Below are 126,634 nucleotides of genomic sequence, written 5' to 3'. Positions count from 1 at the left end.
AAATTCAGCTATCTCTCATTTAGGTGGGGACCCCCTGGAATCCCCTCAAGGACCCCTGTGCGTCCCCAAACCCCAGTTTAAGAACCACTGGTCTACGATTCCTGATCCAGCCTCTCTTCATTAACTCACTGTGATTGAATTTCATTGATCAGGATCAGAATCAGAATCAATTTTGTCGCCAAGTGCACAAAATGTTCAGGAATTTGCCTTAGTGCATCGACATTTCCTCATGCTATAGAGGACCATGTGATCCTTCAGTTGAAGTTAAAATATGAAACATGCATGCATGCTCTTTTCCAGCAATGCTCTGCCTCACATTCTTACAGTTACATATGTTCACACCTGGGAGCAGCCCAGTACAACCACATTCTTCAGTAATCGCTTTACTATACAATGGCCTTATTTCGGTATATTAACCTGTGAATTAATCTACGGAAATGTATTGTAAGTACACAATATTACTGTGTAGGTACTTGATGAAAATCTCCCTAATACATAATGTACTTACAAGAGTGTAACAGCACTGTTTTAATGAAGACAATTGAATGCTGTGTTACACTGTTGTAAGTACATTATGTATTACAGAGATTTTCATCAATACCTACACAGTAATCTTGTGTATTTACAATTCTTTTCTATTGGTTAATACACAGATTAATACACTGGAATAAGGCCATTGGTCTCTGGATCACTGAACTCTGTTGGGGGTTAAGTGCTCTGCTTAAGGGCACCCTGTTAAGGGAGGCTGGAACATTACTCATTCACTTTCCCTACTGCAGATATTCCCAGCATGTCTGTGGGTTTGAACCGGTGACCTTCCCATCACAAGCCCACCTCTATAAGCTTAAAGTGGCAGCAGCCTCAGTGTCTCAACGTCAAGAGTGGCTCATGCTCTTGTCATTTAAGGCCCACCGTTTTGTTTCCTGATGCCTAAGAAATGGGAACTTCTTTCCCTGTAGTTTGGCAATGCATGCCAGAGATTGTGGTTTCATCCCACAATATGTCAGTGTTCTATGTGTCAGCCAACACTTTTTAATAAACATCAACATGAGTTCACTTCTAAAACGCTATACTGTATATTCTGGAAAAACAGGCATTACCTGAATTTCATAATTCAGTATCTAAAATAAAGAGGATCTATTGTGTAACAGTTTTATGCTTTCGTCAACTATGGACTTAAGTAACATGTTATCTTTTAAAAAGTACAATAAATTGGTTTACAGTTTGTACTGTCATTCATTTTATAACAGTAGGTGCCCATTTTTTCAAATGGTGGCCATCTCATTTTGGAATTAATCTCTTCCAATCAATATAAAAACGACGTCATGCAACATAATGCAGCATAACTCTATGAATGAAACATTTATAACATTATATTACATTCTTGATTCTGCAAAATAATAACCCCTTTTAATGAAATCACACACACACACACACACAGGGGTCTTTTGTCTTCCTGTCTCTCTCATCCCTCACCCCTAAGCTCCTCCATGGAGTGGAAGCAGGTGGAGGACCTACATTAGAGAGGTGTGTGTGAGAGTATGGGGTGTTGCCTCTGCTCATGATGTCAGCCGGGTGGGAATGTATGTGAGTGTGTGTGTGTATGTGTAGGTGTGTGTGTGTGTGTGTGTGTTTCGCTGGGCCTGATGAACAACATTCCACAGAATGGACCAATCCTTTTTGTGTTTTACATTCCACAGAAGGGCTGAGGTGTGTGTGTGTGTGTGTGTGTGTGTTGTCTGAGTAAGGGAGGGTGGGTTGTTTCATGTATCAGCTATTATCAGCTATATATCATTATTTTGTGATTACTGGACAGGGTTTGATCCCCGCTGGTCATGTGAGGATGCTGGCCTCAACAGCCTGAACATTCTTTAATATGAACTATTATACTAATGCTAATGCTAATGCTAATATAATAAAACAACAACAACAACAACAACAACAACAAAACAACAAACAAACAACAAAAAAAGTTAAAAACTATAATTATGGGATAAATAATTAATTTCAATGTAAAACATGCAGGTACAAATGGGTCTTGAGAAGTGATTTATTTTAAGGATGATTCTGTCTAAACTCCCAAAGCCTAAGGGCGAAAGCTTTTGTTTTTGCTTCTTTTGTCACCTTTTGTTTTTAGCCTCAACTTAGGAAGAGCAGAGAGAGTCCTGCCTGAGGATCGATGGCTGCACTCTGGCTCATATGGGGTTAAAAGGTCTTACATGTAGCTTGGAGCAAGGCCTTGAGCCTTAAAGGGTATCAATAAAATCTTGAATTCAATTCTAAAACTGACAGGTAAACAATGTAAGGATGCCAGGATTGTAATGCGCTCCCTTCTCTTAGTCCTGGTAAAAATCCTGCAGCATTTTGCACAACATTGCACAACAGAGACAACATCAATCTAATTTTGGTAATATTCCTTCGTTGGAGAAAACTGAATTAGCTTTTTGTTGCTCAAGGTTGAAACTTTGATTGAATGATGGCAAAATTTTTAGATGCAGCCTTAATGTAATTTGTTAAGGGAACAAGAGACTGCTGAATTTATTGTGAGACATTCAGGGCCAACAACAAAAAGTTTTGTCAGTTTACTTAAGTCACTGGGTTTTACTGACAGGTATAGTTGAGTATCGTCGGCGTAGCATAGGAAAGCAATGCCATGCTGGTGGATGAGGTGGCCAAGTGGTAACATGTATATTGAGAATAAAATTGGACCTAGAATTGAGCCTTGAGGTGCACCTCATAAAACTAAAGTGGCAGAGGAAATATGGTCACCAATGGAGACACAAAATTCTCTGTTTGACAGGTGAGACAGATGAGAACCATTCCAGGGCAGTTCCAGAGATACCAGCCCACTAAAGTCTAGTAATAAGAATGTTGTCAATGCTGCACTTAGATTTAGCAGCACTAACACAGAGCACTCACGTAGTAGTAGTAGTAGTAGTAGTAGTAGTAGTAGTAGTAGTAGTAGTAGTAGTAGTAGTATTTGAGTATTTAGAAAAGTGCTATACAAATCAAATGTATTATTATTATTAGTATTTATACTTTAGGAGCTTTATACTTTAGTTAAAAGTGTTTCACAGTCAGGAGAGTAAAAGGTAAATATATTAAAAGCAATGAATAAAACAATAAACAAAAAATTGATTACCAGTGAAAATAATATAAAATAATGGCAGAGAAAAATGAAAACAAATAAAATACAATAAAATAAATAAAAAATAATAATAAAATAAAGAATCACAGCACTGCCCCCACACTTAACCCAGTATAATGGGTGAAGGGGGTTGATACACAGCAAAATATTTAATACATCTTTCTCGACAGCTAAGGAAAATTTAAATAACAAAAAATGTACTTCTTTATTAAATATGCTCAAATCGTCCATTTGACAGGTAGACACCAGCCAGAGCCAGAGACAGAGAGAGAGAGAGACAGAGGTAGGAATGGAGGGAAGCAGTTGGTAGGGAGTTGATGTGGGGAAGAAGGTGGTAGAGGGAGGGAGAAAGGGAAGGAGGAAGGACAGCACAGATGTAAAAATAGTCTCTGACTCAGCAGGTATATAAATACTGAGCGACTGGTAGAGAAAAACAATGAGACAGCCGGGTCGTGTCTGGCGCTCTATGCGTTCGTCTGCTGGTATCTTGATCTATATGCCTCTATTCTGCCGCTCTATCTGTGTGTATGCCTGTCTTTCTTTCTTTTTATCTGTCTGTCTGTTTATCTATCCGCTTGTCTGCTTTGATTGTCTGTCTATGTTTGGCGAAGGTTACTAGGTCTTCCCCTTTTCCTTTGATGTGAGGGACAAAAAAGAAGATGGACTGCTGTTCTTTTCAGACTGATAAACGTTGCATAATGCCATTAATGTGTTTGTAACAATAAAGCCATTATTATTCCTGCCATGGTTTTATGTTTAATGTGAATTGCTTTTCTGAAAAACATCCACCATTTACCCAGATATTGTTTCACTAGGGTTCTTGATGTAAAATATGTATATACTGTATATATCTGGGGAGGAAAATGCAATTATTTATTTACATACAATACATACAATCAATTGCACTGCAAAAAGTATTGATCTTAAAGTAAGTTAATCCTAGTACTGAGTCTTATAAGTCTTGTTTCATGTAACCTTCTTCCTTATATTTATTTCCTTTGTATTGTTTCATCCACGTCTTTTACTATCTTACATGGCATTATATAATATTCTATGTAATGAGCTGTTATACTGTCCTTTCTAAATTTCTCTTGCTTCCCTTGTTTTATTTATTTTACATCATATTATATGTGATATGCGCTGTTTTATAGTTCTTTTAATTTAGCTTTTGTAAAGTGTGTTGGGACTTGTGATAATGCACGTTAAATAAATTGAATTGTTTCCAGTGCAGTTTCACTTGTTTTTTTATCCATTTTTTCTCAAAACAAGTGACAATATCGTCAATTTTTCAAGAAAATTCCCAAACCATGTTCCAAGCATTTGATTTGATCTTAAGTTACAAATACAGGTATCGTACTGGGTTGATAAATGTCACAGAAATACCTTGACTGCACCCTTCAGACAGCATTCCACACACACACACACGGCCTAGAGAATCACCTGGAGAGTCGTCAGTCTCTGTGACTATGCACAGCCATGCATATCTGCAACATGTATCTTCATGTGGTGTGTGTGTGTGTTTTATGACTGTAACTGCTGGGTACTGTGGTAGCTCATTACTTAAGGAAATGTGTCCTGTCTAATAACCTGATTAATGGCTTCCTGATGCAGAGTACAAGGTCAGTGAGTAGCTAAGACGTTACTTTGATGAATGATTGTCACGGGTTTAAGGTTGGCGGACTCTAAGGCAGAGACACAACACGAGGAGGCAGCAGGACAGTTCAAATAAAGATTTATTTGAGGGTAGGGTAAGAGGACGAGGCTGGCCTGGAGAGTGGAGGAGTCCGTGCTTGACAGCTGGTCTGGGGAGTGGAGGAGTCCAGGCTTGACAGCTGACTGACGAGGCAGCAGACTGGATGAAGGGCTGACAGGTTTCCAGAGCTGGAACAGACGGCAGGAGTCAGGACGGGATCTGGACAAAGAGGCAAGAGTGAGTAGGTAGAATGCAGGACGGGACTGCAAACAGACTAAACGGCTAGAAGGTGACTAACAGAGTGAACTGAGTTGACAATCTGACGATGAGTGGATGAAGAGCTGGGGTAGATATACTGTGGCTGATGAGATGATGAACAGCAGGTGAGCAGACTGGAAACGAGCTGATAGCAGACTGGTGTGTGGAACGAGCTGAGCCGGGAGCCAGGGGCAGGAGGTAGGGAGACCACGCCCACGCCAAGACACAAACAAAACATAGAGAGAGACAGACAGAGGGAAACACTGGGAACACAGGGAGTACGGCCACGGCCGTAACACTGATCAACATCACACACGCCAGGAAAGCTGTTCTGTATCTGACCCCTGACCTTTGACCTCTCTGTGTTGGGGGGCAGGCAAATGAGAATTTTCCCTCCATAGATCAATAAATGATTAGGTCATATTATATAGTGAAATGTTTCAGTGTACATCTGTTAACAGAGTTGAAGATGTCGGTTAAACAGTCAGAAATTAAATGTTAATCTCCAAAACACAACATGTCATGTGGCTGCATTGCATTCTGGTCTATTGAGGCTTCTGTGGGTGGAGAAATTGGTCTCTCTGCCTCTTCTATGATGGATTTCTGTATGATTATTGAACATTGGTGCAAAGTGTTTTTGGGTGGATTTCTCCTTTAAATATTGCAAGACATCCACCCATTCTGTACAGGCTCCCTAGTTCCCTACAGGGATCAATAAAGCAAGCTTACACTATATAGGTGTTGTATATGTGTATGTGTATGTGTATGTAAAGAGCCTAATGATTTAACACGCCTAATTAAAGACTCCTGCAGTAATAATCATAAAAGCATGCATGTCATTCTCCTTTTGTCGCCCGCCAACTATACATTCGCTGCTCATGTAAGGTGCGGCTGGAGAGATCAAAGGGGAGAAACGTAGGAGAGGTGGATTCAGCTGACTCACACACGCACACACACACACACACACACACACACACACACACATTACCTGGAAATCATGACACCTGTGGTCTCAATCTCAGGTGTGTCTTCCAGGCCACACCCTCTTTTAGAAATCACTGAATAGAATAGATGCCACCTTGCTGTCAATCACGCATCCTACATCCCCCCCACCACACACACACACACACACACACACACACACACCTCAACAACCCCCCCCCACCCCCCTCCTCCTTCCTCTCTTATTCTCTGATCCTCACATCAAGAGAGAATATCATCCATTCTTGTTTTCTCATTTTAAAGATTACATGTGTGTTGTTACTGGAGGACAGGGAAGATGGGAGAGAGCGAGGCGGTGACGTGCATCACAGGCCGTGAGTCAGACTCAAACCTGCGACGCTGACAGCACGCGGCGGCATGCAACCCGGCCTGCTGAGCCACCGGGACGCGTCACCGCTTCCGGTCATCCCTTTTAAGGACAGAGAAGATGATAAACCTGTTTTTTTGTTTCAGAGACAGCTGGGAACCTGTTTATTCACATGTTTTATATGCCTACAAGGGTCTATATACAGTACATTTGTGTAGACATGTGATTGTTTTCTGCATTATATATGTATAATATTTAACAATTACAGCGACAGTTACAAGTAGATTTCTTCACAGTACTGGACACACTGTTTGATTGACAGGTGATCTCTGGGAAGTGCGGTGCAGAAACACCACAGGAATGAGCGCTGAGCAACAAAGAGGTTGCCAAAAAGTAGAATAAAGTAGAGTAAAGAGTAGCAAAACGGAAATTTATTTATATGAAAGTGTCACTATTATTTTGTCACGATCATTACTTTAATGTAAAAACTGAGGAGAGATGGTGACCTGCTCCTTTATTGGATGACAGTATAAATTATAGCAGATGAGAATGAATTCATAGTAGTAGTAGTAGTAGTAGTTTATTAATCCCCTGAGCTCAACCCAGTACAGGACTAGAGGCAGTCACAAAGGTCCATCAGTCTTCAGTTAGTAGTAGTAGATATCATAGTAGATACTGAGTAAAAAAATCGAACTTAAAAATCTATCTTCAGCCACATATGCAGGCCTGTTTGTAGCGCTACATCACATGACCAACTCATTTTCGATCAAAATGTCAGAGGAACGGTTCATCCTTAGTGCAGAGCGGAATGACGCTCAGCAGCGCCGCCTACTGGCTGATGGTGAAAGTGCGTCCCGTCCTGAAGTAGTTCTCGATCTCCTCCAGCGAGCGGCCGCGAGTCTCCGGCACGCAGACGGCCGTGAACAGCAGGCAGAACACGCACACCACGGTGAAACCCAGGAAGGGCACGTACAGGCCGAACCTGTCCACCAGGTGCGTGAAGGTGTGTGTGAGCATGAAGGCCGTCAACCAGCTGACGGCCACGCACAGCCCCGAGGCCACGCCCCTGGCAACCAAGGGCAGGACCTCTGACATCAGCAGCCACGTGATTGGCCCCCAGCCCATGGCGTAACCTAGGAGACAACCAACATCAAGCATCAAGACAAAACTAACACAGGTATAGCAGGTAGTTTATTAATGTTGTGGTCCTGTGTTCATTTTACTCACAAGCCTTTTTACTCACAAGCCCCTTTTGTTTACAAGCCATGGTTTGCTTGTAATTGGGCAGATTTAACCTAAACCAACCAAATACAAAAGTACAATAAAGTAGACTTTCCCATTCTGGTTCAGACCAAAGAAAACAAACTGTAGGTGTGATCGCATCCTCAGGCAAAACATGGAGTTTTAGCAAAATGTGTCGATTTCAACACTCACCAAATATAAAGACCATGGTGCTGATGAGAGGGATGAGGCTTGCTGCAGTTTGGTGGCCGGCGTCCAAAGCGTGTCCAAGTGCATCGTGGGGGTTGTAGTCCAGCGTCAGCCCAGTGAGGTTGTGAGGGGAGGGGGGCAGAGGGCAGGGTGTGGCGTGGGAGTTGAGGGTCAGAGTCAGAGTGGACAGGAACATCAGCAGGCTTGAGGTGTACAGCAGAGCTCTGCGTCCCGCCTTGTCCATCAAACTGGCTGCCACGGCGACGGAGAAGAGGCGGACCGCCCCCACAAGTGCAGCATCATACCTGACACACACATGACATCATCACTCTGTTGAGCTTGTGGCGTGAACCTCTTCACAAAGCTGAATAGAATAGAATAGAAGAGAATAGAATAGAATAGACCACTCCTCCTACCTGGGCTCTATGGAGACTTTGCTCTTGGCGAAGATGGGCTCCAGGTAGACCAGAATGGGAGTGATGCCCGTCATCTGCTGCAGGAAACGCATCACTACCGAGATGATGATTGGCCGGTAGTAGACGGGCTTGGCCAGCTCCGACCACGTGACTTTACCCTGTGTGTTGATGCTGTGCTGCATCAGGAAGACACACACATAAATGAACACATACACACACACATAGGTCAGTGTATTTAACATATGATAGCGGCTGTTTGCCTCTCACCTGCATAGTGCTGAGCTCGACGTGTGTGTGGTAGCGTTTGCCCCTCAGCCAGCGGAGGGCCTTCTCGGCCTTCTGGTGTTGGCCCAGGGAGAGCAGCCTCCTGGGGGACTGGGGCATCAGCGCCAGCAGGGCCACCATCAGCAATGCCGGCACCTCCCCCGCCACCGCCAGCCACCGCCACGGCACCACCAGGCCTGTACGATACACACACGAGGAATGTACACACACACACATAAGGATACGTGCATGGAAACACACGTGCACACATGTGAAAACCCACACATGAATTCAAAGCACATGTGCTTTCTTGGGCACATGTTGGTTTTCACATGTGAATCTTTTTTTTTTTTTTTTTCATGTTATATTCTGACATCACATGTGACAGTTTTTTTTTTACTTCATATGTGAAAATTTCAATTCATAGGTGAAAAGTGTTTTTATAACATGTCAACATTTTTCCACATTTTCACCTGCCATTATGACAATTTGTTTCACATGTGAAAACTGAATTTCACATCCAAAGAGGCAATTCACAGGTGAAAATGTCATTTTCACTGGGGAAATGGGAAAGTTCACACGTTCACATATTAAAACAACAACATGTGTCCAAAAAACACACGTGCTGTGAATTCACATGTGGTTTTTCACATGACTGTTTTGTAAGGGTGGCTGAACTCAAGTCAAGTTCATTTATTTTTATAGTCTGTCATCAGAAGCAAGTAACTCCTTTGTAGCTGCACTGGAAATATAATGTCATGTCATCAACATTTTGCCTGTTATTCCCAGGAATAAGAAAAATAAACCACCAAACGACAAAATGAGCCCAGAAATGCAAGCTACATCACTGATAGCTATGTTTGAGTGTTTTTGGGTGGATTTTTCCTTTAACCAGACAGCCTCAGGTTTGATCCCTGCAGCAGCAAATGTGTCCAAAGTGTCCTTGGGCAAGACACTGAAGCAGCTTGCCATTGTAAATGTAACTTTCAGTAAAGGTGTTAAGGTGTTTATGTAACAGTAATGACTGGTTCCTACCCAGAGCGTAGAGTGCCAAGGCTCCAAACACAGCGGTGATCTGAGGGCAGGAGCCCAGAGCTCCTCGCACTGCTGGGTGGGAGATCTCTGAGATGTAAACCTGTGACACACACACACACACACACACACACACACACACACGCAGATACACATAAATGCACACGCACTTGTGAATTCAGGCAGGGTCACCTATACACATACACACATTATCATCATCATTGTCATAATCATCTTCTGCATTATCATTGCCCACATCGTGATATCGCCCAGGTGGAAGGCAGTAATATCCGTAAGCGTGGTAACCTACAGGTATGGATGCGGCGGTCATCCCCCCGGCAACGCCTGTTAGGAAACGCCCCACATGGAGCATCCACCTGTCCACGGCCCCGCCCAGCAGCATGTACCTGAGACACACACACACACACACACACACACACACAGTGATTACTGTAAATTTCAGTGTAGTAATCAAGATATCTAATGGTTTGTCTAATGGTTTGCTTGGTAAGTTTTAAGACTGTAAAGTCTGTCACACTCGCTTGAGAACTGAGCAGATGAGTCTGTTAGCAAACTGTCAAAACTCAACTGAAAGCTAAGTTAGCGACGAGGCTAACGTAGCTTTGCCGTTACCGAGGCAACACACACCCACCCGATAGTGGAGGGCACCGCTGACGTCATGATGCTCAGCTTCCGTCCAATCACGTCGTTGAGCAGCATGGCTCCCAGCCCGCCGGCTGCCGCTCCCAGGGCGTAGATCGAGCCGAACCAGGCGGCCTGCTCCGTGTCCATCCAGAGCCGAGGGTCGGTGGTGGAGGTCTGCAGCTGGGGCAGGACGGGGGAGGGGTAGACCAGGGAGTATCCGAAGCTGAAGTTCCCCAGGACGGCCGAGAAGACGGCCAGGAACAGCCTGGAGTTACTGATCTAGGGTGATGGGGGGGAGGGGGGGGGGGAATGGTTTTTGAGTCACTTTTGGTTCAGGCAATTTTGACCTTGTTTCTCTGCCTGTCATTTTGATTTGATTTTGATTCTGATTACAGTAAATCACGTTTGAACTGTATTCCTGCCTCTGTGTCTGCGTTTGAGTCCTCTCAGATCCCTGACAATTACTAATATTTTGAGATGGAGAATTTTCAGCACTAATCTAGCAGCATTGAGGGTGTCAGAGTGTGTTGAAAGTAGGTTTGGGGCCAAGTCGCATTCAATTCTGTCCATTCAAAATTTGTTTCCTTCACAACTAAAGTAATAATCCCCATTATTTTCAACCTATAGCCAGTTCATGAAAGCATTACATTTTTTGTTTTATATTTCTGGCACCAGGAAATACTATAGGAGGAGATACTGGGTAGTTAGCATGAGCAGTGATAGCCATCATGGCTGAACAGACAAAGAAAAGAGAAACTCAAACTGCATCAACAGAAAATCCAAGCTCCGCCCACACTGTTTGATTGACATGTGATCTGTGGGAAGGGCAGTGTAGACACCACAGTGATGAGCGCTTAGCAACAAAGATGTCACCAAAATCAAAAAACAAGAAACTTGAGGATTACCACTTTAAAACTGCATATTCTCTAATATGGAATATTGCTTCATTTATCCTTATTTCCTTTTCACTTGAGATCGCAAATTCTAGGCAGGTTGTTCTCCTGTTTTACTGACAGTTACAGACTTTTAACCACAGGCCCTATGTGCATTTTAGCCAGTGTGAACTGTCTTTTCTGCGCTCCACTATCGCCTTTAGATTCGGTTTTCCAATCTTGGCAGTCAATTCCAATTGGGTAATGATCATTAACTGTTCAGGCACCGAGCCAAATCAATTCAGCATGTAAAGTGAATCTGCAATCCATTAACTAGTGATGGAGAATTAATTCTTTCCTCTTCATATTAGCTCAAATGCTTATATAGGAAATTCACAGACTAAAAATGATAAGCTTTTGAGTTTTTAAAACACACATTTAAGCAGTGATTTAAAATGAAAGTGAAATGTTTCCAACCTGGGATTCAGCTGAGGTGGGTCGTCTGTCCAGCAGTGGAGTCTCCTCATCTTCACCTGCAGCAGGAGGCTGCACAGCAGTCTGATCACTCATACTAGCGTTTCTCAATGGTGTCAGTACTTAACTAATCTGTGTCAGCGTCGGTAATGTTCGTTCTCCTCAGGAAGGAAAAATGATTTCCTGAGTCAAAAATCGTTCTATCCACCAAGTCTGCCAAAGTTCATCCTGTATTAATGGAGCGAAAAAACAAGAGTAAGGTGATCCTGGTAGATATCAGCACTTCTATAGCTGACAGGCTTTACTGCCCTAACAGCATCTGTGTGTTCTTCCTCATAGGCTAGGAATCACTTGAAAAAGAAAAGCTCATTACGGCTAAATTGGTCAAAATAAAGCTTAAATATAAAGTTTAACCCAGTTAAAAACAGTTATATCTACCACACTGAAGCAATAAACTTGATCATCACAGACAGCATGGCCACGACTGTCCAGGTTGACACAATGAAACTGAAAGAAGCTAGTCATGCAAATGTCATGCAATCATAGTGAAACTAGAGGCTCTGTTTACATTTGATTTTCACAACTGCTGTGAAATTGAATGAAGATTAGGGCATTTTTTTAAAATGTGTATACGTTCTTGAATAAGCTGCATTCTGTAGGTTTAGGAGCCTTGTTCCTTTGTGAGAATGGCAGTCAAGTAATTTAGTGTGCTATTACTAGCCTGTTTGAATAAAGTATTATAGAAGAGGAGTTTTGATTAAAAGTGCCAAAGTGTCATGTGACCTGACAAAAAAATCCAATTCCACTTCTACAATTACAAGATTATTACAAGAACTTGTGTTGAAATGAGGGTTAGATTGATATATCAGTTTGCCGATATTGGCCTTTTATTAAATATCAGATATCCAATCACTCTCCATACTTTGCAGAATAGTATAGAGTAATAGAGATTTTACAGTCCAGTGCAAATGAAACCAAAGTGTCGCAATCTGTGTTTTCTGGTCAGGGGCAGAAAGCAGAAGAGAAGCAGGGCAGGGTGAGCGTCATTATTCCTGGATTGAGCCATTCATAAAGAAAGCAGAAGAGAAGAAGAGTCACACAACACATCAGGCTGCTTCTCTCAGCCCACGCATCATGAGATTTACAGAGGAGAGGACTATAGTTCATTGGTTTCCAAGCTTAGCTCCGCTTCCCCCGCTCCCCTACAAACACACACACACAAGTACACTAATATACTCCCACACACATGAACACACACACACACACACACACACACACACACAGTGCAGAAACTCAGAGCGTTTAACACCAAAGATAAAGATATAATCATTAAAAAAATAGGAATCTTGCACATTACCACTTTAAAGTCAGTAAAAGCAGACTTCAATGGGATTTGCTTTTGTTTTTATACTGCAGTTAACATCTTAAAAAGATTGGACATCAATTGGTGGATAATTTTGATATTTTTGTCTCTGATCACTTTGCATCACATTTTATGCGGCCGTGTGTGTATTTGGAGCTCCACTAGAAGGGGTTGTGCATGCATAGTAGTTGGGACAAACCTGTTAATCTATGATATCACAATGATTAACATCTCTATTGAAAATCACTATAAATATATATATATATAAATATATCCTGTATGGGCCTAATGTTCAAAGATGCTGTAGTAAATTATATTCTAACCTATTAAATGGTATGTTGTGTTATGTTATCAGGTAGGCATTGTAATTTTGATTTTTTTTTAAAATTCTTAATCACGAAAGGATATGAAACAAAATCTATTTATGTTTTAGCTGCCAAAGACCATATTATTGTATCATACAGTTGCAAACTTTGTAAGCGGCAGGAAACATGATTAATGGGGCTTCTCTCTCTCTCCCCATTCTCTCCCTCCTTGTGTGTTTGTGTAGGAGTGGGGGGGGGGGGGGGAGAGAGAGAGAGAGAGAGAGAGAGAGAGTGAGAGAGAGAGAGAGAGAGAGAGAGAGAGAGTGAGAGAGAGAGAGAGAGAGAGAGAGAGAGAGAGAGTACCTGTTAAATCCATCTGTATTGCCTCTTCGCTCCCTGATGGCAACCGATGTTGTGGAAAATGGAAAGTGTGTTCTTTTCTTGGCGTGTGGGTGTGCTTTTGTGTGTTGTGTGTGTGCAAGCATGCATGTGTTTATTGAGTGTGTGCATGTTTGTGTATATGTGTGGCTTTTTGTGTGTGTATGCATGTGTGTGTCTATCAAGCCCAGCCCAGCTTAGCTATGTCCTTTCTCTCTTGTATTTGTTCCCTCACCTCCAGACCTCCAGACGGGGACCCAGACCCCCAGCTCCCTGTATCCCAGCCCCGCTGCACCATGGTCAGCCTCAGGCCCAGCCAGTGGCCCCTGATCTTGGTTCACATGCTTCTGCTGCAGCTTCAGATGTTTCAAGTCCAGGGAGGAGCTCACCTGGAGCTGAGGACCCCCGCACACCAGAAACTACGACGGCTCGACGAACAGGTCAGTGTTGAGTCAGACTGTGTGTGTGTTAGTGTGTTTGTGTGTGTGTGTGTGTGTGTGTTGGTCGCCTTTCATTACTTTGGAGAATACCGTGTTTTAAGTTCTGCTGAAAATCAGTTGAAGTAGGCTACACTTTATACTCCAGCACAGTGTGTCAGGGTCTGTCTGTTACAACTGTTGATGTGATAGCTTCCTATTAACATTATAAACCATTAACATAATACTAATATGCAGCTAATAGTGTAATAATCCTGCTTAAGTAATACATTTCCCATTAATGTAATGTTTCTCCTGTTAACAGGCTAATAATTATTACATTATTGGGTTTTATTACATTAACAGGAAGGTTGAAAATTTTCATTTTGAAAATTTAAATAACCAAACTGATAATGTAATCATCAAAGTGTATACATATTCATCCTTTTTAAAATATTCATAGCATCTTAGACAGCTGTGTACTGAGTTTTGACTGTTATTTCATTTTCAGGTCAGTTATTACATTTTTGAACACTGGAAATTTCAACCTCCCTGTTAATGAAATAAAACCCAATAATGTAATAATTATCACATTAACAGGAAATTAATTTACATTTATTACATATTATTAATTACATTAATAGTAGGCAACTTTTATTACAATAAAGGGAAATGTATTATGTTAACAGACTCCTCAACAAAGGCACAGCACCCTGCTGGATCAGTAAATGAAAGATGAACAATGTTTTCGAATGCCCTTATAATAGAAATGCAATGTACATTCATAGTTAAAGACAGTAGAAGTAGTGTGATTTCAGGTGGTATAAACAGTTATACTCAAAATTATATTTGCATTGGACTGACCATATTTGAAGAGTTCATTTCCGATATGCTACATTACATTCATCATTCTAAGGAATTAAATTACCCACTAAGCTACAAAAACTACCAGAATTTGTTTTAGTTGTGTGCTATCAGTCATTTTGCAAGAGTGGGTCGCACTTTTTTCAAATGGTGGAAATCTCATTTTGGAACAAAACTCAACATTTGCAACGATGATGACTATTCAAGAAAAAAATTCCAAAAGAGTCATGTACATTTTTTCATCTGGAGGCTTGAAGTATTTTCCTAACCTTCAAATCGGTTACAAAACAGCTGCATAAAGGCTCGTGAAAACACATTTCTTCTCTCTCAGTTCCAGCAGTTCCAGGCGCTGACCCAGGCCCGTTTGGACATGCTGGCCCTGAACCAGAACCGAAACTCCTCCGGAGGGCTGGAGAGCCGGGTTCAGGTCCTGGCCGACCAGTACCACCGCATCTCACAGGACATGGAACGTCTCGAGCAGACCACGACACAGGAGATGGAGGCTCTCAGGTTAGGGCCAGGGAACGAATGGTCGATAATGATCAATAGTCCTTGCACCAATGTCATTGAGACAAATCCCTGTATGTTCATTGTATTTGGTGAATAAAAGGATTCCGGAAAGTAGAGAGCAGAGGAGAACAGAGTTAAGCGGAGGAGAGGAGGTGAGGTAAGAAGTAAGTCCAACAGGGCTTAGATCCTCTTAAAGAGACCATCACACAGGAGATAGAATAGAACAGAATAGAATGTGCACTTACTGAAATTATGGACTGAGAGGAAATTAGACTTCTCTATCTTTAACTTGACAAAATTGCTGTCATCATCCCCAACCTCCCAGGGAGTGGAGCAGAAAACTGGAGAAGAAGAGTAAGCGGATGGAGGGTCGTCTGGCCTTGTTGGAGAGGAACCTGAGGGACTACATCCGCCGTCACACCCAGAAACAGAAGCCTGACCTGGGTCAGGACTTCTCCAACCTCACCCTGGAGCTCCAGAGCCAGGAAGAGAGGCTGGTCTTCCTCGAAGCCCAGCGGGATGAGCTGCTGATCGGGCTGAAAGGGCTGCAGGACTCCCTGAAAAACCAGGAGCTCCGCGTGAACCGGATGGAGGGGAGGCTTGGTGAGGTCCTGCAGGGGAATGGAGGCGGGTATGGCAGGGGGTCAGGGAGGACAAGGGACCCCATCACCTCCAACGTTACACCCCAGGAATACTATGAACCACGCAGGAGGAACCAAACTCCTAGAGGAGGGAGACCTGGGAGGATTCTGGATAGACAGACCCAACCCAGGCCTCAAGATACCAGCTATTCCCAGTCTACTAGCCATTCGCAGGCCCCACCTGAGCACAGGTCCCCCCTTCACCCCTATCAACACCAGGCTCAACCCACACCAAACCAGCCTAAACGCTCCAAGGCCCAGTCCTTTAACAAGATGCTAAGACCCCAGCCAGAAACTCAGCCCCAACCGAATCTTGAGCCACAGACCCAGTTCCAGGATCCTAACCGTAAACCCCAGTCCGCTGACTTCCGGCCCCAGCCTGAGCCCTATCAGCCCCAACAACAGCAGCGTCCCCAGATCCAGACACAGCCCTACCCGTCCCAACAGGAGCACCCCTCCCAGCTCCAGTCCCAGCCTCACCAGTCTGTGCCGTATCTTCCGTCCCAGATTCAGCCTCAGGGCCAGCATCCCTCCCAATCCCATACCTATCCTCAGACAAACCCCCAGTCCCAAGGCCCGAGTTACCCCTCTCGGTCCAAACACTATTACCAGCCCCAGTCCCAGGCTCAACCCCAGCCCAAACCCACCGAAGACAGACGGATGAGGACCAGGCTGAGGACTCCGCCACCCCAGCCCACCCAGCCGCAGTTGTATCCCAACCTGAAGCCGCAGCTCCAGTCTGAGTCTTACCGGCCCCAAGCAAACAAGTGGAGGGGAGGGGAGGAGGAAGGAAGGGATGCGACGGCAGAGACTTCAGAGGTCCAGAACATTCTCCAGCTTCCTGTGAGGCAGAAGATCCCAGCATGGCCAGTTCCCAAGAAGGACGCAACCAGTAAGTTAAACTCATTACATCCATGCAAACCTCTTAAATCTGAAATGGAATCTGGTCGGATAAGCGAGAAACGTGTTCTTGGAAAAGTGTTTTTTTTCTCCCACAATTTTGATTATAATTACTGGTCATTATAACCTCAATAATGCTCTCCTCAGAAATGTTGCAACATGTAAAAGGTTATGTACAGATACAGATGACATTAAGAGGATTCCTTTTCAAACACAGACCTGTCTTTCTTTCGACAGATAATCTTGAGATCCAAAGTGCCTCAGGTTTCTAGTTCGTATTCAACAGAAAACGGAAATCAACTGTTATCTAACTGCCAACTCCAAATCCCTCACCCTCTCATTTAAGCTCTCTTTTTTGTCTGTACAGTATCTATTTCCTCACTCCCTCTCTCCCTCTGGTGCTTCTGTTGGCTGGTAGATGAGATAAACAGATATCTTTACAGCTCAACTTTCATAGCTGACGTAACACAGTCACAGATGAGAGAGAGCGGAGGGAGTAAGGACGGAGGAAGAACGACAGAACGGGGTAGAGACATGAGCATGAGACAGAGAGAGAGAGACACAGAGAGAGAGAGAGAGAGATGGAGAGAGAGAGAGAGAGAGAGAGAGAGAGAGAGAGAGAGAGAGAGAGAGAGAGAGAGAGAGAGAGTGTTGATGGGTACAATGAGGGTGGATCATCTGGGAGTTTAATGTTCAGTTCTGCTCCCATCTGAAGAATCCATTTACTGTTTCTCCATTCATGCTGAATAACATTAACAAACCATCTCAGATCTGGTATTCTCTAAAAACTATTTTCACAGTACTCACCATTATGTAGTGGAACTGCTATAAAAATAATCTATTGGCAAAGGGGGGGAAATACCTTGCAAATCAAACAAAGATAATTTTGTATTGTGATTATTTGTATCTTGTTTGTGAATGATCCTCTGTAGTTTAACCAGCTGGGTATTTCTTATAAACTGTCTTTATGATTCATTTGTACATTCAAATATTTGCGCAAATGTCTCGTCAAACTGTTTGTTGTTTACACTGCGAACCAACTGCTGCCTTTTGTACAGAAGGACTGTTTTGCTGTCAGCTGATATTCCTCCCTGGTACTCGGAAATAAAGACTTCACTGTCTCATTGACAGGGTCACTCTCCTGGCACAAGTCCCAGAGAGCCAGTCTGGACAGTCTCCCCCCGCCAGTCAGCCAGTAAACCAGCCAACAAACCAGTCAGTCAGGCACCCAGTTTCCCAGACAGTTCAGTCAACTCGTCAGGCCTTCGGAAATAGTGATGACACTGCTCTGTTTTCATGATTTAGTGCCCTGTTTTACTGCCATGTCCAAGGCCAAAGACGTCTAAAGGAACAAGACTCCTAGACATCAGCTGGGTTTTGTTATTGTGGCTGTATGCATAACCCGTTTGTGTGTGTATGTGTGTGTGTGTGGGTGTGTGTGTGGGTGTGGGTGTGGGGGGGCATTGTATTTCCTTTAACCATGAGTTGTCACCATAAATCAAAGTCTTTCAGAAGGCATGCAATTTCAATTGTGTCTTGTTTTTTTTTTTTATGACACACCTGCAATGTAGTGTCCTATTTTTGCTGTCAGTTTTTATTATCAATTTCCAGTATTTCAGAGAACTACATTGTGTCTGCCTTTGATGGGTTTTATCAGATTTAATTTATTCTCTCTCTCTCTCTCTCTCTCTCTCTCTCTCTCTCTTCAGTCTGTAATGTGGACTCCATGCTGTTCTTCCCCTCTGCTTCGGTGGAGAACTACGTCACCTTCTCCCTGAGCTTCCCCGACCTTCCCGAACTCTCGGTGTGCCTGTGGCTGCGCGTGGAGGCCGGACACCTCGGCACGCTGCTCTCCTACGCCACCGACGACAACGACAACCAGCTCGTCCTGTACGGACGCGACGCCTCGGTCTCCTCTTCCTCACCTCCCTCACTTTTAACACAATCCTCCTCCTCAGCCTCTTCCTCTGCATTCTCACCTTCTTCTTCCTCTTCCCCCTCCCTGGACTTTGTCGTCGGCGACCCCGTCTATCGGCGTCTCGCGGTGGCCTCGCTCCTTGACGGTCGCTGGCACCACCTGTGCGTCCTCTGGTCCTCCATCCAGGGTCGCTTCTGGCACTACGCCGACCGACGCCTCGCCTCCTCGGGCTCCAACTTCCAGAAGGGCTGGGAGGTTCCCGGGGGCGGCTCGGTGGTGCTGGGGCAGGAGCAGGACACGGTGGGCGGAGGGTTCGACCCGGCGGAGGGTTTCGCCGGGCGGGTGGCGGGGTTCAGGGTGTGGGACCGCGTGCTGAGCCCCTCGGAGGTGGAGGGGGTGGCGGAAGGGAGGGGGGTGCCCAGAGGGGTGGTGCTTGGCATGGAGGATATAAAGGAGGTGCACGGTGAGGTGCAGCAGGTGGCATGTGAGTGTTTGGAGCACTGTGTCTGAGAAAGCTATGGAGGAGTCGAATGAAGAGTTTCATTCCAAAACAGAAAAATAATAATAAGATACTTTATTGATTCCTGTAGGGATATTCTGTCTTACTCCACCATTAGCCTGGTAAGACCATCCTGATCACGTGACCTCACATTCTGTTTCGCTCCACGGATCAGTCTGGACTTGGGCGTGGGCGGGAGTACTTGCTTTGACAGACAAACTCCTTCGAAAACGTCTTTTCCGCCGAGAAACTCCGCTAGTGCATACTCTTGTTCTTGTTTAATTGTTGTTATTGAGTCTATTTCTGCAATAACTGCACTTATGGCTGTGTTTACTCTACTAACGTTAACGTTACCGCTCGTTGCTTCGGGAGACGCCATTACTGTTTTGCCAGCGGCGGCTTGTATTTCACGTCATCAACTACGACGCAGTCCCTGATTGGCCCGGTTACGTCATCAACTACGACGCAGTCCCTGATTGGCCCGGTTACATTGTAATTTCAGGAAATCAATGTGGGCGGCTAGAAGTCCAGACTGATCCGTGGAGCGAAACAGAATGTGAGGTCACATGATCAGGATGGTCTTACTAGGCTACTCCACCATGGATTTTTTACACTCTGAGAGTTAAAGGTCCCATATTGTGTAAAACAGGATTTCCCCTTGCCTCTTTGATTATAAAGGAGTTGGATGGTCTATCTAAACATGGTGAAAGTATTAAAACGCATGGTCGCCAACTAAATCCACACAATCCATATTAGAAAAGCAAGCCTCTAAACGAGCCGTTTGGACTTCCGTAACTTTGTGGCGTCACAAAGGTTCGCTCATTATCATTTTTGTAAGAAATAATAGACCAACAAAGTGTTTTTTTCAAAGCGGTTGAGCGGTTGTCATTGTTTATTACCGGAGAGTTTTCCCTACCTGTAGCTGCCGGGCTGCGGTGTCTCACGTTTCACTCTTGACACGGTTATCAGAACAGAGGGTCGTTAATATTAATGAGCCTTAAAGACACAGCGACAGAAACAGCCTGTTCTTGGTAAGGATCAGAGAGATGCTGGAATATGAACGTGTAAAAATGGATTGAGAGGTACATGACACCACACACACAGCTTTTAATGGACCTCAAGACACAAAATAAAACACTGGAGAGTGTAGAATATGGGACATTTTAGTTGACACTGCGTAGGATTGGCTACAGAGCAGTGTCTTGCTCAAGGACACTTCAGCAGGGTGGATGCTAGCCGACACTGGGACTGGAATCTGGATCCTCCAGTTGAAGGACAGTCTTTCTGACCACTAGACCACCCTGCAGCCCCCATTTAGCAAAACAAAAAAAAGTCCTACTTGATTCATCAGTCTGTCTGTCAAAAGCAGAGGATTCTATTCTGATGAACATTAACTATTTTGTAAGAAAAACATCTGAAGTGGGCTTGTAAAATTGATAGTAATGAATAATGTTCCTTAGTTTCATGCCAACAATCATTTTGCAAGAGTAGGCATCAATATTTTTTGAAGTGGTGGATATGTCATTTGGAATGAAACTCTTCAAATGGTAGACTGATTTTGTTTGTTGTAACTGTCACTCAGATGTAGAGTTCACTAATAAGCACTACTGTAGACCCAGAGGTGGAAAGGCTACTTTCAAAAATACTTTAACAAAATCTGTTAAGGCTCAGTTCTGAAACATAACACATACATCCTTTTGATCAGTAACATAATCTCGTCTTTCAGTTCCTTTCGAATTTCTTTGCCTCCAAAGTCTTTAAATCATTAAATACAAAACTGTATTTTGAATGTTACCATCATCTTTAACCATTTTATACATCACTGTTGTTGTGCAAAATAATATTTGTGTTTATATTTTCATAATCAAAATGTTTTTTTTTTATTAAAGCAAAAAGATTTTTGACCTCAGTTATCAGATTAGATTTTCATTCATTCTTCATTCATAACATTCTTTAATGGAATATCAAGAGTATATTTTATATATTGAGTATTATGAGTCGTTTTTATATTATATTGGTGCTGTGGGGATTAAAGGAAGAGGACCTCTTGTTTGTCACTGTTTGCTATGCATTTTCTTGGCTGTTTGAAGATCTCTTTTGCCCTGTCTTTTCTTTTATTAATTGCTAAACTCTGCCTAAACTGCCTGCAGATCGAGATGTCTCCCCAGTTCCTAATTGCTCAATAATTAGGAAGACAGTCAGATAAAAACTTTCCCACTGACTTTATCATGTGAGAGGCGTTTTTTCCCTTTATATTTGTTTTCGTTAGTAAGTGATAACCAAAGTTTTATGTGGTGTCAACGCAGAGCACAGATAGTATGTTTGCCTTTACATTCCTTCTGCCTTCGCCTTGGTTTGTAGCCACAAAACCTACAAAACCCAGCATTCCCCGCGTCTAATGGATATTTTTGGCCCCGCACGCGACCCTTACAAAGCGTCACGAGTTATGAATGGTCATGGGGACCTGAGTACTCGCTGTACTCAGACAGCAACAACTGCACTTTATTAAACATTGCAGTGTTTGTTAGAGTGGCAAGCTATCGGAGGCCACCATGGCCAACATCACGAAGAAAGTGTCGTGGTCTAGCCGAGCTGACGAGTCCGGGGCGACCGGGGAAGGGACGCCGCTGCTCAACGGCTCCGAGCTGCCCAAATACTCCAGACAGGTACCGTTAGCATGTTGGCTAGCTTAGCTTCCCAGCTGTCTGGCTGCTGCAGAGCTAGCGAGATGCTGTGTCTTGTTTTTAGTACAGAGAAACACTAAGATTAAGTTATGTTTTGAATTGCTGTGTTATGAATGCATTTGACTAGTTTTATTGCACTGCCTCGTATGCAGCGTTGTTTTGAGTTATGGCAAGGCATGCATCCGGCTGGTAGCAAATACAACAACAAGCTAGCTGTCAACTAGCCCCGTTGGGACTGGCAATACACTGCGCGGTGGCACCCACGTAGTCCTAACGGGGCTAGCTGTCAACATGCTGCAAGGAAAGGAGTAGTGGCAACCAAGTCAGCTGTTAGAAGTGAATGACTTGCTCACTACAGAAGCTGAACAGATACTGAAACTGTCACGAACTACGCACCTATCATCTGATTGATAAAGTCGTCCAGCGCTACTATACGTATAAAGCTGTGTCCAACTAAAATAGAAACTCTGGAAATTCCAACTTCCTTTTTCTCTAATGCAGCCGCCAGAGCTAGTCAGTTAGTCAACATATAACGGGTCACGATGTCTAATTGAATAGACCAAGCTAATCGATTGCTTCCTGCTCAGTTTGGAGAATGTCACAGCCTTCTGACTGTGTCACACATGCATTCATGCACATTCAGTGTCTTCAACATTCAAACCCTTTGCTGTTAGCTAGATACCAACATCTATTAAATGTTTCATGTTAACCTGCAGAGTGCTACACATAGCCATATATTTTTTCTGTTGCGGTCTGTAATGTCTTTGGTCTATACTGTAGCTGTCTGGAGGAGGCAGTATATTTCAGATAGGCAGACTCAGCACGGTGGATTTGGAAGAGGAGATGACGTCAGATGAGGTAAAGTCTGAGTTCGGATCAATCTCTCACTGTCTGTCCGTCTGTCAATCAAGTCATCACTCCATCAAGATCCTTAGCTTGACCCTCTTAGTCCTGGACCAGATTCCTGATATCCTCATGTCATCTAGTGTAGTTCATTGACTAGAATATTAACCTCACGTTACCTCAGCCAAGAAGCAGCGTGCGACAGTCGTCTCACTTCTTGCAAATACTCTGATCAAGTGGCCTTTAGGGGACATTTACAGTGAATTTAATGTGATTTGGCGTCAAGCTCATGTGCGTGCGTTTTGGTGTGTGTGGCTGTCACACTAAGAAATATAGTCAAGTTGAGTTCTTGTACTATTTGAGCCTTTAGGCCGGATTTGTAGGATGCAGCCTGAGATATGGTTGAGGGTTCAACTGAGGATGTTTTTACACAATGGACAAAGGAAAATTGATTCATTATAGTTCAGTTGCTTACTGCTGAATACAGTAGAAGCCTAACATGGAAAGCCTAACATGAAAATGTTACCTACTAATAAATCAGGTCAATAACAATGCAGTTGACTCATCCAGTGTGCGTGAAAGGCACGAGTTTGGAAACTGCCTGATAGTTTCCACCATGACACATTGCAAATGATGAATCTATGCAGTCCATCTCTCTGGTAAAGTGCTTAATGGTGACCAGTTTTTTTCAGAAACTGGTTTTGAACCTACCAGAATATTATGTATAATATGTACCCCAAATTATTCTGTAGAAAATGGAATCCAGAGCTACTCACCAGTAGCTCTGGATTCCATTTTCTCCAGAATAATTTGGGGCCAAGGCCTTTCCAAGATCCAGCAGTGTAAGGTAGAATAAAATGGCTTAGGTTACTAAGTATGAAACCTAAAAACAGTGCAAATTTGCCTAGATTATCTTACATAAGAGTGCACAAAACCAGCTGCATTCTGCTGAAAAAGTGGGTCCCTATATGAGAACTGAAAACCACTGCATTAGGTGAAAATGAATGGCAACAACCCATTTCTTCAGGGCCTTATGACTGACTAGCATTCAGCTTGAGGCTCTTTGGCCATTTCTTAGTTTGATAGTATATCACACCCATTGCCCTCCATGGCAAAAACCATTAGATTCTGTCCTGCTGTTGCTAGCTGGTGGGAATGTGAACAACCATGCTTTTGATTTGCCTGATGTTAGCTGGTAGGCTAAAGAGTATTTTCAGTGATGTGTAATGTATTTTGGTCTGTGCATGGGAATGTAAAGTCTGTCTTTTTTTATTTGGTCTGTTGCTGTGTGATACAGGCCCAGTTAACACTCTGCATGTGAATGTGAAATACTGTCCTTTTGAATTGCCTGTAGCTGTCTTGTATGCATGTAAAGATTCTCTCATTAGAGTGATGTACTTTGTGTTCTGTGTACACCAGTGTTTCCCTCACCATTGAATAGGCTACACTGAAGAACACCACCGTGCCATTGCCTACAAGAATTCCATTTGTGTTTGGTTTCAGTTGAGTTTTAGTATCACTTGATTTACAGTAAATACTGTTTCAGAGGCCTCTCTACAATGTTAAGACACAATTCTGGGGGAAACGCTGGTGCATTTTTTCACAGTAGCTGCATCTCCATCATTTAAAGTTGTTTCTTCTACCTCAATGCAGTATCTTTTCTGCTTTAACTGCACTGATCATTAAGCTGCAATATGTAAGTTTGATCTGCCTGTCGAACAAGGCTTGTTGTAATCGTTGATTTGGAAAAAAATGTCATATTTCCATTCTTCCTCCCCTCTGTGTTTTCCTTTCTTGACTGAGTCATTCTGACTTCAATTTGTAATGGTAATTTGTCAATGATTTATTGATACTCAATAGTCTTACATACTGCAGCTTGTAGTGTAGAATAGCTGAAAACAATGTGACTCGCTCATATTGTTCAGTAGCTTGTGGATTGTTACTGCACTCACTGCTGTCGCACCCACACTGTTCCATCCCCTCTATGTCACTCACTGACTTCTCAAGTCCTCGCAGTCCCTCATGTGATTCGACGGGTCAAAGGTCATATGTCAGTGTTGCCGTGGTGACTGTTCTGTTCTCTCTGACCCCTCCCTGCAGGACTCGCTGAGGGGGCGACCCAAAGAGATCCCTCACAATGAGAAGCTGCTGTCACTCAAATTTGAGGTAAAATAGTTGTTATTAAATATAACAAATCACTGCAAATAGATACATTAAACCTTAATTTTGCCATTGAAGTTGGCTTACACCTTGCACATGGCTTCTGGCAGTGCTAAACAAAGGAAACAACCAAAATGAGTAAAATGAATCATTAACACTGTTGCAGAATGAATGAAAACTGATAGCCAGACAACATGTTGAGGCAATACAGAGGGCAATAATCTCTTAAGTAGGCTGGGAATTAGCAACTGCTAATAAAATCTGCTTTGTATTAACCTAGTACTGGTTTGCTGTGAACTTACTGACACTGATCCGATGGCATACACACATAGTCAGTTTTGTCACATATTCAGAATCTGTGTTAATCATGAAGTTTTGAAGAATGGGAGTAAACATCATCATCTCTTAAGAGACTAATGTGCCTCAGTTCAGCGCCCATTTACTTTATCAATAAGTGCCTTTATCTTTATTAGCTCGGATTATTTATTTTGATTTGTGTGTGTGGTATTCCAGAGTCTGGACTATGATAACAGTGAGAACCAGCTGTTTCTGGAGGAGGAGAGGCGGATGAGTTACATGGTGAGTAGGGCGTTAGGGTTTGTGGAGAATCACCTGATCATATGCAATATACTATGATAATATTTTACAGTGTATTCAGGTTTTCCACTTCTCTGTCTCGCTCTCTGTGTATCCCACCGCTTTTTCGATACATCTCATTCTCTCTCTTGCTCTCCTATCTCATTCTCTCTCTCTATCCCTCCCCCATCTGTCCCCTACATGTTTTTGCTTCCTCCTTCCCTTCTTTCTCTTGCATTTCCACTTATCTTCTCCCTCCCCCCCCTCCTCTCTCCCTCCACACTCCTCTCCCTTCCCTCCCTCTCGCTCTCTCCTCTGTATCGATAGGGTTTCCGCTGTCTGGAGATCAGCCGCTGGGTGGTGTGCGGTCTGATCGGCTTCATGACCGGCCTCATCGCCTGCTTCATAGACATCGTGGTGGAGAAGCTGGCCGGGGTCAAATACCAAGTCGTCAAACAGAGTATCCTTAATGCTATAAAACACACATCTAAACAGACTTTTACCAGGTAGTTTTGCTAACCACTACCCTGCTCCCAAAATTCACCAGCCACTTTCAGTATTTTACTAGCCAAAGTGTTATTTATTTATTTATTTATTTTTTAGAGTAGTATAGCACCTTTGGTTACCTGCAAAAGTGGATGATAGGTGATGATAGTTACCAGTCACAGCCAAAATTAACCAACATTTAACAATTGGCTGATGTTCATTTTCCATCCTGTTGACTGTTTTCCATATGTTCTCCTAAATAGCTCATGATCATGATTGGTTGATAAACAGTGTCTTTCTCTGTGTCTTTGGCTAGTCTTCAGCCATGTTGGTATCATGCCCCCCTCCCGCCCCAGACTCTTCCTTGACCTCTGACCCCTCTCAGACATAGAGAAGTTTACAGAGGTGGGCGGTCTGTCCATCTCTCTCATCCTCTGGGCTGTCCTCAACTCCGCCTTTGTCATGGTGGGGGCCATCATAGTTGCCTTCTTTGAGGTAAGATGGAGGGAAAAAATATAAGTGTATTTATCAAAGGTGTGATCTAAATATTTATCAGGATTTCTAGTCACGCTTCTTATTCATTTCTAATGTATCATTCCTGGTTTCTTCCTCTTTTGTGGTCTTGGTGGCATCCCTCGAGTACTTGGGTACGCGTTTTGTAGAAGTATGCCATAGATGCTACTTCCGCAAATCTTATTGGCACATCAATTATCATGCAAACACATGCGAAAGCAGACACAAATGATAAGCAATAGCATGTTTGGATAGCTGCCTGTACCTCTGACAGCAATATGTAATACTGTAAAATTGTAAGGAAGACTGTGTAACTAATTTTGTGCCATTCTGGTCTGCCACGGTTTGGTATAATGGTGATCAGGGGCAGCTGTGTGTTTCTATTTAACATAAAGTTTCAGTTTGCTATCTGATTGGTCAAACAGGCATTCCAGCCGTGCCGAGAATAACCATAAAACATGGTTAGCCATGCTTTATCGGTTGCTATGCCATCTCTTGTAGTAAGCAGGGTGTGATCTTTCTTTCATACATAGACATAACTTTTCTCCCTCTCTCTCTCTCTCTCTCACTCTTTCTCGCTCTCTCTCGGTCTCTCCCATTCCTATCTTACACTCTCCACCCCCCCCACCCCCCCCCCCACCCCCCTTTCAGCCTATAGCAGCAGGAAGCGGTATACCTCAGATAAAATGCTACCTGAATGGGGTCAAGATTCCCAGGGTGGTGCGACTCAAGGTACACACACACACACACACACACACACACCACTGCAATTACTTGAAACCGCTGTCACTATACCGGACGGGACTTAATTCATGCCCTCACATTCTCTCTGTGTGTGTGTATGTGTCTTCAACAGACTCTGGTGGTGAAAGTGGGTGGCGTTATCTGTTCAGTGGCTGGAGGTCTTGCTGTCGGAAAGGTAAATAACAACATGAACCCTCAAAACTTTGCCTGCGCTTGTAGACTGGGTTTGTCAGATCTACATCACTCAGATTAAAGGTGAAGTACCACGGTTTTAAATAACGTGAAAATGTTTCCCCCAAAGTAGAATGAATCAGTCTTATTATATATCTGTGCCTGAGCAAGTGCAGATGCATATGTTTTGGATGCATAAACTTTAGCATCCCTAACTCTATCCTCTTGTTTACCCACAATCCTTCAGGAAGGTCCCATGATTCACTCTGGAGCTGTTGTAGCCGCTGGAGTCTCCCAGGGCAGGAGCACCTCTTTAAAGAAAGACTTCAAGGTCAGTGTGTAGAGTGAGTGTATGTGTGTGTCAGGCTACTTAATATTAAGGTACGGTATGAAGTATCAGGTTGGATAACAAGCAAACCTTCCCTTTATATTCATACAATCCAAACATGTCTATGTTAGAGTGTGTTTGAGTGTAAGAGAGATGCATTGATACCATGTGCGTGTGTGTGTTCGCAGATTTTTGAGTATTTTCGGAGAGACACGGAGAAAAGAGACTTTGTTTCTGCCGGAGCTGCTGCCGGAGTGTCTGCTGCTTTCGGAGCACCAGTCGGTAAAAAACACACACACCAACTTTCTGTGAATTAAGGATTGAGTATTTGAGCAGCATACTGCTCTGGTATAAATCGGCCTTTTCACTTTAGTTGGTATAAGGCCCAATGGGTGCAGCAGTATGGCTGCGTGCCCAAACTGCTTGATAAACAGTACAGTACAGATTGTGTACAGTCCCACAGTGCCTTTGCAGTGATGATCATGTTCCTGAATACAAGAAGAGCATTGTGAGAGTTGTGTGGAAGTTCAAGGTTTGAAAATTTCAAGTTAAAAAAACAGAACTTGTACTTCCTTTTAACTGTAGATATGAAAGCTATTTCCTTCAGAAATATTTCCTTGGTGGTGTGGAAATGCTTCTGAAACGACAATGTGATACTCAAACCCTCCACTGAAACCAGCGCTAATGAAATAGTTTTAGGTTGGAAGGCAGCTCCTCTAGGCAGAGTCCTATACACTGGCAAGGAAAACACTAGGCTGCAGTATTTAAATATGCTTATTAAAGGATTGCGCTAGAGCCAGTTGTTATTCATACTGTACAGGAATGAATAACAGCAAATTGCTTCTTCTGAAGATACAAAACAAGCCCTGATATCTCCAACTATGCTGACTGTGTGCAGACAAACCAGAAATAATGTAAAGGAGAGGGGCATCCTAGACAATGGCAAAAACTTGAAAAAAAAACATGAAGGACTGGACACTGCAATCTTCTCATCACACAACTCCTAAGTGTTGTGTGGTTCTTGACTGTGGTTTTGTTTCTTTTGTCTACAGGCGGCGTATTGTTCTCTCTGGAGGAGGGAGCTTCTTTCTGGAACCAGATGCTGACATGGAGGATAGTAAGTAACATTGTCCTTTGTAGGATTAGGGTGGAAGGATGAAGGAATGAAGGGTGGAGGTGTTGTAGAACAGGAGGAAGAATGACTTTCTCTAACCAGAATCTCACCTGGAGGATAGATGTCAGGGTTGGAGTGAGGGATTACTTAGAAGAGAGGAAAAGAGGGATAGATAGATGGATAAAAAACAGTAGGAGGTGAAACTGGAGGGTAGAAGGATGAGGATTTCAATTTGTTTTCCACATGCTTGCCCTTAATTTCGTTTTCCCTCTTGTTTCTCTTCCTCCTCTCTTCGTCTCTCATCGTCCCTCTCTTCCTCTTTCTCTTCCATCTCCAGTTCTTTGCCTCCATGATCTCCACCTTCACTCTGAATTTCTTCCTGAGCATCTACAACAACAAAACAGGAGACCTTTCCAGCCCCGGTCTCATCAACTTCGGACGCTTTGAGAGCGACGTGAGAAACGTTATTACTTAATACACTGTTAGCTGTTGTACATTTTGTTTCTAAAATTCTGAAGTTTCTGAAATTCATGTGATAAATGTCCCCCAAAGAACAGGCAAACAATATTAATCCTATTTTTTTTTAACCATATATATGTATCATGTTTCATCGTTGTCTGAAAATGTGGGCTGTAAGATGCTGCTTTATGCTATCTGTCTGTAAATGGAAAACTTGACATGTAATTTTGTCCTTTTTCAGAGTGTGGCCTATAACCTCTATGAGATTCCCCTGTTCATCGCTATGGGAGCAATAGGTAAAAAAACACCTTTCTGTTTCTGATTGCTGTTGAATGTATTTTTTGCCAGCTGCCCTTGCCATGTTTACGTCATGAGGACAACAATGCAATTAATTCTACAGTTACATTTTGTCTATTTCTATTGATGCTGCCTTTCCAATGCAGGTGGCTTGCTGGGAGCGCTGTTCAACATCCTTAACTACTGGCTGACCATCTTCAGGATCAGGTAAGGCCGGGAAGGGGAAGCGATAACTACACCAAAAAGAGAGGGGGGAATAATAAAAAGAGTAGGAAACCAGCAATCTCCATTAAAAATGAAAGCCAACTGTATGTATAAAAGACGAAGAAAACATCTTGAAATAGAAACCTTTTGAGAGAGAGAGAGAGTATTGTGGTCATGATTAACAGAAGTTGAACTATTTCACAGAGAGAGAGAGAGAGAGAGAATTGTGGTCATGATTAACAGAAGTTGAACTATTTCAGTGAAGGATCAGGTGACACTTGGAGACTTGCCTTGCCTGGTATGCCCACATAAGTCAACCAAAACAATACCTGGTGATATGAAGTCTTTGCTCTTGCTGGCAAAACATTGGGTGGGGCGCAGGATGAGGAAGTACTTGAAGTACTCTGTGTGTTTCTCAGATTATCAAGATCTTGTGATTTAAGCGTTCGGTATTAAAAATAGCAGCTGTATGAGAACAGGTATTATGACTGGCAGCTTGACTGGTCTGGGAGGAGACTTCTCTTAAGACAACTGCGGTTCCTGCTTCCTTGTTCGGAGCTAGGAAGAGACACTATGTATACTTTCTTCAAGATGAGAGCAAATTAGGTGTAAATTATCTTTTTGCAGGTTAGATTGCAAAGTTACTCTAAGCTTTTACTCATTGCTGTCTACGCTGAAAAAGCAGACGCAGGGGATCTGATTATTTTGTATGACAAAAGACCATATGTGTCGCATGGTGATAAAACAATTAGCATTGTAAACAAAGCGGCTCAAATATAGACACTCTGCCCCGAGGCACAAAATGGCGGATTTGGCAGAGGTGGTTTTGTTTTCCACCCCATTGTTTTCCCTGCCCAGAAACTCTGTAGCAGTCAGGCCTCGTCGCATATGGGAAATTCCACACTAAGTCTTTGTTTGAGAATTTCCAGTTGATGAAGTATTATTATGAATGTTTTATGTGTGTCAGCTTTAACTCCATAAGTCCTCACACATAGAGTGCAGCTAGGGTTAGGCATGTCGTGAAGTGTGTGTGTGTGCATCTATGGATGGGATCTGTATGAGTGTGTGTGGTAGTGTGAAGGGAGACTTGTTAGTGACTTGCAGTACAGTTAAATGTCACTGTGTGTGTGTGTGTCTCTCAGGTACGTTCACCGCCCTTGTCTGCAAGTGATGGAGGCCATGCTGGTTGCCGCGGTGACGGCAACGGTGTCGTTTGCCATGATCTACTTCTCCAACGACTGTCAGCCTCTGGGGCCAGACCACGCCGAGGAGTACCCACTGCAGGTACACACACACACACAGACACACACACACACACACACACACACACACACACACACACTGTTGTTCTCTGCCATCCTTCTGTTGTTTACCTCTGTCTCTCTCTCTGTCTCTCTCTCTCTCTCTCTCTCTCTCTCTCTCTCTCTCTCTCCCTCTCTCTCTCCCCCTAGTTGTTCTGTGCAGATGGAGAGTATAACTCCATGGCAACGGCCTTCTTCAACACCCCTGAGAGAAGTGTCCGCAGTCTCTTCCACAACCAGCCAGGTAAAGCTGTGTGAGAATGGATCAATGAGTGTGTGTGTAAGTGGACCTGCTGGACCTATAGCCTAACTATCTCTCTCCTTCTCTCTCAACTCTCATCCCTCTCTCCTCCTGGTGCCTACAATCCTCTGACCCTGAGCATGTTCAGGTTGACCTATTTCTCATTTCTCTGTCTCCTCTAGGTGCTAAAACCCCCTCGACTATGGGAATGTTCTCTCTCTTTATCATCATGACTATGAACCTGACCGTCTTTCCATCCTGATCGCCCTTTTCCTCTCTTCTCCGTCTCCTACATGTCCTTAGCCTGACTTTCCATCTTTATGCTTATTTTTCTTCTCTTACCTTCTCTCTCCTCTCTCTGTCTTGCAGGAACCTACAACCCTCTGACCCTGGGCATGTTCACGCTGACCTATTTCTTCCTGGCGTGCTGGACCTATGGCCTGACAGTGTCCGCTGGAGTCTTCATCCCGTCTCTTCTCATCGGAGCAGCCTGGGGGAGACTGTTCGGGATACTGCTGGCCTCCATCACTTCCAGTGGCTCGGTGAGTGTGTATGGAATAAAGTCAGATGTACTTTGAGATGATGGGAAAATATGTATATGGGGGAAATCTATTGGAATTCTTTTTTCTAGCAGTTTCTATGTGAGTGTGAGAATGTATCGAACGTGCCAGTGTAGACTTCTCTAAAACTTACTGTCATCATAACAAGCGGTTCACATTGTGTCAGGGTATGGTGTGTGTGTGTGGTTTCAGTTCACTGTTTCGGCCCTTGAGTGGAATTTACACTAATTTTCCCAGCTGAGTGCTGCAGTTAGAAGGACTCTTTGTGGCCAAATCAAATCTCACCACTGTAATCTCAGCATAATCACTGCCTGCCCTCAATACACACTCTTTCACACACTGATCCTGTTTCTTTTCCTTCCACTTTTTTAGAAAAATATCTTTTTAAGCAGGTTCCAGTCAGTTATGGCTAAAATTATCATCTCTTTTTAATTTCTCTTTTTAATTTCTTTCTGAAATGACCATATAATACAGAGGTGCCTGGAAAAGTATACAAGAGAAATATACAGTAGAAGGGGATTTATGATTTTGTGAGTAGAAATGTGGTAGAAGGGATGTGATTCCAGATAATAGAAAATTCTTCTTCAGTGTTTCATTTCCACATTTTTCCTGGCTGGGATAACTAATACTTATTGTTGACATTCGTGTGTGTGTTCTGTGTTAGATCTGGGCTGACCCTGGTAAATACGCCTTGATTGGAGCTGCAGCTCAGCTAGGTGAGTATTGCCACATTAAAATATTCTGTCCTTTTCAATGGTTAGCAGACAGGAGAAGGAAAGGACAGTATTGTCATGAAAAAATTGAAACCTGCTAGAATTAGATTACTGGCATAAAAGTCATATTATGGATTATTATTGAAGTTATTAGGCAACAAAATACCTTTGCTTGCAAATTGGCAACAGTTTGAGGATGTAATCATGTCTGTTTTTAATGTAAATAGCAAGTAGAGTAAGGAGCTTCAGTGGGTATACAGCATTTTGGAATGAGACGCTTCCAAGTGCACTTGTGCAGACTGTCGTGAACTAGCTGTGCACAGAAGTTGTGGATCTTTTCAATTCTAACTGACTGTGTCAGCTCATCGTTATTCTCCTTGTTTTGTGAATAATTTTTATTTTCATATCTGTGGTGATGTCACAATGTGACATTGAGGCCCAAGTGTGTGCAGGTTTTCTTTCCAATCAAACACTGACATTCTTGTAATGTTTGATTTTATTTCCTAACATTAAATATGCACTAATACCACTGATACTAATGTTAATGCCAATACTGAAAATATAATAGTATGTTCCAGAGGTGGGGACTCATGATGTGGACTTGAGTCAGACTCGAGTCACAGTTTTAACTGCTTGAGACTTGACTTGATGCATGAAGAGAAGACTTGAGACTTGACTTGACTTGGGTTCTGGTGACTTGGGACTTGACTCTGACTTGTACTTTGATGACTTGAAAAGGTTTCTAAAGTCTTGATTTGAGATCTTGTGTTTGTGTAAATGACTTAGATTGAAAGTGATGAGATTTGTTCCAGCAGACGACTGAATTTAAATTCTGTTTTCTGAATTTGTATGGAATGATTGAATTTATTGAAGTTGAAACTGATTCTAGAAATCAAACTCATGATGCTCTTACCAAGTTTTTATCCTATTAAAACCATATTGCAGTGAAAAGTCCTAGATATTTAGTTTTCTTTAAGATATTAAATTGATACTGGACTCTTGATTTGTTCTGACTTGACTTGCTGTTCTACATTTAGACTTGAGACTTGACTTGAGACTTTGTTGTAATTGTAATATCGCCCTCTACTCTTTAGGGGGCATTGTGAGGATGACTCTCAGTTTGACTGTCATCATGGTGGAGGCGACAGGAAATGTCACCTACGGCCTTCCCATCATGCTTGTCCTGATGACCGCCAAGATAGTAGGGGACTACTTTGTAGAGGTGAGTAAAGGGGCTGGGACACATACACAGCCACACACAGTCACACAGTGTGTGTAACCTCTTTCTTCCTGTCCCCAGGGTCTATATGACATCCACATCAAGCTGCAGAGCGTTCCCTTCCTGCACTGGGAGGCTCCTGCCACTTCCCACTGGTTGACCGCCAGGTAAGATCCTCTCTGATTTGCTAATGGCCAAGTAAGAGCTTTTCTGATTGGATGACTCGTAAATGATACATAAACCATCCAGGGACCTAAGAGAGACAATTCCATGTAAAATCATTTAATTTTATGTGTTCAGTTTTATTTTTAACCGCTCATGCACTTAAACTCTGCTTTTAGATAAATTCTATATAAATCAAGTGTATTATTAGGATTTGACTTCTCTCCGTCACTTTCTTTCACTCTCATTATCACTTTTTCTTCTTCACACAACCTCTCTCTGTTTGTCTCCTTCTCTCCTCTCTCTTTCTCTCTCTCCTTCCAGAGAGGTGATGAGTTCTCCAGTCACCTGTTTCAACCGGATAGAGAAGGTGGGAACCATCGTCGACGTGCTCAGCAACACCTCAACCAATCACAACGGCTTCCCTGTTGTCGTGCACGTTGCCGGTAGCGACGAGGTACTTTTTGTGATGGCCTGGGCCTTGTTCATGATGAGTCGGGTTTGGTTCATCTTCTGTTAGACACCCTCGTTCTCTGGGGGTTGTTGAAAGTGATTCTGGGAAATGTAGGAAAAGGAAGGAAAAGTAAATGACAACACTTCATCACAAAATAACTCATGGAATGCATTGGCCATCACAGATTGATGATGCTTTGTATAACGGTGTATCCGAGGCTTTTTTTGTCCTCCACTACAATGGAAACCTCTTTCATCCATCACCCGTTTCTCTCTTGTCCTCTCTCTCCTTCAGCCAGCAAAGCTCTGCGGCCTCATCCTTCGCTCTCAGCTCATCGTTCTACTCAAACACAAGGTAAGATGAGTGATATGTGGTGTGTGTGTGTGTGTGTGTCTGAGTGAGAGGAAGTGGTCTGATATCGAGGTGCTACATTTTCTGTTGCATTTTTGTATGTGAGATGTGGCCTACTGTTGTGTGTGCATGTAGAAGAGACAAAGTATTTTCAGATACATCATTAGCCCCTTTCACACACGCAGCCTGTTCCATCAATGTGACCGCATGCCATCATGTGTGAACAGCAGCCAGTGTGGAAATACCACTATAATTTTCTGATCACCTTAACCCGAATAAGGTCAAAGTTGTAAGTAAGTAAGTAAGGAGAATCACATTGAGTATTCTGATTGTAGTTGCATTATTGAAGGGCATTTTAGACTGTAAACACCTTATTCAAACTAGGACTCTATCGGAGGATTTTATTCTTTTTGCAACACAAGCAGCGATCCAACTGCTTGACAACGCTCGCTCCGCCTTCCAGCTATTGTGAACTTGTTTCCAGAGGAAAAAGATGACTGACAGCAGAAAAAAGAAGTCCCAACTCAGTCCGATTATTGCTGTCCATGTAAACATAGACATTGTTGTGATAATTTAAATGAAACTGAAAAGCAGCTAGATGACAGTCAGTAAAACCAACTGTTGGGACATTGTAGGTGTTTATGTACATCGCATAAAGTTTCTGTATGCATTCGTGAGAATCCGTATTCGTCCCTCCCTCACCGTCACTGTACTGTGTGTGTGTGTGTGTGTGTGTGTGTGTGTGTGTTTCCTTCCCAGGTGTTTGTGGAGCTGGCCCGGTCCAGACTGACCCAGAGGAAGCTCCAGCTGAAGGACTTCAGGGACGCCTACCCCCGCTTCCCCCCCATCCAGAGCATCCATGTCTCCCAGGACGAGAGGGAGTGCATGATGGACCTCACGGAGTTCATGAACCCCACGCCTTACACCGTGCCACAGGTACACACACGCACATGCACACACACACACACACACACACACACAAATACACACTGCGTATTGTGCTGCCGGTGTACACACACAGACCTGCCACAGGCTTTATAAAGGGTACAACTCGAAACAAAGAACTGCCATGCTCAGCTGGAAAATATCTAAATATGGGTAGAATATATTGCAGACTCAAGGCCGTATTGAATGAAAAAATAATGTCTGTGAAGCAAACATATTTCATCACTTTCACTGGTGTTTCATTTTCATCACTTAATTGTAACTTCGCTGTGTGCTGGTAGGGATTACTTTGGTGCATCCTCCAAATGTCATATATATGCTATCAGTATTGGAAACAAGTAGGAGAGAATTATGGGAAATTATTAGTATCAAAATCCATATTGATGCGTGACTAGTTTCTTTAGGCCTCTGTGGGTATTTAGGTATGCACTTTGTGCTTATGATTGAATCCAAGCCAAATATTATGACTTGACTAAATTGATCTTCATGCTAAAATTGATATATTAGCTTGATTTTGCTCTAGCATATCAAAAGATAGTATGTAGCTCTGTCATTATTCAAGATGTAAATGCCATAGATATAATTTCCATGCTTTGAAATGATGTATGTATGTATGTATGGTGGAATGCAGGATGAAAAGTAAGAACATTTTATTAAATGAGTCCCTCTGTGTGCAGGAGACATCTCTACCTCGCGTCTTCAAGCTGTTCAGAGCGCTGGGACTGAGGCACCTGGTGGTAGTGGACGACGAGAACAAGGTAAGAGAGAGAGAGAGAGAGAGAGTGTGTGTGTGTGTGTGTGTGTGTGTGTGTGTGTTTTGTTCTGAGAAGCTACACCAGAGAATGCCTCTTATTACCATCAGACTCATTATGCCTAAGTAACATTGTTTTAATGCATTCTATGTAAATCATCCTAATCTGGCCCGCAGGTTATTTAACATTGAGCTTGTTAGTTACCATAAAACTGAAAATACTAGACATGTATTGTGCTTGGCTATTATATGGATGCACATTTATTTTATATTAACCAAATCACCGGAAACAGTCTATTTGTATTTAAACATTTCATAGGATTTACATGTCGGCTGTATGCAAAATAAGTTTACAGTGTGCCACTAGAAACAATATGTTGCTGGCACCTTGATCATTTTTCCCATTCACAAAATGGAATGAATGCTAGGGTCAGCCATTGTTAATTTGATGATGATGATGTCATCGCCTTTTTCCAGGTGGTTGGACTGGTGACCCGGAAAGACTTGGCCAGATATCACCTGGGCAAACACGGACTGGAGGAGCTACAGCTGGCACAGACATAGTAGACACATACACACACACACACACATACACACACACACACACACACAGTGGACTTGACTCACATACCGACACACACACCCACGGACTATGACCATGTTCACCCGTTGCCTAGTTACCCGCTGACCCCCAGCTATGCAGCCCGCCAGGATGCCGTCAAGGGTCGAGAGGTCGCTGTCATTCTTTGATGCCAAAACGGTTGCCATGACAACCCCTCCACGACATCCCATCCACAAGTCTGGGTCATTACCGAAACAAAAAAAAAAAAATACAAAAAACAAAGGCATTTAAAATCATACATATTCCTAGGCATTTTTACGTGGTTTATAAATATATGGTTTTGAAATCGTTTAATGGATTATTATCTTAACTACAGACTTGAAGGAAAAACTCTTTACCTTCCCCCGACCCACAAATTCCCTCTGTAAAACCTGCCTGAAACACCTTTTTGTTAACAGACAGACTTAGCCAATGAATGATTTGCTTTGAAAGGATTTTGACCCAGGGGTGTGAGAGATGACTCCCATTATCATTGTCATAATTTGTTCGGTGGCCATTGTGCGGAGGCATCAAGTGATATCTCAGCGCAGGGCTTAGTTGCCACTGCCTGTATTCTCTGGTACTAATTGAGAAAAGGGCTGTGTGTGGTGTGAGGACAGAAAAGCTGGGTCAGATAGAGTTACAATGAAAGGACGTCTTGAGATAAAAACAAACACATCCACTTTGCCACCTAGAAGAGAGAGAACAGTGTTTTGAATGAATTAGATGAAAAGAATAGCCTTGAATCCCTGTCAGCTGATAAACGGTAAACATTTTGCTTTGTTGTGTCCTCCTGAACATCTGCACATCTCTTCTGTAAATGGGAATCTAGTCTTGTTCTTTGTCCTATTCCAGCTCCTCAAAATTGATAATATAACTGGCCAAAATGTAATAAAATGTCCCTCTAAATAGGGTGAAAATAAACCTGTTAATCTAAAGAATTCCCAGTTAATGTAAGAACATAACATTGTTACATAAACTGGGCATTGTTACTTCACAACAGGTGTAAACTGATGATGTCATAATAATATCATAAGACTGTAATAACTTATAATATTTCATTATTTAGTCAATATCATTACATCATCAGTTAGACCTACCCCTTTATGAAGTACTATTTCTGGACAATGTAATAATGTGATGATGTTGCATTATCCGGCAGGTTAATTCATGTAGATGCACATTTTTATTTATTGCATTAGTTATGAAGTTATTACATTATGAGACATTAAAAATTTCAGTCAGTTTGGACTCTTTAAGGTCTTTCATGGTAACATCAGCTGTTTTCCTTTTTTTTTTGGTTCTAGTTTTGCACTGCGTGAAAGAATGCTCTTATTTATTGTTGATGTTGAATGCTAGTGTTTTAAATTTAAAAGAGGGGTTGGGGGGGGGGGGGGGTGTTATGTATGTATGCTGAGACAAAGTTTGGGTTTGATATGAAAGTTTGGGTAAGATGGCAGTTGTCTCTCAGTGCATGGAACTTGAAGATTCAGGACACTGCTTCAGTGGCCAGAGTGTGTTGAGAAAGGAGTGGAGAGTGAATGGCCGCCTCATTATTTGACTTTATCTCATTTGGCCACAAGATGGAGTTTGAGTCAGGATTTAACCAGAGCCACTTACAGCATGACAGAGACCTGGAAACAGATCAGTTCTGTTACGTAAGAGAGCTTTTGAAGGTACCTCTGCCCTCTCTTCCAATTTATATTCAGCACTATTGAACGTATATATATATATATATATATATATATGTATATACTGTCAATAGTAAAAGAAATGGCACTCAGAACTTTTTATCACCACCATATGTTTGCACTTTGACCTACTACTGAAAGACTTTTTTTTTCTTTTTACATTGTTGAGAAATACCCACAAGTGTCCCACAAGAATCACTGTGTGAATGTAAACCTTTGCTCCGTACCTTCTGTTTAAATCATGAAACAGCAGGAAGGATTTCAGTGATTTCAGTGACGTGACGAATTTCTAGCACAGACACAGAAAACATGTCATTCATCCTTATCATATCAGGATCATGGTTTTACCAGACAAAACACACAAATTAAAATTTATAATCACTCATGTTTGTCTTTTTTTTTATCAAACCATTCTTGAATTAGCATCAGTGTTTATTTTTTTTTTCTCTGTGCACTTCAGTTTTGTTTTTACACTTTGCCGTAAATCACAATCTTGTCTCCTTAGCGCTCTTTGTTTTGTTTGTACGGTTCTAGATGTTAAAATATAGACTATGCTGTATTTTATAACCACTTGATGAACCTTTTGTCAACTAATAAAGTTTAAAGTTATCTATTCCTATGTGATATTTGCAACAGACTGATTTTTGTTTTATTTTCTCTCATTTTCTTACCCAAGTTCAAAACAGAATAGGCTACACTATAGATTTATAGTTTACCTGAAGGACTATTAAGACACATATGTATGTAGTTCAGGTTGAGCAGAAATCCCTTTATAAGGCAAAACAGTTTTAGCAGCATCAGAACTTCAAGCTGTATATGTTCAAAATCCCCTCAAAAGCCAGGGGAGAGACTGAAAGATTAGCAGTACAATTACATTACATTCAGCATAAATAAATGACAAAATAAATAAAATCCATAAAAAAGATTAAGATTACAGTAAATTTACATATGCAATGAAAATGTGGAAATATTCATAACTCATATGGCAAAGGCCTACACATATATCCTCTCGATAGACTAGAATACGCATCAAAATATCAATGAAAACTCATAAGTGAACAAAATAGGCTTACACATATATTTTAGTCACTTAAATTCCTATATGAGCAGTAAATTACTGTTCATAGATGACAGTAAACGTCAAGTTTACTGTCATCTATGAACAGTAGTTTACTGTAAGCCTTTTCCTGCTGCCATTGATGTCAAATCAATGGCAGCAGGAAAAGGCTTACACACACTAACTGTTGTTAAATGTTCCCTAGTCCTAGTTATGTCTCACAAAACAAACAAAAAACACGTAAGAAGAGTTTTCTTCACCCACTATTGTTGTACTGCTGCAAATGCCCAAATGCCTGAAAGTACGGAAGAGTATTAGTGCCATTGTAGGTTCTTTTTTCTTTCTTTTTTTTTTTACCACAGCAAGGGGGAGGGGGGTCATAGTCTGAGAAAAAACTTAGAAATACTTAGATTTAAGTCTGAAATTTGCAAGAAAAAAACCCTCAGAAATTTGCAAGAAAAAACTCAGAAATTTCTGAGTTTAGAGTCAGAAATTTGTGAGAAAAAAACACAGAAATAGGAGAAAAAAATGCGAGAATTAAAGTCAAATTATTATTATTTTTTAAAATTTCTGAGTTTTTTCTCACAAATTTCTGAGTATAAGTAGTTTTCTTGCAAATTTCCAACTTTAATCTCAGAATTTCTGAGTTTTTTGTCAGAATATGACCCCCCTCCCCCTGGCTGCGGTAAAAGAAGAAAATTCACCTACAATGGCCCTAATACTCTTCTGTATGAATGACTACATTTACTACATAGGCTGAAGAGGCTCAGGCTATCAGGCGGCAGCTTCGGCCGACTCCCCCGGTCCTCGGCTGGGTGGAGGACAGGACTCTGGCTCGCATGGTCTGCTCCAAGGCCACAGTCTCATTATTCAGATGATTTCATGCCGAGTCGACTAATATGTGATCTAGGACTGAGGCTGGATCCGGTCTGTGTTTCTGCTTCGGGGTGGAAAGCTGGAGGAAAACTGCTCCTATTAAATGATTCCGTACTGGGCCAGTTCATGAAGCTCCAGGTGGCTGAAAGCCTCCCAGGGACACACGACTGTGTAGTCTGCAGGGGGAGAACAAACAGAGAAAGACAGCATTTGCATAATCAGAACAGTACGGAAGAGGATTAAAGTCAGAATTCTGCGATTCTGAGTTTCAAGTCAGAACTCAAATAAAATTTTCACATGTGGCCCTAATCCTCTTTCATCGCACAGTTACCAGGGCTGTAGTACTTGAGTCTGGTCTCGGTCTGGTGCCTAATTTGACCCTGACTTGTCTTGGTCTCGGCCATTATTTGGATGTTGACTCAACTTTTTCCCGCCTATCTAAAAATGTTCCAATTTTTTTTTTTCCACCTTCCATTATTTTGCTCTGATCTTGGTCTTGGTCTCAGTCTTGACCCCCTTTGGCCCTGGTCTTGACTCACACACTACACTACAGCTTGACAGTTACTGTACAGTTAACAGTGTGCTAAATGACAATATAGGGACACAAAGGGAGCATTGCATTCTTTACTCATGGTTGCTCCTAATGTTGGGGATCTACAGGGTTTCTGTGGGCCTTGAAAATGCCTGAAAGTTTGTGGATTTGGGAAATATAAAAAAAGTCCATAAAGGTTTTTGAAAATGAATGGAAGGCTTTGAAAGTGCTTGATTTTTTATTAAAATATAGAGCCAAAATTCATCAATATGCCTCAGCTCTGGATCTCTCAACACTTCACATCCTGAGGAAAAACCCTGTGATGGAGATTTGCGTTGATGCAGCAGCAGTTTGAAAATGAAGGATTTCACCAGCATTTCTTGACTTGAGAAGACCAGTAAGAAACGAGGCCACTATGATGTCTAATGTTGACCAATGTCAAGTCTTAAACTTTTTTTAAACATTAAACATTTTGGGTAATCAAAGTACACCAAACAAGATATTGAAAGTCATTAAAAAGTCCTTGAATTTGATGTCCAAGTGAGTGTGGGAACCCTGGATCTCAGGTCAGCAAAATGCCCAAAATGTAAAGTTACATAGAACAATATATGCTGACTCACAGTACAAGAAGACACAACTTTATACTCTATAAAGCAGGTAGGATGGGTCAACTTGGCAATTTGGGTCAAACAGTAGCTGCAAATAAGTAACTATACGATTCATCCCAGATCTCATGGAGAGACAGCGAGATTTCACTTCTGAAAGATGGAGAACTGAGTTGGAGAGAGGGATGAGGATTAGGAGAAGAGGGATAATGCGCTCACCAGTACCGAGCCCATCCATTCCAGGGATGTCATCCCCAAATCTGAAAGAAGAAAAACATTTGTTTCCACAGACAGAACTAACAAACAAGAACTCTTTTCTATTGGAGAAGCACAAGCCCCTTTACCCTTTGACTCCCTTCTTGGGGGGTTTGCTCTTGAACTTTGGGGCCGTCCTCTGTTTGAACTTGAGGGGTCCTCGTCGGGGGGTGGTGGGGCCGCCCGTCACCTTGGTGGGGACGGTGACCTCGCTGACGCTGACGTCCGAGCCGGAGCTGCTCATACCGACTGCTGGGTCGTCTCTGCTGGCTCTGTTTGGGACCGTCCCGCTTCTCTTGAAACAATCTTCTTCGGGTCCTTGTAGGTTTTTTCAGCGGCTTCTTGGAGGTGCCTCGATGTCTTACGCCGTCTTTCCGAAGGATTGCTTTCCTCTCTTTTTTCTTAAAGATGCCTCTCTCTCTCTCTCTCTCTCCTCTTCTTCCTCTTCCTCTCCAGTTTTCCTCTTTCGTCTCTCTTTCAGCCTTCCCTCTCTTCTCTCTCTTCTTCGGTTGTGGTGGTGTTGTTCAAGCAGCTGAGATCTGCACGCTTAAAAAGGTTTAAATACCCTCCTGACTACAACCCCCCCCCCCCCCGCCCCACACACACACACACACACACACACACACACTGTCCACCCCCTGCGGCTGTCGTCACCCTGGCAACAGTAGATTGGGATGACACAGCAGCGAATTGGCTTGCGCCCTAAGAGTCACAACATTCTGTCTTTTCATTCATAAATTATCAGCCTGAAATACGGGACATGTGGTGGAGGGGCACATAACACATACCCCCCCCCCGCCCACACACACACACACACTTCCGCCCCAATTTTGGCACTCACAAGTATCGGATAATTGACGACTTCAGTCTAGAAATATCGGTATCGGCCTTCAAAAACCTTTATCAGTCCAACCCTAATTAAAAAACAGACACACGTAAGTACAGTAACAACCTACAGAGACAGAATGACATAAGCATACACACACACACACACACACACAGATTCCTGGTGGCAGATGGCAGGTGGGGTCTGGGCCAAAGACCACAGACTGACAGATTGACAATCTGACTGAGATCAATTAATTAGAAGAGGGGTGATCTTCATTGACATTACACATCTACAGCTCCCCAACCCCCCCACACACACACACTCACACATAACCCCCACCTGCACACACAGATGTCCTTCTCATTCACACACACACAACATACGGACAGACAGGTGTCTGACACCTACCATGTTGTGTTGCCCAACATTTAGATCCAGTGACACTGAAACCAATAGAGGAAAAGCGGTTCCTGTCAGTTCGGGGGCCCGCTGCATATTCATTGGTCGTAATAATAGATAAGATACACATCAGCATTGACAATGTATATATGAAACAATCATTTCCAAACCACTATATATCCATTTATTTGTTCATATATCCAAAAAACAAACAAACTTCATTACAGCATTTTTACAATATAAACAAACACATATTAACCAAAGAATTAAGTTACTTATTGTTATTGGAAAGATCCATTTGTTTTAATTTTATGCTATCAATCATTTTGGAAGTGTTGCGTCTTGTTTTTCAAATGGTGGATATTTCATTTCAGGACTGAAACATATTACATTGTATTATACTGTATAAAATACAATATGATAATATAGCCACATGCGCCAATGACGGGGTTCAAGCACCTGATGACCTCTAGGGTAAATGTGTGATGTAGACACCAAATGTTGCACATTTCCTCAGAGTTGGTACCTGCACCAAATTTGGTTAAGATAGCACAAGGCGTTCATGAGTTATGGCTCATTTTGTCACATATGTGCTACGCCCTACAATTGATTGGCCTATAGCGGCCAAACGATATGGAGTACAATAAATCTTTTGATAACTTTTAATCATGGGAGTCCAGAGATCATGCATACCAAATTTGGAGATGATTGCCTCAACGGTCTAGGAGGAGTTCGCAAAAATAGGTTTTTGAGAAAATTCAAAATGGCGGAAAATCTCATATGGCGCCAATGGAATTTTGCTTCTATGATGTATAGTTACTGAGTTATGGGCATTTCAGTTTTAAAATGTTGCTGTAGCGCCCCCTATGGCCGAAATGACAGCAAATTCGGACTTCTACCTCAGAGTCAACACCTGCACAAGTGTACCAAATTTGGTGAAGTTAGCACAATGCACTCATGAGTTACGGCAATTTTTGTAAAATAGACCCTGCCCACAACCTTTGACTAAACTTTGGAAGCCAATTATATCAGAACGGTAAGGAATATCAAAAATATTTTAATAACTTTTAGTCATGGGTGTCCAGAGATGAAGCACACCAAATTTGGAGACAATTGCCTCAACGGTCTAGGAGGAGTTCGCAAAAATAGGTTTTTGAGAAAATTGGCGGAAATGGGCGGGAGCTATATGGATAGATGCGTAATGACCCATGGAATCCAGGGAAAAATAATTTGGATTCTACGACATACGGTTCAGAAGTTATGGACCAAAACCTATAATGGCTTGTCATAGCGCCACCATCAGGTCGATTGGTGTAATTTTTTTTTCCTGAGTAGTGGTTCAGATTTCCAACCTATCTGGAGAGTTTGGCTGCTGTGGGGCTTATGGTTTCTGAGCTCCAGATACTTTTAGGGAAGAAGAAGAAGAAAAATAATAATACGAACAAAAACAATAGGCTTCCCAGCACTACGTGCTGGGAACCCTATGATATTAATTAATGTTAATATGTATAGTTTTGTTAAATTAAATATCCACAGATTAAAAACAAAATTTAGTACTTTTGAAAGGATACTAAGCAAAATGCGTGTTTGGCAAAATGAGAAGTTTACCAACTGGATCCTCTATTGGATGAGGTGACCGAAATATTGAATGAGGTGTTTTTTTTTTCTTTCCCAAAACAAATTTATTACATTTTAGATTGGTTCTTCACATCATCCTTGTGTATAACAAATTGTATTCTGTATTATATACTGTATAGATTATTCTTCAGATCTGAAATCAGTTCAGCTCTCCTAATAAAGCCTTGATAAAATCAGGTCACTGTTTTCCTGTGGTGAGACAGAAGGAGACAAATGGAGTCACTGGATAGAGAATAAGAACTTGACCTTTGGACCCACACTGAGAAATAATGTGTTTTTCGCTGCCTCTTTTATGTCACACTCTGATTTTCTTTACTTAAATAGTTAATTTTACAGTCATACTTTGTTTTTAATGTTTCTTGTTCAGCACTATGTAACCCCCCCCCCCCTTTTGTTTTTTTTCCCGAAAACTGCTATACAAATAAAGTTTATTATTTAGTTTTCCATTAAATTAAGTTGATTCCCAACTAATGCTTAACGCTGCCAATTCATTAAATCCTGTTATTTGTTGGCCTATTATTCATTATTCATTATTCATTAACTACGATTACATAGAATCCCTTACAGTAAAACAACAGACAAAACAAGCATCATACCCGTGGCTAGTTTTTTTTTTTTAAATGAATAAAGAAGAATCAGATATCCAGCTTTTGAAAAAGTAATACCTACTCTTGCAAGATGATAACACAAAAAAATAATACTTTCTAACGCACAGTCAGTAACTTAAAGGAATACACCAGGTTTTTCGGAGATTGGCCTGTTGGTCAACTTGGCTGTTAAGTGATGAGAGTATAGACACCAAAATGATCCATGTGTCCCCAGTAGATCATTCACACCAGTGCTCCATGCTAACACTTTAGCATACACTATGTTGAGTGATAGTAGCTCCATGCTATCTCTTTAGCATACACTATGTTGAGTGATAGTAGCTCCATGCTATCTCTTTAGCATACACTATGTTGAGTGATAGTAGCTCCATGCTAACACTTTAGCATACACTATGTTGAGTGATAGTAGCTCCATGCTAACACTTTAGCATACACTATGTTGAGTGATAGTAGGCGACTAGCATTATCTCAAAACTGAGAAAATGAGAACTTGTAGCAGCTCTAAAGCTAAATGGTAAGTAATCTTTGTGTAGGAAAGTGGATCCTCTATATTTTAGAGATATTGAATGACCTTCAGCTTACTGAAGAACGTTTTTGAAGAGAATTCAGCCTTCATAAATTCCAAAGTGCATTTTTTATTGATGATATCCCATTTTCTTTAGCCAGGGTTGCAATTTTCTCACTGTGTTGACCCATCACTGCTGAGTGAATATAGGGGAACCTCTGGTAAACACGTACATGGCTGTGTGATTGAGTCTTCTCAGATGAGCTTCGCTATCAACTCGCTCAAACAAGCTACTTCTCCCAATTCCATTAACCATACGCTTGAGCCGGGCCTAAGGAGCTTTGCCAGAGAAAATCCTCTCACCTCAATCTCATCCAAAGACAGATTGACGTCTGCTGGACAGAGAATGTGACAGTTGATAACAGGATAAAAAAGGGCTTATTTCCAAAAACTCAAAGATCATAAAGAAAAGTTACTTATACAGTACATTCAGCATTCTATCATAACATGCATTCAGACAGCATAGCATACTCCTCTACTCCATATTGTGTGTTTACCCCACACAGTTTGCAGTGAAACATGACGCTAACAGCAACATAAAAGCAAATAGTGCTGATTGTGATGAATGAGCCGAGTGGAGATTAGAGTTAGATTACAGGTTGTTAATCAGAGATAAAACAGCATACGATGCTGAACCGCACAGCGCGGCCTCAGGGGAGCAGGTGCTGGGATTCACTTACTGCACAGCTAATTCACTCACACACAAACAAACGGCAGGCAACGCATAGCAAAAGTAGCATGTATGTACAGCATGAACATAAACACGCAGGGATAGATGCAAGCATGCATGAATGTCGGTATATATACTGTATATATGCACACACAAGCTAATTCCTGTATACACAAATGCGGGCAATGCAGAGCAAATATAGGCATGCATAGAAACATGCACACACACACACACACACACACACACACACACACACAACCAAGCCCTGGTTTATTTACTGACATTTCTCAACTGAAAAAATTAGAAGTGACATACAACAGAAATGAATGGAAGACAATAATGAATGAAAGTGACAGCAATATTTGACCATTCAATACATTACATACACACAGAGAGACAAGGGAAAAAACAGAAAAACAAAAAAACCAGCAAAGAATGATATGTAGAATACAACAAATACACACTGAACATTAAACAAACAGTGTGTTCGTCATAATCATATAAAGCTCCTATTGGCTCAAAAGAATTCCCATTATATAGTGATAGATGTGCAGGTTAACCATATTACCTGTAATTAGAAACTTGTGTCTTCACACACACACACACACACACACACACACACACACACACACAGATTTTAGATGCAATTCCTTGCAAAAAAAAAAAAAAAAATCAACTTCCCAATAGATAGTAGACTGGAAGTTATGCAGCAAAAGCAGTGGGCAGAAATAACAAAATATAATCTTCCAAGAGCAAGCAGCCCACAGGGGCTATGGTAAATAATTTATAGGTTATAATGATAATAATATAGATTATTGAATCCACCAATTCATTTGAGGACAATATGGAGAAATACCTACCTGGCTTACCTTTAACTGATAAACACTGGAATAGATACTGTAGTTTCCACAGGAATTTGCAATTGTACGATTGTTACATTTTTTTGGAGCAACTCAAACATGTAGCTCAATATTGCAAAGGCTTGCAACCGTGAATGAATCAGATTACTTTTACTGCATGAAGCCAATATATTCTATAATGAAAAAAGAAATATATATATATACGCACAATCAATCATAACACACACACACACACACACACACACACACACAAACACACACACACCCTGCCCACTCTCTCTCAGTCTCCGCTAGGTGGCAGAAAGAGGCAACATAAATACACACTTGCTAATTGGAACTACAAAGATGCCAAATTGCTTCACTGCAAACTATCCACTGTTAAATATTTAAATGCACTGATTCTTAACATAGTTTACTAGGCAAAACTGATAATCATTCTCTGGCTGCTTTGACTCAAACAATGCGGCTGTCAGCAACAGTTTCTTCAGTAAAGAAACGGATGTAAGAAGAATAAACTCACTTGGGAAGTCACAGATAGTCAAGAGATAATTCACCGGCCCTCAGCACTTCCTGCGCTCTCAGCACATGTGACTTTTATTCCCCGAGTGTTGACTGGCAGGTTGCCAAAAATTGTGCCGCCCCTCATCCTGCGATCGAGTCTTCTTCACTCCACTTGGTGCGAGAGTTGCCTCTGTTGCGGCTGGAGTTCTTGATAGCTCAGTCGTGGGAGGGGAGAGCATTTTGTTCATTCCTTTACCCCAACCCTCTGGTCACAAACCTGACTGTCTAAACCCTTGTGGTATGAAGATAACACCTCACCACACCAAGCTTTTCCTTGGCTCTTTCTGGCTGAGCAGTTTTACCTTTTTCAGAGAACTGTGGAACAGGATCACAAGCATGTCTTAAAGGACTTTACAGAGAACGAGCCTACCTAGATCTAACTAATCAACAATCAATCACAGAAGAAAATTATGTAATACAGTATGCAACAAAATAAAACACAAGGAAACAAAGCACAAGACACAAAATAGCATGTTGGAGAGGCCCGCCTAACCAGCCTAGCCTAACCTACCCGGCACAACCTTAGACCCTCAGTGAAGACAAGGGAAAACTCCTAAGAAAAACCTCCTAAGAAAAACCTCCTAAGAAAAACTACTAAAAAATGCAAGAAACTTTGGGAGGGCCAAGTCAAAGAGAAATCACCACCAGGACAGCTGAGCGTGCAATAGGTGCCCGGGACAAAACAGTAACATGGACAATGACAATGAGATAAGAAAACCAGCATCCGCCTCCACTGCCAGGTACACCATCATTTAGCCGACCCTAAGCCATAATGACTGGTTCTTATTCACCCCACTTGGTGTGAGAGTTGCAAGTCTTGTCATTTGTGTTATGTTATTGAATGAACTGTGTGGGGAACATCATATTGACTTGAATTTAGGTAAAATTGACTCTTGTCCAAAAACGTGAAGTAGACCTAGACCTATGTGTCCTTGTTAGTTGGTAGCCGTTGGTAGTGGCTAATGGCTAACTAGCTTGCTGGGCAGCTACATTTTTGAAAAAAGTGTTAATTTACACAATTTCTGATATTCTAATTTACCTAACAACTGCTAGTATCCAAATATGACAATGCTGCAGAGAACTACAGGCTTGCCAGGCTGAAATACACTGCTTGTATCAAGCCTTTTATGCAGCCCAGTACTATTAGCTAGCTTCAAAACAGCCTAAAGACTGCGCAGGCAGCAAATCCATACAAGAGAACGGTCTGCTAGGCAGCAAAATGACTTGGAGCCCTCCAGGCAGCCAAGTATTAATAGATAGCTTTGAGACAGCCTAAAAAATGCTAATCAATGAGCTCTACCTGCCAGGCTGAAAGGCAGTGCAGGAGGCAGCCTGACAGGCAGCAATGCTGTTGAGCCTTTTAGGCAGCAAGTTATTTGTAGACAGCTTCTGGACAGCCAAAAAAAAACCTAGGTAATGGACACAAGCTTTCAGGCAAGTCTCCTAGGCAGCCAAATAATATTAGGTAACTTCAAGGCAGCCAGGCAACCTACTTGTCAAAGAAGTCAGGTAGCTGATCAGTAGCTGCGAAGATGTCAGGCAGCTGTCAGGTTGACATAATGTTCCCAACACAATTTTTATTCAGTACCATAAAACAAACGACAAGATTTGCAACTCTTTTACCCAGTGGGGAGAAAAAGGCTCGATCGCTGCCGAGGCGAGGATTGCTTGTGGTTGGCTATGGGCAGGTTCACTCCAGGCGTGTTTGGAGCGGTTTATTCCAACTCTGTCGCATTTATTCCTTTAGTTCAGTTCGTTTGGGCAGGTTAGAACAATGCCATTCAACCTCAGGTGTCCACCACATAAAATACAGGTGTTGGTTCTCTTCTAAGCAAATTGCATTAAGGTTCGCTAGATGTGAGAACATAATCTGTACATGAAACAACACCAAAAGTCCAGTCCAAAATTTCTAACCTCACTAACCTCTAACCAACAAGCTAGTTGCAAGTCTATGTGATCTATGTGATGTTCATACTTCCTGGTTGGCTTGTAATTGGGCAATGTGAACCTAAATGAACCAAATACAAAAATGCAACAAAGTAAGCTTTTGCACTCTGGTTTGGACCAAAAAAAATGAACTGTAGAGATCACACCCTCAGACAGGGGTGTCAAACCATGTACGCAGGTTTTCAGACAACCTGCTGTAGTCTTTGGTTGGAATGAACACCTGCATACTCTCATAATCTCTGGTTTGACACCCCTGCCCTAAAGGGAAGAGTGGGGCGGGCCCACTGCTGCCTTCCAGCTGACACTCAGGGAATAAAAGTCCCTTGTGCTCTGTGTCGGTGCGACAGAGGAGCTGCAAGACTTCTGCTGCCTGCACAACTTTTGAAAGTTCCTCACGTTCGTCCGGAAAGGTAAAACAAGTTTCAAATTTGGTTAAATTGAGAAATTATACTAACAAAAAGCGATTGGCATTATAATCTTAGTTGGTTTTGTAGAATTAAAGATGAGGCTGAAGAAGATCACTTGGATGATGATGATGATGAGTTGGTGCCCTCAACCTTAACTGTAACTTTTACCTCAGCATTGATTGACGAAAACTATTATTCCTTCAAATCTGCCTGGGAGTAGTTTGCTATGCAAGTTCAGCTAATGAAAGCATAGCAGTGCTCTTGCCAAGAGCGAAGCCAGCAGAAAAAGGTCTGGGACAGACTCACAGGTTAAAAAAACACGCCGGTGTATTGGCTTTTTTAAAAATCAAGAAATACACAGAATGTTTCTCTTTAGCAATATTTACTCCGAGCATGACTATTCTTCTTCTTGTCCTTCTTGTTCGTCATGTTCTCGGTCTTCTTCTTCTTCTTATTACTATTGCTGCCATCATCATTGTTATTATGCTATGTAGAGATTGTGTTGGAAAAGTTTAAATGTGTAAATGTGCATAATGTGGCTTGACTTGTGTAGGAAATGAGTGTGAGCTGCGAACAGGTCTGAAACCGCTGATTCTGTGTTGCAACATGCCTCATCACACCACTTCCTCTGCCGTACACCTCCTCTTTCAGTGTGTGTGTGTGTGTGTGTATGCATGACATGGATGTGGGTAAGTGAGCGAGTGCAAATAAACACCTATGCATATGTGAGTCCACCTGATTGACAATATTCTCTGATTGAATAGGCTTGTGCATGGGAATGTGTGTGTCTGTGTGTAAGCGTGTGTATGTTCCAATGTCTATATGCATTCATGTGTATATGTGTGTGTATCCTGTGCATCTGCCTGTGTGAGTATGTACAGTACATCTATGCATAAGAGAAGAGCAGTAATGTGTGTGTGGGTATCTGTGTGACTATCTGTGTGTATTCGTTCATGTGTGTGTATAGTAGATACAGTATGTGTGGATGCTCTTGTAAACGTCCATGATATACAATCTGGGGGGGCTGACTTTGATGAATGGAGACATACTGTACATTCACATAATATTCACTCATTCCCTGACAAAAACAAAAGAAAATCGGCCTATTATTTATTCATTCATCCCCTGACAAACTTGATTAGCACCCCCGATTACCTTTGTACTTATTCAATCATTGCCTGACAAATACCTTTGTATTTATCCATTCATTACAGCCCGACAACTACCTTTACCACATCAAATTATTATTCGTTCCCCGAGCAAAAATAATGTCAGGATTATTCAAGTCATTCTCAGTCTGAGTAAACCCAGGCGGTTATGGATGAATGGGCTCCAAATGAGCCAGGTTATTCTTTCCACACAAAGCAGAGATAAATGTTCCCCACCCAATATGCTGTCGGAAAACCGTTTAGACGCTGCTTATACACTCACCCCAAGTGTATAGCTTACTTACAGTATGTGTGTGTATGTGTGTGTGTCAGAGAGAGAGAGAGAGAGAGAGAGAGAGCGACAGACAGAGGGAGAGAAAGCAATTACCACAGTTTATATACCCCCAGCTTAATGGAATAATTTGCCAAATCAATGCAGATTACACTTGCAAATCCATGTGATATCAGTTTGCAAATTCAATTTGAGTGCTGTTACTGTATGATAATTGTTTTGCCTCGGTTGTCGGCGGCATCTGTCCACCTTAACCAGATGATAGGGAATGATGATAGGAGACTATTTTAAATTAGTTCTAATGATGATTTTCTTTAAACGGTAAGAGAGATAACCACTTGCTTTCTCCAGTCCCAGGAAGTGTCATCATGCAAAATCTGCACTTCTTGCCCAGACCATTGACCATTAAGCACGGAGCAGCTTTACTTGAGCAATGATGTAACACTCTGGCGGCCATATTGGAGGTCCTCCTCTCTTGGACAACAATGGTTGTGAATGGCTGATTGTGTTTCGAAACATACAGCTTGACCAGAAATGAATAGGCAATTAGGCTTGGTGACTTTCTGTCCTGTCTTTGACGGGGAGCTGATCGTTTCCCCACTGGTACCTGATCGATTTTGTGTTTATGTCAGATAATGTCAGCTTTTTTCCACATTAGCGTAACTAGCTAACCATCACTGTCTTGTTAACACATCTGATTTGCACACTAGCTAACGTATACAAGCTAGCCTTAGTAGTGGCTAGCTGTTGCATGTTAACATTAACATCAGTTGCTTTACCAAATTAGCCTGCTGGCTAGTTAGCAAGCTAACAAAGGCAAAAACCAGCAATTCAGGTTAATTACAACTCGTAGTGTTTTGGAGTAGAAACTAGGACCAAAACGAGACAAAGAGTCACATTAGAGTCACTTTAACATACATTTGGAAACATATCTAGCTCATCAAACTACTTACTCTTACCTATAACATTACTGAATTGACCTACACCCACGCTGCAACAATCTTTTTCAGGTATCTCTCTGTTTTCCACTGGATTTCACTGGAGTTCATGGTAGCTTGGGAGGGGAGAGCAGTTTTTATTCCTTTCCCCCAACCCTCCGGTCACAAACCTGTCTCTCTAGCCCTTGTGGTATGAAGATAACACCTCACCACAGCAAGCTTTTATCAGGTTTTCCCCGTTTTCCAGAAAAATGTGGAAGGGGCCGGGCTGAACCCTGAGGGGCTCCTTACATGCAGACACACTTTATGACACCGTCCGCGGCTCGGTGTTCAAGCACACGTTTTATAGATCCCGCTCACCCCACTGGGGACCATTGCTGCTACTGATTTATATTCCCATAAAGCAATATGAACATAATGGGTTTATGGCACTGCTTGCTTTAGGACAGACAGCAGAAAGACCCACTGCTGACACTGACAGGGGTGATTGGTAGGGCAAGGCAGCGCTATTGTAGCAATTTTTGGTGTCGTTAACCATTTTAAAATGATGGATTCTCACAATGAGGTCTCAAGATTTCTACTAGTTTAAGGGGATTTTTATGGGGGAAAGCAACTCAGCACAGTCTGACTCTAGTATATGTACTGTAGATACTATTGCCTATTGATTGCAATACCAACTGACTGATTGATCATGTGATAACAGTGGTTGGTAATGGTGGAAGGCCTCAGTTTCTCTGAAGCCTAAATTCATCTCTGCTCATTGACTTATGAGAGAACAAAGATGTTTTGGGCCTGAGATGCTATTTGGTGAATTCCCCACAGGCTTGTTAAGTGGAACACTTCAGAAAATGATCTGGGCTGATTTTATAGGGGGAAAGGGGAGGAGAGGAGAGGACAAGAGAGGAGAAGAGAAGAGAGAAGAGGAGAGGAGAAGAGAGGAGAGGAGAGGAGAAGAGAGGAGAAGACAAGAGAGGAGAGGAGCAGAGAGGAGAGTAGAAGAGAGGAGAGGACAGGAGAGGAGAGGAAAGTCTTGCTCTTCTTCTTTTCTCCTGGCTCAGTTCTGTTCTGATTGTTTGCGTGTCTGCTTCCTCCTCTCACTCTGCTTGCATGCACTCGCTCTCTCAAACAGGAAGTGTATGCAAACCTTGCATCCTGTTTGCCAACAGTTGAGAAAACGAGTCAAAAGTGATGAAAACATTCAGCAGGTCTTGGAGAAGAAATGACAAAGCTGCAATGGGTTCCAGGATTGCACACATAGTCAACGATAAATATATTCAGTGATATCCAAAATAGACCAGTAGACCAATCAGATGTCAGTATTAATTAAAAAAAAACAAGCAATTGCTGTAACATTTTTGGCCTTAGCACCATGAGAAAAAGAGAGTGCAGGTATTTCTCTTAATGTTCTCTATGCGGCCGAGTGAAGAAGATTTTTGAGTTTCTCCCCACTTGTCTCAGTCACCGCAAGGCTTAAAATCCTCCTTCATCCCGCCTACTCTCCTTCATTATCTGCAGCTCTCCCTCATGACCGAAGCGGATTTACTTAGGTGGAGTCATTAAGGCGTCGCAGATTTTCCTCTGGATTCATCTGCTCCGTCTGCTCCGGAAAAAGCAGCTTGTCTTACGCTTGCAGAGCTAGACTGTGGCTCAGATCGTCATGTCAGGGTTAGACTGGTTTCTGTGGTGTGTGTTGAGGCCAGGTTGAGCCGTGATGCAGCAAAATCTCATGACTGCAGCTATAATTCATATGCAACATCTGATCAGGAGGAACATCAGCACCTTTGTAATGGTTTTATACTTACCTTCAGCTACAGCTTGACATTTATGACTGAGTTTGACAGGTTCGAAATCAGAAAATATCAGAAAAAAAAAAGTTTTTACCTGTTAAAAATCAGATAATCATGAACAATTTTGGGCTTTCTTTGGGTTTGAGCTCACAAAAAACTGTTGCTCACACTCACACTTCAAACACTTCAAACTCTCAGGCATGTGTCAGGCTCTGCCTTCAGCCTATAGCATGTATGTTTTGCAATTTTAGTTAGTTTGGAATGACTAACTTGTCCTAACTTGTGTAGATCCAGACAGCGGTCCATTAACACATGCCTTAGTTTTGAGTAGTGGGACTTAGATTCACACACACACGCACACACATGCTAAATACGTATGTGCAAAATAAATACTCTAAAGTGTTTATTTGCATGTCCTCTAGTAGAATAAACAAACTACATGCTTGACATGGAGCCAATACTAACTGAGTAAGAATTAGTATGGTTAAGTTATGGTTGAAACTAGGATTTGACTGATATGAGTTTTCGAAGGCTGATAACGATATCAATATTTTTGGATTGAAGCTGCTGATAGCTGATATTTTATGCTGATATATAATATCTTCAATTTTTTCTATTTTCATGCCAAAAAATTATAAGTAGAAGCTTCTGAAACAGCATTTAGACCATCATGGGACACTAAAACTCTCCACTGAAACCCAGACTAATGAAATTCCTTTAGGAAGGTTAGCAGCTCTTTACGGCTTATTTAATAAAAAGCCAATATTGGCCCCATATATCAGTGTAAGTCTAGTTTAAACACCTCTCTCTCTCTGTCTCTCTCTCTCTCTCTGCCTCTCTCTCCCTCTCTCAATTTCAATTTTATGAAAGTAAAGAATATTGCAAAGCATCAAGATACAAGCTGCACTCTCTCTTTCTGCCTCAGTCGCTTTCTCTTTCTTTGTCTGCTTGCTCACTTCTTTCCTCACTAATTCTTGTCTTCTTCCCTTTATCACTCTCTCTCTCTTTCTCACTCACGCACACACACACACACACACACACACACGCACACACACACACACACACACACAATATCCCAGACAACTTTCATTTATCAAACTGGCCCATTTCAGTGGGACTCAACAGAAAAAGAACTTCACTATTACAAACCTGCACTGTATCATTTTACTTATTTTTTCATGAATTATTATCAGGACAGGACAGAATCGGGTCGGCTTAGAATTGATTTGTGTCATTTGCAATTTTAACTGTGAATTTGAACACATTTGGGGAAAGAAAAATTCAATTTAGTGGGTTTTTTTTCACTTTACTGATTTGGACTAAATTCTGAATTGACTCCAACCCCAATGTACAGAGAGAGAGAGAGAGGGAGAGAGAGAGAGAGAGAGAGAGGAGTTGTCTCATACAACATGCTACATGACAGGTGGACAACCTCTGAATGACAGATTAATGAGGGACCACGTGTGTGTGCAGGCGTGCATGCAAGCATGTGTGTGTGTGTGTGTGTGTATGTGCATGCACGTGCGTGCATGTGTGTGTGTGTGTGTGTGTGTGTGAGACTATCAAGAGGCAGAAGCAGCTCCTTTTGTATTCCACAGTACGCTTCCCTCATCGCTCCGGGGGTATCAGAAGAGAGGAGAGGAAAGCAAAATAGAGGAGAGAAAAGGAGAGGAGAGAGGGAGGAGGAGAAGAAGAAAAGGGGGGGAAGAAGAGGAGGAGTGAGTGGAGGAGGTGGGGGGTGCGTTCGTTTGAGAGGAAAAAAGATGAGAGGAAACAAGGGAAAATGGATCGAGAGTCATGATTGAAGGATATTGCTGACAGGGTGTGGTCAGTGAAAGACAGAGGGAGATAAAGAAGAGGGGGGGGGGTGGATAGCAGAAATAAGATGAATAGAGAGACAGAGAGAGAGGGGGAGAGAGAGAGATGGCGTGACACAGTGATGAATTGCACCCGGACAGATAGAGAGAGGGGAGGGGAGGAGGGGAGGGTGAATCCCACATGAGAATTCATACATAAGGAAAGTGATGGAAAAATAAAGAGGAAATAAAAAAAAGAAGGAAGGAGTTGAGGTGTGTGGGAACGGGAGAGAGAGAGAGAGAGAGAGAGAAAGAGATATACTTTTTTTTTCCTATATCTATATAAACAATACATAGCCATTTGTCATTCTGTATTTTAGTTTTCTGCATTGCACTCCAGTCTTTCACGCCAGTAAAAGATAATTTCTGAATTGAACTGAGTTGAGAGAGAGAGAGGTAGAGAGAGAGAGAGAGAGAGAGAGAGGTAGAGGGAGAGAGAGAGAGAGAGAGAGAGAGAGAGAGGTAGAGAGAGAGAGAGCGAGGAAGGGAGGGAGGGAGAGAGGGGGGTAAAGGATGAGCTCATTGCAGTCTCTGGGCTGATGACAGAGAATGGAGGAGGAGAGGGAGGGAGGGGGGGATGGAGGGAGGGAGGGGTTCGCTGCTCGTCTGTGAATCGATAGCCAGCGTCTGCGCCCTGGAATACCATCTAAGGCAACACGCATGCTGCTGCTGCCTCCGCTGCAGACGGCTCCACCGGCGTCTCCCTGCTGCCGTTAGCCGTTAGCATCCCTATGTAAAAAACAGCTGCCGGTTAGCGTGTTAGCATCAGGTGTGAGATTGCATCTTTTTTTGGTGGGGGGGAGGCTGCAATACCTGACTGCTACTTTCCTACAAGCAAAGAAGAAGAAGAAGTGTAGTGTAGAAAGCTGACTGCTGTCTGCTCTCTCTCTCTCTCTTGCTCGCCCTCCCTCCATCCTCTCTCTCTCTCTTGCTCTTTCGCCCTCTCTCTCTCTCTCTCTCTCACATACACACACACACACACTGTCCCCGTCTCATCCACACCCACACCCAAGGATACCCTCTCTCTCTCTCTGCCTGTGTCTCTCACTCCCTCCCTCCCTCTCTCTCTCTCTCTCTTTCTCCGTCTCCTCTTTTTCTCCCTCCCTTACTCCCTTTTTTTCCCCTCTGGAGAGGAGATGCTCGCCTGACCCCCTGTCTTTTCTACTCTAAAAAAAGACTCTTTTTTTGGATGCTGTACACTTTAATCGGTCGCTGCGCTGGTACTTTGCTGCTACCTGTGGAGGTTCCCTGGTTCTCTGGTTCTTCTTCACCCAGCCGTCGCAACGAGCGCAGCCCCAGAGAGAGGCACCATGCTGGGCTTGGACGTGTGTGAGTTTGGGGGTCAGGTGCTGGAGCTGCTGTGGCTTACCATGTGCTACAGAGGTGAGAGGGGATGTGGGATCGTGCGTGTGTGTGTGTGTGTGCGTGTGTGGGTGTGTGTGTGTGCCATAGTGAATTAACTTCAATCATGACAGTTATTACTGTGTGTGAACTGTCTATTGTACAGTATTTAATTTGTAGCATACATAATGTTGAAATATATATCATGGATCTGTGTGTCCGTGTGAAGAATGTGCATCTGTGTGTGTGTGTGTGTGTGTGTGTGCCATACATCTCTATCCTGGCGGGTGTGGACATTTTTATGTCTGACATGAAACGCTGCCAAGACAAGCCAAAGGTGGCAGATCGATAGCTATTGATCACGCATCCTATCCCCCTGTGTGTGTGTGTGTGTGTGTGTGTCTGTGTGTATGTGTGTGTGTGTGGTACCTGCTTTTGTAATTACGTTTCTGCACACACACAACAGGGTGTGTGTCTGTGGGAAATGTTGGGAGTAGGGAACAGTTGTGTGCGTGCGTGTGTGTGTGTGCGTGCGTGCATGTGTGTGTGTGTGTGTGTGCATGATGGACCATGGACACACTGTATGCAGGAGTCAAATGATGTCACCAAATTCTGCTATTAAATCAAACAGTATATTTTCCTTTTGTGTTTGCAACAGTATTGTGTTTGCAAGGCAGCTTTGTGTTTGTGTGTGTTTGTGTGTGTGTGAGTGTGTGTGACTGTGTGTGTGTGTGTGTGTGTGTGTGTGCCACACTGCAGTAGTGCTGAGCGGGTACAGATGGTGGAACAGTCCTGGGGTTTCCCCTCACACAGGTGTGTGTGTGTGTGTGAGAAAGAAAAAGAGAGAGACAGAGAGATAAAGAGAGAGAGAGAGAGAGTGAGAGACAGAGAGAGAGATAAAACAAGTAAGTGGGAGGGAGAGAACGACGCAGACAGAGAGAAGTGCTGCCAGGCAGGATTTGGCATTCAGAGATAGAGAGAACGGGAAAAAGAGAGATGAAGAGAGAGAGGCAGGAAAAGCATACTGACAATCACGAGAAGAACAGAGAAATATGAAAGATCTTGTTAAAGTGGAGATCTTGAAGTGGGAGTGAAATGTGATTTAAGATCTTAGAAGGCCATGAATAATCCATGCCATTAGCTCTATGAATTTCAAACAGCGATTTGAATTGATTGCTTAGTGACTCATGGGCCTCTGTCTGTTCCTGCTGCCTCTTTACTGTTATGGGTTTAAAGTCACACTCAAATGAAAAAATGACTTTTCACATTTTTAGTTCAACTATCCCATACACCTATTTGACAATTTCTGCGGAAAAAAAAAGACAAAAATGTTATTTTATTGTATTTTTATATCAAAATTACTTTTACTTCCTGGAAAACAGAAACTCTTTAGTGGTGACATCATCGTGTACCAGGAGGCAACATACAAATTCCAACCAATAAAACATCACAGATTTTTGAACAATCCCGCCCCTCCCATCAAATTAAACTGCCTTTCTGATCTCCCATTGGTTTACACTTTTGAATCATCCCTATGTCCCGCCCCCAACATCCTGTTTCAACAGGAAATACATCACATTAAGGAAGCAAGATGCCCTCAAACCTGCAGTTTCTTTGTGACTTTAAGATCTCGGCTCCCCAAAGTTCTCAATGCAACACTGTAGCTATGTTTCCATCCAACTGACAAGCAGATTACATGCAAACTTTTGAAATTGTAATAAATAACTAGAAAAGGCTAAATATTCTAAAGAAAATTTAAGTGTGCTTGCCGCCCTTGCAATGCCCCTGCCCTTAGACTTGGCGTTCACTAGCTTTGCTAAGCGGTGCAGCATTGCAATTGTTAGCATTTTGACAGACTAGACTCAGTAAACAGAGCCAGTTGCGTTCAAAGGCACTGGGAAACTTTTCTCATCACTGCACAGCAACATGTTTGGTATCGAACGAAACTACAGATTCCCAGCTTTCCAAGGATCCTAAACGCATCACAAACTCGGCGCAAGTTTTAAAAAATGCTGTCATCACATTGAAATGGTTACTATGAGGCCATATTTCATCACACATGAATGCAATTGGGCTCTTTGGATTCACAAGAGTCTCAGCTTTGTAGCCATACCCAATTTCTACAATTCCATGACAGTTTAGGTACCACAGTGTGCAGAAATAGGGAAAGAAAAAAAGGCGAGAATAACATCTTTTCACTGCATGCAGAACACTGTGTCTTTAGTACCCTGGAGCTCATATACCCTATGTAGCTGACATATGTCAGATATGGCTGTAAAGCTAAGACTCTTGCGGTTCTAATGAGCCATTCAGATATCTTAATGTGAGAGGTCAAGGGACCCGTTTGAAAATAGTCATGCCCATTTACCTTTGTCAAAAACTTCGCCGACTTTGGAGCTATGTTACATAACGTGGCTGGTACCTACGTATTCGTCTGGATGTCTAGTTTCCGCTAATAAAAAAAGCTCCGCTCTAGCTTAAACACTGAGCTCGTGAGAAGCTCCGTTAAGCGTCGGCCGACGCGCAGAAACCACCATACTCTGTGTGTGTACCTTAGCTTCAGTTAGATTCAGCTGCTGTGTGTGAGAAACCAGACATACCTCCCGATCTCCGCAGCGCGGTCCGTCTGTCCCAAATGCATCAAGCCAGCCATTAAAAACTCTGCACTAGACTTTTAATATACAGAATAAAAGTCCAAATACATCCATACTGATCTGATTCTACCTTAGCTTCAGCTACTGTGTGGGAGCCTCCCGATCTCCGCGGAGAAACAAGGACAAAACCAAACTTAAATTTCTGGCTCTGTGATCCTGTGATTGAGTCCACACGGTTCTCAGGTTCTCATCCTTTTACAATGGGTGTGTATTGCGTCTAAAAATGCCATTTAATCATTCATATCTCAAAGAGCTTATGATGGATCTCTTAGAAAAGTAATAGCACACGATTCCTCAATGAGCCACACATTTTGATGTCTAATATGTCTATGTACTGTAAAAACTGTAGGAGGAGATGCATCCTAAACTTTTGTCCATAGAAGAATAAGAATAAAAAGAATAATAAGTATGCAAGATAGTAAGAGTGTGCTCTGCCTACGGCAAGCACACTAAAAATATAAAATGTGAAATAGGTGTGTTTCAGTCAGTGGGTTGAGGCGAATAAATGGGATTCCTCAATGTAAAAAAACACAGGCTTTCAAGACGTGATTAGTATTGAACAAGTTGTTATTGTCCTTTTTACATACATATTTTATGGTTTCATCCAAAGAAGAAAACAAAGAAATTTACATTTAAATTAAAATTAAATAAAAAGTTTATGGAATTTTGCCATTTCCATTCCGCTTTTCTAATTCAAATCATAATTCGCGACAACAGTACTTGACTGAGATTGAATTGAGAAGACAGTAGGAGTAGACGAACGTTGGCGGTGAATGAGCAGGAGATAAGAGGTGGGAGGAGGGAGCGAAACGACAAGAAGAGGAGGGAGGAGAGGGAGGAAGCATATAGGTGGAGAGGTGAGGAGGAGGAGGAAGAGAAGAAGGGAGGAGGAAGACCGGCGAGAGGAGGTGGAGGTGGAGTGGGAGGCAGGAGGAGAAGGAAGAGTTCGAGGAAGGCGGTGAGGAGGAGAAGAAGACAAGAGGAAGTGGGAGGAGGTAGAGGAGGAGAATGAGGAAGAGAGCAGTGGAAAAGAGGAGGAAGGGAGGGATGAGAAGAAGAGGAAGAAGAGGAAGAAAGGAGAGAAAAGGAAAGGAAATGTTGGCAGTGGAGATGGACATGTTCTGACACCTGCTGTTACCAGGAGAGCAGCTGAGGACATATTACTAAGTGTGTGTGTGAGGGAGAGAGAGAGAGAGTGGGCGAGAGAGAGAGAGAGGCCCGTGTGGCAGAACGCTCTTCATGAGCTGTCAATCAAAATGAACACCGGCGCAGACAGCGTTGAAACCGACTAATTGAAATCCCTCTCTCTCCTCCCCCTTTCCTCTTTGTCTCGCTCTTTCTCTCTCTCTTTCCTTTTTCTCCCTCCCTCCATCGCAGCGGTTAGAGATCAACCCCTCCCTCAGTCCCATCCTTCCTTTTCTTCCTCTTCCTCTCTCTGTCAGTTTAGTCATGATAGATGTGCTTGAATGGCACTGTCCCTCCCTCCTTCCTTTCCTGCCTCCTTCCCTCCATTCATCCCCTCCCTTCCTCCTTCCCTCCTTCCTTTCCTGCCTCCTTCCCTCTATTCCTCCCCTCCCTTCCTCCTTCCCTCCTTCCTTTCCTGCCTCCTTCCCTCTATCCCTCCCCTCCCTTCCTCATTCCCTCCTTCCCTCTCTCCTTCTCTCTGTAAGGTTGTCAGATGTTTTCCCTCCTCCTTTCCTCCATTCCTCTCCAACTCCAACTCTTTCTCCCTCTCTTGACCTCTTTTCTCTCCATCCCTCCTCCCTCCCTCCCTTACTCTCCTTTGCCATGCCTCCCACTGTCTTCCATCCTTCCCTCCCCTCTCTTTATTTCCTTTCCTGCCTCCTTGAAACCTTCCCTCCCTCCCTCCTGTGAGATGAGGATCTTCCCTTTCCTTACTTTCCTTTCCCTTCCTTTCCTTCCTTTCATTTCATTTCCTTTCCTTCCTTTCCTTTGATTTCCTTTCCTTTCCTTTGATTTCCTTTCCTTCCTTTCCTTTCCTTTGATTTCCTTTCCTTTCTGTTCCTTTCCTTCCCTTTCCTTTGATTTCCTTTCCTTTCCTTTCTGTTCCTTCCCTTCCCTTCTCTTCCTTCCCCTCCCCTCTCCTCCCTCCTTACCTGTTCCACTCCAGTCCATCTCTCCCTGTCAGCTTGTCAGATGCAGAGTGTTTAAGGGAGCATACTGTATCTGCCTCTCCCTCTCTTGCTGGTCCCAGCAGTGATAAATGAGGTTGTATGGGTGAGCAGACGCATGCAAGACCAATCAAGTCAGTCAATTAGACAACCTGCATCCACGGAACGCTGCGTCCACAAGGCTGACACGTGTGTGTGTGTGTGTGTGTGTGTGTGTGTCTTTCATCTCCATCCATCCTCTACCCCCCTCCCTCCCTCTTCCTTTTCTCTCTCCCTCCTTCCATCTTTTCAGCTCCGGTCCAGTTATCACTCCATCAGCAGATCTGCTGTCTGTCTGCTGTCTCTCTAACCCACTTAGTTACTTGTGTGTGTGTTTGTGTGTGTGTGTGTGTGTGTGTGTTTGTGTGTGTGTGTATGTGTGTGAAACATTCACAAGAGAGAACGTTGATTAAGGGGGTGGATGCACACTTATTTTGTGTGTGTGTGTGTGTGTGTGTGTGTGTGTGTGTGTGCAGATCCAAATGACTAACATAAAACTGACAGCATCCAAAGGGTTTTTGGGTTGGCATGTAAAAGCATTGGACTGCAACACACAATCACCACGTTTACATGCAGACAGAACATGTGATTGCCATGTGATTAAGACTAATGCCAGAACACGTCACATGTGAATTGGATTATTGTCACTTTAAAGAATCATATAGGTTTGCTGACACATTGGGTTGATATTGGACATGTGATGTAATGTGGTTCACTGCTGATATGATGGAGGTTCCTCCCTGACCACAGCTACAGAAAAATGGTCTGTAACACTTTATTTGGATTGCCCAACCTTGATACTCTATATACTAACTACTCTATATATGATACTATCAGTTGACAAAAAGTATGTTCAACAAAGTGTCACTTGCCTATTTGGTACATCTCCAAAGACTATGTAAATCTAACCCTGACCTTAGCCTAACCCTAAACCTGACTCTAAGATTAACCCTAGCCCAGACATTGAATATCTATAGACTTTTCACACAGTTATGAGTAGTGACACATTATAGTCACTTGATAGGAAGTCGAGTATCAACAGTCTTTAAAACCTGCAATGACACTTTCTTTTCTTTACACATTTTATTTATTCAATTGTTGTTTTTCCTGTTGAAAGATGATGTTGGGGCGGATAACCAATGGAATATCATTCAGGGAGAGTAAGGCAGTTTTATTGGATGGGAGGGGCAGAGGGGCGGGACTGTTCAAAGATCTGTGATTGTTTTATTGGTTGGAATTTATATGTACGCCTACTAGTGCAGCATGAGGTCACCATTAAAGATACTCTGTTTTACTCTGTTTCCCTGTCATTGTGGTGGGTCTCCCTGCCTTAAAGAGCTGCTAACACTAAAAGAATTTCATTAGTCTGGGTTTCAGTGGAGAGTTTTAGTGTCCCATGATGGTCTGAATGCTGTTTCAGAAGTTTTTCCACCCTGACAAGAATAAAATACAGGGGGAAACACTGAATACTTGTCATATTTTGGCATGAAAATGGAAAAATGTAACAATCTATCAGCAACTTCAATATCATTGGTATCATATCAGTCGAACCCTAACATAAGCAGCTTAATCACACACAATAATCCCATACAGTATGTTCCACTAAACTGCAGACTAAAATTGCAGTCAATCATGAGGCATCTTCCGCAATCTGATATCATTCCTCTGTCATTTCGGCCTTTCGCAAAACAAGGAAACGCGGGAAATGAGATTTTAACGATTTGCTGGTTAGCGTGATGAAACGCTCGGAGCGTCTCCGGCGATGATGGGGCGTCTCCGGCGCCGCTCGGAAGTCTCGCGGGTTGACAGATGGATTTTGGCGGTGCTGTGGCAGAGAAGGCCGAACCCTGACAGGAGCCTCGGAGATAGAAGCAGACCTTGGGCTCGACTGCTGTTTTGTTGAGCGTATTGCTTTTACTGCCTTTTTCTTTATTGTAAAAGCTGTTATTGGCTTTGCAATGCCCTGAAAGCTTCCCTTTTATCTCCGACTGTGCGTGCGTGTGTGTGTGTGTGTGTGTGTTTTGGTGTCCCAGAGGTCTCGTTATAGCGTTAGAGCACAGTAGTGACAGCGGGTCTCAACGGACTATAAAAAAAAAGGGAAATCAACGCTTAGAGCATATACACACAGACACACACACACACACACACACACGCACTCATACATACACATACACACATAATCAAAATAAAGTGTTTTCCCGACACAGTGAGCAGTTATCTGGGTTAAAGCAAAGAAAGAGGGAGGAGAGAGAAAAGGATAGAAGGAGACAGATAGATGGTGATGAAAAAAAATGAGTGTGGAGTTAAATGGGAAAGAGATTAACTCTAATTACTTAAAGACACAATGAAATGAAAAGTGACTTTTTCACCTTGTTAGATAATGCTCCATATGATAACGTACAACTATTTAACAATAAATGCCCAAAAATGTCCCAAACCTTTATTTTGTCATATTTTTAGATCAAAATCCCATTAGTTTTGCTTCCTGGAAATAGCACAGTAGGTATATATAAAAATTCCAATCAATAATACCATCACAGATTTTTCATCAGCCCTCCCCTCTGCCCTGTTTCCTTTTCCTACGACACCATGGTTGCGTCCCAGTAGCTGGAGTTTATTCACTTTGAAGAATCCAGAAACCAGAATTTGCATTTCACAGTGGATTGGTCCACCGCCTGCACCCAGCATGCAATGGGGCTTCACTGCCTTGTTTGGTCCAAGCCACTTTGGAACAGTCCCTCCCTGCGTTAAGCCCCGCCCCCAACATCCTGTTTCAGCTGGAAATATGTTGAATAACGGAAGCAAGATACCATCGAAATGCCGTTTCCTTGTGACTTTTTAACCGCCTTTACACCTGATATTAACATGTGGAGCTGTAATCGGATAGCGCTTAACCACATAAAAGTACTGGTGTAAACTAAACTACAATGCACCCAAGATGTGTGTGTGTGTGCATGTGTGTGTGTAGGTGGATGGGTTGTGGATGTGTGGTCAGATAGGTGTGTGTTGTTTGAATGTATGTGCAGGTTTGTGTGTGTGTATGACATTAGAGATATGGTTTGTACATTGCAGTTGGTTCATCAGTATAAGCATCCCTATACATGCATTATGCTTGTGTGTGTGTGTATGTGTGTGTGTGTGTACGTGTGCATGCTCGGGTACATGTACATGAATGCAGACGCACTTGTGTTTACGTGTGCAAGCTGCATGTATGTGTTTGATATGAGTGAAGTCTCATGTGAGCAGTCCCCCCCCCCCCCCCTCCTCTCCCAGGCAGATTGCTGTGTTGGTTTTCAGTTACTGTGTTGGTTTAGCTGTAATTACCAACAGATCAACACTGAGTTTGTGTGAGGCATGAGCCAAACAGCATACTGTATGTACTATTCCAATTTAGTTTGGTTCAATTACATTTAATTTGATCCAGTTCAATTTAGTTAAATTCTACTCACTTCAATTCTGTTCAGTTCAGTTCAATTCAATTCAATCCATGTTCAATTCAGTTCAATTCAGTTCAGTTCAATTCAATTCAATTCAATTCAATTCAGGTTCAGTTCAGTTCAATTCAATTCAATTCAGGTTCAGTTCAATTCAATTCAATTCAGGTTCAGTTAATTCAATTCAATTCAATTCAGGTTCAGTTCAATTCAATTCAATTCAGTTCAGTTCAATTCAATTCAATTCAGTTCAGTTCAGTTCAATTCAATTCAATTCAGGTTCAGTTCAATTCAATTCAATTCAGGTTCAGTTAATTCAATTCAATTCAATTCAGGTTCAGTTAATTCAATTCAATTCAATTCAGGTTCAGTTCAATTCAATTCAATTCAGTTCAGTTCAGTTCAGTTCAATTCAATTCAATTCAGTTCAGTTCAGTTCAGTTCAGTTCAATTCAATTCAATTCAATTCAATTCAGTTCAGTTCAGTTCAAATCAATTCAATTCAGTTCAGTTCAATTAAATTCACTTCGGTTCAACTCAGTTCAATTTGGTTCAATTCAATGCTCGTCTTTCTTGTCCCATTAAGGAAAGCTGACAGGATTTAAAATACAAAACAGCTAATAAATCAATACATCATATACTGTTACGCCCGGCCTAGGGGAAAACCGGGCATAGCACAAAAAGTGACTCCCCTCTTTCCCCACTCCCAAGGATGACCAGTGCCACAGCAGGTGCAGTCCAAACAGAATTGATTTATTTAACAACTCTTCAATACGGCAGCAAAAGCGTCGGGGGGAGCACAGCCAAAATAACAAACATAACGATCTATGATGAAAGATAACTAACTTACCTAACTTAAGCAAAAGAAAACAAAAGTACAAGCAGCTTACCTGCCTCCCTAACATAAACAGGAGAAAAGAAAACAAAGGAAAAGGCTTCTCACCCCTACGGCTACCGGGACTGCTCTTTCAGAAGTTATTTACATAGCTAACAACAAAGTCAATCTACAACACTAGGTCAATACAGCATTCATGTGGCAAAGCACAGCACGGTCCGGTTGGGAGCCAGGAAGGAGAAGGAGTGAGCCGGCATCGGACAGACGCCCTTTTTAAAGTAGGCGCCATCAGTCTCCCGTCCAATCACCAGCCGCCACCTGCAACTCAACATACTGGGGAGAACACACAAACGGGGTGAACACCACCACCCTCAGGCAGGGAGGGATAAACAGCACAAATACACTCAAATACAAATTATGACCCACAGGGTCATAACACCCCCCCCACCTAAGATCAAACATTTCTTCCCCCAAGAAATGCTTGATTTCTAAAACCCCACACGAGACAATGCATCAGCCACAATATTATCCACTCCTTTAATGTGATGTATCTCAATGTTGAAATCCTGCAGCAATAACGACCAGTGCATAAGACGCTGATTGTTATTCTGCATGCGAGACAGGAACACGAGAGGATTGTGGTCTGAATAAACATGAACCGGAATTGAGCTCGAACCAACATAGACCTCAAAATGCTGTAACGCCAAAAGCAATGCCAAGGCTTCCTTCTCAATTGTACTGTAATTCAATTGGTGTTTGTTGAATTTCTTTGAGAAGTAACACACCGGGTGATCAATACCATGATCATCCTCCTGTAAAAGAACAGCGCCTGCACCATAAGCACTGGCATCTACCTCCAACTTAAAGGGACATGCAAAATCAGGTGCAGCCAGTACAGGCGCGCTGCATAGAAGAGCCTTGGCAGAATCAAATGAGTCCTGACACACAGCAGTCCAGACAAATTGGCTGGAGGGGCTTACCAAGCTAGTTAGTGGCGCAACTACACTAGCAAAATTTTTACAGAACCCCCGATAATAGCCACACATTCCCAGAAACCGGCGGAGTTGCCGCCGCGTTTCTGGCACAGGAAAATCCAGGATGGCCTGGACTTTGGCCAACAGGGGGCGCACCTGCCCCTGGCCTACTTGTTTTCCCAAGTAAGTGACTACAGCCTTACCAAACTCACATTTAGCCAGATTCAAAGTCAAAGAAGCACCCTTCAAACGACTGAATACTTCCCGCAAGCTGTCTACGTGCTCTGACCAGGTGGAAGAATAGACCACAATGTCATCCAAGTACGCCTCACAGTTTTTGACACCAGAAAGAACTGTATTCATTAACCGTTGGAAAGTGGCAGGAGCATTTCTCAACCCAAAAGGCATAACAGTATACTGTAAGAAATGATCAGGAGTAACAAAAGCTGAAACCTCAGATGCACAAGGTGTAAGGGGCACCTGCCAGTAACCCTTCAATAGGTCTAACTTAGTGACATACTTGGCTGACCCGACACGATCTATACAATCATCCATACATGGCAGAGGAAATGAGTCTGGCTTAGTAACGGCATTCACTTTACGGAAGTCATTACAAAAACGAGGCGTTTGATCCGATTTTGGAACCAAAAGCGAGGGTGAGCTCCACGGGCTGGAACTTGGCACAGCAAAGCCATTTTCCAAGAGATACTCAACCTCCTTTTGCATTACAGCCCTTTTTACCGGATTGACGCGGTACATGCCCTGCTTAATGGGCTTATGGTCACCAACATCTACATCATGCTGCAAGACTGTAGTTTGAGTGGGCTTATCACCAAATAACGGTGCGTGACAATGAATAAGATGGCAAACATCACTTTTGGCCGGCTCAGACAAATACGACAAATGTTCCTCCAGGTTCTTCAGAATTTTTGAATTCTCTAATCGCGCACATGGAACTGAAACAGGCTGCCCACGCAACCCGTCCTCCTCGGGACTGTACGATGGTGACACAACAGTCGCCACAGGAGAGACACATGGCACAGAGTTCACAGTTGGCACCTCGGAGGTTTCACGAACAAAATATGGCTTCAACATATTGATGTGACACACACGGGACTTTTTCCTCCTATCCGGCATACTAACTACATAGTCTGTGTCACTCAATTTGCGCTCAACCTCGTAAGGACCACAAAACTTTGCCTGGAGGCTGGACCCAAGAATAGGTAACAGAACCAAAACACGGTCACCTGGTTGAAAATTGCGACTGAGTGTTTTCTTATCATACTGTTTCTTCATTTTAGACTGCGCAGCGGAAAGGGAACTGCGTGCCAGCTCACAAGCCGTGTGCAACCTCTCCCTGAATGAACTCACATAGTCTAAAATGCTGTGCGCGGGGCTGGGTTTGTCTGCAAGCCACCTCTCCCGCAGCAAACGTAGCGGGCCGCGCACAGTGTGCCCAAAAACCAATTCAGCCGGACTAAACCCAAGAGACTCCTGTATGGTTTCACGAATGGCAAACAGAAGCAGTGGCAGACCCTCATCCCACTCCCTGTTTGACCCAGCACAATACTTTCAAAGCATGGACTTTAACGTCTGATGAAATCTCTCCAGTGCGCCCTGACTCTCCGGGTGGTACGCACTGGAGATCTGATGCTTAATGGACAACTCTGTCATCACCTGTGAAAAAACCTTGGACATAAAGTTAGATCCTTGGTCTGTTTGAATGCGTTTGGGCAAACCAAAAGTGGAAAAGAACTTAACCAAGGCTTTCACCACTGCTTTAGCCCTCAACGTGCGCAACGGGATGGCCTCAGGAAAACGTGTGGCTGCGCACATGATGGTAAGCAGGTACTGGTGACCAGTCTTGGTTTTTGGCAAGGGACCGACACAGTCTATTATGACATGCTCAAAAGGTTCGCCAATTACCGGGATCGGATGTAAAGGAGCCGGAGGAATAACCTGGTTTGGTTTTCCAGTAATTTGGCAAACATGGCAAGATCGACAAAATTTGGTGACATCGGATTTTAACCCTGGCCAGAAAAAATATCGGAGCACCCGATGATATGTTTTCTTGATCCCCAAATGGCCGGACAGACTGTGATCGTGGGCTAAACTTAACACTTGGAGCCGGAACTCTTTTGGCACAACAACCTGGGAGACCACATCACATTCCATCCCAGACACCGGGGACCATTTACGCAACAACACACCTTCATCAAACAGATAAAACACTGGCTGCGAAGCATTTCTCTGTTCCTGAGCTGCAGACAAACATGCAGCCAATGTACTATCTGACTGCTGAGCCTGGATGAGCTGATCCTTATCTATTGCCAAACACAAGTCCATATTATCAGGCAACACATCCACAGTAACAGGCACACTTTCAGGTTCAGAAGAGGGGCTGACCGGATCATCAGACGCGTTCAAAAAACAATCGGAAAGGTCCACCAAATCACCAAGCTTACGAGCCTGGGCACGCGTCACGACGCACGCCGGAAAAACAGGAGGCAACTCGAGCGCAGCGGGAGCAACAACACACACATCAGCAGTGGGGGTTTCAGTGACCTCGGGAGTAGGAAACACTTTTTCACCAGCCAAATCATTCCCGAGGATGAAATCTACCCCTGCAACAGGTAGCTGATCACGCACACCAACTCGCACTGTACCAGACACAAAGGAGGAGGAGAAAATAACTGTGTGAAGCGGCACGCGTAAAACACTCAGTTTAATTCCCCACACCAATAGGTCTGAACCACAGTACGACTGGTCAGAAAAAGGCAGGACACCACGTCGAGACAGAATACTTCGCACCGGTATCTCGCAGAATAGTAACGGGAACCCTGTCCACCTCATTGTCAGTCAGAGAAACAAAACCCTGCATAATGAAAGGCTTAAAATCATCGTCAATTTCTTTTGTTGGCAAGGTTGCTGTCAAAAGTTCAGGTTGGCTAGCGACTGGCCCACACTGAATCAGACCAACAGCAGAGGGACCTTTACCCTTCATCTGTTCTTTTTTTTGTAACACAGGACAAACTGCAATGAGGTGGCCAGGTTCATGACAATAAAAGCACGCACGGTTTTCACCCCCGGGGGAAAAATTGCCCCGAGAAACTCTTGGTGAACGCGTTCTTCTATTTTCACGCACCGGGGATTCGCGATGCACGGGAGATGGAAAAACACTCTTGTGAGTTAAAGCAAACTCATCTGCCAGAACAGCCGCTCCGGCGAGAGACGCAACCTTTTGTTCGTTCAAATATACAACAATGCGCTCTGGCAAACACTTTTTAAACTCCTCCAGAAGCACAAGCTCTCGCAGCTGCGTGAAATTCTTAGCTTTACTGGCGTGACACCATTTATCAAAAAGCACTCCCTTCTCACGCGCGAACTCAACATAAGTCTGGTTGACACTCTTTTCACATTTTCTAAATTTTTGTCTATATGCTTCAGGCACCAATTCATAGGCACGTAACACAGTAGCCTTAACAATCTCGTAATCCAAGCTCTGTTCAATTGTGAGGGTGGCACACACCTCCTGAGCTTTCCCTACCAATTTACACTGAAGCAATAATGACCAAACTTTGGCCAATTCAAAGTGGCTGCAATGCGCTCAAATGCGTTGAAATACGAGTCCACCTCAGACTCCCTGAAAGGTGGAACCAGTGCAATGTGCCTGCTCACATCGAAGCTTCCACGGGGAGAGTACGGGGTTTGCTGCATGGGTTCCAGCTCTAAAGCCTTCACCCTAAGGTGCATAGCCTCCACCTCCAACTCCCAATTTCTCACCTCCATTTCTTTAATACGGAGAGCCAGCCGGAGCTCCTCAGCCGCCATCCCCGACGTAATAGGAGGATCTGTGGGAGTAGTGGGAGTGACGGGCGGCACTAGACCTCGGAGCTCCGCGTCACTTTTCCCTTCTCCCTCTGGAGTGGATGAACCCTCAAGCAAATCCCCCTCCTCCAGCTTCTCAACCACGAGCTCCCTCAGCTCCTCTTTCCTCGCATTTACTGGCACTTGCACATGAAACAAATTCGCAATGAGCATCAAATCCACTTTTCTACATTTATTCACTTGCTGCAAACTAGGATTTCTTGCAAAACTGTCCAAATCGAAATCCATAGTGCCACTCAAGAAAAAAGTGTCAACCAAAATTATGAAACAAAAATAGGTCAAAATACCTACCAAACCTACCCGACGAAACATGAGGAAAAGAACGGACGAGCCCCCAATTTATGTTACGCCCGGCCTAGGGGAAAACCGGGCATAGCACAAAAAGTGACTCCCCTCTTTCCCCACTCCCAAGGATGACCAGTGCCACAGCAGGTGCAGTCCAAACAGAATTGATTTATTTAACAACTCTTCAACTCTTGGGTCATAACAATACCATACAGATAAACATCAGTTGATAAGGGAGTTACAAGTTCAGTGTAGTGCAAAATGAAGTCAGTCATCAGTGCAACATACAGAAATACAGACACAAGAGGCTAAATAATTTCAGACACTAATTACAATGGAGATAAACGAATCCCTGGTTCTTTAATGATTAGGTTTTGTCACTCCGCTTCTCCGCAGAGAGGGCAAACAAGACAGCCGAGACACCGCTCACTTCTGAGTAAAAATCTACGAAAATAATAAATACACAATGGCACATTAATAAGGCATTTTTATTTGGAGGTGACGAGTGACTTGATCCTCTTTTTGTTTGGATTCTATTAATAACCTCATTACTAAAGAGCCTTCCAGTCGCTCCATGGATATTTTGTTTCATGTGTTTCCCAGTCGTGTTCTCTTCTCCTCTCTGTATGCTTCTTCACAATTTTTTTGGTGTTAAAAAAACAAAAAAAAATACAAATTATTCCACCACCATACAAAATTGGGTTTTAAGCCGCTGTAATGGGGCGACAAAAAGTGCAATTTACACTTGTAGCGCATATTTTACATCAGGAAGGTGACTAATGATGCGGAAGATGGTTTCAACAGCCACTGTGGTAATGAACCAGTTTTACCAGCCGCAACGAAAATCCACCAGTTCATATCACAACACAGATGGGGGTTGGAATAGTTGGAAGACCACACACACACACACTGTCTTCCAACATGTGTTGCTATTCACGATAAAACAGATTTTTCAAACCAGCACTGAAAGGATGGAAAGGGTTAAAATTCTGATTTCCTCTTCCTGTGTAAGTCCAGTTAAAATTGCTCAGCCTGGTCTCACGAAATCTCAATTTCAGTAAACCAGGTAGTAAGATGTCCAAGAATGAAATTTTGTGAAATGAGTATGATGCTTTGAAATGTAAATGATGTGTTCCGTACACGAAAAGTGAGAGAAATACGTTTCTCCACCATGAAAAGATTACATGGATGTAAAATAACACCTTACCAGTTAATAATAAAGTCTCATGTTATATTTTCCCATGCATTTTTTTTGCCGATATGCAAGACAGAAACACATGGGCAGATTTTTGAACGGACCTTGGCCTGACTCTCTCTCCAAGCAGCGCAGAGGCCCTAGCCACAACAAAGGCTAACGTTGAACACAATAACAAAATAATGAATTAGAAAACGTGTAGGAGATTTTTCTAGCGAGGTTAGCTAACATATTCAGCAATGGCGGAACTGTTCTTTATGAGCCACTTGTTGTTGCTATTGGTTAGCTAGAAGGCTAGCCAGTCAAGATAGCTGCATAACATTAGCTGCAACTTTGTTTCACTCACTAGCATTTGGAAACCTCTGCTAATATTTAGGCTACTAGTCATATCATGCTTCAGTAAAGCAGAAATATTACGCATTTACCTTTAACCATGAGCAAAACCTTACCCGGACCCTAACCTAAACCATAGTTTCAGTTGCCTAAACCTAACCATAACATTAAAACTTGTTGTACTTACCTACGCTCAACTGTTAGCTAACCTTTTCATGTGACAATGGCGTCTCCAATTTGTGCTACTGTCATATAGCTAATCCTTTTGTGGTGGAGGAACGTAATATTCAACTAATTCATGTCCACAACATGTAATCTGCATTTCAGAGTTTGTGCTTGAGTTGAGAATGATAGAAAATGATAGAGCAAAAAAGGCATCACTTTCCTTTCAAAAACATAACTAGTTTAACAAGTCTATTTGGCTATGATAAAATCCTGACACTTGCCACCATCATAATTTTATTAAAGCCTGATAAACATTTTTGACCCTTTCTATCCTAGACCAGAACAGTTGAAAAATGGCTGCTTTATACAGTTTAGCACTGAACTTGATATTTCCAACATGATATTTCCATTTATTTTGCTTTTCAACACCAGCAGGAAAATCAGTCTTCAGACAGACTCTTATAAAACTAATCATATTAGGTGAAAACATACAAGAAATGTAGTCAGGCTCAGTAGGGTATAGGGGTATAGCACATACTACCCCTTTTAAAAATCCATATAGAGACACTGAGCTCAGTATTGTAGAGTATATCTCTTTAAATATGAATGCTAATTGATACGGTTGCTGTGACAGGTCAGCAGTCAGGAGATCAAAGTGAAGGCTGCTGGGCTCCGGCTCTCACATGGAAGAGAGGAAACTGCTTTCAATCCCACTTACTAAGATAGCAGAAACATGTTTGGGCTACAGTGTGTGTGTGTGTGTGTGTGCGTGCGTGCACGTGTACGCACATGCGGGGTGGGCTACAGGGTTTGATGTGTAAATACACATGGGTGAATCATTTATGAAGTCATATCCCATCCATATCTGAGTTACGGGGTTTAATGTGTGTGTGTGTATGTTAGAGAGAGCGAGAAAGAGAGAGAGAGAGAGAGAGAGAGAGAGCAGCAGTAGATCTAAGTTAATAATATTTCAAAATAGACATGTTTGTATGAACTGTAGTGCTTGGAAAGTCTGTGGAAAGTGCTCTATGTGCGCTACTGTCATGTCCATTCAAATGTGTCACCTCAGATATTTGATTTTTATCTTTTCTCAGCTACAAAATAAACAGGGTCTTTGTGTTGTGTTTCATTTGTAATACTTCCTCATGTGTTTAGCTCCATCCATATTTGAGTGTTATCCGATATCTTCCAGCATGAATAGCTGTGAATTTCTGGTATTTCATGGTATATGCATATTTAATATCTGATTCCATGAGGAACAGAATATTTAGGCCTATATTCTTAAAGCACATTATTAAAGGTCCTTTCCTTAAAGGTCTCCTCCTAAGTATAGATGACTGAAGGAGAAATTTGAGGGGAAACTCAAGAGTTATCTGAAAATATGTGTGGAGATAATGTAACTGTATCTACCTTGATAAGAATAGATTTAAAGTAAATTGTGAAGGGAGACAGCAACTAATTTGCAAACTCCACCTAGATTATATGGAAAAATGCATTTGCCTTCCTTGCTATGTATAGATTTAAAGACAAATGTGTGTGTAGAGGCAACTGTATTCCTGCCACATTGTTAAGTATAGATTTAGGGAGAAATGTGTGTGAAAACAGTAATTAACCTGCAAATTATCCACCTTGTTATGTAGATTTAAAGGACTATACAGAGTTTTTTGACAGATTGGCCTGTTGGTCAATTTACCTGTTAAGTGATGAGAACATAGAAAATCATCCATGTGTCCCTGGTGCTCCATGCTAACACACTTTAGCATACACTATGTTGAGTGATAGTAGGCTCCATGCTAACACTTTAGCATACACTATGCTGAGTTATAGTAGGCTCCATGCTAACACTTTAGCATACACTATGCTGAGTGATAGTAGGCTCCATGCTAACACTTTAGCATACACTATGTTGAGTGATAGTAGCTCCATGCTAACACTTTAGCATACACTATGCTGAGTTATAGTAGGCTCCATGCTAACACACTTTAGCATACACTATGCTGAGTTATAGTAGGCTCCATGCTAACACACTTTAGCATACACTATGTTGAGTGATAGTTTGCGACTAGCATTATTTCAGAAGTGAGAAAATGAGAACTTGTAGCAGCTCTAAAGCTAAATGGTAAATAATTTCAAATAATAAGTGGCAGTTTTGCTTAGGAGATTGGTAGAATTTACACAAATATGATACAAAAATAACGTGCTGTTTTGAACTAGCAGGGACTACTTTCCTCAATTTCCATAGGAAGTGGTGGGCGATGGACTGTATACTGCTAAAAAATCAGCGGATGAATATGTGGTTGTTCACCTGGAATAGTTCCAAAAATAAACCTAGCTATATCAGTTATAACAGGTTAATGATATTTCATTTGTAAAATGTATGAATGTACAGTCCATATCATAAAAAACATTAACTTTGTCTATTCTCTCATCACTTAACGGGTAAGTTGACTTGTTAGACTTAAGGAGAAATGCACTTTACCTACTTCAGTAAATATTGATTTAAGGAAAAATATGAGGGAATGCAACCATTAACAGAGCAAGTGCCTTTTTACGTATAGATTTATGGAAAAATGAATGTGGAGTAAATAATAATTTACATGCCAAGCATTCCTCCTGCTGCAAATGAACAAAACGGTCCGCTGTGTATAGTTAGTCGTATAAAAGGAATCCACAGCAAAGGTGATGTCATCGCCAAGGAGAGTTGAAAGGGTTGCCATGGTGACAGGAGGAAGGCAGCCGTGTTTGGCCCCGACTGGGTGGGGTGTCGCTGTAAATAACACGCACACACACACGCATACGCACACACACACACGCACACACACACACACACACACATAGACAGGACAATGGTGCGTCAGGCTCTGCTGGTTATCTGTTCTCTATGGGGCGTTAACCAGACCTCCCTCCCCCCCTCCTCATACATCCTCTCCTCACAAATCTGTGTGTATGTGTGTGTGTGTGTGTGTGTGTGTGTGAGTGCGTCACCCTCTTAACGGTACCAGTTATTGTTTGGTTTTACTGTTTATAACACTGTTTACTGCATGCATCTGTTTCAATGTGTTCATGGGTATGCATGTTTATCTTTTGTGTGTGTGTGTGTGTGTGTGTGTGTGTGTGCTGACACCCTTGCATTGGGTCATCATGTCCCTGATGAGTGCATTTTCATTGATGTTTACAGAATCCGCCACACTGCATGCCTGTGTGCATTTATATGCACGTGGTTATGTGTTTGGACTAGCATGTGTGTGTGTGTGTGTATGTACTCCCTGTGTCATCCAATTACCTCTACACACAGCTCTGAGCTGATGTACACCGAGCTGTCTCATTATGAACAGTTAAACACAACCAGGGGTTATTACACACCGCTGTTACAGCACAGTAAATATCCATAACACAGTTTGTGTGTGTGTGTGCGTGTGTGTCCTATTCCCCAGATAATTGGAGACTAGAGGTATGCACTGTGCATCTGTCTTGTCAACCATGCAACATTTTATTAGAGTAAATGATGTGTATGTGTGTGTATGTGTGTGTGTGTGTTCCTTTCCTAAAGTGATGAGAGAGGTATATATAATGTGTCTCTCCCCTCAGCCATAAAACTGTTTATTAAATCAAATGTGATTCAGTGTGTGTGTGTGTGCGTGTGTGTGTGTTTATAATACGTGTGTAAGCGGGTGTATGTGTGTGTTTCTATATGATATAAAAATTGAGCCAGAAATTAGAATGAAATAATTAACATTAATCAGCTTCTTTAATGAAGTTTCTCTTGCTTGGATGATGCACGCACATGCACACACACACGCACACACACGCACACACACACACACACACACACAGGAGAAGGTGTCTAATTGAGTTTGAGACAGTCAAAGACAGGCAGGTCTGCTGGGATGAATGGACTGGAGCAGAAGAGAAGTAGAGAAGAAGAGTAGGAGTGAAGGAGAGATGAGGGATAAAGAGAGAAGAGGTGGGGAGGAAGGATAGCTTGAAAGAGAGAGGAGAGAAGTGAAAAGGAAGTGGAGGAAGAAGAGGGAGGCGGGGAGATACGAAGAAGGCGGGGGAAAGAATGGAGGAGAGGGAGAAGAGGAGGATATGGAGAAGAAGAGAGGAGGAAATGAGGAAGAGGATGGAGGCTACGGCTAAGAGAATGAGGTGAGGAGGGAAGGAGGTGAGGAGAGGAAGGGAGGTTAGAGAGCAAGTTAGAGTTTCAATTATACAAACATTTCTTTGAGGCAGAACTGCTTTGCAGGCAGAAATAATCTCATTGGTTGAGTTAAACCTCAATGGGCGGAGCCAAAGAGTGCAAGGTAGCTAACTGGCAAACTTAAATGGCAACTCAAAATGTAAATAAAAAATATAAATAGCAATGACTTCTTGTTTTCATTCAGTAACGACCATGCTATTTATGATTTTGGAAGGCCAGCAGTTAGCAGACTAGCTAACTAGCTTACCTAGCTAGCTATATGGCTAGTTTGAACTTGGAAGGTCAGCTAGGCTAACTAGCTAACCTAGATAACTTAGTATGGATAGATTGTAGGCTATTATTTCAGTTTTTAGCAAGAGAGCTAGGCTTCATAATATTAGCTTCCTCCTAGCTGGAAAAAAAAAATGGAAGAAACCTTTGAAGACGGATCCCCCACCTGAGCTGACTGAGCGTGCAATGATAAAATGGAAAGTAATAAAATGGACAGTAACATGGACAATGACTATGAGATAAGAAAACATTGAGGTTTAACTCAGCCAGGCAGATTACTTCTGCCTCCAGAGCTGCTCTGAGTCTGAGAAATGTTTGTAGAACTAAAATCTGCGGTTAGAGAGGGCAGAATCAGTAGAGGTTAGAGGTTGGAGGAGGGTATGGAGGGGAGGAGTATTGGGATAAGGAGCAGTGAGAGCAGATATAATAACAGAGGAACAGGAAAATGATGACGCTTTGGATGGAGCGTGGAGGATAAAGAAGAGAGAAAAGAGAGCGGGCGTGGTGAAAAAAGAGGGAGGACAGAGGAGGGAAATGAGGGATAAGGAGGATATAAGGAGGGATAATGAGATGTTAGGAAAGAAGAGTAAAGGATGGTGATGAGAAGAGGGATGAAATGGGGAATAGAAAGAGGCTGAGTGGAAGGTGGATGGATGAAAAGATGAGTGTGAGAGATGGAGCAATGCAGACAAAGTGAAATGAAATGATACCTCCATGGATAGCTAGTTGATTAGCAAACATTGATTTCAACCCTTGCATTTCTCCGTATATCTTGGACTTAATATGTGATCTTGTGTTCTTTGTGTTAAATATTTATCAATGATAGATTTATGAGATGTCTTGTATGTTATGTCAACCATGCTGTAATTTGTAGAGTCTAAAGTCCAGAGGAAGACTAGTGTTGACCGAGGCGTTAATGCGGATCCCAATAAAAGAATAAAAGAATAAATGTTGAGTGCATTAAAGAGAGGTTACACTGCAGACTGATTGAATTAAGAGGGTGAGAGTGTGTGTGTGTGTGTGTGTGTGTGTGTGTGTGTGTGAAGGAAAGAAAAGTAGAAAGAAAGAGAGACTAAAAGGCAAAAATAGAAACAACTACTGTATTGACCTTACTCCAACGGCGACCATTTTGAACTTATGTCACACTTCTACAAATCTACAAATCTACCTGGAAGATTGGCATATATAAAACTAGCATTACTTCAACACATAAGTGAGGACCTCAGATATACTGAACAGTTAGCAAAAATAAACAATAAACTACTGCTTGAACTTAGCAGGGGAGTTAGCTAGTTTATTAGCTAGTTTGCTACTAGCTAGATAGCTTTCTGCTATAGTGGGCCAAATATAGCCTATTACCTTAAAATGTGAACCTTTATACCTCTGGTTCCCAACATTTGTATGATACATCTTGGTACACAGCAGTAGGATAGCTATAGCTTGGGTGTAGGCTACTTACTCTTCCAGGTGGAGTTTCCCAACCTGTGTGTGATGTACGTTAAAAATGGCCACCGCGGGAATAAGGCCCATGTTAACAAGTTGTGTTACCACATTGACTTGGACAGCTCTGCAGCAACTTCTGCAGAGGGGTTTTGATGTGCCGTTTGGACGTCCGTTGAAGCAGCTCCATATTTGGCTCCTGGCACCAGTTTTGTCAGCCAGTTTAGGTGGACTGGGACTCAGTTCAAGACATGGTGGACTGTTTGAAGCTTTTGCCATGTTTTGATCCATTTGACTCCGACTGCTGCCGTCTGCTGCCGTCTGCTAGCTGTCAAGAGCCAAACTGGCTCTGTCTGTTCCAGTCCTTCTTCTTCTTCTTCTTCTTCTTCTTCTTCTTCTTCTTCTTCTTCTTCTTCTTCTTCTAACTCTTCCAATCTACACATATTCACCCTCTGGAGGTGATGTTAGAGTGTAATTTCAGCTTGCAGAACATTTTTGGTGAAATTACTGAATGTTTGCATGTATCAAGAAGGAAATTCCACGAATGAGAGAGAGAATTCGATGAAAACGTGAAGATGAGCTTCTGTTGTTCTCGCACCATGCAGGCTGTCAATGTGTCTCCTGAGTGAACGTGACAAATGCAATATTTCTGATTATGATTCATGGGTCAAGACCATTTTAATGGCTGAAACACAACAAAACATACTGAAGGCAAGCTCTGCTGAAAATGCTCCTATTCCCTGTTTTCAGTTTCCAGGGTGACTGTCAGAGCCAAGTCGAATATATAAAGATTTATTTTTAGTTTGATTCTTAGTGTCCTGTGCATGTGACAAGGCTGAGCACCAACACTGGCATCTACTCTAAATCTTCTAGCACATGGAGAAGAGGTTTTTACATAGAGATGGCTTATAACTATGTTTAACTAATGGAAGCTAAATGATCTAGGCTGTGGTTAGTGGATGTTATAGTGTCTTATACAGTCTTTTTTTCTTCTTCTTTGTGGTGAAGGTCTGATGGCTGACAAGGAGGAGATGCCCATCGGGGAGGAAGAGGACGAGACGGACCTCAACTACACTCCGCCGGCCCAAAAGTCTTTGCAGGAGATCCACGAACTGGACAAGGATGATGAGAGCCTGATCAAATACAAGCAGACCCTGCTGGGGGCGGGGCCACTGGTGGCAGGTGGGACTGTGTGTGTGTGTGTGTGTGTGTGTGTGTGTTCCAGTATTGTTTACCTGAGGTGATGGAGTGCTGGTGATTCACACTGGTATCCAATGTTACTGCAGCTTTAATAATAGCTCTCACTCAATGTAACGACTCGGAGCATAGTTCCTCGCAGTCATCACCTTCTGATTACACACACACACACACACACACACACACATACACACACACACACACACACACATACACACACACACACACACACCCGGGAGGGAGCAGACCTGCTTGCCTCAGCATCTCTAATCCAGCAGCCAGGCCATGATAGCTGATATCAGTAGTATGGCTCTGCCCCCCCCACTGCTGTAACCCAGCACCACCACATCTATATCAGCTTCCTATCGTCTAATACAGTGGGAGAGGCTGTAATGAGACAGTAGAATAACACAGAGGAGAAGAGGAGGGAGACAGTGCACCCGCTCACCTTTATCTACTATTATAGATGAAGGTTTATTGGAATAGAATAGAATAGAGAAGAGAAGCGAAAAGAAGAGAAGGAAGATGATTTAGCAGCTTACCATTATCTAGATGGTTTATTAGAATAGAATAGAATCGAAAAGAATATAACAGAATAGAATTGAGAGTAGAATAGAATAGAACAGAACAGAATAGAATAGAATAGAATAGAATGTCATCTGTATCAGCTTAATGTAATCTAAACCAACAAATGAAACAGCATTTAACATAGAATAGAAAAGCAAGCAAAGGGAATAGAATAGAATAAAATAGAATAGAATAATCATGCATTTGTGTAACTGTAGCTTCAGCGTTATTGAATAACATTGTGCTTTGGGTTTTCAATAAACTGATTTTTGTCCTCCTGCCCAGACTCCTCCATCCCTCAGATTACAATCATATTGAATGAATGAATGATGTCAGAGTAACCAGACTGTCTCCTCTGTCCAGACCTGTCTATCCCTAACGTCCAGGTGACCAGACTGACCCTGATGTGTGACGAGGCTCCTGGACCAATCACCATGGACCTGACAGGTACTCTACACTTCCTCTCATCACTCTGTCCCTCTCTTCTTTCATTTTTATTCAGCATGTCTTTTGTCCCCTTATCCTGGACCGGTCCTGGATGTCCTTTGAGCAAGGCATCTGAACCCCACCCTGCTTCATTTTATGCGCAAGACGACCGCAGTGTTGCTCAAACAGTGGGGCCTCTGTTGCCTCTGATGATTTGTGTGCATGTCCACGCGTGAGTGGGTGTGTCCACGCTTTATCCGCAGCTCAGTGTGTGTGTGTGTGTGTGTCTGAGAGAGAGAGAGAGAGAGCCTGCTATATGTTTGCTTACTGGGCAGTATTGACATTTCCCCCTGGGAGTAGGGGACAGAAAACGACAAGCAGGAGTGGGGGGAGTGAGGTGTCTGTAAGTGTGTGTGTGTGTGTGTGTGTGTGTGTGTGTGTGTGTGTGTGTCTGCAGTGCATGGTAATCAGGTGTTGACACCCCTGGCTGCAAAGAGATGATGTCATCCCCTCCAAGGATCCGCCAGGAGACGGCGATGAGGAGGGGATCGATCTGTGTGTGTGTGTGTGTGTGTGTGTGTGGGGGGGGGGGTTCACCTGTAGATGACTCTAGCGCTAGGGTGTGTCCAATAGACAGGAAACAGATTGCTGTGACTATGTGTATTCTTCAGTTTGTGTGTGTGTGTGAGTTGCCTGCTTGTGCCTTTGCCTGTGCTGACTGTAGGACAGCAAGATTTGCTTTGATATTTCCTTGTTTCAGGATATCCCCCACCCCTCACACACACACACACACGCTCACGCACACATACACGCACAAGCACAAGCACACACTGCTAAGACTAATGGGAAAGGTCACCTGGTTGCTAGGCGATACTGATCTTGTACTATGCAGTTTCCTCTGACTCAAAGAGAGAGAGTGAGTATGGTGGAGATAGAGAGAGAGAGAGAGAGAGTGTGGTGGACATTGGGAGAGAGAGAGAGAGAGAGAGAGAGAGAGAGAGAGAGAGTGTGGTGGAGATTGGGAGAGAGAGAGAGAGATTCTTGTTAAATCTTTGGTAGGATAACAAACTGTAGCCAGCAGCTTTGGAGTCTAACTTCTCCAGAACTATTTTTTAAAGGTGCATCTAGCATTTTAGCATCAATAAATCATTACCTCATTAATGTTGAGACATGAGTATAATTACTGTAAACAAACGAGACGGTCACAGAGAAGACTGGCAGCCTCTACCAGACTCTACACTGCATTTTATCTTGTGCGCCTCTGGCTCGGATTTGGTGGGAAATCTGCTGGATTGCTTTACGGCACAAAACAGGAAGAGGGCGCTGTTCTTACAGAGCAAACAGAGCTAAAGCTTTCAGAGTTTCCCACAATGGCAAACGATGGAACGAGTGAAAGGTCGTTTGATCACTTCAAATATGTTGAATGGGGAGGGGGAAATGGCAACATCCTTTTTGTGACAAAGCAAAGGGGTTTATGGGAAATATAGTCTTAACTTTGAGAAACACTAGCGCTTACAATACCACTGGTGTGAGATAGAGGCTCCCAATCATCTCAATCATGGTCTCATTTGTTTACAGTGATTATACCAGGGTATCACAATTAATTTGACAATGATATATTGATTTTTAAACATGCTACATGTAGCATCTTTAACCTAATTTGAAGTTGTCTACTTAGTGTACCAGGAAAATCTTGCATCCAATTACTTTCTCTTTTAAACTGCTGAACTTAATAGTCTTTTAATAGACTTTTGTGTATTTTCTCAGGAAACTGGTGAAACAAGGACAACCAGCACCTATATTGTGCAATAGGTACAACTCTGTATTCGAAAAGTGGTTCTTATATTTTGCACACTGTACTGTATCGCAGCACCATTGCATGCACCATTACACTTTCATAGCTTAAGTCTCGGTTTATCCTGCTGTGCGTATGAGTCTGTGTGTGTGTGTGCTGGGAGTGAGAGAGATCGCTGTATACAGTGGGAGAGAAAAGCATCCACCATCACAAATCCATACAGTAAGCAGCAGTGTAATAATAGGTCCTGCTGGTATATCATATTGCAGTCAGATAGCCGAGCCGGCACCAGACTGGATGGGGAATGGACTTTCCATCGGTGGCTGAATGCATTAGAGACCTCATTATACACTGTATAGCCTGTTACCAGTGCAGCATGGTGCCCTAAGTGATGACTGGCCTTTACTGCTGAATGTGTGTGTGTGATAGAGAGAGAGAGGGGGGGGGTGGGAAAACAGAGGAAGGGGGGAGAGAGATTGCACTCTAGTTTTGAAGTGTGAGCGGACAAGAGAAAGGAGACGCTTCGCTCTTACCGTACGCATGACCGGCCTGGACAACTTCTGCAATATGTTTGTGTGTGAACCTTACTTCTCAGTTCATCGCTGTTCCTTCTCGAGCTCAGAGGGTGTGAACTCTCCATGTCACCCTTCTGAGTCTGTCTGTCTCCACAACATGACAGCATGAGGTTTTAGAGATTTTTTAGAGTAACGCTACTTTTCTGAGTATTTTCAAAAGGGCGCGTTTGCCAATTTTTAAGTGTTTGCTCACTTTCACTTACTTTCACAGTAAATTTGCAGTAAAGCAGTCATTCTACACTTTACCTCCTAACTGATAGTGTCACTTTGTTCAGGTGAACTAAGAAGGATCTATCCCCAAACCTTGAGATTAAAATGAAATGTTAGACCATGACAAAAAGGGGTAATCTGTTCATTTTGGGGAGTAAGGGGGGCAAAAGTCAAAAGTAACATCAAAAGTAACAAAGTGCTGAGTATTTTATTTAGTGAGGTACTCCTTTACTTAAGCTTGATTATTGTTTTAGTAGCATTAGGGCTGGATGATAATTCAATATTATCGTTTATCGTCTTTCAGTGGAATCATATCATGATAATATTGTGATATCGTGATACACAATTCTGCTGTCTAAACTGATGATAAGCAAATTTTATGAGGTATGGGAGGAATATTATTTGTAAATTTCAGTTTCGTTTGACATCACACCTAACATTACCATTCGGTTGAATGGGATGTACATTAATTTTGATTATTTAACATGGGATTTTGCATATGTGAGCCATATCCTGATATGTAGTGATATAGAAAAATATTCTTATGATTATCGTGATATTGATTTAAAACATGTCGCCCAGCAGTAGCCTTGTTAACTAGTAATAAAAATCCAAAATCTATAAGCACAATGGAATGCACTAGATCTATTCAACAGGATCATATTATTGCTTCACATTGCTTTTACATTGCATGAAAGTATCTTTTCTCTCTCTCTCTCTCTCACACACACACACACACACACACACACACACACACACAGTCACTCTCTTTCCCATTCTCTATATATCACTTAACTTCCGCTTTAGACATCATACAGTATATCACCACCCTCTTATCAGTGACAGCACCTCTTTAACTTTATGACAGCGTAGGCCTTCTACTGTAGATATATATCACTTTACTTTCACATGAATCCCTTCTCTGTGACAGGAGAGCCTGTTCATCCGTCATTTTGGCTTTTGGCTTCTTTTTTTTTATTGCTAGTGTTCAGTTTTAGATCAATGGCCTGAACTTTTATGGACTGAAAAAAATGAAAAACCGTTTTTGTCAGGCTGAGCTGGCAGCACAAAAACAACTTTTAATGTGTTTGTGTGTAGCTCAGTGTGTAGAGGATGGCACTAACACTGCAGAGGTAAGGGTTGATTTCCCAATGGGGCCACACATGCAAAAAATATAAGCACTCCTAGTACTGTGACCCGCTTTGGCTAAATGCGTATGTTAAGGTGATCATAACATTTTACTGCCAAGCAGGTGATGCAAGCCATAGTAGTTTTTTGTGAGGCAGTGTCACTACAATACAGAATATTTGGGTATTCATAGCAGAATTCATAATAGAATACCTCTTTGGAGGTGCAATATGTGTGTCAAAAAAGAAGAACGTGTGTAACTTTTGTGAAAACCTCTTGAAATGTTTTATGAAAACAACACACAAATATGCATCTGTTTTTGTAAATGATGTTACATTCATTTATATGATGGTTTACAGGACACAACTAATCATTTATTTGTGGATGGAGAGATACATTTGTGTTTCTGTGTTTTTTGCATACAAAAATCTTAATACATATTTGGGAACTATAGTATTTATTTGTCTTTTTCCATTTATATTTCTATTCACAAACACACACACACATTACATATGTTTGTGATTTTTGACACAGACATCCCTTCATACAACTCTTGACATACAGCATGACCAGTAAAACCCCCAGTGTTGTTGTGACTTCCTGAATCTGCTCTCGATACTTCCTCTTTCTCTAACTGTAACTGCAGCTGATAGTGTGGAGATACTCCGCCCCAGAGCCCACAGTGCAATATGTTACACATCAGAGATTGTTGCAGCCCCAAACACAAAGACTGAAAAGGTTCAGGCTCACTAAAACACGCTAGTACTCTTGTTACTAGCTTATGTGCTATATGTTTAATGCTATATGTTAGGTTATGCTAGGTGTTGTGTCAGTTTTGACGGCACTACACAATGCAATATCCTCTGCTATATGTCTGTGCTGTACTATCCTATAGGCCCTTGCATATACTGTTTTTTTTTTACTTTGATGTACAGGGTGGTTTTGCTGGGCATGCATGCTTTTTATCAGCAACGCCCTGCTACACGTTCATTCAGTCACATACATTCACACCGAGGAGCTTCTTCTTCTAACTTAGCTTAGCTACCACCTCACCTTGGGATTTGCTAACATTTGCTACACCAGGAAATATGTCCGTAATATGTGATGAAAGACAACATGAAACGGCATTTTCGAGAGCATCTTGCTTCCGTAATTCAATGCTTTTCCAGTTAAAACAGAATGTTGTCGCAACGCGGGGAGGGATTGCTCAAAAGCAGGAGGGGGGTGAACTGTAGCACACATGGAAATGAAGTCAGGAGTCAATTTGCCGCTCTTACCACTTGAAAAGTTATGAAGTTGCAGGTTATGGATTGTTAAAAATTGTTAAAAAATCTATTATAATATTAGCAAATTTTTATGTACGCCTACTGGTACGTAATGCAGCCACTACTAAAAGTACGCCATTTTCCAGGAAAGCAAATGAATGGGGTTTTGAGATAAAAATACACATTTTTTTTTTGGGGGGGGGGGTGTATTGTTAAATGGGTGTACATTACGACATGAAAATAAGCAAACAAGGTGAGGCCATTTTTCACCTCACTTTGCCTTTAATATTCTGGGTTGTGTCTCTGGCACCAGTGCAGTATCAGCCAAGTGTTAACTGCAGCTGGAAAACCAGCGTGTTCAGTGTGTGGGTTTGCCTGTGCATGTGTGCCTGTGTGCATCCTTGCGTGCAGGCTTGCATGAGTGCATACGTATGGGTGTGTGTGTGTGTGTGTGTGTGTGTCTGAGGAGAACAGGTACAGTTCTCCGCCGCTGACCTATTTTCTCAGCCAGACGCTCCCGGGTGGGGTGGGGGTGGGGGGGGGGGCAGCGTCTCCTCCTGTCTCTGTCTCTCCTGAGACAAGGGAGAAGGGGAATGAGAGGGAGGAGGAGAAGGAAAGGAGTCAGAGGAGGGAACAGGGAGAGCAGATTTGCATACAGCAGTTCCTAGAGAGAGAGGGAGCGAGTGAGGAGGAGGATCAGCCTCTCTTTTATTGTCGCTGTCAGGTGAAAACCTTGTATCTCCAAAATGTCAGCTTTTCAGGAACTGAAAACAGGAAAACAGCCTTGTTTTTAGCTTGATGACAATTCATTTTGAGTCTATCCAATGGGTATTGAATGGGTTTCATCAGCCCAAGAGGTCGGAGAATTCTCTCGACCCATAGAGGAGCATGTAATCCTTCAATTTAATTTTATAATTGGAGTTACAAGGTTTTCACACAACAGCAAATTATGCCATTCGGTGGAGGCTTTTACTGAAAGTGCCTTACTGTGCCATAAGTGCATATATTTTTAATATGGGCGACCCCAGTGGGAATCAAACCCCCAACCCCACGTCCAGTATGTATGTATGCATGTGTGTGTGTGTGTGTGTAGGTCACTACTTTCTTCTCCCTCCTCTTTTTTATCTGTCTGTCACTTCCTTCATTTGCCTTTCTGTCTTCTCTCTCTGCCCTTCAACACATCAGTCTCTTTTCTATCTCTCCTTCATCTCCTCCCCTCTTCCTCTCCCTCCCTCTCCCCCATCCTCTCTCCCCTTTTGGACACACACCGCCGCTGTCTGCTGCCGTTCACCCCAATTCTCTATCTCTCCTTCATCTCCTCCCCTCTTCTTCCTCTCCCTCTCTCTGTCCATTAGGAAGCACTCAGGGCTGATGCCTGGGTTTAAATTGAGATATAAAGTGATTAGGCAGTGAATGCGTCTGTGATTGCTGTGCTGTTACAATGGCCCAGGATGCTTTGTTTTTTCTATCAATGTGAACCCATTCAACCCCGCAGCACAACAAAGGCAATTTTAATGTACAAAGAAGCCATTCGGGTTTACCAGTAACACTAAATAACCAATGTGTAAGAGGTGTACAGGGGGGATTACAGCTCTCTAAGTACAAAGTATGATGTGCATTCCCCTAGCTGAATCACCTAGTGTGTATTTAACTGATTTTTTCATGCAGTAAGTGCGCTGTGTGACCTAAACAGCATCATTTAACATATTGTACACCCCTAAGCAAAACATGCGAGTGCATTTTACCAGCTGTTATTCCATATTATTGCATTAGAATTAGAAGAAGAAGAACTATCTGCTAAAATTGAGCTACACAGTATATTGAGGTGATAAACAAGATTTTGAGCAAGCAATTTCCAACTGTTTTTTGCTTTTGCGATCCTTTTATTCCTATTTATTTCTTATTCATTTTCTCATTTCCCATACCCGCTGAAAGCAATATTGCCTGCCATGCATTGCCACAACATGTTGCCCATACACGTGGGGATTTATGTGTCGTATGAATCGGCCGCAGTGTGATCGCACAGCGAGTCGTCTTGCATGTTGGCGTGATCACGTGCGGCAGGTGAAGCCATGTGTGATGTTTTCCTTTTGTCGTTTCCGCAGGAGACCTGGTGGCTCTGAAGAAGGAGAGCTTCTCCCTAAAGGAAGGAGTGAACTACAGAGTCAAGATTCACTTCAAGGTGAGAGAAAATTTCATGACATAAGCGCAAAATTTAAAAGTGCAAATACTGAGTAAAGTTTTGAGTTTTTCTTAACCATGACCAAAGCCTTTCCCTAACCTTAACCAAGTTGTTTTACTTCCCTAAACTTAACCGTTAGCCAACCTTTAGGTGAAAATGCGTAATCTTCAAATAATTCCTGTCCACAATGCGTAATCTACGTTTCAAATTTTGTGCACATTTCACAAAATTTTGTAAGATCACATTGCGATGGATGTAGTCATACAGTTAGATTAAAGGGAAACAATGACCATTTTACACTTTAACTGTAAAATTATTCAGAAGGTGATGGAACATATTTGTGTATGTGGTTGCTTGAATAATATTAAAATATTAAATGCCGGTGTTCCCCATTACAGATGAAGGGATGTATGTATGTGTATGTACGGGTGGAGTGGGGGGGATCGAGCCAGACAAGATACACTTGAGATGCACTTTAAGTTAAAGCAGGGAGGGAGGGAGGGAGGGGTGGATCGATGGAGGGATGGAGGGGATCGAACAGACAGATAAGCAACTGATCAGGGAGTTAAGTGACTGAGAGGGAGAGAGAGAGAAAGAGAGAGAGAGAGAGAGAGAGATGAGCAAAGCCACACCGCTCTACACAACAAACCACAGTATCAAACAAGACCATTATCATACTGAATCAATCCTTTTATTTTATGCTGCCAGTAAGGATTAGCACTAGAAAGGCCAATGGATTTTGAAGTTTTTGAAGTGGGAAATGCAAACATACTCTAATGAGTTACTTTTGATAAAGAGCAACTTTGTAATGTAACTTGTTATTTTAAAGGCAGGTAACGAAGAAAAGTAACCAATTACTTTTAAAAGTAACTCTCTCCAACTCTGATTTTGAGGGAAAAGGCCAACAAGTTGTCAGTTGAAGTTCATAAAATTATAACTACTATTTTCTAGCATGACTTTGAAAATGTAATGTATGCATCTATACATTTGGTTTATACATTTGGTCTAGGAAAAGTCATGGAGACACAAAAAACGAGATATTTCAAAAAAGGCCTTTCTAGTGTTAAAGGGATGATTGTGGTGATTTCCCATCCTCTGCTTCCTCTCTCTTCTCCTCTTTTTTCATTTCTTTTTCTCACCCTCCCCCTTTCTCACGTTCTTTCTCTCATTCTCTGGCATTTCCCAGCCTCTCTCTCTCTCTCCTCTCTCTCTTCTACCCATCTCTCTCTTCCTTGTCTCTCACTTGCATCGCCCTTTTTCTATCCCCCTTTTGCTCTCTCTCTCTGCCCTCTTCTTCTTTACTTGCCCCCTTCTTCTTCTTCTACCCTCCTTACCCTCCTGCCCCCCTCCCCCCCCCCCCTCTTCTCAGTCACAAATAAACTACTCAACACACATGTAAACACACAGCAGCTTTTCCCAAGCTGCGCTCTCATGTCCACTATAAATAGCGGCTGGACAGACGCTGAAATATAGTTGAATGGAAATAGAAGCATGACAGACAAATAAACAAGGGAGAGGGAGAAGAGCCGCGGGCTAGAGTGGATGTTTGTGGAACGATTAGCACTTTAGGGGACACTTTAGGGGACATTTAGGGGACACTTTAGGGGACATTTAGGGGACATTTAGGGGACACTTTAGGGGACACTTTAGGGGACATTTAGGGGACACTTTAGGGGACATTTGAGGTGAAATGAGCGTGGATGTTTTTGTCCACACATTTCGGTGATGTAGCATTCCATAGACACCCTCTTCATCAGAGATTTTGTTGCTGAATTCGAGATTTTTGAATTAGGATTTAGAGCCAAAAAGTACTTTAAGGGGCGCCCCGGTGGCTCACTGAGTACAGCGTGTACCATAAGGCTCAATCCTTCCTGCAGCGACCCGGGTTCGAATGCGGCTTGCGGTCATTTGCTGCATGTCCTCCCCTCTCTCTCTCCCATACCTTCCTGTCTCTCTCTAACTATCTCCCTGTCAAATAAAGCATGAAAATGCCAAAAATAAATCTTTAAGCATTTGAAAGGGAAATCTTATAGGTTCCAATATATACAATACAATCAGCATCAATTTCAATTCAGAAAAAGTCCTTAAAGGCAGTGGCATCAATTTGATAAACCTGAAGGTATGACAAAGTCCCTGCATCTGAAACACGCTTTTATCCACTAAATTTCCAAGTGGAGCAATGACCGATGACTGAAAAGATATTCTAATTTGGTTATGATAAATAATAATACACTTTATTTGTATAGCACCTTTCGTAACAGTGTTACAAAGTGCTTCACAAAGCAAGTACAATATACAGCAGTGAGACAATAAAATAACACAAAAAAGGGTCAGAGAACATAATAAAAAAGTAAAATATAAGAAAGAGCTATAAAAGAGTAAAACCAGTAAAACCAAATCATGACTTCAGGCTTTGACAAAGGCATTTTTTGAATATAAAAGAAGATATTTTGATTAAACTATTAGGTCACCAAACGATCAGCTTTGAAGTAACTTTGGTTTTGAATGCTCCTCTAATGTTTTTTAGACATGGCCTCCATATAAATTTCTGGCAATTTTACCTTGATCTTTCCTCTCCATTAATATAAGATTAAAGGAAAATTCCCCCCTTAGATACTGTAACACTGTTATGTATCATCAATGTGTGAAGTTCAGTGCATTCCAGGAGTTACTTTGTTGATGAAGTGTTGTCATTTACTTTTCTGGTGAACCCACTTTCCCTCAACCTGCCTCATCCACTTCTACTCCAGGTAGTGGTTTCCTACATTTCCCAGAATGCCTTGTTCCATTCAGCTGTTGGTTATACATATAGGTGGAGAGAAGCATAACGATAACAGAGCGAGGGTTTTCCAAGTTGAGAAAAAGAGTCGTGCCCCTTTATCCAAAACACAACATGTCTTGTGGCTGCATCACACCACCAAACAACAAAATGGACCCAGAAATGCAAAGTGCATCTCTAATAGCTGTTTTTTAATAGTCTTAAAGTGCTTCTTCCTTTAAGGGAACAGTAGTAGCCATTGTTGGAGTCTCCCATCACATCTCTGCCCTTCATCAGTACAGCACTAACCACTGTAGACAATTCCCTCTAAAATACAGTGGAGCTGTAACAAAATACTCGTAAGAAACAGCCGGTTGACAGATCATTCCTTGCATCTTCTGTGATCAAAGATGAGATTTTTTTCAAACAAAACCTTGGGGAATGTTCCTCCATTGAATGCCTAGAAGATTGGGCTAGGGGAGAACTTGGGGGAGTTTTGCTAAAGGAAGGGAGGATTTGATCAGAAATGAAGTGATCTAATCTGATTTATAATAAAAATATAAAAACTGGGGCCACTTGCCCATTTAATAAAGACAGATTTTTTGTTAGAATGAAGGTGTTGTGCGTGTTTGTAGGAAAGGAGGTCAGTGTGAGTGTGTGTATGTGTTTGCTGGCATCGGTATAGAATAGGAGGGCAGCACTTGAGGGGCTTGGCCCTGAAGGGAAAGGGAGATGTGCTGAGAATGACCAAACAGCTCCGAGAGCGGCTGACTCAGCTCTGCTGTGAGGCCCCCTGCTGGAGGAATGGCGTTACTGCCGTTTGCTCACACACAAGCGGGTGGGAACGGGAACGAGTGGGATGCAACTTCACCCACAACAGTATAAGCAAACTAATCATTGTGTGCGCTAGGGCTTTGACTGATATGGGCTTTTTGAAGGCCGAGAGCCATTTATATCTTTATATGTTTCCATTTCCAATGCCAAAAAATTACAAGTATTCAGTGTTTCTCCCCAGAATTGTATTGTTGTCATGGTGGAAAAAACCTCTGGGCCATCATGTGACACTAAAACTCTCCATTGAAACCTAGAATAATGATATCCTTTTAGCTCTGGGATTGATTACTACCTTGAACTGAAAAAAATATTTGGGACACAGGAGAAACGGTTGGGGCCAGGATTTGATGGAAGGCTGGCATGCATGTGACTCTAAAGACAGAGGTCTAAACCATGACATTGTCTCTATGCATGTTCAAATGTCATGTGAAATGTGTTTGTCTGCAGGTGAACAGAGACATTGTTGCTGGTCTAAGGTACTTTCATCTGACCAGCAGGAAAGGAATGAGAGGTAAGTTCAGCCAAATGTACCTGGTAAAGAAAAAGTGACAGACTAACCTTGCCCAGATGTAGAGATGTAGCAGTTCTTTTTTTTATTAGGCTAAACTGTATGGGACAGCAGTTTACATGTTAACTGTGTCATCATACCTTCCTTATACTGTATGTACATCTGCAGTACCGCCCATTCCAGCGTATAACTGAGTGTCTATTGTATTTTGTGCTGTATTGCAGGCTATGTATTTTTCATTGTGGGCAGCTACTGTACAATCTGCAGTTTCTCTACAACTGAAACCAGGTTCTCATGCATAAAACTTAGTATCTTGGTGTGTAGTATCTTGACAAGACAAGGTACATGGTTGCCATTTATGAACTACAGTTTCCCCACATACACTTAAAAACAAGCTATCCTGCACGCAAGTGAGCATCCATTTTGTGTCTTTTCCCACTGGACAAGATAATGTACATTGTTGGAAGTTACATTAATACAAATGAACGTCCATTTTGTGTGTTGAGGTCAGAAATTCCCAGCTGGTAGCAAAGAAACATGGATGCAAGCACCAAATTCTGTTCCCAATGCTAACAGCTAGTGTGTAATATTTGGCAGCATTAGCAAGCTAGTTAGCATAGCATGTTATCAACTGTAGGTGCAACTTTACATTTCAAAGTTATATTTTTAACTATTTACCACACGGATGTTTTGATAGATTTAAAGGAATAGTTCACCCAAAAATGAAAATTCTGTCATCATCGACTCACCCTCATGCCAGTTGAAACACGGATGAAGTTTGTTAGTCCATAAAACACACAGACAGGTTGCCAGCACAACTCCGTAGCAGCCTTCTCCAAAACAACTGAAGTCAGTGGGGACCGATTTTTAGAGTTCCAAAAAGAGCAAAAAATGACCATAAATTTACTCCATACAGCTCATGCAGCATCATCCAACTGTTCTGAAGCCAAATGATCGCACAGTGAGTGGAAAAGACCGATAGTTACACCATTATTTAGTGCAAATCTTCACTACAGCCGTTGTTTTCTAAAACATTCATGAGTGCACGCACCCAGTCCTCACGCGTTCATGAATCACAAATTTTCCCCACTTCTGTGTTTACACTGCTTGGAATTACGACTTGGATTGCCATTCCATTTCCTAGTAGAACGCTGTAATTTGGTTGGCAGTTATGATCTCCAGTTTCCAGCATCCATTTTGCGTCTTTTTGACCAGACAAGACATTATGCGTGGTTCACACTTTAGAATCATTTCCAGTGTTATCATGCATGCAACTGAGCGTCCATTGTGTGTCTTCCCCGCAGTGGACAAGGCAGTGCACATGGTGGGCAGCTACGGCCCGCGGGCGGAGGAGTACGAGTTTATGACCCCTGTCGAAGAGGCGCCCAAAGGCATGATCGTCCGCGGCACCTACAACATCAAGTCCCGCTTCACCGACGACGACAAGGTGGAGCACTTGAGCTGGGAGTGGAACCTCAACATCAAGAAGGACTGGAGCGACTAGAGAGAGAAAGAGAGAGAGGGATGACACTGCTCTCTTCCCCTCTCCCATCCATCCCTCTTTTTCACCTCCTCTCTATCCATCCTCCTCTTCCCCTCATCTACCTTTGTTCCAGCTCCTCCTGTTAGAGGAACCTCGCTATCTAAGAAGGATTGGGACAGATTGAAGGAGAGGGACGGGACGCAACTTGTCTCTCTCCTCCTCCCTTGTCCTCCTTTTCCCATCTTTTCCTTCCTGTCTGTTTCACTTAAACCCACGAGTCCTGGGAAGGGAAACTCACTAGCAAGAGCAACTGGGACTTCTAGAGAAGGGAACACCTCTCTTATCCCTGCAACGCATTGTTCTACTCTTATATCCTTCTATCCTGTATTCCAACCGTCCTGGGATGTCGACATCAAGAAGCTTTGGGATGAGCAGAAACGTAACTTCGTCCCTTGTCTCTCTCTCTCCCTCCTCTTCCCTCTTTCCCTCTCCCTTTCTCCCTCCCTTCCTCCTCATCCTCCCCTCATTTGTCCTTACCTACACGACAGCAGCAAATGGTCAGCAATGGCAGGTATTGATACAGGAAGTTAGTTGAGGCACAGTTCTACAGGGAGAGATGAATTACAACTAGAGCGAAATAAAGCACGGTTCTCCAATGACTTGTTTTTACAATTCTGGTTAAGTAAACTACACAGCACAGTGGCATGGACAGTGGCACAGGTCAACATGCCCTGAGAACAGAGGTGGGGACTCGAGTCACATGACTTGGACTCAAGTTAGACTGGAGTCACAGCTTGAACTGCTTGAGACTTGACTTGATGCATGAAGAGAAGACTTGAGACTTGACTTGGCTTGGGTTCTGGTGACTTGGGACTTTGACGACTTGAAAAGGTTTATAAAGTCTTGACAAAAGATCTTGTGTTTGTGTAAATGACTTGGTGTTCTTGAGACTTGAGACTTGACATGAATGACATGGACTTGACTTGGACTTGACTTGGTAATCTACATTTAGACTTGGGACCTGATATTAATGACAAGGACTTGACTTGAGACTTGTGCCTCAAGACTTGAGACTGACTTGGGACTCGAGCAAAGTTGACTTGGTCGCACCTCTGCATGAGAAGTATAAGACCAGTGACTCAGACCATCACTCAGTGTACTGAATGGAAATGTAACTGTACGCAGTACGCTTACAAGCATCTAATATCTGGAGAACATGCATTCCCAAGCAGAGATGAGTGGAAATGCACAGGGTGTGTCTGTACTCCCTCAGAACATTGAGCAAGTTTAATACCAGTAAAATCGATCCGATGTGGAATACATCACACTTGACTTGTTGAAGCTTCATTTGTATCAAGATGAATGTCTATTCCCAGTGAGATTTACAGTCTATAGTCCCACCGCATACAGTTGGTAGTAGGCAGTGACAGTCTGTTTCATAGAAGCAGTGAATGGGATTGTCCTCAGGAATGTCACTGCTTCAGTATTCCTTAGTGGACAAAATATTAGGAACGTCCTCCTGATATAGAGTCGACCGCCTTTTGCACAGTCCATTCACAATCGATCCACAATTGATTGTCTCAAGACTTAAAACTTCTTCCACATTTAGAATTCAGTCTATTTCCTGGGAAGGACAGGTATTGCTAATATTTTGTGCAGAATTTGTCAGAGCAGAGCAGAGGAGGTGACTCTCAGTATAAAGTCTAACAGTTAGGACTAGAATATGTAAGAAGATGCAAGAAAAATACATTTGGAGTTAGATAAACGGATATTTTCTTTGCTTTCACTTCTATCCCAGGACCTTCCCCTCCTTCTGTCCCTTCTTTCCTCCCGGTTTTAAGCCCAGATGTCAAAGAACATAAAGTTTGACATATCGGATACATGTATTTAATATATGTATTTTCTTTGAGTTACTCCCCTCTTCACGGTTGCATATCATAACTACTATCTACAGCTTTCAGAGTATCATTCATGTAATCTCTTCTGTAACTGATAGCGTATGGATTGATTGGGCTGGATTGGGTGTTCTGTTAGGGAAGAGGTTAAGAAATTTTGATTTTTTTCTAATACTTTCTTTATTAATGATTTATTGTGAAATTCTGTCCAAATCCCATAGCCTTTGATTAAGTTCTGCTGTTTCACCACAGTAAACACTTCCAACAAACAAACGAAAAATAGAATATTTTCTCCTCATTACGCACATACAGAAAAACGTTCAAGAATACATTATTAATTCAGGAAGTAAGAGAATGTTTTGGAGCGTTTCAACTCATTTTAGTAGCAAAACGAATCCCAAGCCACTACTAAAATCATCCAAATATTACCTTTTCACACTGTGATTATGCAGAGATGAAAAGATACACAATTCAGAATAACCTTTTCTCATAAGGACTATGACTTGGTGATGACTTCATCCAACATGGCACACTTTATAAGTTCTGGCAAAGACAAGGTCGTTTTCAAGGCACCGATTTCCTTTGAGTCTTTGGAAACGCAGACCAATGAAAGACTGTAAGACGGTGTGTATTATAGAAAGAGGTGCATGTACATTCTTTAGAATTTGATACTGTTCGCTCATTGAAAATGAAATTTACTCCCCCTTTCTAAACCTCTCTAGTACACCAAGGACAGGAGATGTGAATCCAATTCTACATTCAACCTTTTTAGCAAAATATCGTACGACGGTAGCTGGAAGACGCCTATCAGAAAAGTATATAAAGTGATCTGTCCAATCCAAATTAAAAAAGAAAATGTCCTTATTATTGTGTAAAGTCTTTGAATATGATATTGTCATTGTTGCTGAACATGATATTGAACATTGAAATGTCATTCGAAAAATGGTTGTGATCTAAGAATAACTGTAAATGTTAGCTTGTTGGGTGTTGCATGGTATATCAAGATTCTCTCTTCCTTTTTTACGACTTTATTGTAAAATTTACTGTGATGTAAAAAAAAAAACAGAAAAAAAGGAAACCGACACAATATTCAGATGTAGATGGTTGCCGCGATACTGCAGATATTTACAGGGATATTTTTAAAGGCACAGTTCGCTGGAAATAAGTACAGTTATCTGTGTCTGGGTAATCTCAAGCCCCGAGCCTGTAATGAGGAAGTGCTGCATCTGAAAATATTTGTGTCAAATCTAGTCGAGCATCCTGTATCTTTTAATAAAGGTTATTCAAACAAACAATAAGGTTTTGGCTGTGATTTTTTTTTTTTTTACTGCACTTACGAATCAAAATAAGAATGCTTGCTATGACCCATACATAGCTAAATAAATAGCTAAACATTCATGATAATTACACAAAAACAGTATTATATGCTGTATACCCTGCACAGTCTTAATGCAAAATGACAGCTTTAATTTAAACACTACTGTACATTTTCTCATCATAAAGTCAGCTTAGGAAATGTTGATTCATAGTTAATTTATACAGTAGGTAATTGAAGATTGTAAAAATAAATAAATACATAAATACATGCATTATTTGTTTTGATGACCGCCTTATGTCCATTATGTCCACCTACAACTAATAATAATAATGCTAATAATAATCATTATCTATTATATTAATAGATAAAAAGACACAAAAATCAGGTATGAATTTTGTCTACCAAAATCTATATAATGACAGAAAAATTTTCATTCATGCTTAGTACACTGGGATACTATTACTATAATTATACTATAATTTTAAGTGGCAATGTTTCGATATAGTGTGTAATGTAAGTTTACACACTTACATTACACACTTACATTTTTACTATGTAAGTGTGTAGCAGGGTGTTGCTGGGAAAGAGCACATCAGAAAACCTCCAGTGGACAAAAATGTTTGTTGATGTTTAGAATGATATGTCCTTAGTTCAGCATTATGTAATCATATGACTTAATTATTTTATATTCTATAAATAAGACAGAATTAGGTGTTCATATTTGGTCTTCAAGAGATTGGTGGTCAGTAAATGTTTCATATCTGAGGGAGGAGTTTGCAGCTTTGTTATTTTATTTTATTCAATCACAATTTTGTGATTTAACAACTTCATGTTTACTTCATAGTTGAAAGTTAGAAGCATGTCTTCAGTTCACCACAGGTGGGCAGTGTTGCCTGAGTGTGTACACTGATGCTGGAGACACACTGGGCAAAAGAATCCCTCAAAGTTACATTTCAAAAGATTGCTGTATGTTGAATGCAGCAATGAATTCTTTGTCATTTTTTGGGCATAAATTGTCAAATATGTGTATGGTATAGTAGATAGAATGAACTAAAAAGGCAAAACAGTCATTCAAGTGTGAGTTTAAACTCTTTGTCCAGGACAGTGTTTGCTGATGAAACTCTTCCCGAACTTCCTGCACCCCAACAGAATGACAGTCCAGTCCATTTGGAAAAGCTTACGTTTGGCATTTGCCTGTACAAGAAGAAGAAAAGAATTCAAATCAGCAGTAAACATGTGCAACTCTGTCATCTCAGAGGATTTGATCTGCTCTCCAGTCCAAAGTGGATTTAGTTTTTCCTGTTAAACTTTTAAAAAGTGTAAAAAAAATATGTGTTTCCACCCCCTTCCACCATCTTATTACAGTACAAGTGTCATGTACTCATCGTATTGCATGCAATAAAAAGAAATTAGCAATATTAATAGCCTACCTGTACTTCAGGCCATCTCTGCATGCATGTTATTATTTTGTTTGTTGTTTTCATGTTCTGACCTCAGGCCAACCTGATCAAAAAGATCTGATTAAATTGCTTTTCTTTTGAAATGTACTTATTTTTTCCCTTTTGACACTCAGTACCAGCAGCAATAATTCATTTCACTTTGTGGCACTATCTATTTTGGATAATATTTTGTGACCTGAAACTCCTCAGTCAATCATTCAGAAACTCATACGATTCTATAATCAAAAACTTTGTAAGCAAAGATCTTAAGATGACTTATATTTTTAATATCAGCATTTAGTTTGTTTTGCTTTCATGCCAGCAATCATTTTGTAAGTGTTGTTTTTTTCAAACAGTGGATATCTCACTTTGGAATGAAACCATTTAAATATGGTGAAAACAGCTGTTGGAAGAAAGGTTAATATGAACAGAGTACACATGAAAGGAAAATCCCATCACTTAAATCAAACATGCACTCACTTCAACTCTCTTTATCATGTATTTATGCCATCTGCCAATCTTCTCATTGCTAACACCACAGTTAAAAATAGCAACTACTGTTAGTTGGCTGTAGTGTAGTGGTGACGGTGACCAGGTTAAAAAACATTTAACTGATAGATTCATTTGACATTTAAAAATACAACTCATTAAATCATCTATAGTGTTAGTTTTTGTATTGATTATATTACACATATTAGATTTTATTATTCAGCAAATAAATTCAGTAATAATCCCAACTGACTACCTGTCCCTCTCACCTCAGCTATAGAGGGCTTTCAGGTGACGTAACACACTCTGGTGGCCATATTGGAGGTCCTCAGCTCTGGGAAGCAATAGCTGTGAACAGTGTGAACAGCTGGTTGTGTTTCTAAACTTACAACTTGGCCATCTCAACAGAATTCAATAGACATATTTCTGTGCTGTTTTTGACTGGGAACTGATATTTCGCCACTGACTCATTTTGTGTTTAGATAATATCAGTTTATTCGCTAGATAACCATAGCATCTGATTAGCTAAATATCACTGTCCTAACACATCTGCTTTGCACACTTGCTAACGTATCTAGTAGAAGCTAGCATTAGTAGTGGCTAGTAGACATAGGCTAGAGTATGTTAACGTTAGCATCACTTGCTTTGCTAAACCAAAAACAGCTGTTTGTTCAGGATGTGCTGATGCTTTTCAAGCTACACCTCACAGTGTTTTGGAGTAGAGACTAGGGCTAAAGACAAGACATGAATAAGTACATGAACCACACATGTCCCCGGATTTGCTCCCAAAATCTGGTGTGGGTGTAGGCCCATTTAGTAGCCTAATCAGATGAGGTAGATTTGTTCCCAAATTAATTTTTAGCCAGTCTCTACTTCAAAGCACTAGAAGTTGCAGCTTGAGAAGAGTCAGCTCAGATAATCTGAACAAACAGTTGGTTTTTGGCTTTGGTAGTTAGCCAGCCAGCAGGCAAATTTAACAAAGCAACCGGTGTTCTTGTTAATATGTAACTACTAGCCAATACTAACAGTAGCTTTTACGAGATACGTTAGCTAGTGTGCAAATCAGATGTGTTTATAACAAGACAGAGATGTTAGTTGACCAGACATATATGGTTAGCTAGCTAACAAGCTGACATTAAACACAAAATCGATCAGATGCGTCAGTGGTGAAATTATCAGTTCCCAGTCAAAACAGCACAGGAATTTACCATGTCTATTCAGTTCTGTTGAGACGGCCAACTCGTACATATAGAAATTAAAGCAATCTTCACAGCCATTGTTGTCCAAGAGCTGAGGACCTCCAATATGGCCACCAGAGGATGTGTTACATCACTTGAAAGCCCTATCCCATCCTCACCTCACCTCCTGTCATGCCCACTCCTCACTTCACCTCAGATCACCTCGTCTCCTCTCCTCTCCTCATCCCCCCTCCTCGCCTCACCTCTCCTCCCCTTCACTTCTCCCCATCCAGCTCCAGTCACATGCTCTGACAGGTAAATAAAAGGGCTTCTAGTGGAGCCCACTGGCATTCACACAGCCAAGCCTCTGTGCTCTCTTGACAAAAGGCCTTCCCTTCCCCACACTGTGTCACCAAAGGGGGACAGACTTACAGAAGCAGGTAGCTATGCACCTCAGACTTTTCTTTTATGCAAACACAGCCAAGGTAAGCTGAGCAGACAGTAATGCTGCTTGCCCTAACTTACATTCTGGGTGATGACGAGTAAGTTGAATATTTAAGATGATGTTGGCAATTTTTTGGCAGTTTTTTTATTCACAATTTTGATTCTCGAAGGTTACAGTATGTAGGCAAATAGAACACAGCAGCTGTATGCCAGTGTAAGTGACTGGGTTTGTCTCTTTTTATTCAAGTCCTGTCTCTTTAAATCCAAGTCATTCACTGGGGAGAAATACTTTATGTTACAGTAACTGTCATAGAAATGCAGGCTATGTTTCTATTTGGCTGAAAAAACAGAACTTACAGCAAAAGTTGTGGAAGAAATCATATGTTTAACCTATTCTAACATCAAAAGGTACCGTGCTCTGAAACTGCTGGTTTAAATTTGCATATTTTCATAACCCTTGCCCGAGAGTCAATTTTACACCAGCTCCAACAGGACAGTGTAACTAGGGCAACAGGATAATATATTCTCCTGCTGGAGAATGTTTTACTGAATCGTGCCTCTGCAAAAAAGCATCACATGAAATTCAGAGAGTTCTCCCTAACAGCCAAGACTTCAGATAAACCGACAGGTGTAGTGGAGTTAAAGCGTCGGTTTGCGTCACGTGTCCGGGGGGGCAGATGTTCTCTCCGTCTCTCACTCCCACAGTGGGGCTAAGATAAGGCTTTTTGGGGTCATATGAATGATCATATTACTGCCAAATCTTTCACATTTGCCATTTTCCCCAAGGTTATGTCTACACCTAGACCCCACCAACAGCATTTTTTACCTTGAGACCTAATGATCTGACAATAGGATTTAGATTTCATATACTAAAGTTTTAGGTGCCAACGTTGAGACTCAAGGCAAAAATAAAAACCTGCTTTTTGAACTGTGATGTGTGGCTCCAGACCCCTGCCTTTTATATAGTATCCTATATTTCAACTTGGTACAAATGTCCTGAGCTATTTCTGTGATATCTGACCTAAACCCTCACCTCGGCCCCAGGATGCGTTTGCTCTGTGCATTGGGTCTGGCCGTGGCTCTGCTGCAGCTGGTGAACTCTCTGCGGCTGGGAGCCTTTAACATCAAGTCATTTGGGGACAAGAAAGCCTCCAACACCACTCTGATGGACATCATCAGCACGGTCTGACACACCACTGCTTTTTTATTTTGCATCTCGTACTCTAGTCTGTTTCTTTCTTTCTTTCTTATTGTGTGCACTACTTTCATTGTACCTTTTTGATACATAGCTGATGTTCAAACGTTTCTCATTTTCAATACAATTTTTCTTACAAGCTTGTAAGCTAATAAGCCTAACATAGCCAATAGATTTAGATAATATATATTCGTTAAGAGTAAATTGGAGACTCACTTCAACTTTACCACAAGAAACACACAATGCTGAACCAGACTTGGAAAAACACTAAATACATTTCTCCCTGCCAGGAGACTGCCATGACTATATAACATGGATGATCAAATTAGGTTGAAAATATTCTCACATTTTCTATCCATGCTTAATATTTTGGGAGAAGCGTACTTTAACAAACTACACAGTAAATTCTCCTAGTGTAAAAAGTGCACTTGGTGCCACTAGAGAGTCAATAAAATGAGTGTTGTTTTGTATTTTTTTGGTCTGTTGCAGATTGTCCATCGCTATGACATCATTCTGATCCAGGAGGTCAGAGACAGCGATCTGTCAGCAACCAAAAAACTCATGGAGCACGTCAACAAGTTAGACTAACTACACACCTTTTAAAAAGCATACAAAAACATGTTACACACAATTAAGTGGAAAGTGGTTTTCTTCAGGGATGTTTGTAGAAAGTGGGGATGCTCACACTGTCATATAATGTTCACCATAATAATAGTTAGTTATGTGATTTTATGTGTGTGTGTGTGTGTGTGTTTCTCCTCAGAGGTTCTCCTCAGTTCAGGTACCGCCACATCGTCAGTGAGCCTCTGGGCCGCAGCACCTATACGGAGAGATATCTCTTCCTCTACAGGTACACACAGAGGGAAAAATAATGCTATTACTTGTGCAATTAAAATATTTTGGGTAGTGTACATTTTCTCTGTCTCTGTCCTTATTGTAAGCAGTGACTGGCTAACAACTACAGCTGCAGTTTAATAGCAGATGGTTGAGCAGCAGATTGGAGTTTTAATTTTAGAAACATTAGCATTAAGTCAATGTACTGTAGTAGGTGGGATGTGGTACAATGCTGTTCTTGAAATGCTACAATGATGCTACCATGTTCTGGGAATGGCAGGAGCAGAGGTTTCTGGGTAAAGGCTGACCCCAGCCAGTGTTGGAAAGCTACTTTTAAAGAAGTGCTTCGCATCACTTGCAAGCAGCAACAGCGGTTTGTTTGTAATAAACAGAAGAACTGGGTAGTTAGCATGAGCAGTGATAGCCACCATGGCTGAACAGACAAAGAAAAGAGAAACTCAGACTGCATCAACAGAAAGGCAATGAGCACATACAGTGAAATGACTCCCCAACAGACTGCTACATCAGACCCTGTCAATTAGTATTTTTTCTCTTTCCTGTCCAGGGAGCAGACGGTGTCAGTGGCTAAAAACTACACCTATGATGATGGCTGTGAGTCCTGTGGAACAGACACCTTCAACAGAGAGCCCTTCGTTGTCATGTTCTCCTCCAGTTACACTGGTAGGCCATTGAACAAGAAAGAAAGAAAGAAAGAAAGAACAAAAGAGCGAATGAACGGATCAATATCAATATCTCCCTCTTGCAAATTTGACATCATTTGATGTTCATTTCTGCATGGGGGTCATTTTACGGTAGAGATTCTGTTCATACTGATGTCAGATATTGGTCACTTTTCCATCTTGAATGAGAACAGGTAAGACAAAGAGATCAGATTTGAGCAAAAAATCGGAATTGAGCATTAAGGCCTGTAGTGTGAATGTTGCCTTAGGTAGGAGAAGACAAGTTTAATCAATGTTGTTGCAATTCCTACTGGTCGCCAATAGAGGTCGATAAAGATCATAAATAACTTCATGCGCCTTTACAAGACCCTATACTCATATACATCAGTTTAATACTACTTACTATTAAGTATACCATGAATTCCCATCATTAAGTATTATGTCAGCCTAAAAAGGTGGTAAACTACTTGCCTCTCTCCTCCTTCAAGCATCCCTCTCTCCTCTCCTCCCTCCCTCGTTTCCCAGCGGTGAGGAACTTTGTCCTGATCCCCCAGCACACTTCTCCAGACTACGCTGTGGAGGAGGTGAACGCTCTCTACGATGTGGTGGCTGATGTCCGCGCCCGCTGGAAGACCAATGTGAATATACACACTCTCTACTAATACTCAACCATCACTATAAGCTATATAAATAAAGTCATTATTATTACCCTGCTCTCCCTGTAGGACATCGTGCTGCTGGGTGACTTCAACACAGGCTGCAACTATGTGATGGGCTCCGACTGGGACAAGATCCGCCTCTTCACCGACAAGACGTTCCACTGGCTGATCACCAACGAGGCCGACACCACGGTGTCGCACACCAACTGCCCCTACGACAGGTAACACACACCCACATCTCCATACATACAACCAGAGGTGGGGACTCGAGGCACATGACTTGGATTCAAGTCAGACTTGAATCACAATTTGAATTGCTTGAGACTTGATGCATGAAGAGAAGACTTGACTTGGGTTCTGGTGACTTGGGTCTTGACTTTGAATTCAGACAACTGAATTTAAATTCTGTTTTCTGAATTTGTATGGAATGATTGAATTTATTGAAGTTGAAACTGATTATAGAAATCAAACTCATGATGCTCTTACCAAGTTTTTATCCTATTAAAACCATATTGCAGTGAAAAGTCCTAGATATTTAGTTTTCTTTAAGATATTAAATTGATATTGGACTCTTGATTTGTTCTGACTTGACTTGCTGTTCTACATTTAGACTTGAGACTGACTTGGGACTTGAGCAAAGTTGACTTGGTCACACCTCCGCATACAACACACACTCTTGACTCCATCCTTCTTCCTCTACTTGTAGGATTGTGGCCACCGCTGACATGATGAGGGGAGTGGAGCGTGGCAGTGCGGAGGTCTACAACTACATGAAGGACCTGCATCTCAGCCACAGTCTGGTAAAACCAAGTCGCTCTCTAGAATCACTTCAATTGCCAAGCACAAGAAACAGACAGGCATCTCAATTCAATTCAACTCAATTAACTACTAAGTCATGACATAGGGAGTCTGCATGTGACAGTTCCCTCTTCCTCACTCTCAGGCACTGGCTGTCAGCGACCATTACCCTGTGGAGGTGAAGCTGACTGGCCACGCTGCCTGAGTCACATGATGCCCACAACCAATCAGCAAGCCCTCCATCTGAATCTGAATGACGACTGTTCTATTCAGTGGGGAATCTCTCACTGATCTTCCATCAAGTCATGAATTATATGACTACAATAAAAGTCAGTCAAATTAAGTCCTTGCATTGTTTAAATTCAGAAGAAACTGATGAACAGGGAGTCATATTGTTTTTGCTGGGTTACTTCGACTACCAAGTGGAGACCGAGGATGGGTTGCAGGTTCCTACATCATCGCCAGAATCCCAATATCTTTTCATAAGCGTGGGTTTCAATTTCCCATTTGGGTTTCAGGATGAAAATATTAAAGAACCTCTGATATACGGTACTGTACATTTTCATACACATCTCCCTCATAAACCTCAAAAACTTCCTTCAGAAAACATGTTAGATAGAACAAGTCTACACAACAATACAAATGAAGGTGTTGTTCATAGATGTTTATATGCAAAAAAAAAACAAAACGGGGACATAGCAGAAAAATGACATAACCTTCACAGACAACGGTAAGTCCATGACATTCACCCAAGGCAACATCAATCATGTCTTTTAGTGAAATGGTTAAAAGTTGAGGCTGAAGTAAAAAAGGCTCTTTAAACCAAACATGACATTTCACACGCATTTTACAATAGGAATGCTGACATTGGACCAGTTTAACATTTACATAAAGGCGTGATGTGGATGAGAGCAATCTCATCAATGATCCCAGATCAGCATTTCTACTCCAAGACGCTTCCTGAATGTTATGTGTCAATCATGAACTTGAAAGAAGCCAATGAGAATTACTCAGTCAAGAGGACAGCAGTCATTGGTTAGACTTAGTCCATTATAAATGTGTTAGAAAGCACTTGTTCCCTTCATTGATAATGGCTTGAGGCAGAGGGTACATCTCAAGAGTCTAAAGTTGCTTTGTCTTTTAATCTCATATCATCTGAACAGCAATGATATAAATCAGTGTTTCTTGAACTACTGGTCCAAATTCAAGATGAGTCATGATGAATGCGTTTCTGCTGGGTCCCCATATGACAAAAGTACTGTTATGTTTCTATGAACATGGGTCCCAAAGAGAGGCTGAATTTCTCTTTCAGGTCAAAGCAGTTCAGGGAAATAAAATGAAGACACATCTGTTGGAGAGATAATAAAGAATTTGCCACTTTAGGCTATCGAGATTCACCCGAGGTTACTTTCATTTGTTGTTAAGGCGCCTGAAGGTATTCTCTGAAAGGTTAGGCACTCCAATGGTGAAGACCTTTATGTTCCTCTTCAACATTTCTAGAGCTAAATTCGTCTTTACCTTAGTTTTTCAGGAACAAAAGTACCATGGAAAAATACTGTTTGTCACTGAACATATGACACTGAAGGTAGATAAATGAACAACCATTTTCAACTATTGTCAAGTCCCTACTACTAGTTTTTTGTTTCCGTCTCTCCTCTAGCCCTTTCTCTTCTTGAGCATCTCCAGGTACATGCGCAGCGACTTCTGGATGGAGTCTTTGGTGATGAAGCTGACGAAGTTGTGGATGTCGGCCTCTCTGTTGGACATCAGCTTGTCGATGGTCGGCTTCCTCATCATGGACTTGGTGATCTGTCTGGCGTGGTCTGGAAAAAGTGAGGAGACGAACGGTTAGCCCAGTGATTCCCAAAGTGGAGTCCGGGGACACTCCAGCGGCCCTTAAAGTGGTTCTAGATTGCCCTCAGCATCAATTTAATTCAAGGTCAAGGTTTCTTTATTAGTACCCAAGGGTAAATTTGTTGTGCACATGGGAGATTCAGCAATCCAAAGTTAAAAACAAGACATCACAGCAATACAGATTCATAAGACATCAAAACAAATACTTTAAAACAAGTATCATTATGATTTCAAAATAGTATTAAAATATAAAAACTCCTAAGAAGGTCATGACAAAGTGCTTCTACACACACACACACACACACACACTCACCCACTCCCTCAAAAGCTTAAAGTGCCACGCATGGGCGAAGTGCATCATCTCGTGCTAGCTTTGTTTAGTAGTGCAATGGCTGCAGGTACAAAAGTATTTCTGTATGGTTTTGTTCTCCACCTAGGGGCCACAAACCGACGGCCGGAGAGAAGGAGCTGGAATTCGCTCTGTAAAGGATGGGAACAGTCTTGAAGAATAGAGCTCGCCTTACGCTGCAGCTGTGTGGAGTAAAGAACTGATAGGTTGAGTTGAGACTCACCTATAAGCTTACTAGCCCACTTGACAATTTGGTTTAGAGAATTTTTGTTTTGCAGAGACAGGTTACCAAACCATGACACAAGGGAAAAAGACAAGATTGATTCAATAAAAGCCCGATAAAAGAGGGTCATCATAGTTTTATCAATGTGAAAACGGGACAGTTTTCTGAGACAAAACAAACGCTGATGTCCCTTTTTACACACTGCCTCACAATTCTTCTCGAAGGTCAATTTGAGTCATCAGTCTATGACTGTCCCAAGATACTTGTAGCTTTCTACACAGTCCACAGCCTGGTCTTCAATGATCGTAGTATCATAAATTGAAGCATGAGTTCTGAAATCTATGATCATATCCTTTGTTTTGGATATGTTTAGCTCCAAGAAAGATTCGTCACCCAAGTGACAAACTCATCAATGACTGGGCCATGGCTGGACTCATTATTGTGTAGCAGACTCACAATGACTGTATCATCTGCAAATTTCAATATGGTCCTGTTCTCATGCTTACTTTGGCACATGTTTGTGTACAGAATATAAAGTAAGGGTGAGAGAACACAGCCCTGAGGTGAGCCAGTAGAAGAACATAATAAATCTGATAAAATGCCGTTTACCTTCTCTCTTTGTGTTCTGTTTATCAAAAAATCCAATATCCAACCCACCAGATTGTGACTCAACTCAAAATGCTCTGTCAGCCTCATGGCTAAAATGTGGGGTTGGATGGTGTTAAAGGCTGAGGAAAAGTCAATAAACAACAATCTAGCATGGGTTTTATTCCCCTCTAGGTGTTTAAACAAAAGGTTAAGTAGAGTGATTGTAGCATCCTCAACTCCTCTGTGTGACCTATAGGCAAATTGCATAGGGTCGAGTGCATGCTCGGTTTCCCTTGCAAGCTCTGTCTTCACAAGCTTTTCAAAGGTTTTCATTACAAGAGAAGTGATGGCGACCGGCCTGAAGTCATTAAAAGCTTTGGGGCTGCTGCCTTTAGGAACAGGGGTAATCACAGCCTGCTTCCACAGGTTAGGTACATGTTGTAGGTTCAGAGACATATTGAAAATATCATAGAAGATAGAACTTAATTGCCTTGCACAAGACTTCAGTAAATTGCCACTGATATTGTCAGGACCAGAGCTCTTGTTTATCTTTAGAGAAAGGAAGGACTTTTCAACTTCTCTCTGCTCCAGGACGAAGTGCTGATTATCTTTAAGTTTACATCTAAGTCCCTCGACTTCATCTCTAAAGTCAAACTGATCAAATCTCAGGTAGAATTTATTAAGAGCGTTGGCAAATTTGCTATTTGACCTAAAGCCATCCATAGTAATATTGGTTCTGTTCTTGCTTTGCTGTATGCCTGCGATTGTTTTCATGCCAGACCAAGCTGAGGCACGGTTCCTCTCAGCCAGTTTGCTCTCTACTTTAGTTTTATACTTTTGTTTAGCCCTTAGGATTTCCACTTTCACCTCCCTTCTGGTTGCATCTATTTCAGAAGCTCCTCCTTGACTGAAGGACAGCTTCTTCTTCTGTAGACTAGACTTAACAGCTTTAGACATCCAAGGTTTATTATTGGGGTAAACCTTAATCTTTTTGGTGGGAATGATCATACTCTCGCAAAAAGTAACATAAGAACAGATTACATCAGTGAGTTCATCAATGTCCTTGCAAGAGTCCTTGAACATCTCCCAGTCAGTGCAGTCAAAGCATCCCTGAAGACAAGCAGTGGATTCCTCAGACCAGATTTTAACCTCTTTGGTCTGGATTTTTTCTCTCTTTAGGACAGTTTTACATGTAGGGAGAAGAAGCACACAGTTGTGGTCGGCAGAACCTAAGGGAGGCAGGGGGACTGATTTATATGCTCCCTTAACTGTACCATAGCAGAGATCTAATGTCTTATTCTGCCTGGTTGAACAAGTTACATATTGGTAAAAGTTTGTCAAAGACTTTTTTAGGGACACATGATTAAAATCTCCAAGTATGAGATTTGGTGCTCCACTGGAAAGATCACAGATCAGAGTTTTGTTGTAATCCCTTCGAATGAAGTCGGGCAACTGAAGATCTAGCGTTAGCCTGGTAATTCGATTCTGTGTATTCCATTGCAGCAGGAAGTCTCTAGTATATTGTATCCTCGGAGAATGAAGTGTGACCCCGTTGCAGACGAGAGTTAAGTTGATCAAAGTCCACAAGGCAGCGATAATTAAAAGCTCCATCACTGCAGATCAATAGTAAAATGTCTAAAAGCACTTGTTCATGACGATCATAGGCAATCAAGCATAAAAAAACACGCACAAACTCACTAAAAACATAAGACATAGGACGCCGAACAAACCCACTGCCGGTCGCCGCATGAGCATGCGCCCAATTATCAGGGTTAGTGGCTGCTGTTCGCAGTTAAAAATGATAAAATAGAAAAAGAAAGGCAGGGAAATGAGGGGTGTTTTTCAGAAACATAATCATGTAAGTCCTTGATCCAGCCCTCTCGGTTCTGACTGTTCTACTATCCCTTACCTGGAATGGCCAGCCACTTGGCCATGGTCTCCGTGGCTGTGGTGAGAACCTGGTCCTCAGGCACCAGCCGGTCCACCAGTCCGATCTTCAGGGCCTCTGGAGCACTGTAGAGCAGGCCCAGCTCCAGGGCCATCTCTGTCGTCCGGTGACCCACTGTGTTCACCATGGTGTCCTTGAACCTGCAGACAGCACACACTCTTTGATCGAACTAAAAATATAGTTATCATTATAGTTTTGGATGTATAGTTATCGTTGTAGTGGGAACACAGACATTCTGTTTACTTAGAACAATTTAAATCTTTTTATAGTTATTGTTCTAGATGTGAATGGACCTTTAGTCAAATATTTAAGATCTATTCTGTTCTATTATATTAAAAAATATTCAATTCTATTCATGCATCATATATACCGAGTCAATAAAAGATTCTGTGAGTAATGTGGTGAGCATTAATGTTGATGTGCATCATCATTCATAATCATCATTCCTTACCAAAAAGGTGCTACGATGCCAAGTTGTGTCTCGTTAAGGCCGATGCTGTAGCGAGGGTTTTCAGCCATGATCCTGTAGTCACAACCCAGAGACATCAGACACCCCCCCGCAGGACTGGAACCCTGTGGAGGGATGGAGGGAGGGAGGGAGATGGAAGGAGGGAGAGAGGAAAAAACTTGGTTAAAGTGGTGATCCACGAGATTGATTTTCTTTTCAGTGTGTCCAGGACTGTGACTTTGTCTTTTTCCTTGGATTTTCTGTTGATGCAGTTTGAGTTTCTGTAGGTGGCGCTCGTTTCTTTGTCTGTTCAGCCATGGTGGCTATCACTACTCATGCTAACTACCCAGTTCTTCTTCTGTTTATTCAAAACAAACGCATCACTTCCTGTACGCCACAGGATTTTTCCCAGAAAGACATACCAGGACAAACAACTAAACTACATTACAGCAGAGCAGTAGTAGAGAATAGATCGAGAGATAGATAGAGAGTAGGAAAATGGATTTGTTTATATGAAAAAGTTGCAGATTATTACATACATTTGTATTGCATATTAAATAAATACTCACTTTGCCCCACTTAGATTTGTTTTATTTTAAATCATAATATACCACACATCCCAAACTGGCAACAGAGGATGATGCAGTTTTTCCCCACTCTGTCCCAAACCAGTCCATCGTTTTTAAGATATTTTTGTTATGATATGTTTTTGTTATGATTTTGGCCCGAGTCCCTGTTAATTTCTGACCCTGGTTGTCACTTACATTGATTGCTGCTATAGTGACCATGTTGGAGCCATAGAGTTTGAGCCACATCTCCTGAACGGCCTTCCAGAACACTCCACAGCTTTCTGGACTCTTCGCGTACATCTCCATGATGTCCAGTCCTGCTGAGAAGACCTTGGGCAGGCTCTGGATGGAAGCAACACACACACACACACACACACACACACACATACATACATACATACAGGTTAGGCTGTTTGTTTTTCAATGTTTTAAATTGTTTCGCATCTCCACACAGACAGAAGTTCAATTATGGAAGATGAGATTTTATACTAAAATTCCTTTAATGAAATGGTCACATATTAACTGGCTATTAAGTCATCATTTTTATCCATTTATCCTTTATTTAATCTGATAATCTCATTGAGATAGAGATCTCTTTTTCAAAAGGAGAACAAAAAAAAAAAATCATGAAAACTACACAAAAAATACACAAAACAATTCAGTCACATGTTCCACCAGTCAAACAGTCTGCAAAATTGATTCCAAAAGATTAACAAAAAATACTTTATACAAAACAATGACAAACATAGATTTCATTGCTTTAAAATCCTTGAGGGGGACAAGAAATTTAAAGTGCTTTGCAGTCTTTTGCAATCCACATATGAGGTGCATAGCACCAGGAAGCAATCTTGCACTAAGCAATACATAACAGTCTAAAAGCTGTTATATTTATATTTGCATAAGCGTGTGTAAATGCTATCTTGTTTTAAAACAACTCTACACCTCATGACAGTGTGTGTGTGTCTGCCAATGAGTTCCATATCTATTTGGACAGTGGCACGTTGCTGAAAATGGCTTCAAATCAAAGACAACCACAGTCTGCACTTCAACCTCCTGGTCATTTTTGTCATTTCACACCCAAAGTAATACGAGTGTGAAGCCCAAACATCAAAACAATGTGTTGCTGTCCTAACCCTCTTGTATGTAGGCTATGTAATGTGATGTCAGACTGTACCGAGGTGATGATGAGGCCTCGGCAGCTCTTATCCATCTCCAGCTTCTCCAAGCTGATGCTGAACTCTGTGAGGAAGTCTAAACTCAGACTGTTGACTGGAGGACTCTGCATGCGCATCACCGCTACACCTGCACAGAGACAAACATTCATCTTTTACCTGGATCCTTTGGGAAAAACAGGTCTCTACTTGCATTTCAATAAAGACCAGTGAGTTGAACTGAAAGAATGGAATAAACTAACAGAAAACCGTTCAGTTTATAGGATCTAGACACAGTTGCAAAGTTCTTAGTTGCACAAAAAAAAACCTTACCTGTGCTGCTGTCAAAATCCACTTTGATCTTAGATGAGGTGGAGTTGTTCCTCCGCTGAGAGAGGAGGAAGGGAGACACACACACTCTGCCATGACCGCTGGAGGACAGCTGAGGCAGGAGACCTGCTGGCACGCACACACACACACGCATGCAGAGTCATTAGGTTATTATAAGATTAAGTATTGGTGTCTGTGAAGAGAGTTCTATTAAAAATCACTATATGCATTTTGGAAAAAAAAAGAATATGAGCTCTGTTCATCACTCATTATATAGCACTTTTCAGAACATATGTTTCAACTACTTCACGAGCAATCAATGAAAAGAAACGCAAAACAGCAATAGTGAGCAAGAAGCAAAAAGTCTGAGAAATGCACAGTGCCAAGTGTCATGCAGCTAGACAGAAACCAACAAAAACACAATGTTAAAGCCTGCAGAGAGCTAGTTCAGCGATTCAAATTAACGTTAAACGCATGCCAGTAAAAATTACACGAAGCAATATCAGCTATAAGTTAACATTTACTGTTCACTATGTGATACTCAGTGGTAACTAGTGGGTGCACAAGCTAGCAGAGTTAATTTAAGTTAATTAAGTTAATAAGAGCTGTAAGAGAACAGCAGGTTAAAGAATATGACCTTTGCTCCAGTTTCTGAAAATGTTTATAGGGCAACAAGGGGCTAACTCAGGTAGCACAGCTAGCCGGCTGGCTAGTAGCTCTTATTTTTAAGGAACTACAAAGCCGACCTTTAAAGTCGATGCATATTATCAAGTCCACCTACCACAATGTGCTCACACTTTTACCGTGCATTCAGACGTACCTGAGAAACCGTACTTGGCTGAGTTTCTCAATGCATTTCTCAATGCCATCTTGTCCTGTCAAGTTGGCGACAACCACTTCCGCAGGCTGACAGTCGGGAGGCGGGACCAAGAGTTGATATCTTGCACGTGATTGGTGCCACGTGATTGAGATACATTTCATTCAATTTTTTTTTAATTTAAACACAATCAAAAAGCCATTACAATAAAGAAAAAACACCAATAGCTAGAATAAAAAGATAGCTAGATAGATAGACAGAAAAATCCAGAACCAAATTTTTATTCTCCAAATTTTATGTTTAACAAGGTAATACAGCTTGTGAAATCCTGTGTGATCGTGCAACACTACAGTCACAGTTGATAAAAGGAAGGACTACTGTTTGTTTTGAAGACAGTGAATGGGCATTTGATTGTACAACCTATTTTACAGAGTTGTAGCACTGTCATTTTTCTTTTTTTTTATATAATAATCCAGCAGTAGTTTCTATTTTGTATAGGTCATGCTCTGCCTTCAGGTAATGTGTTCAATAATTAAGAAATATTTCCACTCTATATCTTATCATATATGGAGTATGCCCACCTCTGCCTCTGAGCATCTTGGGTAACCTAATTTACAGTGAAATAAGAGGGAAGGATTACTGAATGCTCACCTCATTTTATTGTGAATACCATGTTAAAGAAATGCTGTGCTCCAACAATAGGAACCATAAAAATGTTTTGAAACCCAAAAAGCACAGACACCACACTCTCTCTTCTCTGGCTTCACTGGCTTCAGTGAAGTGAATTTTAAACAACAAAATTGTACTGAGTGTGGGGTTTTCTTTGTACCATGTGTATCAGTATCTATTCTGAAACTAAGTTGTCAATATGTCTCTGCATCACTGCCACAAGACAACATCTTTTACATTAAAGGAGCCTTAAGTCATCTATGACCTATGAGGTAATATATCACCAGGCTAAATACTGCAATAATAATACTGGGTTTTTTAGCTGAAAATGTCTCACTCGCTCATAGCACTTTCGTTGAGCAATTTGAAAATGGCAGGAGGTGGGGGGAGGAGATGGGCAGAGTCTTGAATCTCCAATGGGTGCAGAGTTTTTATTCCAGTACAGGCCGCAAGGTGAGCGGCCATTTTTATGTGAACCGTTGGGCTAGCTTCTGTATGAACTGACTTACAGCAAGTCACTGTGGTGAGAGGTTTTGCAGCAAGAACCAAAGGAGCTTTTCCGTTGCCTTGCTGCCATGGATTGCTAACATGCTAATGTTGACTAGAACTAGAGAGAGAAGTACAGTCTTTGATAATGCTACATTAGCCTTGTCGCTAACGTTAACTTTCAGTTTTGACAGTTTGCTAAACACTCATACAACAGACCTGGGGCGTAATTTCCACTGGGGACGGGGGGGACATGTCCCCCCCTCTTTTCAAAATCCCGTTTGTGTCCCCCCCACTTTTTTAACCGCAAAAATCGTGCTTAATACGCTACTGTTTGGCCAGCCATCAGATTCTGGCTGAGAATGTGAATTGAGCTGCTGATTGTAAGGCCCTGATATACTCCAAAAAAAATTGCCACGGACGAGTAGCGGCCACGGACAGCCTGCCTACGCGGTTCTATAGTACATTTTGGCGTCTGTCCAGTGTTGCCAATTTGGCGACTTTATCGCTAGACGTAGCGACTTTTCAGACCCCACTGGCGACTTTATTTCTCAAAAGCGACTAGCGACAAATCTGGCGACTTTTTCTGACCATGGGAAGCAATGTTAATGTGTTGAATCCCAAAGCATTTGGCAATAAATTGGTACGGCTGATGCCGGTTTCCTCTACTTGCTTGTCTAATCCAGAGGGGTCTGATGGTCACAGCGCTTCCCACACACAGTGTAGCCCCCCTCCCTCCCTCCACTGAGAGCAGGGACTGTAGGATAGGGTCCACTTGTAATTGCTACCGGCGTACGCCGAAACTGGCCCAGGTGGGCGGAGTCAGCACTTATATTAATACGGGCTACGCCGTGGCGTGCATAACAAGTGCAGCATTATATACTGATATGCAAATTATCGTATGACATCATCTGGCGACTTCTAGCGACTTTCTGAGCAGCCAATAGCTACTTTCCTTGGAAAAGAGTTGGCAACACTGCTGTGGACGCGGACGTGTTCCACGCATGCGCACTTGAAAAATTGCTCACTGAATGAGGCAAAAGACATGTATTTTGAGTGACACTGTGAAAAGGTAGAACCAAAGCCTATCTAATCTCAGGTATAACCAATACTCATAATAAAGACAACTACACACTAGACTTACATAAAAAAGCGAACACATTCATTGGCAGTGATCTTATAGTATTGACAGTGTGTGACTTCTAAAAAACTTCTAAAAAAAAAAGTTTCATATTCTTTGATACATTTTGTATATGTTTGTTGTGATTGAAGTTGCAAATGACACATTATCTATCGATAGTGCCACAATAATGTACCATAGATAGGTCAGTCCTATTCTTCAAAATATATATATACCCATAATTGAATAACTCAACATGTGAAGTTCAGTAAAGTTGTGGGTTAAACAATACAGAAAGTAAGACAGTTTTTCTTATGCATATTTAGTACTATTCTGGCAGAATTTAGCATGATGACCAACTTAATTATTTCCCGTATTTTATATTGGTTACCGTAGTCCCTAAATGTATGTAGAAATGCAGGAAATGGGATTCAAATCGCACATTTTTTTCTGGGGGAGTACCCCCAGACTCCCCGTTTTATTGTGTCCCCCCCACTTCTCAAACCAAAGTTACACCCTTGCAACAGACTCATCTGCACAGTTCTGAAGCAAGTGTGACAGACTTTACAGCCCAGACTTGTGTTGCCGCCATAGCAATTAACCCTTAAAATTCCATAATCGCCATTTGATGCTGTACTAGCCAAATTATCATGACAAACAGTGGAGACCATATCCATTCAAGTTCTGTGGTTATGGGGCAGAAAACTGCCACAGTGTACTAGGTCTAAACATACAGGGTTGTGCAGCCATTGTGGTGCTGCATGACCTGGCAAAAACCACTTGGGTAAATACCATAGTCACACTCAGGCTCGTCGCCAGGGCCTGAGGGTCTGCCCGTTCTGTTGTGGGTATCTACATTTTACCTATGGGTAAGTGAACACAGTTATCTAGTTTTGCTTATTTTTCCATAAACAACTTAAGTTGTACCGTGAGGAACATTAATGTACCATAGAGGAGTACTTATGTCACTTCTTTTAGAGTGTAGGCGTGTACTGTCTGTCGCCAAATACAAGGCTTCTCAGCAGCTATCCGTGGATGACCTCGTCTCCAACATTTATTTAAGCGACATTGGTTCATGTATCCTCTATTTTGTTAACTGACATGGTGATAAATGACTACAGTAAGCAAAATCTTGGGATTTATATACATTTATATGGCTAAAATATGGAACAGACGGCTGCGTAGTCCGTCAAAAATAGAAGCCATGCATGTCTCCAGAGTTGCGTCTCTGATCCGGCTCCATCAGCAGATCCGTCAACGTGCTGCATACTGCAGCAGTGCCGCAGCTGCAGTGAAGTGGCTGCGTATCTGATCTAACACTTAAACGAAAGAACTGGCGTGCTCAACTCACAGTCTTTAGATTGTAATGGGTGCCGACCCAAAAATCTATCTGTATCTGATCTGACACAAACGGACAGAACAGAAACGCAACCGGCGTACACATAAGCACAAATAAACAGCATGAACAACAGCATTGCATAAAGGTGCACAAATACGCACCAAAAAACAAAACCACGAACAACAGCATTGCTCAGGCTCTACACTTTTCTAACCACACTGACCCCAGGGCAAACAAATATACAATATAGACAATATAGAGCTACAACAGCATGAACTAGCACAACAGTGTACTTCCATAATGAGTTGATTGATCTTATTATTTTTTGCTAGCGCTCATGAACTTTCAGATGTGGCCAGCCAATGGCGGTATCGCTCAACACTGTTTACCTAACTGACAACTCGAAAGTGATGCGATTTTGGTTTGTGACAGGTCTAAATTTACGTCAATCACAAATAACTTGTATGACTCGTATTTGATTTAGTTTAACGATATATTTATTTTTGGATTGGATTAGCATTAAAATATCATATACAGTATATTATTGCCCCCTTAGGGAAATTTGTCTTATACTGTGTCTGTACAGCATGGAGTCTAAGACAAATTTACCTAAGGGGACAATAAAAGTATATCTTATCTTATCTTATCTTATCTTATCTTATCATAGCATTAAAAAAAAAATTCCTGCAAGATTTCAATAAAACACATTTTATTTGGGGGCAGACAGAGATGTAAATTGGACGGGCCTGGCCCGGTCTGGCCCTCCCTCAACGCCGGGCCTGGACACTATAAAACACGATTTTACCCTGTATGTGAAGCGTCTTTGAGTACCTAGAAAAGCGCTATACAAGTCTAATGTATTATTATTATTATTATTATTACTATACGTGGGACTGGATAGAGAAACAACAGGGCTGTGAGAGAGGGAGGGAGGGAAGGATGCAATTATAGTTTATGAGAAAGCGAAGCAAAGGATGAGTCCAGGGGGATGAGCTAGGGAGAGAGAAAGAGAGAGAGAGAGAAAGAGAGAGAGGGAGAACAGAGTGTGTGAGAGACAGTGTGAGGCGAGTGTGTATGTGTGTCCACAGGAGGAAGACGCAGCAGGCATCAAAGCTCTTCTGAGTGAGTATACTGTTTTACCTTATGTTACAGTACACAAAATTCATATGTGTGAATGTATGTTTGTGTGTCTGGAAACAGTGGTATACAGTACTGAGTACAGATTGTTTTGTAAATGGAGAAGCAAATTACATGGTTTCCATTGTTGTTGGTCCTGATGACACTGATGACAACAATGATGACAATGATGATGGCGACAGTCATGACTATGATAATGACATTCGTTTTTTAGAAAGTTTCAATGAAAACTGATTTAATGAATACAAAATAAACTGTATTTTCCCTGGATGTGTGTGTGCATATGTATGTGCACAGCAAATTTGCCAGGGTTGATAAGTGTTGATTTTTTTGCAGTGACAATTATTCTGAGTTGACAAGTGTTGATTGGAGTCGTTTGTCTACTTCAGAACTATCAGAAATGTCAAATTAACTCTGATAGGTGTTATATTAATTGATTTTTGTTGTTCGCATTGCTGTTTTTTGGTGTGACCAGGCAGTCCTGACCATCCCGTTCCAGCTGTGATCGAACCTCATAGGAAATCCATCCGTGTGCGTCACCTCTACGCCCTGTTACCTGGGGGACAGCAGCCGGACACATAACCCCCCCCAACCACCCCCCACCCCTCTCACTTTCTATCCAATCCCACCCCACTTCACCATGGATCTAATGGAGCTGGTTGACATCGGCAGTGGTTGTGAAGCCGAGGATTGCGGCCAGGCATCGGGCTTCCTGGAGGACTGCTCTAACCAATTAGATTGCCAGTGGGAGGACTCTGTATTTAGATTGGTCGAATTAGGTAAGTAAAAAGCCATGGCTACTGAATGGCAACTGGCAACTGTAGTACTTACTTGGGTACGGACACTTCTCTGACCACGGGAAGTGATGAGATGAAACATAAAAATAAATATAGAGGTGGTACTGATAAAACAATATAGCAATATTCCCATTTCTAGTGTGTGTGACTGTGGTGTGCGGTCTGCTGATGCTGCTTGGCATTCTGGGAAATATGCTAACGATCCTGGTGGTTTGGCTCCGCCCCCACATGAGAAGCTCCACCTACCTCTACCTGAGCAGTATGGCTGTTAGTGACCTGCTGATACTGCTGCTGGTGCCTCTGGATATGTATAAGGTACACACACACACACACACACACACACACACACACACACAGAAATATGTTACTTAGGGGTGAATTCACAAAAGGATTGCGCGGCTTTTGCTGACGCTAAACCTGTGCAAATAAGACAAAAAGAAGCCGTGTAATTCACAAAGCACTCGCAAAGGGTGAAATGCTAACTGCGCTGCCACGCAAATAGCGTCTCGGTGCTCCTGTGCTATTTGCACGTATTTAAATTAGGTAATATGCATACATTTGGCGCAAAATTGGCCCCTTTCTATGCAAATGAGCCTCATTGCAAAAACAGTCCAATTCACAAAGATCGGCGCTAATTGCCACACACAGTTAGAGTGAAATTATTAGCGTCTTCAGAGAGTTGGTGGTAATTGAAGCGCATTTATAAGGGGTGTCACACCCAGACTTTCCAGTGATCATGGAAGCAGTGATTGTAGTCAGGCGAAGGCATCGTAATGCCAGGTGTGCTCGTGAGCGGATATTTCGAAGGAGAATATCACTTGTTGATTTAACTGAGAATTGAATTGAATTGACCTTACAAATGTCTCTGCAACAATTCCACCTTTGGGTGACCTAAAAAATAAAATTGTCTGTAAATATTACAGATAATAATTACATATTATTATTATTATTACTATGGAACTTTAACACAGATTGCTTCACAAACAAAAGCAAATAAATCAATACAACCAAACAATCAATACAACTCAATTTCTCACTCTGAAAATATTTTCACTTATCTCACTAGTCAGCACAGTGGGCTTTATTTTGGCCTAAAGATTCAGCACCATGGACAGCCCCGTTCAAACTAATTTATTAGCCTACCTCTGCCAAGGAGGTGCCGTTTGTTTGTGTGTTTGTTTGTCTGTTTGTCAGCAGGATTACGGAAAAACTACTGGCCCGATTTTCATGAAACTTCGTGGAAGGGTGTAGCATGGGCCAAGGAAGAACCCATTAAATTTTGGAGCGGATCCGTATATTGGATGCGCTTGCACATTTGCATATCATAGAAGACTGGATTGGCCTTGGCAGAAGTCTGCGCTCTCCGAGTGCCCTTCTAGTTTATTTTGGGATGCAGTGAGATGCATGAATAAAGCTCCCGTACATTCTCCTTTGTTCTCCGCTTCAAATCATGCCATCTTCTTTTGCAGTCTGAAGGTGCGTTTGGAAACACCAACAGCACTGACAGACTGGGATATTAAATCCCAAATATGGTTTCTCGCAGTCCCGGTTAAATTTCTTTCCTGAAGTTTTGAGGAATGCCTCTGCACCTCGTCTGTCAGGACTTGCAGCTCGCGGCCTAAAAATTTCATTTTTCTTTTTCTCTCTGCCATTGTCCTGCCTACTGTGTTCTTGGCACAAAGACAACATTTATACTTTGCCATATTGGTAATTGCAATCAGACGCAAAACAGGGGCAAATTGCACTCAGTTGCAACAGGTTATGGGCGTGTTTGCGCTGGCATATCATTAGCGCAATATCTTTTGTGAATTGGTCCTTGAGACGGAGCAAATAGCGGTTGCAAATGATACGCAATTCATGGTGCTATTAGCGGCCGCAATCCATTCTTTGTGAATTCGCCCCACAGTGTGTTAGACCCAGAGTTTTTCTGTGATTATCATGACCAGAAACCCTTGTGTGATGATTTGTGGTGGCTTTTTTGAAAAGCTATAAGGTAATTTGTGACGTTTTTGGTTATTATTTGAGGCAGAAGTGCAACCCAGTTTGGGCCACATAGTTCATGGGTGTTTTCAAACTTACTGTCCGTTGGCTTTGGTCCGAATCAGGGGATAAGTTGTTACTTTTTTTCACTTTTGCATTGGTTTTAACATGGCCAAATTTCTAGCAAAATAAAATTTAACAAAAAAAGCCACATGGGAACAGTCATTTCCTTCACTGGTCAGAAATATGGTATGGGAAAGGACAAATGTGGACTATCAGCATCACAATATCAGCTGTGTTTGTGGATCATCTCATTTGCATAAACTCTCCATGGGAATTGCACCTGTTGTGGTCCTCATCTATAAACCCACTGTTTATGGAACAAGACCCTGAATAAATAATTGATCCCTCTTTACTTCATTTCTTGATTTTACAACTCAGTTTGTAGAAACAGGGGATTCTGCTGATACCCCTGCAAGTTAAACAACTTCTTAATTTGTATTTTCCTGTGATATTACCCTGCATTCAAGTGTTGTTGGATTTACGGTCTGAACGAATTTCCGACCAGGAAGTGCCACATGAACACTTTATTATGTCGGATGATCAAGTTGGAGAAATCGGGATTGTAGCTGCTGCACGAATTAGCTGAGTTGTGACGTAATCGCTCTTTCCAACATGGCTAAACAGAGCAGAGTCGCACGTGAACGGAAGAAATTTCATACAATAAAGCCGAAAATGAACCACAAGTACAACTTTAAAAGACATGGATATTCCTTTATAACTATAGTCCTACGGCATTCAATTTCCTGTGGTATTTACATTCATAACCCCCTGAAATAGCCAACCATTGCTTGCTAGCTAGGCTATCGCTAGCTCAATTGCTAACGTTAGCCTAGAAGGCTGCCAATGTGTGTAAACAGTTGATGAAACCTCCAATCTACCTCACGAACTGCACTAAGGGGGGAAATAGGAGGGAGAAGTAGCCGCTCTAAACACCCCAAGAAACTATAGACGCCTCTGTCTGTTTCTCTCTCTTTCTATCCCTCCACCTGTAGCTATGGCGGCCCAGGCCCTGGCCTTTGGGAGACCTTGTCTGTAAGCTGACCATGTTCCTTTCAGAGTGCTGTACCTTCTCCACCATCCTCCACATCACCTTCCTCTCCCTGGAGAGGTACCTGGCGGTCTGCTGGCCAATCGCGGCCAAGACCCTGGTCACGCGGCACAGAACCAAGGCTCTCATTGGCTGCCTCTGGCTGGGGGCGATCGTCAGTGCGGCGCCGGTGTTGGTCATGGTGGGAGTGGAGGAAGTGGGAGGAGAGGAGTTAGGAATGGGGGGATGGAGGGAGGAAGGAGGACAGGGAGGAATAATGATAGGTGGAGGGGGAGAGGGAAGTGGGGAAATGGCTTTTATGGAAGGAGGGATAGAGGGAGTAAAGTGGGGAGGAGAAGAGATGATGGGATGGGATGGAAGAGTTGAGAAGGAGTTGAGTGAGTTGGGAGAGAGAGGAGAGAGAAAAGCGAGAGGAGGTGAAATAGAAGAGTGGAAACCAAGAGGAGGAGGAGAAATGAACGCTAAAATACAAGTTCAGGAAAAGGCAGATGAGGGAGGAGGAGGAGGAGGAGAAGTAGAGATGGAAGTTAAAGGAGAGGGGCAAAATAAAAAGAAAGAAGATGAGGGAGGAGGAGGGGAGGAAGAGGATACGGAGGAATGGCGAGGAAGAGAGACAGAAGGAGGTGACAAGAAAGAGTGTCGCTGTACTTCCTACGCCGCCTCCTCCGGCCTGTTGGCGGCCATGATGATCCTCTCCAACTTGTACTTCCTGGTGCCGCTCGGCATTCTGGGAGTGGTGTACAGCCTGATCGGACGAACACTGTGGCTCCGTCCACAAAGCAGCCGCAGAGACCAGTCGCACCGTCACACCGTCAAAATGTTGGGTGAGAAACACACACACAGCTTCAGTTCTGGTCTCACAAAATTTTGTGAAATGTGCACAATATCTTAAAATGCAAAAACGTAACTGTTAGCGAAATTTTGTGAGACTGTGTTGAGATCTTGTGATTGTAATGCCGTCTTTCCCTTTTCTCTTTTTCTTCCTTCCTCTCTCCCTTCACCTCCTCCAGGAGTGATAGTCTTAGTGTTTGTCCTGTGCTGGCTGCCGTTCCACGTCGGTCGGACCATCTTCTCTCTGACTTTTGTCACCGGTATCGATGGACAGGATGTATACGTAGACACCAACACACACATAGACAATGACACACTCTCTGACACCGGCATAGACAATGATACAAATGTCGCCATCAACATACAGACAGTTACTGACCCCAGCACCCACTCAGACACACACTTTGAAACGCCCTCCAACACTGGAAAACCCTTAGACCCGCATGTCAAGATGAACACACACACTCACGCAGACAAGAGTGATACACACTCCAGCACAGATGGAGATAAAACACTCTCTGAAGCTGGTACAAGCGCCAAAATCAAAATCAACACATACACTGATACAGACGCACACACAGAAGAGGTGGACACCCATGTAGAAGCAGATACACATAGTGAGACTGACACACACATTGAGACACACACCAACATGGACACTTACTCTGATGCACGCACACATAGTGACCAGGTCAATATGGACACACACACAGACAAGCACTCATATTCCAGTGTTATATCACACACCAGTGGGAAATGCATACACACTGATCAAAGCACACACACTCATCTGGATCCAAGCATTAACATGCAAATGGCTACACATACGAATACACACAGTGATACACACAATGCTAATACACAACTAGACGTAGACCTCTATATGTTGTACCACAATGGCAATGGAAATACACACGCTAACGCACAAAATGACACACCCACTGGTGGAAACGCACATATGCAAAGTGATACACAGAACGACACGCATAACCACGCACACGCCAGAACAGGCACAAACACACAAGCCATGACATCCACTAGCCCATACAATGATGTGCGCTCTAACACACACAATGACACATATGCCAACGATACACACGCTTACACACGTGCCTATATTTTATACTATCTGTCTCAGTATTTTAACCTGGTGTCTTCTGTCCTGTTCTACCTCAGCGCTGCTGTCAATCCTCTGCTATACAACCTGATGTCTGCTAGATACAGACACGCCGTACACAGCCTCATAAGCACACACTCTCACACACAGTCTCACACACAGTCTCACACACAGTCTCACACACAGTCTCATACACACTCTAACCGCCTGCACCCGCTCACGCCGCAGGCCTCCACAACCACCTTGTAAGGGTAAACACACGGATGGATACACACACTGCATACACATGCATGAATACACACAGATATACATTGAAACCCGGGCTATGAACGCAGACAGACACACGCACGTTCACATAAGGCACATACACACACACTGACTGATACATATGTGCACAAGCAAGGATGGAAGTAGCAAATTATATTTACTCTCGTTACTGTAATTGATTAGCTTTTTTGTGTTGATATTTTTGAGTATTTTTTGAAGACAGTAATTTTACTTTTAATTAAAAAAAAAAATTTAATGGCACCTCGCTACATTTTAAATCATATCTGTTACAGAGTATACATTTTATAGGCTCTCCATAAGCATTGAATTGGAAACTGGCCATAAATTACATCTCCATCAAATCTGCAAAAGCATGTGGAGAAAATGTTAACTTGTAACATTAAATAATCAGACTTAACCATGATAGCAGCTTAGTTAACATTAGCCAAAAAGCCATGATATTGGCTTAGTTAGCATTAGCCATAAAGCCACAAGCTTAATATTATCTAAAAGTTAATATTAGCTAAAAAGCCATGATAGTAGCTTAGCTAACATTAGCCCAAAAGCCATGATATTAGCTTAGTTAACATTAGCTATAAAGCCAAGCTATTTGTTTCCCAATTTGTAAATGAAATAAAAGGTTATGGTACTACTTTATATAAAATATAAAATACCGGTAGGAAGGCAGTAAGGACATTGGATTTTTGATAAATATTGGTTGTTAACATGAAGCATCTGGCTTTTATTTATTTATTTATTCAGTTATTTATTTATTTATTTTTTTTAATTGTTATTATTTTTGCTAATGATTCATTGTGATTTTCTCTGTATATGATTTATGATGTATGCATGTAGGTGGCTATTCCTCTTTGTATTGTTTATTTGTGTATCTTGTAAATAAAAACCCAAGTCAAAAACCCACAATTGCAGCTTAGTTAGCATTAGCAAAAAGCCATGATATTAGCTTAGTTAACATTAGCTAAAAAGCCATGATAGCAGCTTGCTTAACATTAGCTAAAAAGCCATGATTGCAGCTTACTCTTAGCCTTACTAGCTAGTTGGCTAATAGCAAAATTAATATCAGTGTACTAACGCTATTTAATAATGGGGATGGGAATTTTTCTTTTTTTCTTTTATTTTCTTTTATCACATGAATTTGAAAACCTTACTTTTTACAAAGTTTAACACAAAAACATGCAATATCATATATTGAACTCTCATCCTTTTTGCATTTCATGGTAAAGATGTATGTCTAACAATGTTGGTTGGTACACACTCACATTTTGTGCTTGTGCACATGTGTAGATGCACACACACACACACGCACACACATGCACGCACACACACACGCACACTCAGAATAGGGCTATCATTTTGATTCATGTAGTTTCATATGGGCTAATGTGTGTGTGTTTATGTGATACGTATTACATTATATGTCCTGATGTGTCAGAAATTGATATAAATGTCTTTATTTGATGCACGGATGAGGTTATATTACCTCCGGCATGGAGGTTATGTTTTCGTCCGTTCGACAGTTTGTCGGTCTGTCTGCAGGATGTCTGAAAAACTTTCCAATGGATTTCCATAAAGTTTGGTGGACAGATAGGCCTTGGGCTGAGGAACGATTGATTTGATTTTGGTGGTGATCCACATCTGGGATTTCCACCATTAGATTATTATTTGTTTTAGCCATAACTGAAACTGAACAAGAGACTTTACAGTG

At 42.1% G+C, this 126,634-nt stretch overlaps 8 protein-coding genes across 9 annotated transcripts; 5 read left to right on the top strand and 3 right to left on the bottom strand.

The window, feature by feature from the left end:
- Positions 1–6,957: 6,957 nt before the first annotated feature.
- slc2a6 (solute carrier family 2 member 6) lies at positions 6,958–11,926 on the bottom strand. The gene is made up of 8 exons (XM_071912259.2): positions 11,546–11,926; positions 10,204–10,475; positions 9,862–9,958; positions 9,555–9,654; positions 8,523–8,716; positions 8,256–8,431; positions 7,843–8,144; positions 6,958–7,541 (listed from the first exon to the last, which is right to left on the bottom strand). The coding sequence occupies exons 1-8, from the start codon at positions 11,636–11,638 to the stop codon at positions 7,237–7,239; spliced, it is 1,539 nt and encodes a 512-aa protein (XP_071768360.2). The 5' UTR covers positions 11,639–11,926; the 3' UTR covers positions 6,958–7,236.
- A 302-nt stretch (positions 11,927–12,228) lies between these two features.
- On the top strand, positions 12,229–19,347 carry ptx4 (pentraxin 4, long). Its single transcript, XM_078284414.1, has 5 exons — positions 12,229–12,239; positions 13,830–14,028; positions 15,200–15,378; positions 15,704–16,911; positions 18,629–19,347. Exons 1-5 carry the CDS (start codon positions 12,229–12,231, stop codon positions 19,345–19,347), a joined length of 2,316 nt encoding a protein of 771 aa, XP_078140540.1.
- Positions 19,348–21,786: 2,439 nt separating this feature from the next.
- Positions 21,787–37,838, top strand: clcn7 (chloride channel 7). 2 transcript variants are annotated; one of them, XM_071912248.2, is made up of 25 exons: positions 21,787–22,002; positions 22,801–22,878; positions 24,964–25,029; positions 25,537–25,602; positions 25,927–26,059; positions 26,471–26,580; positions 27,250–27,330; positions 27,455–27,517; positions 27,761–27,844; positions 28,030–28,123; positions 28,894–28,958; positions 29,293–29,409; positions 29,656–29,710; positions 29,858–29,918; positions 31,058–31,199; positions 31,367–31,460; positions 31,827–31,999; positions 32,682–32,733; positions 33,825–33,952; positions 34,031–34,116; positions 34,436–34,568; positions 34,860–34,919; positions 35,676–35,852; positions 36,539–36,619; positions 37,090–37,838. In XM_071912248.2, the coding sequence occupies exons 1-25, from the start codon at positions 21,889–21,891 to the stop codon at positions 37,174–37,176; spliced, it is 2,400 nt and encodes a 799-aa protein (XP_071768349.1). In that variant the 5' UTR covers positions 21,787–21,888; the 3' UTR covers positions 37,177–37,838. The 2 variants fall into 2 exon arrangements, with proteins under 2 accessions (XP_071768349.1, XP_071768350.1); XM_071912249.2 differs by lacking the exon at positions 22,801–22,878.
- Positions 37,839–40,936: 3,098 nt separating this feature from the next.
- On the bottom strand, positions 40,937–42,473 carry LOC139921873 (retinal rod rhodopsin-sensitive cGMP 3',5'-cyclic phosphodiesterase subunit gamma). The gene is made up of 3 exons (XM_071912257.1): positions 42,319–42,473; positions 42,194–42,234; positions 40,937–41,013 (listed from the first exon to the last, which is right to left on the bottom strand). The coding sequence occupies exons 1-3, from the start codon at positions 42,471–42,473 to the stop codon at positions 40,937–40,939; spliced, it is 273 nt and encodes a 90-aa protein (XP_071768358.1).
- Positions 42,474–50,617: 8,144 nt separating this feature from the next.
- Positions 50,618–98,042, top strand: arhgdig (Rho GDP dissociation inhibitor (GDI) gamma). The gene is made up of 6 exons (XM_078284501.1): positions 50,618–50,716; positions 80,929–81,102; positions 82,048–82,131; positions 89,189–89,265; positions 93,305–93,368; positions 94,670–98,042. The coding sequence occupies exons 2-6, from the start codon at positions 80,934–80,936 to the stop codon at positions 94,867–94,869; spliced, it is 594 nt and encodes a 197-aa protein (XP_078140627.1). The 5' UTR covers positions 50,618–50,716; positions 80,929–80,933; the 3' UTR covers positions 94,870–98,042.
- A 3,554-nt stretch (positions 98,043–101,596) lies between these two features.
- dnase1 (deoxyribonuclease I) lies at positions 101,597–105,982 on the top strand. Its single transcript, XM_071903131.2, has 9 exons — positions 101,597–101,607; positions 102,656–102,794; positions 103,296–103,384; positions 103,570–103,656; positions 104,206–104,321; positions 104,846–104,958; positions 105,046–105,200; positions 105,686–105,779; positions 105,923–105,982. Exons 2-9 carry the CDS (start codon positions 102,657–102,659, stop codon positions 105,980–105,982), a joined length of 852 nt encoding a protein of 283 aa, XP_071759232.2. The 5' UTR covers positions 101,597–101,607; position 102,656.
- A 444-nt stretch (positions 105,983–106,426) lies between these two features.
- eci1 (enoyl-CoA delta isomerase 1) lies at positions 106,427–114,144 on the bottom strand. The gene is made up of 7 exons (XM_071903114.2): positions 114,058–114,144; positions 113,241–113,363; positions 112,931–113,058; positions 111,952–112,098; positions 111,191–111,312; positions 110,701–110,879; positions 106,427–107,600 (listed from the first exon to the last, which is right to left on the bottom strand). Exons 1-7 carry the CDS (start codon positions 114,104–114,106, stop codon positions 107,434–107,436), a joined length of 915 nt encoding a protein of 304 aa, XP_071759215.2. The 5' UTR covers positions 114,107–114,144; the 3' UTR covers positions 106,427–107,433.
- Positions 114,145–119,445: 5,301 nt separating this feature from the next.
- Positions 119,446–124,890, top strand: LOC139914746 (motilin receptor-like). Its single transcript, XM_071903132.1, has 7 exons — positions 119,446–119,584; positions 119,742–119,917; positions 122,638–123,070; positions 123,428–123,517; positions 123,704–123,763; positions 124,622–124,755; positions 124,870–124,890. The coding sequence occupies exons 1-7, from the start codon at positions 119,446–119,448 to the stop codon at positions 124,888–124,890; spliced, it is 1,053 nt and encodes a 350-aa protein (XP_071759233.1).
- Positions 124,891–126,634: the final 1,744 nt, after the last annotated feature.

This window comes from Centroberyx gerrardi, chromosome 7, assembly GCF_048128805.1.
Source record: "Centroberyx gerrardi isolate f3 chromosome 7, fCenGer3.hap1.cur.20231027, whole genome shotgun sequence".
NCBI classification, from domain to species: Eukaryota; Metazoa; Chordata; class Actinopteri; order Beryciformes; family Berycidae; genus Centroberyx; species Centroberyx gerrardi.
This window is presented reverse-complemented; position numbering and strand designations above follow the sequence as displayed.

Coding starts and splice junctions, on each gene's coding strand:
- dnase1 (XM_071903131.2), top strand. CDS start 102,657: ATGCGTTTGCTCTGTGCATTGGGTCTGGCCGTGGCTCTGCTGCAGCTG. Junction 102,795..103,295: donor TGATGGACATCATCAGCACG/GTCTGACACACC, acceptor GGTCTGTTGCAG/ATTGTCCATCGCTATGACAT. Junction 103,657..104,205: donor AGATATCTCTTCCTCTACAG/GTACACACAGAG, acceptor TTTCCTGTCCAG/GGAGCAGACGGTGTCAGTGG.
- ptx4 (XM_078284414.1), top strand. Junction 15,379..15,703: donor CAGGAGATGGAGGCTCTCAG/GTTAGGGCCAGG, acceptor CCAACCTCCCAG/GGAGTGGAGCAGAAAACTGG. Junction 16,912..18,628: donor TCCCAAGAAGGACGCAACCA/GTAAGTTAAACT, acceptor CTCTCTCTTCAG/TCTGTAATGTGGACTCCATG.
- LOC139921873 (XM_071912257.1), bottom strand. CDS start 42,473: ATGAGCAGCTCCGGCTCGGACGTCAGCGTCAGCGAGGTCACCGTCCCC. Junction 42,235..42,318: donor CCCAAGAAGGGAGTCAAAGG/GTAAAGGGGCTT, acceptor TTCTTCTTTCAG/ATTTGGGGATGACATCCCTG. Junction 41,014..42,193: donor AATGGATGGGCTCGGTACTG/GTGAGCGCATTA, acceptor CTCCCCCTGCAG/ACTACACAGTCGTGTGTCCC.
- arhgdig (XM_078284501.1), top strand. CDS start 80,934: ATGGCTGACAAGGAGGAGATGCCCATCGGGGAGGAAGAGGACGAGACG. Junction 82,132..89,188: donor AATCACCATGGACCTGACAG/GTACTCTACACT, acceptor TCGTTTCCGCAG/GAGACCTGGTGGCTCTGAAG. Junction 93,369..94,669: donor CAGCAGGAAAGGAATGAGAG/GTAAGTTCAGCC, acceptor TCTTCCCCGCAG/TGGACAAGGCAGTGCACATG.
- eci1 (XM_071903114.2), bottom strand. CDS start 114,106: ATGGCATTGAGAAATGCATTGAGAAACTCAGCCAAGTACGGTTTCTCA. Junction 113,364..114,057: donor AGCCAAGTACGGTTTCTCAG/GTACGTCTGAAT, acceptor GCGTGCCAGCAG/GTCTCCTGCCTCAGCTGTCC. Junction 113,059..113,240: donor GGATTTTGACAGCAGCACAG/GTAAGGTTTTTT, acceptor GTCTCTGTGCAG/GTGTAGCGGTGATGCGCATG.
- LOC139914746 (XM_071903132.1), top strand. CDS start 119,446: ATGGATCTAATGGAGCTGGTTGACATCGGCAGTGGTTGTGAAGCCGAG. Junction 119,918..122,637: donor TGCCTCTGGATATGTATAAG/GTACACACACAC, acceptor CTCCACCTGTAG/CTATGGCGGCCCAGGCCCTG. Junction 123,071..123,427: donor AAGAGTTGAGAAGGAGTTGA/GTGAGTTGGGAG, acceptor GCATTCTGGGAG/TGGTGTACAGCCTGATCGGA.
- clcn7 (XM_071912248.2), top strand. CDS start 21,889: ATGGCCAACATCACGAAGAAAGTGTCGTGGTCTAGCCGAGCTGACGAG. Junction 25,603..25,926: donor AGAGGCGGATGAGTTACATG/GTGAGTAGGGCG, acceptor CTGTATCGATAG/GGTTTCCGCTGTCTGGAGAT. Junction 32,734..33,824: donor TGGAGCTGCAGCTCAGCTAG/GTGAGTATTGCC, acceptor TCTACTCTTTAG/GGGGCATTGTGAGGATGACT.
- slc2a6 (XM_071912259.2), bottom strand. CDS start 11,638: ATGAGTGATCAGACTGCTGTGCAGCCTCCTGCTGCAGGTGAAGATGAG. Junction 10,476..11,545: donor CCACCTCAGCTGAATCCCAG/GTTGGAAACATT, acceptor CCATCACCCTAG/ATCAGTAACTCCAGGCTGTT. Junction 8,145..8,255: donor AAAGTCTCCATAGAGCCCAG/GTAGGAGGAGTG, acceptor TGTGTGTGTCAG/GTATGATGCTGCACTTGTGG.